The sequence below is a fragment of the Lacerta agilis genome, chromosome 2 (assembly GCF_009819535.1).
Source record: "Lacerta agilis isolate rLacAgi1 chromosome 2, rLacAgi1.pri, whole genome shotgun sequence".
NCBI classification, from domain to species: domain Eukaryota; kingdom Metazoa; phylum Chordata; class Lepidosauria; order Squamata; family Lacertidae; genus Lacerta; species Lacerta agilis.
The window spans coordinates 111,093,019-111,203,604 of NC_046313.1; the positions used below are offsets into that span (position 1 = coordinate 111,093,019).

The 110,586-nt window shown below is 46.0% G+C and overlaps 9 protein-coding genes and 1 non-coding gene across 10 annotated transcripts; 8 read left to right on the plus strand and 2 right to left on the minus strand.

Annotated features, from left to right (window-relative positions):
- Positions 1-664: 664 nt before the first annotated feature.
- LOC117042622 (zinc finger protein 197-like) lies at positions 665-42,194 on the minus strand. Its single transcript, XM_033142169.1, has 12 exons — positions 42,095-42,194; positions 41,348-41,559; positions 27,341-28,261; positions 25,115-25,214; positions 23,123-23,217; positions 21,515-21,605; positions 17,815-17,922; positions 15,349-15,993; positions 14,233-14,655; positions 7,245-7,658; positions 5,194-5,808; positions 665-2,004 (listed from the first exon to the last, which is right to left on the minus strand). The coding sequence occupies exons 3-12, from the start codon at positions 28,025-28,027 to the stop codon at positions 1,022-1,024; spliced, it is 4,161 nt and encodes a 1,386-aa protein (XP_032998060.1). The 5' UTR covers positions 28,028-28,261; positions 41,348-41,559; positions 42,095-42,194; the 3' UTR covers positions 665-1,021.
- On the minus strand, positions 26,077-26,208 carry LOC117043072. Its single transcript, XR_004426152.1, has one exon.
- A 4,826-nt stretch (positions 42,195-47,020) lies between the features above and the next one.
- Positions 47,021-47,371, plus strand: LOC117042435 (protein FAM162A-like). The gene has a single exon (XM_033141981.1). It carries the CDS (start codon positions 47,021-47,023, stop codon positions 47,369-47,371), a length of 351 nt encoding a protein of 116 aa, XP_032997872.1.
- An 8,156-nt stretch (positions 47,372-55,527) lies between these two features.
- Positions 55,528-57,277, plus strand: LOC117042708 (zinc finger protein OZF-like; the record flags this gene model as incomplete). Its single annotated transcript, XM_033142319.1, has 1 exon — positions 55,528-57,277. A coding segment is annotated over exon 1 (1,662 nt), but the record flags the coding sequence as incomplete, so codon positions are not given.
- Positions 57,278-60,506: 3,229 nt separating this feature from the next.
- Positions 60,507-64,871, plus strand: LOC117042689 (zinc finger protein 420-like). The gene is made up of 2 exons (XM_033142293.1): positions 60,507-60,522; positions 62,555-64,871. The coding sequence occupies exon 2, from the start codon at positions 62,557-62,559 to the stop codon at positions 64,387-64,389; it is 1,833 nt and encodes a 610-aa protein (XP_032998184.1). The 5' UTR covers positions 60,507-60,522; positions 62,555-62,556; the 3' UTR covers positions 64,390-64,871.
- Positions 64,872-71,537: 6,666 nt separating this feature from the next.
- LOC117042723 (zinc finger protein OZF-like) lies at positions 71,538-73,266 on the plus strand. The gene has a single exon (XM_033142345.1). It carries the CDS (start codon positions 71,603-71,605, stop codon positions 73,181-73,183), a length of 1,581 nt encoding a protein of 526 aa, XP_032998236.1. The 5' UTR covers positions 71,538-71,602; the 3' UTR covers positions 73,184-73,266.
- Positions 73,267-82,019: 8,753 nt separating this feature from the next.
- On the plus strand, positions 82,020-85,908 carry LOC117042436 (zinc finger and SCAN domain-containing protein 22-like). Its single transcript, XM_033141982.1, has 3 exons — positions 82,020-82,787; positions 83,623-83,746; positions 85,065-85,908. Exons 1-3 carry the CDS (start codon positions 82,020-82,022, stop codon positions 85,883-85,885), a joined length of 1,713 nt encoding a protein of 570 aa, XP_032997873.1. The 3' UTR covers positions 85,886-85,908.
- A 3,827-nt stretch (positions 85,909-89,735) lies between these two features.
- LOC117042437 (zinc finger protein 202-like) lies at positions 89,736-93,848 on the plus strand. Its single transcript, XM_033141983.1, has 4 exons — positions 89,736-89,897; positions 90,994-91,896; positions 93,338-93,467; positions 93,748-93,848. The coding sequence occupies exons 2-4, from the start codon at positions 91,171-91,173 to the stop codon at positions 93,846-93,848; spliced, it is 957 nt and encodes a 318-aa protein (XP_032997874.1). The 5' UTR covers positions 89,736-89,897; positions 90,994-91,170.
- Positions 93,849-94,710: 862 nt separating this feature from the next.
- LOC117042797 (gastrula zinc finger protein XlCGF49.1-like) lies at positions 94,711-95,681 on the plus strand. Its single transcript, XM_033142449.1, has one exon. The coding sequence runs from the start codon at positions 94,928-94,930 to the stop codon at positions 95,663-95,665; it is 738 nt and encodes a 245-aa protein (XP_032998340.1). The 5' UTR covers positions 94,711-94,927; the 3' UTR covers positions 95,666-95,681.
- Positions 95,682-99,311: 3,630 nt separating this feature from the next.
- LOC117042707 (zinc finger protein 397-like) lies at positions 99,312-105,907 on the plus strand. Its single transcript, XM_033142318.1, has 4 exons — positions 99,312-99,406; positions 101,556-102,448; positions 103,489-103,621; positions 104,526-105,907. The coding sequence occupies exons 2-4, from the start codon at positions 101,741-101,743 to the stop codon at positions 105,350-105,352; spliced, it is 1,668 nt and encodes a 555-aa protein (XP_032998209.1). The 5' UTR covers positions 99,312-99,406; positions 101,556-101,740; the 3' UTR covers positions 105,353-105,907.
- The last annotated feature ends 4,679 nt before the right edge of the window (positions 105,908-110,586 follow it).

A 110,586-nucleotide genomic window follows, 5' to 3' on the forward strand; every position in this document is an offset into this window, starting at 1 on the left:
TCCTGCATCCTCTCTCTCTCTATCCCCGCACTCAGCTGGAGAATGCGCTCCTCCCCTCCTGCCGATCAGCTGTGAGGCGCAGAACAGGCAATTCACCCATTGTCGCCTCAGCGGCCCCTTCTCCCACGTGTCTGATTGCTTTCTCCTTGCTTTTACCGAAGGCATAAAGCAGCCTTTTAAAACCCCTGCTGCAGTGAGGGCTTTTTCCTTCTCGCTGTTTGCGAGCTGCTAAAAGTTACAGTAACATTTTGTGGGTAAAGGACGGGCAGTTTACTGTATCACACCCCGCTTTCCTGCTGGCTCAATTGCTCCTTAGTTGCTACCATTTACAGCACCAAGTCAGCAATCTTCCTTGTTTTCTATCTCTTCGCATTTTCTGCCTTCATTTTCGTCTTGCGAAGCATGGCCATAGAAATTTTTTGTCTTGCAAGTCACCTAAACAATCGTAAAACCCTTTCGTCTAGCGAGTTTTTCATTGCACGAGGCAATGCGAGGTACCACTGTACAATGTAAACCATGCAGAGTTGCACCCTAAGTACACATTTACCAATGTAGACCAGTTCCCAGCGGAACTTGCTTCCGAGTTAAGCCTTCTTTTTTTAAAAAAAACAGTATTTTTTATTAAGAAAATTCAAATCAGTACAATTTGTCGATTTTACAACCAATTATATTCCACCCCACCCCCCAGTTAAGCCTCCTTAGGAGAGGATAGTTCACAAGTGGGGGACCTGTGGCCCTCAAGGTGTCACTGAACTCCATTTATCATCAGTCCATGCAGCTGACATGGTCAATGGCAAGGGGTTTGGGAAGTCCCTCAACATCTGGAAGGCCACTGCCCCAAACTTACTGCAACAGTCAGTGGGACAACTCGGGGCAAGTCTATATAACTGTCTGAACTGGGCTGGAGATGGGTCCTAAGTCTTTCCTTCGCAGCTGTGCCGCTATTTCCCATCTCCTCTCCTCAGCTAACAATTCAGCATCACCCTTGATAACCAATCCTGCCCTATGAGGCCCTGCCAGCTCATTCATCAAAGCGCTTGCTGCACTCAAAGTAGTGAGTCTTCTCGTGGGCTTCCAAGGAATCCTTCCGAATGAAACCCTGCCCACACTGGGAGCAGAGGTATGGTCTTGCCTCCGTGTGTGTGGCCCGGTGGCAGAGCAGCGTGGCCCTCAACATGAAGCGCTCCCCACACTCCTCGCACTCATGGAGCCCCTCCCCTGTGTTGGTACTCTGTTGGTCAGCTAAGGAGGGCTCACCCTCGGAGAATTTCTCGCTTGCAGAACTTTCGGGAGGCAGTGGCTTCTCACTTGAAGAACTTTCGGGAGACAGTGGCTTCTCACTTGCAGAACTTTCAGGAGGCAGTGGCTTCTCACTTGCAGAACTTTCGGGAGACAGTGGCTTCTCGCTTGCAGAACTTTCAGGAGGCAGTGGATTATCGCTTGCAGAACTTTCGGGAGGAAGTAGCTTCTCACTTGCAGAACTTTCGGGAGACAGTGGATTATCGCTTGCAGAACTTTCGGGAGGCAGTGGCTTCTCACTTGCAGAACTTTCAGGAGGCAGTGGCTTCTCGCCTTCAGAACTTTCGGGAGGCTGTGGCTTCTCTTCCACTGGGGCAGTCTGGCTGGTGTCCGGCTCCGACGGGCAGGGATTTGTCTCCCCGCCTTTGGAATATGCAAACCTTTCCAGCCTCGCTCGGACTTTTGCTTTAATCTCTGCTAGCTCAAGTTCTGCAGCCTCAGCCTCAGCATCCTTGGCTGATTCACTCTTTGCATCCTCGGTGGAGGCACCCTCAGCGGAATCACCCTCGGCAATGGAAGCACCCTCGGCGGAGGCACCCTCAGCAGTGGAAGCACCCTCGGCGGAGGCAACAGGCCCTTCTGCTTGTTCTCCCCTTTCCTGTCTGCAAAGGCCCCATCGTCCCCGGAGCTCAGCCAGCTTGGCATTGTCCATGTGGCTCAGTACTGGCACTTTCAGAGGTTTCAGTTCCACAGTCATCATGTTGCCTGCAGAGACAAGAGGGAGAAACAATCCAGGCATGAGACCAGCCCATTTCAAGGGAAGAAGGGTGGTGGTGGTGGTGGTGGAGGAGCAAAGAGCTCTCCCAGGCATCAATGCTTGTCAAAGAAGCCCTGCTGCACTGAGTTTCAGCAAATGGGGACATGAGGAAGAGCATGGCCTTGTTGACATTGGTCCCTTCATCCTTTCAATATAAGAATTAGAGACCCCAGGTGTATATTTTCATTATTTTAATAATGTTTCAATGCTTCAGTTTAATTGCATTTAACCTTTTAGAGTGTATTAGGCTTGATTTTCGTGTGTTTTGCATTTGTGGATCTTTCCCTCCTACACTGCATTCCATCTCTTCTTATCTATTTTATTTTATTTTATTTATTGAATTTTATGCCACCCTATACCCAGAGGTCTTGTGTTCAAAGAACAAAATCAAAAAATATAAAACCACAAAATATATATTTAAAATAAAAACAACCCCCTGCCCCAACCTGAAAATGGTACAAACAGCAGGATGTTTTAGCACCAGAACGTAAATCAACTATCCTTGAAGCAATCTGAGACCGAGGAAGAGGATTTTATGATGCTCTTCCCTCACTGTAGGTTGCCAGAGTAACGTTGGACATTTGAGACCTAAAATGGTCAAATGGTCTGGGCATATCAGGGCTACTCCAAGGCAATTGCAGGGGTGAAGATATCAGTATGGAGCCATGAGTGTTATCACAGCCTTTGCTATGAGCAAATGTAAAAGGTGGGATAACAATGGCGTGCGGACGGAAGAAAGGAGGGCTTAATTTGGGCAATGGACCTAGGCATAAATACTCCATTATTAGCATGGGAAAAATTATGGAATAAGGATTGGAGATTCATGACTTGCGACTCGATAAAGGAAAATTTTCTCAAGATGTTTTTATAGGTGGTATATAACACCTACCAAAATATCCAAAATGTATAAAACAGAATCTAAAATGTGCTGGAGGTGTAATCAATCAGAGTGGACACTACTTCATATGTGGTGGACCTGTAATAAAATTAAGAGCTTCTGGGACATGGTATATGAGAAGTTGAAAAAAAGTATTTAAACAAACTTTTGTAAAAAAAAAAGAAGCAGCAGCATTTCTATTGGGCATAGTAGATTCAGACATCGCAAATGAAAATAAGGTAATGTTCCTTTATGCAACATCCGCAGCAAGAATACTAATTGCAAAAAAACCTGGGAAAGTGAAACAGTACCAACAAAAAAGAGTGACAAGAAAGATTATTTGATTACCCTGAGTTGGCAAAAATGATGGATGCAATTAGGGGACAGTCTAAACAAAAATCTGAAAAAGGGTGGGGAAAGTACAGAGATGATTTTAAAAAAAACAGTGCCCTCAAATTAAAATCTGAACTTGTTTCAAATAATTTTTGCAAAATAAAATACAGTCATACCTCTTGTTGAATTTGCTTCACATTGCAGCTTTTCGGGTTGTGAACGCGGCAAACCTGGAAGTGTATACTTTCGGGTTTCGCCGCGTGCACATGCGCAGAAGCATTCTGCGTGTTTTGCAGAAGCGCTCTATCGCGCTTGCGCAGAAGTGCCGCTCTAGTTGCGGACTTTTCGGGGTGCGAACGGCACCCAGGAACGGATCATGTCCGCAGCTAGAGGTACCACTGTACCGTTTACAAATGCAACATATGGAGAAGGGTAGAAAAGACGAAATGAGGAAGAAACAGTTTATCAAGTTTAAGATCAGACCTGCGTTGAGGAGGAAGTCTATTAGAATAGAATAAGAACTAAAGATTGGATAACATAAGCCTGTGTGCAGAAACTTGCGGATTTTTTAATGGATATACCTTTATCATTTATTTTGTGTTATCTTTTGTAGCTTGTTTTCTAAGTGTCGTGTTTGTGCTGTAATAGTAAGTTAATAAAAAGCATTTACCAAAGGGGGGGGGGTAATTCAATGTAGCACTGAGGCAGTTGTGAGTGGAAACATTATTGGACAGATGGAACCATTTGCCCTCTCCCCCCCGGTATGGTGTCGTTGAATTTACCACTGAGCCAATCTGGGGGGTGAAGGGGAAAAGCCCTGTTGCGCTAGCAGGAATGCTTTTTGCGATCTTGAACTTAGCAGGGCACATTACTTGAATCCCATTACAATGGTACCTTGGTTCTCAAATGGCTTGGCTCCCGAACGCCACAAACCCGGAATTAAGTGTTCCTGTTTGCAATGGTTTTTTTTTCGGAAGCTGAACATCCAACACGGCTTCTACTTGACTGCAGGAAGCTCCTGCAGTCAATCCGAAGCCACATCTTGGTTTTCGAATGGTTTCAGGAGTTGAATGGACTCCTGGAACGGATTCATTCTTCAGGATGTTTTTATAGACGTTACCATATTTGCAAACACTAACATGCCACACAGCAACACTGGTTCTCTGGGCAGCTTGCAACAGAACTATTGACAAAGGGACTACTCGTACGCTGGTCCTCCTTAGAAAAGCATCATTTTACAATTCCCGTCAAATTTCCATTTTACTATGAAACAACATTGGTACCCATATGTGGCAGAACCTGCACATTTGGTTATATCTTCAGGGATAGCAGAGATCATGCAAAGAGAACCAGAACATTAATTCTAAGCTGAGGTTTGTTGAATTTTGTCAGGCTACCATTAACCAAACTGTAGTCACATGAATTGCGCATTTTACACAATGTTAGTCCTACTCAAAGAAGACCCATTGAAGTCAACAGACATTAATATGTTTGGGGTCTGTTAATTTTAATCAGTCTAATGTGAGCAAACTTAGTTGGTTATAACCCTAAAGAGTAAAAATGGTATGGTTGGGCATGGGAACAGATTTTATGGGATTCCTTTTTCTTTGGGTACTTTCTTCTGTTAAGCCCACTAAAACAGTGTTTTTCAACCTTTTTTGGGCAAAGGCACACTTGTTTCATGAAAAAATTCACGAGGCACACCACCATTAGAAAATGTTAAAAAAATTAACTCTGTGCCTATATTGACTATATATAAAGTAATTTTCCCACGGCACACCAGGCAACATCTCGCGGCACACTAGTGTGCCACGGAACAGTGGTTGAAAAACACTGCACTAAAACATGAACAGAGATAATTAATAGTTTGTATTTTTTAAATTAATTTTTAAAAAACCCTTCCTGATTCAAATCATACGGCGCTCACCTTTAGCAATTTGCTGGTGTGCAGAGAGTTTTTTGGCATTGGAGATCTCTCTCTCGTGGATCTTCTTGTGCCGGGAAAGATTCGATTTATAACTGAAGTTTTCCCCGCACTTGTCACAGGGAAAAGGTCCCTCACCCGCGTGGCTTTTCATATGGATAAGATGGGTTGACAATTTGTAGGTTTCGTGCCCACATTTGGGGCACGTGTGCTTCTTCTCCTTTTGAAGGCTCCGTGCTCTGTTGCCGGGCTTCTTCCTGCAGCCAGAATGACCGTCAGGCTGGTGGACTGTTTTGTAGTGTTTGCTGCAGGCAGAGGGCTCAGAGAAAGCTCTCCAGCATTCGGGGCACTTGTAGGGCTTCTCGCCTCCGTGGCTTTTCTGGTGTCTCAGCAGGTCGGAGAGATAGTATGATCTGTGCTCACATTCAGGACACTGGTATTTCTTATCCATCCGTGCATACCTGCTCCTCTTGGCAGCCCTGGCTTCTCGGCAGCGAGACGATTCTTGCTGACCTTGAGCCAGAGAACCGCCACCCGAAGGTTTTCTGGGGAGTTCCTGCACTTTCACTACTTTTTTCGGAGCTTTCTTCGCCAGGATGTTAATTAACTCCTCCTCATCTGTGAGGATACAGAGATAATTGAGATATAGGGCTGTTGCCCCAAAGGAGAGGCTATATAACCCCTGACCCCCTTATTTTGAAAGCCAAGAGCTAGAAACATGCTTTAAAATAAAAAAAGCTACACTCTCCATGGTTTTTTATGATGGAAAAGCAAAGTAACTGGAGCATCTTTTGGTGAACAGCTGCTTTTGTTTTCTACCTGCTCTTGCCTCGCACTTCTGTAGGCAGGCGAACCTCTGGGGTGAGGCATGAAAACAAACCAGGATTGAGTGCAACATAAAACCACTGTCAGTGTAAACAGAGTTTAGAACTCCAGTTTAAAAAACATGGTTTCAAACTCTGGTTGGCTGAACAGCCGATGGGCCTTCCGATATTGTTTTTGGTGCACCTGCCGCAACCGGAAGCCACGCCTTGGTTTCTGAACATTTCAGAAGTTGAACAGACTTCCGGAACGCATTCTGTTCAAAAACCAAGGTACGACTGTTATGCGTCCTTCTCTCCCTGCCCCATGGAAGTAAACTAGAGCGCTTAATCCCACTTAGGTGTTGGAGTGTACGCAGACACCAATCAAAAGTTTTCAACATAATAGTACTTTTGATGGCACCTAAAATATGAATCCGTTTTTTAAAATTCACTTGTAAAGAAGGGTGTAAAGCAGTGTTTCCCAAAGTGGGCAATACCATACCCTGGGGGGCTCTGGAATCATCCAGGATGGGGGGGAGGGAGTAGGCTTGGGTACAATTGGAGCTGCTGAATAAAAACAAGGTGGCAGTGGAAACATAAAGAAGGCCCAGGAAGTGGAGCGGATTGGACTGAGCTGACAGGCTTCACTCCAGTCTACCCCATGGGTTTTTTAAATTACAGGGCCTAGTCCACCTCCTTGCCCAGTTTTGAAAAAAACTGTTCATACCCATTTCATCTGTTGTGTAATGACACTTACTGATGTAACGGGGTGTGTGTGCCTATTATCATTATCCTGAAAAGGGAGTGGTAGGCCAAATAAGTTTGGGAACCTCTGGTGTACAGGAAAGTGCTCAAGTACATGATCCTGATGCAGGTCTCACCCCTACAAGGGAGGTCATCAATATTCCCATGTTGCTGATGGGAAGCAGAGAAAGGACAAGGACACACACACAGTATCTTGCCTAAAAGGGCTGCTTAACAAGTTCATGGCAGAGGCAAGATCAGCACTTAGCAAACCAGTAAGAGGCCAAGAAATGAGCTTACTTAGTTAGAATAGGAAAGTAATCTGCTCCTTTGGGTAGGGGCTTGTTCTCTTATTTATCTGATTTGGTTTATTTCATAAATTTATACACAGCTCAGCTGTCGAAAAAGAAAGAAGTATAACCTCAAAGCTGTATTCACAGCAAATGTTAGGAAAAAAATCTGCACAATCCTCTAATATCTAATGACTCACCATAGAGGAGTACTCACCACTAAGCGTTACGTCACATTCCGCCACATGAACCTGGGGAACCAAAGGGGTACTGGAAACAGAGGTGCCAGGAAGAGGCTTCTTTATTGAGCAGGAAAGACATTCCAAGTGTTTCTTAAGGCTCTTTTGCCATGCAAAGGTTTTTCCACACCGAGGGCACATGTAGGGCTTTTCTCCAGTATGTTTCCTCATATGGCAAACAAGGTCTGTTAAACTCCTTGCCTTGTATCCACATTGTGAGCAAGTGTGTTGCTTTTTCTGACACTTAACTGAACTTGCCATGGCAGCTAACCTGGACAAACTACTCTCTCCTGGGTGTTCACTCAAAGCAGGTTCGTGAATCAATGGAAGACCTGGGGATATCTCAAACTCTTCTTCCTCCGTTTTGATTGTGGGCAGAGAGTCCTCAACACCTGCAGGGAAGGAAAATAAATACATGCATCATTTTGCGACACAGTAATTCAGTTTTACTAGCAAACTGGAGGCTAAACTAACCCCTTTCCAGCCCCGGGAGGAGCTCAGGGAGCATTTGTGCAACACACCTACACACTGCAACCAACATTGTGACAGTTTGGAAAGCTCTGCTTTAAATGAGGTGTTTTCCACATAGCAATTTCTTTTCTCCAAAGTGATCTTCTGTGTGATCAGAAGAAACAGCTTCTCCAGCAAGATTTCTCTATTTATTTACAAACTACAATGTGTTTCCTGCCCTCCCTCAACCCTGCCTGCAAGAGAAGCATCTATTTAAATGTGTGAATGAGCATCTTTGCAGTTCATTTAGCACTTCAAAAGGCTACCTGGCAGCAGGCAGAAAGGGAATGCCCTCAGCTCTCCTGCACAACCAGAGATCAAGGTCACACGGCTTCTGGTTCCAGTGCCTTAATGGAGACAGCTCCCACGACAGCGGGAGATTGTCGACAAAGGAAAAACCAAGGATGATTGAGGGTGATTGTCCTTGCAAGTTCCCCTCAGGGACGGGGGGGGGGACCTTCACTCTCAGGTATCTCGGTATCTGGCTCTTGCTTCCACATGGAATGAGAGAGGCAGAGACACTGAGTGCAAAAGCACTTTGTTTGCTGATAACCCTCCTATACTGTCATTAAAAAGCAAAGGTTCTCCTGTTAATCAGAGTTTAATTGGGACTAATGTACAGGCGTGTGCTGGAAATGGTGAGATAATAAACTGCATAATGGAAGCAACTGCAAGGTTACTAAGGTTTGAACTTGAAAGAAGACTTTATTGGGTATAAAAAATGGTGTGGGGGAGGGGAGCCTTCGGCTTCTTGATATTCTCTAGAAAGATACAGCAATTTTTAATGAGCAAGTGAAGAATGAACTAGATTGCAGAGGTGCAGATACGGAATACAATATAAAATAGAACTGTGTGAACAAAAAAGGGGGGAGGGGAATGCTAATTATCACAGTGGAGTATGGAACCGAGAAGCCTTCTGTGGCGTTTGCCCTCTAATGCTGGTGGTGTCATACTGGGGATAGTGTGAAAGGGTTAATAGACTGTCCAATGAAAACCCAGGGGCGGAGTCAACAGTATTTTAAGACTGAAGCACAGGAATTTGACAGTTCAGTCAGGGAGTTCAATTGGTTTGGTTGGGATCTTGTGGGTGGAAGGTAAAGGGAAGGTATAGGAACAAGAGTGAGATATTGACAGGAAATATTCTGAGAACATATGTGAAACGATGTATTCGAAACCATAAGCTTGTTACTGTATGAGAATAAACTTGACCTTTTTGTTCAATTTTAAAAACCTGAGACTCAGTGATTACCAGGGAGGACCTGGTCAGTGGCAGCGGTACAGTGGTGGCACAGGGGTCAATCGTCCGTAAAACGACCGGGGACCCTGGGTGATTGCCACAAAACTGGCGGCAGCGGTGGGATAGATAAATACGCCGTGTGGGGAAATCAATACATCTGTGAGGGGAAGGGTAAATCTGGGATTGATTGCCTTAGCTCGAGTGTGACGACACTGGTTTAGTGTAATAAACCTAAGGTGCGCTGCGAGACCAAAGTAATAAAAAGAGAAAGAGAACTCAAAAACTGTTCTGGCAGACGGTTTGAGGCTTGTGGTTGGAGGAAGTAAGCTTGAAGGGTTTGTGCAAAAACCCAGAGCAGATCTTCGGGGCCAGAGTCTAGAGAGAAGCCTAGCCTGAGGGAACAGTAGTGAGAGGAAATTTCTCTTATTTACTTTAATTAGCTGTCAATTCTCATTCACACATAATGCCACCCAAAAAGACAAGAAATCCTGTGAGGGAACCAACTTATGAAAGCTCTGAAGGAGAGAATGGGAATCCTCAAAGGGAAGAACAGAGTTTAGAAGAAATTTATAATAATTCACCTGAGGTAGAGGAACCAAACCTCTCTGTAGAATTTGAAAAGAATTAAAGCTGAGGCAGAAATGGAAAGAATTAAAGCTGAAGCAGAAATGGAAACATATTAAAGCTGTGCAAGAAAGTGAAAGGGAAAGCGAATGGGAAAAAATTAGAGCCGAACTTCAAATAGAAAAAGACAGAATGCAATTTCAGTTAGAGATGTGGAAACTGGAATTAGCAGCTATGGAAAACCAAAATAATAACAATAGTACCAATGACCAGACTCAAGTTAAAGTGGATTAAGGCGTTTCGCTGGGTTTAAGGAAAAGGATAGCCCAGAAGCTTTTATAACATCATTTGAAAGAGCTTGTCAGGATTTTCAAATGAAGAATGAAGACAAGATGATGATATTGAGGGATAGAATAAGTGGTGCATTAGCTGAGATATATGCCCAAATGCCGGAGGAACAATCCAAAACCTCGACACGTTTAAGCAGTTAATATATACCCAGTTTGGGATTACCTCAGAACAGCCAAGAAAAATGTTTAGGAGTGTGACAAAAGCGAGGGAGGAAATGTTTGCTCAACTTGGAGCCAGAATTTCAAATTACATCACAAAATGGCTAGAGCAGGAGGGAGCAGATTCAGTTCCAAAGATCAGGGAGGTGATTGCTCTGGAACAATTCTAGGAGACTATCCATGGCCAATTAAAATATCTTATAAAAGAAAGACACCCCAAAACTATTGTAGAGACAGCAACATTAGCTGACCAAATTAATGAAATTAGGGACCATGGGTTTGACGGACCAAGATTTGGCAGGAAAGTGTGGCAGAACCCCAGCAATAAATTTCAACATGCAAAGGGAAACCCTTCTTCAGTAACGGGACAAGGGAAACATGGCATTGTCAAAGGCCCAACTGACAAAACCCAAACAAACACCGGTCTCACTGAGGAAAAGGGGCGTAAAACTAATTATACTGGGCCTAGAGAGATTAAGTGTTGGACATACGGTAAATCGGACCACAGAAGTTTTAACTGTAGGAATGGAAAAGTCTGTCAGTGCTAGTCCACAGAAACATGCATATTGTATCCACACAGTAGAGCAGAGGCTAATCAGGCTGCCATGGAAACCGAAGCCCAAGATAGGCCAGAGCCTGCTGAGGTAGCTGAAGCTAGAGTGCTACATTGTTATGTTATTAAGCAGGATAATTTCCTTTTATAAAACTCTGGAGAACACATCTGGATTGAGGGAAAGAAATATCTCGGGTTAAAAGACACGGGTTCACAAGTTACCATTGTCCACCCACCCAGAGATAATCTGTCCCACAACAATAAACCCAGGTAGAGTAAGAAAATTAAAAGGAATTTCAAAACAGCCAGACATTACAGGTGGCGGAGGTTGACATTAAGTTCCAGGATTGGTCTGGAAAGTGGCAGGTAGCCATTTTTAAAGAGATTCCCACCACAGTGCTTATCGGCTAGGATCTCCTAGAGCATATACAGAGTGCTTTTGTAGTTACTCGCTCCAAGGGGGGGGGTCAACAGTCACCTGATACTGAGGGAAATGTTACAGTTGCAAATGGAGGCAGGGCTAGGGAACCACAAGTGGAAAGTATGAGTGAGGAGGGAACTGAAGCCCTTCTGGTTCCTTTTACAAATACCCCAAAACCTAGTTTCGCCCAGGAGCAGAAGAATGATATCGAATTAAATAATTGTTTTGAGGTGGCCGATTCTGCTGTTCCTTTAACCCCTGAATGTCCTGAAAGATTTTGTATAAACAATGGACTGTTATATAGGGAAGTCCTTGCCACACCCTATAGAGGAGGGGAAGAAGTCAGAAAGCAGTTAGTAATCCCACATACTTATATGGAAAAGTTACAGGTAGGTAGCCGTGTTGGTCTGCCATAGTCAAAACAAAATAAAAAATAAAAAAATCCTTCCAGTAACACCTTAGAGACCAACTAAATTTGTTCTTGGTATGAGCTTTCGTGTGCATGCACACTTCTTCAGATTGGGAGATCTTGCACCAAGCTCATAACAGCCTATTTGAAGCACACATGGGGATTACGTGTACCAAGCGACAGGTTGCACAAAACCTTTATTGGCCAGGCATGGGGAAACTCTATTGTCAAGCCTGTGACATTTGCCAGAGAAGGGGCATGACAAGACAAAGGCCAAGCTGTGTCCTTTGCCTATAAATTCCACACCATTCCAAAGATTAGGACTTGACTTAATAGGACCATTGCCTAGAGCCACTAGACCAGGGAACAAGTATATCCTCACAATTTTAGATTACGCAACCAGATATCCTGAAGCCATCCCATTGCGAAATATAGAAACGGAGACCATGGTGAATGCATTAATTATATGAGTTGGCTAGGGTTTGCCAGTGAGTTGGTCACTGATTTAGGCACATCGTTTACATCCCGGCTCATGAAAAGGTTGTGGGAAGCGTGTGGCATCACACACATAACTTCAACACCATACCATCCAGAAACAAACGGTTTGGTTGAGAAGTTTACTGGGACTTTGATCTGCATGATCAAAGCCTATATAGCAGAAAACCCCAATGACTGGGACTACAAGTTACAACCTCTTTTATATACATACTGTGCCATACCTCAAGAGAGAACAGGGTTCAGTCCTTTCAAATTATTATTAGGCCGGAAAGTAAAAGGACCGATAGATCTGCTCTGTATGAATTGCAAGGATCACCAAGGTGGTGATCCGGATTCAGCGATAGAATACCTATACAACCTGCAAAATATGTTGCGAAGGTGCTCAGAAATAGCAGGGTGAAATTTAAGTCGCCCAGACAAAGCAAAAAACCTGGTACAACAAAAAGACCAGGGAAAGAACTTTTGAAGCCAAAAATGAAGTATTACTATTAAGAACAAAAGGAAACAAAATGCAATTAGCTTGGGAGGGACCGTACAAAATCGTGTCCAAATTTAATGACATACCATAGTTTTCGGTCCATAAGGCGCCTGGACAACAAGACGCACTTGTTTTTTAAAGGGGAAAAACCAGGAAAAAATATTTTCCTGGTCTTCCTCCTCTAAAAAACAGGGAGGGGGGCGCTGGAGGGGAAGCCCCTTCTCCCTTCACAGCGGCTCATCCCCACTTCCTTAAAGGGACATGTCCCTTTAAAGCAACAGGGGATAAGCCTGCTTTTGGCATCGGGGCGCAGGGTGGTGAAGAAATCCTCTACCAACCTCCCTGCCGCCCACCGATCCCAAAAGCAGGCATCGCAGCTGCCTCCCCCACCTCCCGCCGAATGTTTGCTCGCTCGCTCGCCTGCTCGGTGCAGGCGGCAGGAGGTTCCGGCTGGGCCCAGCCAGGCCCAATTCCTGCCTCGGCTTCTCCCTGACTGTGGCCCCCGCTCCCCACACCTGGCTTCCTCCCGCCGCCGCCGCTCACTCACAATTCTCAATCTCGCCGCCCTTCTTGGCTGCCGCCGCTCACTCACCGCTCTCAATGTCACTCGGTGCAGGCGGCAGGAGGCTCCGGCTGGGCCCAGCCAGGCCCAATCCCCCCCTGCTGCTGCCGGCAACAAGCCCCGACTTTTTTTGCCCATAGGAACGCATTAAATTTCAATGCATTCCTATGGGAAACCGTGCTTCGCAAGACGAAATTTCCGCAAAACGAAAGGACTTGCGGAACGAATTAATTTCGTCTTGCAAGGTACCACTGTACAGGCATCTCCCAATTTACAGATTTCCCGACCAGATACAGACCACAGTGGAACCTTGGTTTTCGAACAGCTTAGTTGTTGAGCAAATTGGCTCCTGAACACCGAAAACCCAGAAGTGTTCAGGTTTTCGCCATTTTTTGGAAACCAAATGTCCGACATGGCTTCTGCTTGACTGCAGCCAATCAGAATCCTCGCCTTGGTCTTTGAACGTTTTGAGAACTGAACAGACTTCAAGAACAGATTAAGTTCGAGAGCCAAGGTACCACTGTATATGGGACCTCTCCCCACACAATGGATATTTTGCCCGCAGGTGTACAAAAACAGAAAGTGCACATGCAATGATGCTTCCAAGAAGGCTTGCAGTTTACCTAAACACATTCCACTTATCTAGTCACATATCATAAACACAGGATTTAAACCAGGAAAAGGCACCAAAAGAGCACAAAAAGAGAACGCTGGAGAGTGGGGGGGGGGGAACAAGCTTGCACAGCTGTTCTGAGTGTCTTGCCACCCCCATTCACACACCCTCCTTGACTTTCTTCTTCCTGGCCAGCAGAGCCTGTCGCTTTGGGGGGTGATTCATGCCTCGGCTCGCCCCTTCCTCGCCTGCACATGCCAACCTTGTTCCTTAGGCAGGGTCTGAGTCCCTCCGCCCTCCCTCATCGCCCCACAAATAGGCAAAGGTGGTGGGGGAGAGACTAGATAAAAAGAAAACTGTCTCCAGAAACATCTGAGACTAACATCTGAGGGAGAGCATCGAAAAGCCCCACAGCAGCATAGCTACCCACCCAGCCATGAACCCCGAAGCTCAACTTGCCAATCACTGGAGGCAGGAGGGATCAACAGCGCCCTCCCTACTTTATGCAATTTCATGTACATGTGTGGAGCCAGGGGACGTAACAGCTGCGCAAGTGGGGGGGGTGCCTGTATTTTGCAAATTATTGGGGATCAACCAAATTATTATGCTCACCTTCGTATGACATCTGACTCTCTTCGAGAAAGGTACCCGGAGCAAGGCTGTTTTGCTGGCATGTATTTCTGCTGCAGTGTTTATTGAGGTGTGACGATGACTTGAAGCATTTCCCACATCTGTTGCATTTATAGGGCATCTCCTCCGTGTGGACTCTCCTGTGTTGAATGATGCCTGCTAAGCTTTCAGAGACAAACCCACATTCAGGGCAGGTGTGCTTCCTCCCATTGCAGAGTTTAGCAAACTTGGTCAGCACCACCTTCACCGTTTTTGTCCCATAGCGAGAAAGAGGCTCTCCTTCGGGTTTGCTCAAGAGCAGCTTTGAAGGGGAGCTACCGCCATAGGTCTCGGCGCTTGTCGAAGCAGTAGGCAGGGGCTGCAGCAGCAGAGGAGCGTTTTCAGCCATGCTTGGCCCAGGGGCGACTGCAAAAAGAGAGGGGACCTCTTACCCCTGGAGGATGTGAACGGAGGTGGCGGCGACAGGACACAAATGTTATCACAACATGGAAGACTGAATAACCACAGGGAGCACAGCATACACAAGGCCAAATGATGAACTACACTAGAAAGTCGGCCCTGCTAGTAGCCCAACTTTCTGTATCACGAGGTGAGAAGCTTAGGCCCTCACAGCTGTTTCAAATGCCCTTTTGCAAGCAATCAGCTTGTGTCTCTGGAAAGTGCAATCTGCTCCCACCCTGGGGATCTGCTGGGCAAGGAGGAAGAGAGAGAAAAAAGGGTGGCAGAAAAAGAATGCCGGCGCGCTCCGTCTGACAAGCTTCCTTCAGAGTTACTTCAGCCCGTTACAAAGCTTCCCCTCTTTTGCTGTAGAATAGAGCTTTCCAAACTTTTCATGTTGGTGACATAGTTTTTAGCATGCACAGTAATTTAGTTTTACTAGCAAACTAGAGGTTCAACGAACCCCCTTCGAGCCCTGGGAGGAGTGCAGGGAGCATTCACCTGACATTCACTAACCAACAAACTAATGTCACAACACAGTTTGGAAAGCTCTGCTATAGAGCAATGAAAATGCAGAGGAAAAGCAGCCGCAGAATACTTACAGGATTAAGCAACATCAAAACAGGAACAGGGAGCCTCAGATTGAAATAACAGACCTACCTCTGGGCGTCTTGTGATAAGCTGAAACATTTGTTTGCTGCAAGTGTAACATCTCCTGGTGAAGAGCAAGATGTGACTTATACCGGAAGGTTTTGTCACATTCTGGACACTTGAAAGGCCTCTCCTCTAGGTGGGCTATCATATGCTCAAAGAGACTCTCTGGTGTAGCTTCGCTCAGTCCACATGTGGGGCATGTATGCTCTTTACCCATCGGGGCACTTGAGGTCATTGCCCCATAACTTTGGCTGCTGCTGGCATCACCTTGGGATATGTGGACTTGCTGGTGAGCCTCCAGAGATGATTTCTCTTTGTAGGTCATCCCACACTCTAGGCACTTGTAGGCCCCTTTCGTCAAGTGGGTTTTTATGTGTCTAACCATTTCTGAAAGGTAATAGGCCATGTACCCACACTCAGGACAAGTGTGCTTTTTCTCCTTGGGGTAATATCTGCCTTTCCTCCTCACACATTTCCTCTTCCGTTTACGTTTTCCCGTCTGCTCATCTTGTTTCTCCTCAGGACTTGGGTCAGAAACCTCGGTATTCGAATCATCCTCGGGAGCTCCATCTGGTAAGCCCTCAAAGCTGAATTCCGTCTCCAAATCATCATCAGAATTCTCCATTTTGATCTCGTTTCGAAGTCCATTGCCTGGACAGAAGATGAGAAAATATAGTCATACCTTGGTTGTCAAACGCCTTGGTACTTGTACGTTTTGGCTCCCGAACAATCAAAACCTGAAAGTGAGTGTTCTGGTTTTCGAATGCTTTTTTTTGGGGGGGGGGAATCTGAACATCCAATGCGGCTTCTGCAATTGTTTCCAACATGCCTCCGCAATTGGAAGCCGCGCCTTGGTTTCCAAACATTTCGAAAGTTGAACATTCTGTTCGAAAACCAAGACATGACTATACAAAGGATCGCCTTCTGGTATGAGACAGCGTAGGAGTTCAGTTCGGTTTGAACAAGAAATTGAATTAGATCTGGGAAGTAACCTAATTTGATGGCCCCAGGCAAGCTGATACTCCATCAGCCTCATGGCACCCAGAGTATCTGATAAAACCAAACCAAATGGGTGGAGTATAAATAGTAAAATTGTTATCGTTATCCTTATTATAATTATGATTATTACCCCAATCTGTACAACTGGAAGAATGGGGGCCTCCTTCAAACATACTTTAACCAGGGAACGTTATGAATGAATGTGATATAAATGAAGCTTTTTTTATTTGTTTATAAAAGTACTTATACATTCACCCTCTCACAAAATATCAGGGTAGTGTGCTATGGTTTTACTTTTAAACAGAATAAAGCAGCATAAAGCAATTGATAAAATGACTGGCTACTCAAGAACATTTTAACCAACTGAGCAAGCCTGTTGGCATAAAAGTCCTCAAGACTTCAAGGTCAGCAACTGCAGTGGATTCAAAGTGAGCCAAATCTAAGATATAATTAGATCTGGTTCTAATTTCCTGCAATTCAGTTGACTATCAATGAGGCAGCAAACTAGGTAGCAGAGTTCTTCAAACAATACAAAAAATAGTGTATATTAACAGTTGTTTTCAGTGCCTCACCTCCCCCACCAACCTTAAAATAATTAAAAGAGGAATCTATGTCCTCAGGTTACGTCTGAATCTAGGGCTTGCTGATCAGAAGGTCAACAGGGTGAGCTCCCATTGCTTGGTCCTTGCTCCTGCCAACCTAGCAGTTCGAAAGCACATCAAAGTGCAAGTAGATAAATAGGTACTGCTCCGGTGGAAAGGTAAACGGTGTTTCCGCGCGCTGCTCTGGTTCGCCAGAAGCAGCTTAGTCATGCTGGCCACGTGACCCAGAAGCTGTATGCTAGCTCCCTCGGCCAATAAAGCGAGATGAGTGCCATAACCCCAGAGTCATCCGCAACTGGACCTAATGGTCAGGGGTCAATTTACCTTTACCTTTTACCTGCCGGTTATTTGAATCTGCACCCTCCAAATATTTCAGCTATTTTTAGCTATTGGGGAAAAATTTCAGATGTATACAACATGAAGATTAACATGTAAATTAACACCCCTTCCCCCTGAACAGTCAAATAAGCTTGCTAAATCAGATGTGCGTTGGTTTAGTGGAGTGGGAAATTTTCCAACTGAAAGTTTCCCCCCCAAATTCCCACAACACTGGTACATCCAACAGGGTAATGTCTACTCAGACACATGTTGACCTTCCAGAATCTAGGGAGGTGTTCCTAGCCTACCGCCCTATAGCCTTTTAGCATAGGCATTAGGAACATGCAGTCTTGCAAGTACTGTTTGATTCACCCTCTGAGCTGATGCATGGGGGAGGGTTAAATCCTGCTGCCTTGGTTGCTTTGCTGGGAACAGACAAGCACAGTTAAGGCAGAACTGAATGATTCCTCAGGAAGTGGGAAACCTATCATGGCCCATTAGCCCTGTTGCACTGACTTATCTTCACTTCCCATTCTATGGTTCTCTCACTTACCTAAGAGCCTGCCCAGTATAGTCTCTCCACAGTCCATTTGCTGGGGGAAAATGGAATTCTGATGTTGAGGTAGAGGGTTCATCTCAGGTGTGGGAAACAGAAGCCCCTCTTGGATAAGGGGAGAGAACACGTAAAGAAAATAAGCATATGGAATCAGTAGCACTTGGGCTTTTCCAGCTCATCTGCATGGCATTCACTGACTTCTGGTTTCAGAACTTGAGAATTCAAGAGACGGATAACAAGACCACGCCCAAACTGAACCTCTGGGTTTTTCTGTGACACTGGAGATGAGCTTGTGGTTTACTCAACTTAAGAGATAAAAGGTACTTTGTGCATTGTCCTGATCCACGAGCTCAAAAGGAGGGCCTGTGGAAGTGGTTTGATGCACGTTTGATACCAAAGGATGTCAAAAACGCCAGTGTGATCAGTTCTCAGGCTTTATTAGAAGAAAATGTAGGGTTTCCAACCACACCCATGATTCATGGCGCTAGCTCTCCTCTGGGGCAGAGGGGAGGTTCAAGCAGGGGAAAGCCAGGACTTACGAGGTAAAATTCCTGGCAATACTCCTCCCTCAGGGGGTTCTGGGGAGTTCACTGCATCCCGCTGTGCTGCTTAATGCCCATGTCTGCCAAACTGAAAGGCAGAGCAGGCGCGACCTGGGAGTTTGTGTCTCCACCGTGGACGAGCCTCCATCAGCAACATGCTTTGTGCAAGGTTCGTCAAGAATTTGGAATATTGGCATTAATTATGGGGTGCTCCTGAAACAGCATATGATAACGGGCTGTAACTAATCAGCTGCCGAAAGGACTGGATTTGAGCCAAGAAGGTATTTGAATGATTGAATGATTTTTAACAAGTGTGAAAAACCCTACAGCAGCTGGAAAGTAAGGGAGGGGGAGACAAGCCAATGACTCTCCTGCAAAATGAAAGAACCGTGTGCTGGCATTATGTTATCTGATATCAAGGGAGAGAGGAGAGTCAATTATTTATGCTCTGCAAAGGGTTTTTACAATGTTTTTTTTTTACACCTCCCCTCTCGAACAAACGGACTACCGTATTTTTCACTCCATAAGACGCACCTAGTTTTTAGAGGAAAGCCCTGGGTTTTTTGAGGATCAGCTGAAAGTGGTGCAGCTTTTTTTTTTTTTTTTTTTGCAAAGAGGAAAAGCCCCGTTTTTATGGGGTTCAACTCAGTTCTGCAGCTTCTAGTCCTACAGCCATTTCTACAGTTTCCAGACAGATAATCTAATCAGCCAGTCACATGTCGCTGGGGAAACAAACAGCCTCCCTCTGCATTCAACAATGGAGGCCTGGGCAAGGGGGCGGGGCTGGAAAGGGAGCCTTATCTCTCTCCCTATCACTGGCTGAACAGCTGTTCAGCAGCTTCCTTTCAACACCCCCTTCTCTTCTTTGTAAAAAAAGAGCACCATTTGCTTTTGGCCCCTAGGCAATGTGGCTCCAGGGATCATGCATTCGCTCCATAAGACGCACAGACATTTCCTCTTACTTTTTAGGAGGAAAAAAGTGCATCTTATGGAGCAAAAAACACGGTATATATTTGTGAACTGCACCAGGAGTGGAGAAGAGAGCAATTTGCCGGGATCAAGGCCAGCAGGATATATAAGATATTGTATAACATTTAATAATTTGGATCAATTTGTTAAAATTTGGAAACTTAATAAAAATTAAATTTAAAAAAATACTCAAACCTTGGTTGCCGAACCTTGGAAATTGTGCATTTTGACTCCCAAATGATTGTAAACCAGAAGTGAGTGTTCTGGTTTTCAAACGATTTTCGGAAGCAGCGTTTTGCTTTTCAAACATTTTGTAAGTTGAATGGACATTCGGAACAGATTCCGTTCAACTTCCAAGGTACAACTATACTGCGGATGGTCCTGGGCAGTGTTAGAAACAAGGATAGAAAAGCTATTCGCCACATGGCTGCTGGAACTTGGGTTACGGGTACAAAAACAGAAAATCTATTTGCCATATTGTTTTTTCCACAGGTGATTCATGCTGTGGTAGGGTAAGTGGCACTTCCCCCGACCCGCAGCAATCAAACTCAGAGCCAGTCCAGGGACTCGCACTGCATCTTTTTGTTGCTGCGCTGCTGCATGAATTGGTTGGCTCGCACAGCACCAAAAGAGGTGTTCATTTGGTGCAGCGCTGCCCCGTAGACCAGCTGACCATTGTGGCATCGCAGCCGAGCCAGCCGGAGATGTTAGTTGCCAATCTGGCAACCAGATAGCTTCACTTCCTCGCAAAAAGCTGGTTGCCTTTTGCAAAACATGCCTGGCACCTAATTTCAAATGGTGGTTCTTATGTTCCTTTTCTGGCTGCACCTCTACCTGTGCCTATATGTTTCTATACCTCAAGTGGACTTTGGGCTTGACTCGTTGTCAGTTCCCACTGGGGTCAGTGAAAATTTGTACTTCATTTCGCAGCAAACATTGACTTTTACAATTGCTGGCTCTGCATGTAGATGTCAGTACACGGACATGGAGGTGTTCCAGTATTCCATTTGTTGAATTTTTTTATTGTGTTGTGCAAGAGTATTTAAATGCCAAGTTACGTAGACATGTCATGGCGTATGCTTGCTTTTCTTGTGTAGATCACAAGCCTGTAAAGGCAGCAAGGCTCTGCATGCTGTACGGTAAGTCTATACTTTCTTCTAATAAAGCAGTATAATTGACCACTCTGCCACTTTCATCTCTTTGGGGTGGGGTGGGGTGCAAATTTCAGTCCTGAGGATAGAGCCCTAGTTAATTAATGAAGGCCTGAAGCCCCATGAATAGGGCCTCAACCCTTAACCAGAGCCTTAACCCACTCTGCAGACCACCCCCCACCCCCAAAGAGTAGAAGAGCAGGGGTCCTCAAACTACAGTGGCGGCAGTAGCACTCGCCAAGCAGAGAAAGGTTAATCACCACCGCTCTCTCCGCAGCGCTGCTGCTGAGGTTGCTGTTCTAATTGCTGCCGTCGTGTGCAGATACAGAGCAGGAACCTTGAACGTGGCGGTGCTGAGGCCTCCAAAGCCCAAAAATGTCTGCCTGAGGTGAGGCCTCGCAAGTTCCATCGAGACGGGGTGAGCAAGAAATGCAGGTCAGCAGGAGGGCACGGGAGGGAGAAGGAAAGGGAGGACACGGGCTGCAGGCGATGGAAGAGGGGAGGAGGAAAGAAGGAAGAAAAGGAAGGACGGGCTGAGGGAGAGGAGAGAACACGGCATTCTCGCCCCTCTGCTCCGTCTTGCTACGCTGCTGCTGCTCTCCTGACTGCCACCGCATCTGCCTTAGAAGGAGAAGAGCCACTTGGACCCAGGCAGCAGGGCCGGGAACCAGGTAAAGGCAGACAGGTGTCACGGAGAGAGGGAGGGAGAAGCAGGCAGGGGTGGGGACCGAGGGGAAGAGAAACTGGCGGCCGCTCCCTCCCCGCTTGGAGAAGTGGGGACACATATGGGTGTCTCTGCCCGGGGGCAAGCCTGGGCAGTATCGAGCCTGGTGCTGAGAGGCTCCAGCGCCCTTTTTTGGAGGCAGCCGGGGCCACAGGATGGATGGGCAGGAAACCCCCCTCTTGGAGTGGGGGCAGGGCTGGTCCTCTCACTCTTCTGCACACGACGGGGGGTTGTTCCCCCAACAGTGTCTAAGGGACAGTGAACCGGCCCCCTGTTTAAAAAGTTTGAGGACCCCTGGAGTAGAGGCTCACCAGAAATACTGGCATTACTTCCGTTCTCCTGCATTGCTGCTAAGTGCAGAGGATTCTGGTGGGGTAGCACATTCTTCACATCCTCAGGCTCCTGAAACAGGAAAGCAAACTTTGCTCAGATCTCCCGCAGGCCTCAGACTAGGTCTCAAGAAGTACATATTCATTAGTTGGCGATGGGCCATCAGTTGCACACAAAACACTAAAGCACTGAAAGCATTAAAAAAATTCTCTTCCAAACTCCTGCAATACAGTGGTACCTCGACTTACGAAATTAATCCGTTCCGAAGGCGCGCTCATAAGTCGAAATCTTCGTTAAGTCGAAGGCGCCATCTCGGAACGGGAAAAAAATTCAGAAGTAAAAAAAAAGCATTCAAATTTCCGTAAGTTGAGGTATTGTGCCGCCGCTTTCCCTTCGCAAGTCGAAAATTTCGGAAGCGGCAGCCATTTTTTCGCTTCCGGAGGTCACTCGTAAGTAGAAAAATACGGAAGTCGAGTCACTCGTAAGTCGAGGTACCACTATACTTAATGAACAAGACAGCTGCAGTGCTAGAAAATGTAGTTTCCTTTTCCACTAGTTCTACAAAGTAATTTTGTTTTAAAATGCCTGAGAAAATAAAAGAGTTTGGATTGGATATCCCACTTTATCACTACCCAAAGGAGTCTCAAAGCAGCTAACATTCTCCTTTCCCTTCCTCCCCCACAACAAACTCTCTGTAAGGTGAGTGGGGCTGAGAGACTCCAAAGAAGCGTGACTAGCCCAAGGTCACCCAGCAGTTGCATGTGGAGGAGCGGGGACGCGAACCCGGTTCACCAGATTACGAGACTATCACTCTTAACCACTATACCACACTGGCTCTGCCTCTAGCCAATGAAACCTGTGGTTTTCTTGGAGGGGGGTAGGTTCAGGAATTTAACTGTTCCTAATGCTGCTCCCGCGTCCAGCAATCAACAGCAGCATTAGGCAGCCCTGCTCCTGGCTTCACAAGGCATGGGTGGGGTGGCTTGCACTTGTGGAGCCAAGTTGAGGTTGCCCAGTGCTGCTGCACATCACCCAGCCCAACCCATCACCACTGCACTCACCTGATCTAGGATTTCTAGATTGCAGGCTCTTCCGTGCAAAATGGGAGCCTTAGCAATTGTAAGCTGGCAGCGGAAACAAACTAGGACTGTTTCAGGAAAATGCATGTAGTGAAAAGGAAGACTGCTAGGCCCTGGTGGGCTGCCCGCTTGCGATTGGCTGAGCGGATAGCCAGCCAATCAGGATTAAATAATAATACAGTCATACCTTGGAAGCCGAACACCTTGGCTCCCAAACAAATCTGCTCCCGAATGATCAAAACTCGGGAGTGTTCCGTTTTTTGAATGATTTTCAGAAGCCAAATGTCCGGCACGGCTTCCAATTGGCTGCAGGAAGCTGTGCTTTGGTTTTTGAACGGTTCCAGGAGTCGAACGGACTCCCAGAATACATTCTGTTTGAGAATCAAGGTATGACTGTAATAAAATGGATTTTTTTGAGGGGGCAGGGCGGAAGGTTCCAGAACTCTGCTCCTGAGAGTTCCTGACAAGAGAAAAGGCCCTGAATGAAACCATTATCAAACTTTCACATACCTCAGCTGGCCCAACACCAGTCATTCCCTGTCCTTCGGGAGTTAATACAGGAGGTACTGACATAGCAGAGTTCCTCATGGATGCCATTTCATTGGCTGCAAAACACAGGAGCAGGGGAAGACGTAAAAAACAAAGAAGCATTAAGAACAGGCCGGCTGAATCAAACCTAAGGCGCATCTGGAACAGTCTCCTGTCTCTCACAGTGGCCAACCTGATGCCTCAATGGGAATGACCCAAACAAGCCCACTCCCACAGGACGTGAGTGCAGCACTTCTGAATCCCAGCAACTAACTGGTATAATAATGGGAAGAAGAACAATGGTTTTCCCAAATTCAAAACAAAATCGAAAATTCTTTCTAGTAGCACCTTAGAGACCAACTGAGTTTGTTCCTGGTATGAGCTTTCGTGTGCATGCACACTTCTTCAGATACCTGGTTGGTTTTCCCAGTATTCTCATTGCCCTCAACCATTTCACAATAAAAACAATGCATTAATATTGTTAGATCAACTCATATTTTCTTCCTGCCATCTGGGTAGTGTGGACAAATTTCTATACAAATCTCATCCTATTCTAAAGCATTTGATGAACTTGGCCTTCAGGTGGAATGGCTTCCTCTATCCCTTCATTCACCTGTCTTTTTCAGGTGTGGTGCCCCTCACACAAAGAGGGGAAAACAGGGACGAGACCTTTTGGCCACCTCCCCCTCTGTCATGTCCCTGTGGTCCCTCCTCCACACACTGGGTGCTGGACATCTGCAGTGGGGAGCCTGTGGGGTGAAGGTTTCCGCCTGCAGATGTTCAGCCTGCAACATGTGGAAGAAGGTGAGAAATAGGCAATGAAAATGTTACTTGAGTGCAGAGGTGTAGGAAGCCGCTCGGGCACCCGGAGCGGCAAACATGACGTGTCCGACGGGGCGTCGCTGCGCATGCGTGCTACGTAGCGGGTTGACAGCGGCGGTGCTCTGGCGCCCTACGGATGGTGCTTGGATCCTCTGCTCGCGACTGCAGCCGCGAATGGAGGATCCTCTACATGTGGCTGTAGCCGCGAGCAGAGGGTCCCGGCACTGTCCATACGGCGCTGGAGTGCCACCGCTGGCAAACCTCATGCCTTGTCATCCCCGGAGATGTGGCACAGGGAGCGCACTGCCCCTACCGCTCCCCCGTTCCTACGCCCCTGCTTGAGTGGTGCAGCCCACAGGGTTGTGTTCTTTTAAGAGAAGGTTAAGGGGTGAATCATAGAATCATAGAATTGGAAGGGACCCTGAGGATCATCTAGTCCAACCCCCTGCAATGCAGGAATATGCAGCTGTCCCATTTGGGGACCGAACCTGCAACCTTGGCATTATCGGCATATGATAGCCATGTTCAAATATATAAAAGGATGTCATATAGAGGAGGGAGAAAGGTTGTTTTCTGCTGCTCCAGAGAAGCGGACACGGGGCAATGGATTCAAACTGCAAGAAAGAAGATTCCACCTAAACATTAGGAAGAACTTCCTGACAGTAAGAGCTGTTCGACAGTGGAATTTGCTGCCAAGGAGTGTGGTGGAGTCTCCTTCTTTGGAGGTCTTTAAGCGGAGGCTTGACAGCCATCTGTCAGGAATGCTTTGATGGTGTTTCCTGCCTGGCAGGGGGTTGGACTGGATGGCCCTTGTGGCCTCTTCCAACTCTATGATTCTATTATTCTTTTCTATTATCATTTCTCAGCAATATTTTTTCGTTTTCATTGCAAGTACAATTTTACAGCCATAACATACAACCCCCCCCCACACCCAGTGGAGAAAGGCAACAGGAAAGCACAATAAAATATAACAGTTCCTACTGCTGCAAGTGTGGAAAGATGAGTATTAAAATAAATAAATCCAAAGCACAATCCAGTTGCTATAGTTTCAAGGATTGCTATTTCTTCCATACTGAAACATATTGGAGTGGATTATTTAGAACATTCTATAGCGTACCGCCAGAAAAGGAAGAGCACCTCCTAATTCCTTACCCATTGCAGACATGACATTCGGGCTGACCCCCGTGAAGAGCTGTCTTTGAGCGGCATCTGACAGAGGCACCTCTGCCTCCAGGGAGCTTGTGCCTGGCACCTGATCAAAGCAACAAAGATACATCATTGGAAGGCTACGGATAAACGGCACCACTGTGGTGCCCCCTCGCTTCCTTTTCTTTCCAGTCAAAACTGAAACGTTTTCATTTATGTGGCTGCCTTGTCTACTCCAAAGCAGGCACAAAGGGCCTGAGCCCGATTCGCTCATCCTCACAAGTAGACGTACTGAACTCAACGTGGAAGGTGACTACTGCAGTCAGTGGGTCTACTTCAAGTATGACTTGAGTCTGGATTCAACCTGAAGTCAATTAAGCTGGACTGTACCTTTTAAATTGGCAAATTATTAACCAGTGCACCAAAAACTATTAAACACCTGAATTTAATTAGTGGGGCTGTTTTACCACCACCACCACCAGGCTATTTCGGCTTACTGTTATTACTGCAAAAAGGAATGAACAGGAAATATGAAACACAGTCTTGATTCTTTCCAAAAGAACGGCAGCTTTTGTTTACTAAAAATTGAATACAAGTCAAGTCTGGGGCATCACCGGTGCACAGATGTCAGGATATACTTAGGAAATTAATGAGAGAAGTTATTGGTTTTTTAATGGTGATCTTTTGTTTGTAAACAGCTTTGAGGCTATCCTTTTTCTTTCTTTAAAACTAAGCAGCGTATAAATTTCATGAACTAAATAATAAATAAATAAGAACAGGTTCTCTCTCCTGCAAGGGAGAAAAGGGAGCATGCCCCCACAAGAGGATCCTCACCATCATCAAGTTCCTGTCAGTATCAATATTACAATGCAGCACTGTATCCCACTATGCCCAATTATCCAGGGAGCACCTTCTTAAGCTTTTCAGCTGCCACCCCCCTCCACCTCCATTATTATTTTTAATTTGGACATTGTTGGCCAACAGCAGTAAGATCTGGATAAGTCTCATAGGCAAGACCTTGTTCTTCTGCCGCTTAATTTAGGAGGATAGTATCAGTAGAGCCAACTGACTTCACTGGTTCTACTTTCTTAGTCCTCCAGACAAATGTTACCACAGGGATGGCGAAACCTGTGAGGGTCTCCAAATGTTGCTGGACTACAAACTCCCATCATCCCCAGCCCATTACCATGCTGGCTGATGGGAGCTGGAGTCCAACATCTGGTGAGTTACTGGCTCTCCATTAGGGCTGAGCAATAGGTGGATTTCAACACTGTGATATATCAGCAGCTCCTGCTTGAGGGAGCTAGAGCGGTACAGGGGCTTGAAAAACTATGGGGCAGGTAGCTGATCAAGCCCTGGGGGGGGGCCTTCTGTTCTGCTGAGGTGCGGGCTGCTGCGCATGTGCCCCTCAGCAGAGCAGTTTAAAGCTGCCCCATGCCTTTGGCTCACATGAGCCGGAGGCAGGGGGCTTGCTCGGCTGTGAAGCAGGCTTCCTTAAACCGCCTGTCTCTCAGCTGATCAAGGCCATTTTGAGGTGGCAATACATTGATTCCCTGGCCGTCACCAGCACAGCACAGCCTAGGGTGAGGTGCGCTGTGCTGGTGACGACTGAGGAGTCGCAATGTATTGCCAGCTCAAAAAGTCTGAAACGAGTATCACAGTCTGAACATCATGGGAACCTGCGGCCCTCCAGATGCTACACTCCTATCACCACTGGCTATCGACCATATTGGCTACTGCCCCCCCCTCAAAAAAAGACAGTGCTATCTACTTCCTACTGCCGTGTAAGGTGGGAGCAAGGAGAGGAAAGAGAGGCAAGCCAAAGACCAGTGATCTGGAGGAAGCCATTTTCCTCCAAGTTGCTTAATACAAGACAAATCAAAATCAAACCAAAGATCCTTTATGCAAGCTCTGATTACAGGCTTAAAAATTTGTCTGAAACATATGTTAAGTACTGGAGCACCAAGCCTGCTTCAGCTGGCCTGTCTCCTCACTCCCACACAACCATCTACCAGAAACAGCCATACTAGAAGGCTTCTGAAGACTTGGTAGGTGGTATTTGCTTATTTTATTACGTGATGTTGCCTGTTAGTCACCTTGAAAAAATCTGTAAATTGACAGGCAGGGGGTTAACAAGTGGTCAATGTGTAGTATAGCCTAGCACAGGCCATTTTCTTCTGGATACTCCCCACCCACTAGGCACTCAAGGAGTATTCAATACTCATCTCTCACCTGCCTGACCCATGACCTGGCAGAGCGGCGCCCCATCAGGAAATCCTCTGCCAGTGCCACCATCTCAACACAGTCTTCCGGCCCACACTCCTTCACCCAGCTCTGGACTTCAGGTGGCAACATGGCCAGGAGCTGCTCCTGGATTATCATCTCCAGGATCTGGTCCTTTGTGTACTTGTCCGGCTTCAACCATTGGCGACAGAGTTCTTTCAGCTGGCTGTAAATTCTTCGCGGCCCTTCCAGCTCCTGGTAGCGGCACTGTCGGAAGTGCTGGCGCTTAGACTCCCTGCGGATGGCGTCTGCTCGAAGGAGAGCGATCTTCACCTTCAGGAAGTCAGTCCTGTCCCTGGGATCCAGCTGGCAAAAGAAATGCTCCACGCCGCCTCGCAGCGCCGGCAGGAGGCGGCCCACCCACTCTTCTCGCGGCCACCGGCAGGCTTCGGCAACTTGCTCAAAGGCGGAGAGGAATGTCCTGGCGTCGTCCCATGGCACCTGCTCCGTAGGCAATGAATTTGCCCTTCCTGCATTAGGTGGCTGCAGTGCATTCAGGAATTCTTGCCACTGAGTTTCCTGTTGCTGGGGTAGCCCAGTTTCAGGCAGCTGAGAAACAGGCCTTGGGGGCCCTTTAAAGTACATAACCTGTACAATTTGGGGGACTTTACCCGAGCTGTCCAAAGCTTTCTCCATATCTGCTCTTTGCTTTTAGGAAATCCAAATCTCACAGCTATGTGCCTGCTGATATTGTCCAGGCCTTGGGTTGCTTGCCCCACCTGGCAAGTGATATACAAAGGTTGGTCCTGCCAATATTTCAATAGCAACTTCCAGGGTACTCAACAATTGGCCTGTTCTTCAAAACCATCATCCAAAGAGGAGGCCAGAGGGCATGGCGGAGAGTTTCTGGAAGATAAGTGGAATTCCTCCCTGCGTTAAAGAAAAAGGCATTTTAATTTTTATTATTTATTTCAGAAGCATGTATTATGGTGTTCACTGGATGTTGTTGAAGTACATCTCCCTGCTAAGGAACATGAATAAAGGATTAATTCTCCCCAAGTTGGCAGAAATAGTTTCCCCCTCCCATAGTACAGCTGCAGGCATCTGGTTGTTTTATGTAGATGACATTGTGTTTTTATACACAAGCCAATCAGAATGCTGAATCTGAGAAAAGTAAACAAAAGATGAAAACAATGAAAGCAATGAAAGCTTTTGTCTGAATCAAAAAGGCAAGATCCAATGTTAGAAGCCTGTTACCTGGCTGACGGAGATGAGCGCTTTGCTTTCCCCTAATTTGGATTACAAAAGAAGGATTCTGTAAGTACTGAGAACTATTGATTTGCAAATTCTATTGAAATTCGGCTTACAGTGAGAGATCAAAAGAGGAAGTCCGTCTCTCTCTCTGACAGCAGCAAGTTTAAAGTAACACCTAAAAACTGTAGCTGTGAAAGATCTGTCTATTTTAAGTGGAGAGCTGATTTTGTATACCTTAGAAAACCCTGTTTGGGGGGTAGACTGAGAGTTCGATTTATTTCTTCTTGTGGATTACAAAACTAAAAGGAAAGATACTGTTAACCCCCTGGCCAAGGAGTCTGGGTCAGGCGGGGAATGGCGGCTTTGGACTAGATTGCGCAGTTGGAAAATTACTGAGACCTCACCACTTCCTGCTTACTCAAATCCCACTGTGTCCTTGAAGCTTAAAGAATGCTAGACTCAACACTGACACCTTTTCAGCAAAGGCTATTGTTAGAATGCCAATTGCTTCAGCAGAGTTATAGACAAGTTTACCCAGATTGGAACTACTTTAGCGAACTGTTTCTCAAACCCACTCGATGGAAAGGATGGAAATTTTCTGAAGAGGAGGATACACAAGTTGGAAAACAAGAAAAGCTCCCTTGGCGTGAGAGGCGGGGAGCCCATAGTCTGGACAGTACAGTAAACCCTTGGGGCTAAGGAGTCTGGGTCAGGCGGGGAATGGCGGCTTAGGACTTGATTGCGCAGTTGGAAAATTACTGAGAGCTCACCACTTCCTGCTTATTCAAATCCCACGGTGTCCTCGAAGCTTAAAGAATAATTGACTCAACACTGACACCATTTCAGTGAAGGCTATTGTTGGAATTACAATTACTTCAGCAAAGAATTTTTGATAAGTTTACCCAGATTGGAACTACTTTAGAGAACTGTTTCTTAGATCCACTCGATGGAAAGGATGCAGTTCCAGAGAAATTTTCTGAAGAGGAGGTTACACAAGTTGGAAAACAAGAAAGGCTCCCTTGGCGTGAGAGGCGGGGAGCCCACAGTCCGGACAGTACAATGATCCCTTGGAGTGTGAGTCCAAGGGCTCGAGAACAACAACCATGGAAAATGCAATATGTAGCTGAGAGTGGAAAAGAGATACCTTTTGACGATGTCAGAGCAACTACTTATCAAGAAGAAAGCAACAGTCTGGAGGAGATGAAGCTACAACGAAGAACACCAAGATTAAAGTGGAATATGAAGGAAATAACAGAAGAAGAAGCTGGAAAGGGTGAATTTTGGGGGGAGGACTTGTGGGGGATGGGAAAGGTAATGGGAAGGGTGGTGATGGACAGGAGGGGGGTGGGGTAAAGGAGGAATATTTAAAGGGGATATTATAAAGGTTGACCACGGAACTCTGAAACCAGAGAGAAAATGGTTTATGGGACTGGAAGAAACATTTAGGTAATTGATAAATTGTGATTTTTAAAAAAATATTTGAAATTCGAATCAGAAGAAATACAGGCTACAGTATAACAAAGTTTAGTTAAAAGAGGACAAAAGAGGTTGAGATGTGGAATTTGATGTTTTGTTTGATAAGAATAAGATTGACTTGGTGGTTTTTAATGATAAGAATAAGATTTTGATAAGAATAAGATTTAAGATATGTTGATGATAATTGTAAGATTAAGATTAGGTGTTAGAAAGTAGATTTATAATGTTACAAAGTTACTAAAGAAGATTAGAAATGAACGCAGAAGAGAGGATGCGAGGAAGTCCCAAATTTATGATTATAAGGAGGATAAGGATGGATAAATAAGTGTTTTGTTGGTGTGTATCTTGTTTTGTAGTTTTTGTATTGTTTGTATGTGTATTTTGTGTATGTTTTTTATTAAAATACAATAAATTCTTATTTAAAAAATAAATAAAAGCCTGTTACCTGACAGAGGCATCCAAATGCAAAATGCTATAGAAGTGTACAATTAGGCATGCATTAGCTTTGCAGAGATGCAGAAATGCACAAAGAGAACAAAACATATTGACATTAAGTTTAAACGTGTATGGTATGATTCAGCAAGGCAAAATTGAACTGGTGTACTGTGCTACTTAAGAAATGTTTGCTGACATATGGACAAAACTGCAAACAACAGAACTTTGTACAAAGCTTTCACAGAAATTTGGGCTTTGCTGGAGTAAGGTTAAATTTAACATACAATGGTACTTAACAAGCTTATAGATTGCATCTTATCTTATATATGCAGGTATGGATGACTTCCTGTAATGTGTATGGAGGTGATAATCAGTAAATAGTTTTAAACCTTGTCTATGGCGGAGAAGTTTTATTGCCTTTTAAACAGGCACAGAACAATTCATCATACCAGGAAAAAGATTCCCTTGCACAATTCCTCTTTGTTTGGCTCTTGGCTTTCCCTGGCAATTGTAGGAAGACAAGAGCAGCCATTTTGTCTTCTCTTTTTCTCTGGTTCTGCTCTGATGCTTTTTGCACATTTCTTTTTCGTCCAGTGACTGAAACCTTCACACCTGCTGAATGTCTGCACCCTCAGCGGCTTTGAAAGCAGATTCAATAATTCACTTTATTTATCTAAAACACATTTATAAGCCACTTAGTTTTTTTTTTTATTAAAAAGAATCCTAAAACCCATGTACAAAAAAACCAGAATCATAAAAACAGCATTCTAGAAACAAATAAACACACACACACAGTATGAAGAGAGAAATACAGTAATATCTTACATGTCAGGGAAATCCTGAGCAAAAAGATATGTCTTTGCAAGTAAAGTGGACCCTCAGGTTACGTTACCTTCGTGTAACGTAATCCTTGGCTTGCGAACACGGCAAACCCAGAAGTGTATACTTCCGGGTTTCGCCGCGCGGGCGTGCACAGAAGGGCACCTCCGGTTACAAAGTTTTCGGGATGCGGCCAGGCCTCCAGAACGGATCCCGTTCGTAACCGGAGGTACCACTGTAATCTGAAGCAACTGATAGTTGCTGTTTCAAATACAGCAGGGGTAAGGGCAATCAACATTGCCAGGGAAATGGCAAAGAAATGGGTCACTCATTAAAAAAAAAACAGCCTCAGTGCTGTGAGATGGGAAGAATCTGAGGGAGGCTTGTTTTGCCACTGCAGGGACTCCATGTTTGTTGATGTATTGCTTCGGAGTTTAGCCAGTTCTTCAAAAATATTCCACCCCAGCCACAAGGTTTCCTTCTTCACTAACAACGAAGGTTGCCATCCTCCCCCCACCAAACCGTTACAACTTTTGTAGCAGACCTCCACTAATTTACCTCCATCCTATTAAAAGCTTTACCCAAAACACTATTCCCGTTGGGCCAGCTGTTGTTAATAGCCAAGAACGACCATGGAGAACCAGAGCTGAGGAAAGCAAGTCAGGGAAACAGGCCCCAATGTCACCATTTCCATTTTGAGATGAAAGTTATTACAACTTCAAGATCTCCAACTATTTATTTCCAACCCTGTTAGCCTGAAAAGGTTTGAAATCCAAATGCTCTTAAGTAACAAATTTTAACTGACATGTGAACACAACAGGAAACATTTGGAAATCTGTTAATTCTACATTTCCCTGTCAGTTATCAGCACAAAAACAAACTTGGAAATAGTCCTAGTTCCTTTCTTAAAAACAAGCCCACAACCCCCCTTTTAATTAAAAATAATAATAATGAAGTGATGTTTGTGAATTCTGTGAGGTAAATCTATTTCACAGTCCAAGTCTGGGAAAGGGAGGCCTGTTCTGTGGAACAGGATTCCTGTCAAGATCAGACATGCACTCACTATCTGTACTTCCAGATAAAAATCTGTCAGGGAAATCCGAAGTGTTTCCTCATGGAACACATCCCTCTTGCTTTAAGTTTACTAAATGTTTAGAGCATGAGTGGGCATAAAAGGCAGGAAAGTAAAGAAAAAAGAAAAAATGTAATGGGGGGGGGAATGTAGTGGGATTAAAAATAAAAAGTAATCAGATGGGATTAAAAAAAGTAATCAGATGAATCATTCCCAACAATGTAACTGCAGGCTTCTTGTGACTGTCTTATCAGTATTGCCGTGCAGAACTGGCATGTAGATAAATAAGAAGCTCAAGCTACAGCATTCAGTATGGGATAGAAGAGAGTTTGGAGTAGTGCGGAAGACTGAAGACTTTGAAAAAAATTGCAGGAAAGCAGCTTTGAAAGCAACTAATCTCAGGAATCTGTCATGGCAAGGACTTTGAAGCAAGGAACCAGCTCTGAGCTCAGAGAGAGAATATGACTTGTAACATCTATAAATAGTGTGCGTTGATCTTGGCTTAATAAAAACAACTCTGCTAAACAGCTGTTTCCTGTGGAGAGTTTAACCACTGAGCTTGTGGCACACACACCCAACATATTGGAGTAGCTGAGCATGAAAAGGAGCTAATTTCCCAATGAGTGAGGAAATCACCACTGCAAAGTCAAATGAACCAGTTTCTGTGGTAACGTCACAGAACTCAAGCTACATCTGTGTGATTAATGTGTGTCGGTTGTGCTTTTGGAGTCTTGGAATTAGAGCAATGGGGAAACTCTATGTAGCCGTGTCTGAACTAGACTGAAAGCTGGAACTTATTCTTTTTACATTGCACAACTTTGTCCAGAGTTGTTTGCTATATCTGTTACTTCATCAGCTGTAAAAGCATATGGACCTTTACTGATCCTGCTTTCTGTGTGGTAGTTTTTTGTTGCATGCAAGAACAAGATCCACACTACTGTGTGCGCTCTCTTTCACTCTGTGTGTGTGTGTGTGTGTGTGTGTAATACCAGGTTCCCAACAGGTTATGGGCCCAGAGGTTAGTTGTTGTAGGTCAAAACAGAATTCAAAAACTGAGTTATTTACAAGGATCTCTATAATTAAGAATGAGAATATCTACAGAGTAAGCAAGGAAATTTCAAATCTTCACTGATGCTGACTGGGGTTCATGTTGGAAACAGCGTTCAAAATTAGCTGGGTGGCAGTCACGTTTTGTGACAAATAACTGGCCTTTTGCAAGGCAGTGATATCCAGGCGTCCTTGTTTGGCACCTAACCTCTCCACCTGGCTGGCGTGGCTGCAAGGCCAAACAAGTCAGTTGGTCTGCAGGGCACCAAAAGATATGCCTCTTTTGGTGTTGCACAAGCCAGATAATACCCCACAGCCAATCACTCCCACTCCCACAGGATTTCAATGGCTCTGTGGCCACCTGGGTCCAGTTTTGTTGGGGCCGAGGCAGCGATTTTTCAGCCATAGCAGCAGGGCTGCTCCTGGCAGGGGGGGGGGGTAGCAGCAATGGGATGCTGGCAGCTGTCTCACTCGCTGGATCATCACCTTGTCGTGGTAAGTGGGCTTGCAGGTTCCTAGTCTGCCTCCCTTTTCCGCTGACTCGATTACTGCGCCCAGTGGAGTCACCACCTAGCGGTCGTAAAAGACAATTGAACTTTGGAACATGGAACATAGGAATTTGGTTGGATAACACAGATAATGAGCAGCCCGAATGCAGAACTGTCATCATTGCAAGAGAGCTGCAACGCTGTAACATCAATATTACAGCACTTCAAGAAACTCACAAGAAGGAAGGAAGAAAAAGGAGGCTGAAGGAAGAAAAAGGAGGCTACACATTCTTCTGGAAAGGTCTACCTGAACAAAAACATTGAATACATGGAGTAGACTTTCATCTTCTAGGGGGAGAGTGGACATGATTTTAACTGCTCAACTGCTTCAAGAAAAATGCACAGCAAAACCAACCCCTGTATATGGTGTTTATTAACCTGACTAAGGCCTTCAACACTGTAAATCGTAATGCCCTGTGGACTATCCTTCTGAAAACTGGCTGCCCAGATAAATTTGTGAATCAAAAAACAGAGCAACACGAGACCAAACAATGTAATATGAATTCTAAAGGGCTTTAGTGATGTCAATGATCAATATAAGCTTATTCTACTGCTTAAGCAGCTTCCACACTTTGGCGACAACCGGAAGTGGAGAAGGGGGTTGTGGATGCTACAGTTCGGCACAGCCTTCAGTTGCTCAGTGCCGGTCACGGCAGTGAAATCCGGCAGTGGAGAAAGGGGTCATGGATGCTGCAGCCACAGCAGCAGCAGAGGGACCTGGCGGCGGGGAGCGGCAGTGACATCCCTTTCCTGCTTGGCATGGCCTTCCCTCACTCAGCAGCAGCCGCGGCAAAAAATCAGGAAACAGAAGGGGGCCGCGATGAGTGCAGGAAAGGCCTGCCAAGCTGCTGCTCCCTGGCACTGGGTCCCTCTGCCGCAACGTGGCTGCAGTATCCACGACCCCCTTCTCCATTTCTAGGTGTCGCCAGTGGCCAGCACTGAGCGAGGGAAGGCCGTGCCACTGCAGCAACCACCCCCTCCTCTGGTACTGGGTGTCGCTAAGAGGCTCAGCCCCAGAAGTGAATGCCTCCCCCCCATTTGAACTCGTCCTTCACACACCCCGCACACTCAGCCCTCCAATGGCAATGGGGAAACCACTCCCCATTGATTCTTCCACATCAATGTTGTTGGACTGGTCATGTTGCGTGGATACCTTATTATAGTCTTCCAAAACTACTCTATTCCCAACTTAAAAATGGAAAGCGAAATGCTGATGGCAACAAATCTTTAAAAATGTAGTACAGTGGTACCTCGAGTTGCGGACACGATCTGTTCCGGGGTGCCGTTCGCACCCCGAAAAGTCCACATCCCGAGTAGCGATATCGCGCATGTGTGAAAGTGCAATATTGTGTTTCTGCGCATGCGCAAACTGTGCAGAATGTTTCTGCACATGCAGCAAAACCCAGGAGTAAAACACTTCCGGGTTTGCCGTATTCGCAACCCGCAAAAATGCAACCCACAGCGGACGTAACAAGAGGTATGGCTGTATAAAGACCAACAACTTGGAAACACTGGCCTGCGAGCGCGTCAATTGTAGAACAGCCTTTAGCAAAGGTGTCAGTTACTTGAATTCAGTGTGAAAGGGAGAAACATGGTAAGACAACGGCACACTTAGCAAACCCTCACCATGACCAACTCCCGCCCGGAAACCTATGTCCCCATTGTAGAAGGATATGTGAATCCAGAACTGGCCTCCATAGTCACTTACGGACCGTGTTCACGGAAGACAATCTTACTCGGCTATGAGTGATCACCAAAGAAGAAGCTGATAGCTGCACCTAAAGGCACAACTAGGGGCACAAAGGTGTCCACCCCTGCACTGCTGGGGATGCTGCCAAGGAGCTGCCACTCAGAGCCCCACCAGCGCTGCAAATGCAGAGCAGCTCATTCTGTTGCTCCAATTTCTTAAGCAGCTCTTGTAGCTTCCGCACTTCGGTGTTGGTGGCGCTGCAGCTCCAAACAACACAGTTACCCTTGGATCTACAGCACTGACGCCAAAGTGCGCAAGCTGCTTAAGCAGTAGAATAAGCATAAATCACCTGATGGGTGAGGTAATCACTGGTGCTAGGTCAAACGAGCCAGTTGCGGTGGTAACGGCACAGAGCTCAAGCTATATCTGTGTGATTAATGTTGTCAGTTCTGGAATCTTAGAGTTAGGGCAATAGGGAACCTCTAATAAATAATACCTTTATTGTCAATGTACAGCCTGTGTACAATGAAATTAAACAAGCCCTTCCCCACTCACTCAAACACTCAATCTCATTGCACTCTGCGTGCTTATCACACAACACACCACCTCGCAAGTCGGTTGTGCTATGTTATTTTCCGTTCAACAGCCTAACAGCCCATGGATAGAAGCTACCGTATTTTTCGGTCCATAAGGCGCTCCGGACCACAAGACACACCTGTTTTTTAAAGGGGAAAAACCAGGAAAAAATATTTTCCTGGTTTTCCTCCTCTAAAAGGCAGGGAGGGGCCGCTGGAGGGGGAGCACCGTCTCCATTCACAGCGGCTCATCCCTGCTTGCTTTAAAGGGACATGGGGACGAGGGGACAACGCTCCATTTCTCCCCTCGTCCCCATGTCCCTTTAAAGCAAGCGGGGATGAGCCTGCTTTTGGCATCGGCGTGCGGGGCACAGAGTGGTGGTGAAAGCAGCAGCATCCCCGCTGTTTTCTCCACCACCCTGTGCCTGGCACTGATCCCAAAAGCCTGCTTTTGGGGTCGGCGGGCAGCGCGTGGGGTGGTGGAGGAAATCCTCCACCAACCTCCCTGCCGCCCACCGATCCCAAAAGCAGGCATCGCAGCTGCCTCCCCCCACCTCCAGCTGAACACGGCGGGGGATGGGGGGAGGCAGCGGGAAGCGAAGGGGATGTTGCTGAATCATGCCAGCAGCCTTCCCGCTGCCTCCCACGCCCTGCTGTGTTCGGCGGGAAGAGGCAGCAGAGATGTTGCTGGATCGTGCTGGCAGCTCCATGAACGGAGCTGCTGGCATGATCCAGCAACATCCCCTTATGGAGCGAAGGCTTTGCTCCCGCAGCCTCCCCCCACCTCCCGCCTTCCTTTTTAGGAGGGAAAAAGTGCGTCTTATGGAGCGTAAAATACGGTATTTTTTTAGCCTGTTGGTACTGTTGATTATACTTCTATATGTCCTGCCCAAGGCTAGAAGATTAAAGAGGTGATGGCCGGGGTGCGAGTCATCCCTGATTCCTATGTACAGTCATACCTTGGGTTACGGCCACTTCAGGTTGCGTGTTTTCGGGTTGTGCACCGCACCGAACCCGGAAGTACTGGAATGAGTTACTTCCGGGTTTCGGTGCTCGCGCATGAGCAAAAACACCAAATCGCAACCCGCGCGTGCGCGTTGCGGGTTACGGATGCTGCAGGTTGCAAACTCGCCTCCCACACGAATCGCGTTCGCAACCTGAGTGTCCACTGTACGGGGTTGCAGCACTCATCTTGCTTTCAGGTCAAGGGAGCCGACATTGATTCGTGGACAGATTTCCGGGTCATGTGGCTAAGATTTCCGGGTCATGACTAAACCGCTTCTGGTGCAACAGAACATCGTGATGGAAGCCAGAGCACATGGAAACTGTTGTTGTTTTTTTAAAAAAACCTTTTAACTTTTTTACACATGCACACATACACTGCCCCCCTTTCCCCCCATATATCTATCTATACATCTGTAGGGAAGTTTTTAATGTGTGATCTTTTATCATTTTTTAATTATTATTAATATTCTGCTGGGAGCCGCCCAGAGTGGCTGGGGAAATCCAGCCAGATGGGCGGGGTATAAATTGTTGTTGTTGTTTTCTGAGTGTGTAATTTGTTCCCACCACCCTCTCTGGTCCCACCCTGTCTGTGTCATGTATGATTACCTGTTGATTCCTTTATGTGTTGTGTTTGTCAGTCGGTCTGTTTGTGTGCATGTTCCTCGCTTGCCTACCATCCTTGATGTAGCTACCGCGGCCCAGGAGAAGTCCACAAACCAACCAGTCTACTGGGAAAAACCACCCAAGAGAAGAGCGAGCAGCGTATAGACACACAAAGACTACAGTGGACCCTCGGGTAACGTTACCTTCGGGTAACGTAAACTTTGGGTTGCGAATGCGGCAAAGAAGGAGTGTATTTGCCACTCGCACAAAACAGGCACCTCGGTTATGGAATTTTTGGGATACAGCCAGGACTCCGGAACAGATTCTGTTCGTAACTGGAGGTACCACTGTACACAAAACCAACACCAGTAATCAAGATGTCTAGGGATCACAGCCCAGACATGACAATGATAGTTGCCTGACCCCAATGCTCTGAGAAAGCCAATACATCAAGGAGACCCTTCCCAGAGCCCAAAGAGGACATCCTCTTCAGGCTCTGGGACGGTCTCACACGAGGAAGATTCCCCTTCCATCCGATGAGCCAATACAGGCAACTCCCCATTTTAGGCAATTTTGTGGATGTGGAAGTGGGGGTGGAACATAACCCCCACATAAACGGGGAGTTGCCAGTATTCATTAAGTCTAGAGCCTGAACATCCCTGTTATAGCTGAGTGATTTGAACCCCAAACTTGAAACAAGTACAGTACCTGAGGAATGAAGATCAGTTACAAATACCGGCCAGGAAATGCTTACTCTATAAAGCCAAACAGCTTTTCAAGATATTTATGAATCTTCCAGATCCCAAAATCTTTGATCTGCCATCCGTGAAACAAAAGCCAAGATTGTGCCAAACACTGAAAAAACAAAATACTAACTTAAACCTGATTTGTAAGAGGATAGGAAAACCAATTAAACTCCAGTGTTCTCTGGCTATTAATCAGCCTGGCGTACAGCTGAATACTTGAGATAAAAGGGATTTACAAAAGTCCACAAAAGGCAGCAATGCTTCTCCCCACCTAGTTTGCTTTTCCTTAATCAGTTATCTCCAGTATTCCTTGCCAAGAGCCCAAAGGCAGGAGATAACCAGAAAACAACTTGCTTTGAGTCAGCCAGTCACAAAATGGCTGCTCGCTAAGTCAGTTGCAAAATGGCCGCTGACTAATCCAGGCACAATTACTTTCTGAAGCCTCATGAGCCTCTAGCTATCTGCATACAGAACTCAACAAGCCTTCATCGAAGTTACCAAATCCTCAGGGGTTTGAACTGCAAGCTACAAATGTTTTAAAATAAACATATTGAGTAAATTTAAAACTGAAAATAAATGCTCCAGTGAAACAACAGGAGAGGAACAAAAAGATTATATAGAGTTTGATGGGGATTGAATTTGGGAGTTTCTACTTGCAAAAGTGTCTGCTCTGCCACTGAATTGCCTTAGATTTAGAAAAACCTTCAATTTTGCAGGCAGTTCAATGCTAACCACATTGTTTAAACAACTACCAATTAATTCAAAAAGACTAAACTTGCCCTTTATTGCACAAGCTTAGCTATATTCCCTAAAAAACAAAATGCACACAGGCCCAGACAGGGGTATAGCATGGGAGGGGGAGGGCTGCGCAGCCCTGGGCACATTTTTTAGAGGTGGCAAATCCAGGCACGCACCCCAGGCTCCCTGATTGGGCCTGGCTCCGGCGCACAACTCGCACCCAGCCCCGGTCCTGGGTCAGATCTGACCCGAGAGGCGGAAAGGGGCGTTGCAGTAGTGCTTCCACCCCTATCCACAGCTGGGCAGTGCCATGCAAATATGCTGCGGAAGCAGCATTCTCACACCCGGCCGTGCTGGACACTGCAGGCTCCTTCTGCACCCCTGGGGAGAGGGTATCCGGTGTGCCAGGCCCAGACAATCTGAAAGACCGTATTCTCCCTTATAAACTTGTGGAAACTCGGGATGCCCTTCTCTCAGTTCCAACACCCTTACTTACAGACAGGGACAGCCAGATCCATTTTGCCACTTGTGGTGAACCGGGAATTGCCATCTCCTTCGCTTGCCCCACCGCTGCACCCCAGCTCTCACTGAACATGGCAGGAACCAGAGCACACATCTGTGTCGCTGCTCAGCTTCTCCGGTGGGGGGGGGGGAGAGAGCAACACTGCGCACTGGAACACCTCCCTCTCGGCAGCACATGCGCTGCCTGGGGTGGGCACTTCACCTCGTCTCATGGACAGGTGAGCTCTGCTTAACGACACACTTCATGGGGACACAGGGGTGAGTCTTCTTGGTGGATCCTTTCAGACTTTGGAGTGCCCTTCTTCGAGAAGCTAGACTGGCTCCCTCCTTTTTGTCCTTTTGCCCGCAGGCGAGGACTGTTTTATTCCAACAAGCTGTTGGGAACGAACTGTTTTTTAAAGGAAAGGGCTTTTAATAGTGCTGTGCTGTTTTTACTACAGTCATACCTCAGGTTGCAAACACTGCGAGTTATGTTTTTTCGGGTTGTGCTCACACCAAACCTGGAAGTACCGGAATGGGTTACTTCCGGGTTTCCGGCACTCGCGCATGCGCAGGACAACCAGATCACGCTTCATGCATAACAACCAAATTGTGATCCCCGCGTGCGCAGAAGCGGCACTGCGGGTTGCCAACGTGCCTCCCACACGGATCATGTTCGCAACCCAAGCGTCCACTGTATTTTAACTAGATTCCTTTTTAATACTCGATTCCGTAAGAGAAGACTTAAACCAAATTAAAATGGCACTGATAAAAGAAAAAAAACTAAAAACTCGTAAAAGATCATGATTTAGTAACTTTTTACCTATGATCTTTTACGAGTTTTTAGCTTTTTTCTTTTATCTGTGCAAGTACAGTCTCACCTCGAGTTATGATAGCTTCAGGTTGCGTTCCGCACGGGTTACGAACGCACCAAACCCGGAAATTACAGAACGGGCTACTTCCGGGTTCGGGGGTTCACGCATGCGATGCTCAAAATGACATCATGCGCATGCGGAGAAGGACCAAATCGCATCGCGCACATGCACAGGCGCGGCACTTCAGGTTGCGCTCTCTTTAGGTTGTGAACGGGGCTCCGGAACGGATCCCGTTCACAACCAGAGGTACCACTGTATTGTATACCAGTGATCTTTTACAATTTTTTAGCTTTCTGTATTTTATCTGTGCCGTTTTAATTTGTGTTACGTCTCAAATCCCAGTTGGGGGTAAAAGTGGGATATAAATAAATAGAGTGGTGCCCCGCTAGACGAAAATAATTCGTTCTACGAGTGTCTTCGTAAAGCAAATTTTTCGTCTAGCGAAGCGGCAATGCAGCGCTGAGGTTTTCCGTGGCACTGATCCGGCCTTTGGCCAGTAAACCTTGCTGGCCCCTGGGTTAGAGCATGGTGTTGATGATGCCAAGGTTTCAGGATTGATCCCTCACTTAACTGTGTTTAATATGATGATCATTTCTAATATAAGTTGCAATAATAATAATAATGTTTATTACCTGCCCTTCGCCAGATAGTCCCAGGGTGGCTTTCAGCAGATATAAATTACAGCATTTCGAAGGTTCTAGCAAATTAGGGCAGCCTTCGCACGGCAGTGTCACGTGGGTGGCAGTTTCCTTCCTTCAAAAAAAAAATCGGCAACCCGCGAGCGCCATTTTATGTGCTCCCAAAGTTCCTGGGAACGTTTTCTACTCCTTTAGCGTAGCTGTTTCTGAAATGGAAATCGCGAGAAACAAAATTAGTATGGCAAGTGAACCGCCTTTCCTTCCGCAAAGGAAAGTCCTCTGGGGTTTTTCCGCAAAAGAAAAAACCAAAGCAAAATGAAATCCTATTTTTACCCGCCCTTCCCGGCTCCTCGCGCCTTCTCCGAGAGAAGAACACAAAGAAACAAGGGGACCGATTCAGCCACGTAAAAAGAAAAAAGGCTTGTCGTTTTCGGCGGCAGAGATCCGAGCGACTTCAAATCGTTTTCGCGTTAAAATCGATGGGATGCAAAAGCCCGTCTGCCCCAACCTCCCTCCTTGCATCTCAAAACTACTGGAGATCTTGCATTTTTGCGGGAGGGGTAGCGCCCTGTTAAATCTATTTTTTTTAAAGGATTTTTTTTAAAAAACAAAGTCTGCGCAAAATAAAGAGGGGCAAATGCTCCATGAAACCAGGCTGAAGCCGCTCGACTCTTGCATTGTTAAGTCTCCCCGTCCGCTGCCCCGCAGTCCGCCTTAAAAAAAGACCCCCAAAATGCTTACTTGGTCGCCTCCGGAGGAGATTCCCAGGCTGGCAATTTCACCGGCTTTCTAGCCCAACAGCATCCTGCAAACTCGCGCCTCCAAGGAGAGGGAAAAAAACCCGACTTTCCTTCTAGCTAGGAGGGGGGGAAAAGACCCTCCCATCTTGCATCTCGAAATACATATATGTAAATGACTTGGTGACGTTCCCAGGCACGCCGGTCTTGCTTCGCCCGGAGCATGCTGGGAATTGTAGTACCCGCCCAGCGCCAACTACGGAACAGCGAGGGGGCCAAATTTCCGGAGCCCCAGAAGGAGAAGATGACAGAATCATAGAATTGGAGAGCTGAAAGGGACCGCGATCTAGTGACACCTGCTGAACAGGTACAGAAATCGAAACCATGTGGAAACCATGCTCTTTTAAGATTTTGTTGTTGTTGTTGTTGTTCAGTCGTTCAGTCGTGTCCGACTCTTCGTGACCCCATGGACCAGAGCACGCCAGGCACGCCTATCCTGCACTGCCTCTCGCAGTTTAAACAAAATAGAAAATTCTTTTCAGTAGCACCTAGAGACCAACTGTGTTTGTTCTTCGTATGAGCTTTCTTATCTTTCTTATCTGAAGAAGTGTGCATGCACACGAAAGCTCATACCAAGAACAAACACAGTTGGTTTCTAGGTGCTACTGAAAAGAATTTTCTATTTGAATAGAATAGAAAAATAGAAAATTTTCTATTTTCTACTGAAAAGAATTTTCTATTTTGTTTCGACTATGGCAGACCAACACGGCTACCCACCTGTATCTCGCAGTTTAAGATTTTAGTTATGATCAAGTACACATAAGATCTCACGGGGTGTTGGGTGTTGTTATTTTTTTTTTTAAAAAAAAAACCCAATAAAAAAGCATGCGACAAATATGAATTAATTAAGCCATATTCCAAATTAATTTCAAAGCAGAACACAAGTGCTGCCAGGATGATAGAAAGCCATTGGTGGAAGTAACTGTTTGGGGTGATGGTTCATATTGGGCTAGGGTGGACTGACTCGGCAATAAACTGAAACCCACCCGCCCACCTACCGCAATATCCCAAACACACACTTTTAGGCTGGGGAAACTCTTGATAGAAAATGATGAGAAGTGTTATAAACTTGGGAGTATGGTGGTAATATCGGGAGCTCCACAGAAAAGATAGGAATGTTACAAAAGAAGGCAAGGTTTTTGCACTGTTGGTAAGATTTCCTCTCTTCCCACTTTTTGGTGGTGGTGGTCTTCTTCTTATAGAATTCCCTCTGAGCTCAGGTGGACTTGGACAGGGATGACATTTCAGCATCTATTCAAATATATTAATTATCCAGTGCCTTTGCTGGTGTTGCTGGAAGTTCCAGTTACAGGTAGGTAGCCGTATTGGTCTGCCATAGTCAAAACAAAATATAAAAATAAAAATCCTTCCAGTATTACCTTAGAGACCAACTGAGTTTGTTCTTGGTATGAGCTTTCGTGTCTGAAGAAGTGTGCATGCACACGAAAGCTCATACCAAGAACAAACTTAGTTGGTCTCTAAGGTGCTACTTGCTGGAAGTTTTTATGATCCGAACTCTGGGTTATTATCTGCATCTTTTCATTTTTATTGGTGATTTTTAACATTAATGTTACATTGTTAAAGTGCTTCTTCACCACAGTGCATTGGGGGATGGCCCCCAACGTGAACAGCTTTAAAAGAGGATTAGACAAATTCACTGAGGTAAAAGGCTATCAATGGCTACCAGCCATGGTGGCTATGGTCTGCCTCTGCTGTTGGAGGCAGTGATGCTTCTGAATAACAGCTGCTGGAAACAGCAAGAAGGGAGAGGTCTCTTCAGAGGATCTGTGATTGTAAGCCCTTGAGGATTTTATAACATAGTAAAAGTGATTGATTTACATATGCATTGCTTCCCATAAAATCTAACAGTAACGTTACGAGTTTTTTAGGGGTGGGCTGAATGCCTGAGCCCCCTTTTAATTCCTGGATCCACCATGGATTCAATTCCTGGAATAGCCAGGCTAGCTTCCTGGTAAGGGGTTGCTGTTGTTCAGTCGTTCAGTCGTGTCCGACTCTTCGTGACCCCATGGACCAGAGCACGCCAGGCACCCCTATCCTCCACTGCCTCCCGCAATTTGGCCAAACTCATGCCAGTCGCTTCGAGAACACTGTCCAACCATCTCATCCTCTGTCGCCCCCTTCTCCTTGTGCCCTCAATCATTCCCAGCATCAGGGTCTTTTCCAGGGAGTGTTCTCTTCTCATGAGGTGGCCAAAATATTGGAGCCTCAGCTTCAGAATCAGTCCTTCCAGTGAGCACTCAGGGCTGATTTCCTTCAGAATGGATAGGTTTGATCTTCTTGCAGTCCATGGGACTTGATAAGGTAATGGCCCTCTAAATATGGGCCTTTAAGGTAACAAAGGAAATGGCTCTGTGCTAGATTGCAAATGGGTGGGGCCTGCTCCCTTACCTGGTTGATGGTGCAAAAGACAAAAGCCAGAGCTTTTTGTCATGCTTTTGAACTGCTAGGTCGGCAGGAACTGGGACCGAACAATGGGTGCTCACCCTGTCGCAGGGATTTGAACCATCGACCTTCTGATCGGCAAGCCCTAGGCTCTGTGGTTTAGACAACAGCGTCACCTGCATCCCTATGTGGTTTATAATATATAACAAATTCAATTAAAACACACACACACACACACACACACACACATACTCCTTTTCCTTTCACACAGTGTTTGAGCCTTAGTGCAACATACTATTCAGTAACTGGATGTTGGTTACCTCTGGGCCTGGCCTGCAAAAAATTTGCCTTATGCTTTGCCCCGGCTGTCCTCAAGTAGAGATGGAAAGGCCTGGGAAGAAACCGGAGAAATTGGGGGGGGGGACAGGTCCATTCCCCCCCCCCGTTTTCCCCTAAAGCCATTTTTTAGAAGTCCATGAGAAAAATGACGTAAGAGGAAGAGCCAGAAGAAATGGAAAACGATAGCAGTAGATCAGAAAGTGAGATAGAATAAACTGCATGTATATGTTGTGTCTTCTGGTTTGGTTTGGTTTGGTTTGGTTTTTTTTAAAACACTACTCAAAGGGTAGACGTTCTATGGAGCTTAAATATTGAGGTGGACCTTAACTTTATTTGCTGTTGGTGCTAAGGGGCAAATCTGATTATTTTTTATGTTGATGGTTTCTTGCTTTTTTTTTTGCTTTTGAGGGAAAGGGGGTGGTTACCTGTTTTATTGCAAGCATAATACTTTTATCTACACTGTGTTTCACGCAGGTTTTTCAACGGGGGGGACGACGTTTTTTCCTCATGGCTTCAAAATTTCCAGAAATTTTACATCTCTACACCCGACAATTCTCTAACAATCAACATTTTATTTCTTCCTCAAGCAGGAAAATTTACTGCAAGAAATCAGGGAAACTGGTCAGAGGTTGAAGTTTGATCTTTGCTTTACCCAGATTATACTGTATAGCAATACAGGTCAGACATGCGAGGAACTCAGTGGTATGATCCAACTGTTACCGAAACTGCAAAAGATAGGTGTTTTCACACCTGAGAAGGGACATGGGAAGGGGTTAATTTCCTTCATGGGCATAAATCACTCTGTGGATAAGAATCAGAGGTGCAAGAACAGCCAAGTCAGTTGCTATGGTAACAATCCAGTGCCTTGGCTGTATAAAGGGATTAATGTATGTCAGCTCAGTAGTGTCTGCTGTTACGTCTTGAATTGCTGAACATAAGAGCAACGGATATACTTTGTACTGGTATGTGCCACTGCATATTTGTATCTGCAGAACCCTATGAATTTATTTTTATGTCCAGAACTGTTTTGCTGATCTTTATCTTCTGCAGCAGTGGCGCCGTGGGTTAAAACACAGACCCTAGGGCTTGCTGATCAGAAGGTCGGCGGTTCAAATCCCCACGATGGGGTGAGCTCCTGTTGCTCGGTCCCTGCTCCTGCCAACCTAGCAGTTCAAAAGCATGAAGTGCAAGTAGATAAATAGGTACCGCTCTGGTGGAAGGTAAACGGCGTTTCTGTGTGCTGCTCTGGTTCGCCAGAAGCGGCTTAGTCATGCTGGCCACATGACCCGGAAGCTGTACGCTGGCTCCCTCGGCCAGGAAAGCGAGATGTGCGCCGCAACCCCAGAGTCATCCGCGACTGGACCTAACGGTCAAGGGTCCCTTTACCTTTACCTATCTTCTGCAGCAGTAAACCATCAGAATGTTTTTCAGCTTCTGTGTGGCAACTGGTACCGTAAGCAACTTTCACTGCATGGGTATCTTGTTAGAGATTTCAGAGTTGCCTACGTGCAGAAATGCAGCTGTCTTATCTCCAAGCAATTAAGCAATTAGCTAGTTGGCAGAAAGCCCAGATCTGCTCTCTCTCAGACCCTTAGCAACAGCCTGTGATTGGTCAGTGGAGTTCCTAAAGACTCAGCTCTGTGTGAGAGCTGTGTGGTTAGTGTGTGGTGCAGGTGTTGATGTGGAAAGTGGTCAGTGCAGAGAGAGAGACAGAGAGAGGAAAAGATTTTATGTTTTGTTTCTTTTATTTTGTAAAGTCTGTAAATAGTAACTTATGGATACTAGTTGCTTCAATCAATAAATACTGTATATAGTTATCCAGTGAGTTGCTGAGTTCCTGCGTTGAGCTGTCTAGTCAATTTCACAACAGCCAGAAGCTTCCAGAAAAGTCTGCGTCTAACTCTGCAGTGTCCAGGAATACGTTATACTCCTGACACTAAATCTTAAGATATCTCACCTGAGACTCCTAACAAGCTAGCTAGCTTCAAAAATAAACAACCTGAGGCGAGCGACGTCCATAACTCCTCCTGCTGCTCCTTTCTGAGGCATAGTTGTTAGGATTTTGGACAAACGTATTCCTTCTGCTCTGTGTGCAAGTGGAGGACCATGTCGGTTCGTGAACAGGAGGATGTGCAGCAAAACCCAAGCAGAGAACTTGCAGAAGCCAAAACCCCAGGCTTCAGCCTCTTTCAAAGTTACAGGACACAAGCCCACTGACTGGGACAACAAGTTGTTGCTATGGACGGGCCGTTTCAAGAAAGCAGAAGATATACCAGAAACAGTGTCATTTGAGATTGTTGATGCAGCAAGGAATAAGATGCATGTGAGGATCAGCTACGTAATGATTGCCTTGACAATCATGGGCTGCATAATGATGGTCATTCTGGGCGCGAGGCACGAATCCCTGACGAGCCAGAACCTGGAGAAAAAAGCTCGCTGGAGAGAGGAGGCTGCTCAGAGTGTCTATGCCAAACCATAGTCAAGTGGAAGGACAATACTTCAGAAGGCACGAGATGTATTGTTATACCTTTTAATTATAGAGGAGGAGGAGGGGCTTGAGGAAATGCATATTCATTAGTGAAGGGGTGTTTTCGAGCTTCCAGAAAATAAAATTATTTTGTTTTTTTGTTGTTGTTTTTTATTAAAAATTTATAAGATTTTCCAATTAAGGAACAAATCATTACATGGTTAAACTTTTCATAATCGTGGAGAAATTGAGCACTCCTTCTGCCAGCAGCCACTACTTCTCGCTGAAGAGGTAGTGGTAATCCACAATACCCAGCCTTCAACCCCACTAGCTCCATCAGCCTTTATGAGGGCTTACAGGAGAGTAGGGGAGGCTCTAGGGGTATCCGCAGGATCCATGCCTCCAGAACGCCCTTCAGGGGGTCGCAGCGCAGTTGCAACTCCCCCTCCCCCGACTGTGCAGCTCGGCGCCCAACCGGAAGTCCTAAATAAAATTATTTTGTGGTAATCCTAAAAAAAAAAAAAAAAACCGACTCAAATCTCAAAAGGCGAAAAGGTTTCTGTCAACAATCTAGGCACAGCCTGGGATTTATAACCCAATGCTGGAGAGAAGTTGGGAAGAGAGACTCCTCCTCTCCAGTAGCAGAGTATACTGTATCACAATGGCAATTTCTCCCAAGCACATTAAAACTCAGTTTGTTTTACAGTTACTGTAAAGGTTTTTTCCTCATGGCTTCAAAAATTCCAGTAAAGGTTTATAAACTTGTGCATGATGTGAAGAAAGTAGATGGAGAGAAATTCTTCTCCCTTTTTTGTGATACTAGGGTGTGTTTTTCATTCGCCACTGAAATGAAAGTGCAGCAACTTTCCCTCATGTAACCCTTGCTACTCTTTCCCCACTTTCCTGATCCCCTTTCTTCTCTTCTGTCCTATATTCTCAATGTTTAGCTTGTAAGCTCCTCGGGGCACAAATCTTTCCTCCTCCCCCCTGCCCTGCCCCTGACACATTTGCATATACACTGCTTACATTGCTCTGTAAAGTGCTTTGCATAGAAGGGGCACGGCTCAGTGGCAGAGCATCTCTTTTGCACACACAAGGTCCCAGGTTCAGTCCCTGTGTCAGAAGTGAGCCAGCAGTAAATCACACTGTGCAAGTTGGAGTTAACTCTTTATTAGCAAAAACACGATCTGCACAGGAGTGTCAGGCCCAATGGGCAGATTAACTTATCTCTGGTTGGTCTAGCCTCCATGAATGGCCTCGGTCCCCTATACCTGAAGGAGCGTCTCCACCCCCATTGTTCAGCCTGGACACTGAGATCCAGCGCCGAGGGCCTTCTGGCGGTTCCCTCATTGCGACAGGTGAGGTTACAGGGAACCAGACAGAGGGCCTTTTCGGTAGTGGCGCCCACCCTGTGGAACACGCTTCCATCAGATGTCAAAGAAATAAGCAGCTATCCTATTTTTAAGAGACATCTGAAGGCAGCCCTGTTTAGGGATGTTTTTAATATCTAACGCTGTATTGTTTTAACATTCGTTTGGGAGCCACCCAGAGTGGCTGGGGAAGCCCAGCCAGATGGGCGGGGTACAAATTAATAATAATAATAATAATAATAATAATAATAATAATAATAATAATTGTTATTATTGTTATTATTATGAAGTACTTGCTGAGACTGAAGGTCCCCACCTATCCACAGCTGCTGTCAGGAGGCTGTCAGCGGCTCCTGGCTGGTTGCCCAAGAAAGTATAAAGACAAGGGAAAGTTTCTTAATGTCCTTTTTTATTTCAATTCTTACAGAGAGAGGCTATAGAACCCAGCCTCTGATAATGGCATTGTCCCGAGTGAATTTGCCCCCCCTCCCGTCTCTCCCATGTTCTTATTTGTCATTCTCATTGTCTCCTCTGCGGGTGCCAGTAAGTGCCCTCTGTCTTTGAGCTCTTTGCTCTCCTACTTTTAAGGCTTGCCTGGTTCTGGGAGATGGATGGCCTGGAATGCTTTCTAATGACAACATTTCAGCTGGGTGTTGTTCCAGCTACCCCATGATTTCTCTGCTTTTCCCCTCATCTGCCTCTGAGCTGCTACCTCCCTAAAACCCCTGTTGTAAATCTATACTGTCTTCCTCTTCCTCCTCCCTGAAAGGGTCAGGATGGGGATGCGGTCTCCACCATTCCTCCACTGCCCAGTCCCTGACAGCTGCCTAAGTTCCCTCCTCTCCAGGGTTTTTATCCAAGCGATTGGAGACTGAGTCTGCACGTTACCAACCTTTTCATGCCTCTTCTGGTTCTGGGAGAGGGGGGTCGGGGGCAGGAGAGGTAGTCACAGCAGGAGGGTGAGGCATCCCCGACTCTTCCCCAGCCTGACTCATCTCTGCATCTTGGTCTCCCTCCTCTTGCTTCAGCTTCTGCCTCTGATTCTGGACTTCTCTCTGCCACAAACTCCCCCAGCTCACGAAGCCCTGTTACCCCTTTGGCTCCCAACACCATCCCAGTCTTCTCTCTCTGACCACTCATTGTTATCCCATCAACACTCCCTCGGAGCTTTCTTTCCTTGGGGGGTCCCCAGCTGGTTCCTTCCACCATTCCTCTGCATCCAACCGGTCCATGACACCCTGGCATCTCTAGGTAGGGCTGGGAATACCCCCTGCCTGACAATACTGAGCTAAATGGATGCCTAGTCTGACTCAGTATAAGGCAGCTTCCTTTTTTCCATTGGTAGTGATATATGAATTATAATAAATTCATGTGAATATTTAATGTTTCATGAGTTCTTTTGATTCTTTGCTGCAACGTCTGCCTTATTGCTGCCATGGTATTATCCCTATTTCATCAGCAGTGCCATAACTATGCAGATTTGAGGATGGAGCCTTGCTGCAGAAACTTAGTGTGTTCCAGCCCTGAAACAATGAACAGGTTAAATGTTTTAGCCCACCCCCAACTGCTGTTTGCTCTCATCCTAAATGCAGCTGCTCTCTGCATGTGATGGCCTGGGAGTCAGACTCTGATGCTGAACCTGAGGGATCCCAGCCTGCACAGGATTCCCCGCCTCCAGAACCAGCTGAGCCGGGGCCAGGGCTTGAGCCTGAAGGATCCCCACCTGTGCTGGTTCCCCAGGTGCAGGCATCAGCAGAGTCTGCTCTGGCTCCTGATGGGAGGGAGGATCCATTGCCTGCAGGTGCTCCACTCCCAGCCTCTTCAGAGGAAGCTGAGGCATCCCCTGGGTCCAGTAACCCACCAGCCTCTCCTGAGCTACAGAGGCTCAGGGCAGAGAGGCGAAGGGAGTTAAGTGTCTGCAGGAGGAGTGCTCGCCTCCAGGCCCGGAGAAGAGGTGAGTCTCCGGAGGATCGGGACCGCCCTAAGCATAGGGCCAGATAAAAGCCAGCCAGACCCAGCCCAAGTTGCGTGAGCAACTTAGTTGCAAGCGTGTGCTCAACCTGCAACCTTGTGCCTGAACCTGCCTTGGACCTTGACCTGCTCCCCGCCGGACTGACCTCCTTTGGACCCCTAGACCCAGGACTGGACTTGGACCTCGCTTCATGGACAAACCCTTGGGGCCAGCACACTGCACCTCCCACAGGATGCAAAGGATGTTAAATTGTTTGGTCAAAATGGCCCAGTCAGTTTTACAAACAGTCAAATTTCCCCAAATGCTCCATTCAATTTCAGAAAGCACATAAATGTTTGTCCAACTGCAGCTAGTAGCTGTAGCACAAGAGTGAGGTCAGAGCAGGTTACAGGTAGGTAGCCGTGTTGGTCTGCTGTAGTCGAAACAAAATAAAAAATAATTTAAAAAAATTCTTCCAGTAGCACATTAGAGACCAATTAAGTTTGTTCTTGGTATGAGCTTTCATGTGCATGCACACTTCTTCAGATACAATGGTACCTCAGGTTACAGACGCTTCAGGTTACAGACTCTGCTAACCCAGAAATAACACTTCAGGTTAAGAACTTTGCTTCAGGATAAGAACAGAAATCATGCTCTGGCGGCGCAGCGGCAGCGGGAGGTCCCATTAGCTAAAGTGGTGCTTCAGGTTAAGAACAGTTTCAAGTTAAGAATGGACCTCCAGAACGAATTAAGTTCTTAACCCAAGGTACCACTGTACAGAGCAGGAAATGTGACTCTATGAACCATAGACTACAGTGTAGCATACAGTAAACCCTGCTTAGATTAATGCCTAATGAAGCCCACCAGATCTTCCAAATACTAACACAATAAGAAGTTGATTGTATGCTCATATATTCACATGGACACATGGAGTCCCTTGCTGACTGCAACATCCAAGGGCAAGCATGTGAATGAGACATTGCAAATCAAATATTAAGTATTCTACCAGTGTATAGATTCTCCCTGCATTGAGCAACACCCTTCTCCCTTTGCATCAGCTGATAAGAGGGGAAAGCCATCCTGCGTAGTACTGGGTTTCTGCTTTGCACAACACTTCAAAGGCTCCACCAGCTGGTCCTCAGGTGCTTTGGGAGCTGCACCAGACAGGTTTGGGTCAAGCCCCACCCTTACCTGTATGACATCAGTTGTAGGGTAGGTGGACAGTGGCTTGCCCCAGACAGCCTCATAGGTCCTTCCAATATTGACCAACAACTAGCTGCAAGAAGATAACAAATTAGAGGTTTGAAATAACAACCCATTGCTTCAAAAATGGTTTTGCGGGGCTAATTCTGGAGGTTTCAGTAATTGCTGTCCTATCATTTTAGTAATTCCTGCAAAGACCAGAGTCCAAAACTGGGACACTTTTCCACAATCCATCACAGAAATTGGAATGAACCTGATTCCTTACATCTCCAACATAGTCTCAAATATCTTCATTTGAAACAGTCTTATAGGGGGTCATATAATATTTATGCTATTTTTAATGCTTGTTCCCTCATAGTAGATGATATTGATTTAAATTGGAACTTTAACCATGTAGAATTCAAGCAATTTTTCTTCAATCAAAATATTCCGATCCGACTTCCACATTCGTTTCAGGCCCTCTGCAGAACTCATGTCAACACTAAGAAGTAAAATATAAATACAAGACACCGAGCCCCGCTACTTGCCCTCAGAGATATGAAACAACAGCTCAAGTGGTGTGAGATCTTGCAGGGCTTGCTGCTTAATCCTGTCTAATAAAGAAACCTGCCTGATACCAACTCAACCAGGTTATGTCTCAGTCCTGTAGTCCTTTTCAAATGTGTTGGTAACGGTTGAGAGTCTGGATAAAAATCCTTTGAATGAAAGAAACCACCCAGCCTTCGGTCTTCACAATTGTGAGGGCACCTCAGTAGTGATTTGTTTATTATTAAAAATATTTATAGCTCATCCTTTGTGTGAACTGATTCCAGGGTGAAGGGGCACACCATAAACACAGAAAAAGGTAGAATGGACACTACGGCTAGTTGTATTTAGAAATACATTTTATTTATTTATTTATTTATTTATTTATTTATTTAATATAAGCTGCAATTCTCTTAATTGCTAATAATAAAAATACAGCACTTACTAAGAAACGCAGCTTGAAACAAACAAGTCTTTATTGTCCACCTGGCTTGTAAATAAACAGGGAATGGTGGGAAATCTGAAGGAGGCTTTTCTTCTAGTTCTGCTGGGAAGAGGGGTGGTTTTCGTTTTGTTTTTTAAAGGCTGGCCACCTGCCATGGATGCTTTAGTTGAGACTCCTGCATTGCAGGGGGTTGGACTAGATGACCCTCGGGGGTCCCTCCCGACTCTACAATTCCATGAATAATGCACGCATCTGTGACCCAGCTTAGAAGCCATACAAAAAAATAAATGGCAGCTACAGTCACAGAATAAGAAACAGACGAGCAAACGAGAAACCCCAGCATTAAAATTCAGCTCAGCTCAGGCAGCCAAAGAGCCGTACGCACAACTGAACTGAACCCGCCTCCTATGAGTTAAATCGACCGAGCGGCGGTTCCTAGAGCGGCCTGGTCTCTTTCCCCTCCTCCTCCTCCTCCTCCTCCTCTGCTGTTTAAAGGGGAAGCTCCTTTTGTCTGCGCTCGTCCCTTTCCAACCCCGTGGCTGCGGGAGAGGTAAGTCGGAGGAGCCCAAAGGTGCCTGCGGATCTCCCATAGCAGAGCAGCGTCCCCTTTATGTACACGGCTGGATAATGCCGCTTGCACACGCGACTGGGCACGTGTGCAGGGGTTGGGGGGTGTCAGGCAGAGCAAGCCCCTGCGCATTTTACCGAAGAGTAATCCCACTTAAACCCAGCGGGCTTAATTTCAAAGCACGTTTGCCTGTGGTTTTCGGTGGGGGGGGGGACAATCCCCTGTGCATTTTACTGAGAAGTAAGCCCACTTACTTTACTGAGAAGCCCTAGGGTTAGGGTTAGGGTTCACTTAATTAAGTAGTGTGCATTTCCATGTGAAGGTGTATAAGCTTGCAGTCTCGCGTATTTATCCAGGATCAATCCCACAACTCGGTGGGGGCTTGACTTCCAAGTAAACACAGGTAGAACCATAGAATTTGTAGAGTTGGAAGGGACCCTTGAGGATCATCTAGTCCAGCCCCCTGCAATGCAGGAATATGCAGCTGCCCCTTGTGGGGATCGAGCCTGCAACCTCGGTGTCATCAGCCCCACGCTGTAACCAACTGAGCTCTCTAGTGAATGAGATCAGTACAGTTTATTGGCACCCTTTATTACAATCAGGGTGGCCAAATGCTAAGGAGAACAGGGTTCTGGCATCTTTAATGGTTGTACAGAAGAAGGAATTTCAGCAGGTGAAGTGTCGGGCTTTTTTGGGGGGGGGGTGCGGTGGGGTAGGAAGTCAGAGAAAGGAGGCTCCCCCGTTGAACAATTGTGGGTTTGAACTATTTAAAGTATTTTTTTTTTTTTTTTTGCACAGCATTGAAAAACAGCATCAAAACATCGTAATCCAGAATATTTATACATGGGTGATAGGTAACGTTAGTTAGAGTTGAAAACAGTTGATTTATTTAGGGCATTGATTTTAATGGCTTGAAATTATATGTCTCTGATAATGAAGAGGATTAAATATGAAGAGTTTCTCTTCCCAGCATGTTTTGACATAAGCCTGGCTGTGACTGCATTATGTACAGACTAACTTGGGAGTATGTGCCACAATCCTATGCATGTCTCTTCAGATGTGAATCCCATTGAAGAAGAGGAGATTAGAGAGAGCTAAATAAGTGATTTTTAAAGATTTTTTTTATTTCACACACAAACCAGACTAATGTGCAGTAATCTCCCCATATTTGGCAGTTTTTAAAACTTGGACCTTATAAAATCCAGCTTCAGAGCTTCCATAGCTAGCTCCCTTGGTATAGCTGAGAGAGAAGAGCAAAATTAGGAGTCTAATTACTAACCTTATAATCAGGATTGTGCATCATAGTAACCAATGAGCTATAATGATAGGATTTCCTTTTTTAAAAAATTATGATTGTGAATCTTGGGCTTACTTTATATTTTTTGTACAATATACTATACTATACTATACTATACTATACTATACTATACTATACTATACTATACTATACTATACTATACTATTATTGGTTGCTTTGGTGAGGAGTGAAATGAGAGAGTGGCTTTGGTGAGGATGGTTGGTGGAAAAGTTAAGTGAGCAGGGGACAGAGTCTCATATTTGATTCATTACATGCTTTATTTTGTAGCTCAGTTAACATTATCATCAAGTCATCATATTTCAGGCATGATTCACACTGTCTTCTCTCTTCCTTCCATCAGATAATGGAGATGTGAAGAATAATCTCAAGGTAGAAATGTCTGAACAACAGAAACAGATTGAGATATTGGTGAAACCACTGGATGAGAACATTTCTCAGTGCCATGCTAAAGCAGAAGCCGCTGAACAGCAACATGGATTGTTGAGACAACATGGGAAGCCCTTGGGGTTGGGAGTGGATGAGTCCACCCTGGGTGAGGAAAGCTTCAAGGACCAAAGCGAAATCTCGGCCCAGGGAAAGATGGAAAAAGACAAGGGACTAGTAATTTTAGAAGAAGAGAAGAATGCAAACCTCGTTACTTGTGGGAGGAACCTTACGGCAGTGAAATTGTATGGATGCTCAGACGGTGGAAACTCCTCTTGTATGACCTCTGAAAATCAATGGGGTCATACTGCAAGAGAGGATATATACACATCATTGGACTTTGGAGACTCCTTTGGTATGGATGCTGTCTTTATCAAGCACACAGGAGACAAAACGTTTCAATGCTCGGACTGTGGGAAGAGCTGTGAAACAAAAAGCCAGTTGCTTGCACATATGAAGATGCACACAGGGGGAAACCCACTTAGATGCACCATCTGTGCAAAGAGCTTCTCTCAGAACGGAGACCTCTCTATTAATGAGAGAATCCACACAGAAGACAAAAGGTTTGTGTGCTCAGGATGCAGTAAATCCTGCCCCAACAACACTGAACGTGGATGTCCCCAACCCCAGATAGAGGAGGAACCATATAAATGTTTAGACTGTGGGAGATCCTTCACTTTGAACTCTGACTTTCGTAAGCATCACAGAACCCACACGGGAGGGAAACCACATAAATGCCCAGACTGTGGCAAGACTTTTGATAAGAAATTTAAGCTAGTGACGCATGTGAGAATCCATACTGGGGAGAAACCTTTTAAGTGTTTGGACTGTGGGAAAAGCTTTGCTCAGAAGGGAAACCTTGTGGTTCATGAGAGGAGCCATACTGGGGAGAAACCATACAAGTGCTTGGATTGCGAGAAGTCCTTCAGTGTGAATGCAGACCTTATTAGACATCACAGAATACACACAGGGGAAAAGCCATTCAAATGCCCAGAGTGTGGGAAATTCTTCAGGACACACTCTGAAATGTTCAGACATCAGAGAACTCACCCAGGAAACAAACCATACGACTGCTGGGACTGTGGCAAAACCTTCAGTCAGGAAGCCCACCTCGTGGCACACCTGAGAATCCACACTGGGGAGAAGCCCTACAAATGCCCAGACTGTCGGCAAAGCTTTGCCCAGAAAGGGAACCTTATTCTTCATCAGAAGACCCACATGGAAGAGAAGCCGTATAAATGCTTGGACTGTGGGAAATCCTTCCGTGCAAAATCTAAGCTCATAGAGCATCAGAGGCTTCACACCGGGGAGATGCCCTATGATTGCTCAGACTGTGGCAAAAGCTTCAGCCGGAAAGGGAGCCTCCTTGCCCACATGCACTTCCATTCCGGGAAGAAGCCGTATGAATGCTCCATTTGTGGGAAATCCTTCATTATGAACTCCGATCTCCTTAGACATCAGAGAACTCACACCGGAGAGAAACCGTACAAGTGCTCAGATTGCGATAAAAGCTTTAGTCGGAAAGACGGCCTGCTCAAACACCTGGTAATCCATTCTGGGACAGAACTGCACATTCAGGAAAAGCCATACGAATGCTTGCACTGCGGCAGGAGTTACAATTACAAACAGAACCTCATTGTGCATAGGAGAACTCACACTGGAGAAAAGAGATTTAAATGCACAGACTGCGGTAAAACCTTCAACACAAACTCTGAACTTACCAAACATCGGAGAATGCACACGGGGGAGAAGCCGTACAAGTGCTCCGATTGCGGGAAAAGCTTTGCCCAGAGGGGAGGCCTGGTTGCCCACAAGAGGACCCACACGGGAGAGAAGCCGTACAAATGCACCATTTGTGGGAAATGTTTTAGTCTGAGCTCTTGCCTGATTAGACACCAGCAAATCCACACGGGGGAGAAACCCTATCAGTGCCCAGACTGCGGACAGTGCTTTACTCACAAAAGGAACCTTGTCAAACACGCTGGAAGCCACCAAGAAGAAAAACCATATAACAGCTCAGACTGTGGGAAAAGTTTTGGGATAAGTTATCACCTCATTCAGCACCAGCAAATCCACTCAGGGGAGAAACCATATACAGTGGTACCTCGGGTTAAGAACTTAATTCGTTCTGGAGGTCCGTTCTTAACCTGAAACTGTTCTTAACCTGAGGTACCACTTTAGCTAATGGGACCTCCCGCTGCTGCCGCACGATTTCTGTTCTCATCCTGAAGCAAAGTTCTTAACCCGAGGTCCTATTTCTGGGTTAGCAGAGTCTGTAACCTGAAGCGTCTGTAACCTTGAAGCGTCTGTAACTTGAGGTACCACTGTAAATGCTTGGAATGTGGGCAGAGTTTCACTCACAAGAGAAACCTTATGGTGCATGTGAGAAGCCACACATCAGAGAAGCTCCACAAATGCCCAGACTGTGAGAAAAGTGTCCCTCACAAAAATAATCTTGTCGAGCTTATGGAAATGCGTGCAGGGGAGAAACCGCAGGAATGCCCAGAATGTGGGGAAAGATTCACTTATCTTCTTGTTCTTATTAAGCACAGAAGAATCCACACAGAGAGAGCCTTGGAGGAATCTTCCTATTAGGAGAAGATACTTCATTGAAATGTGCATGAACTTTTACTGCACATTAGAGAAATTATACTGTAGAAGATGCTTAGATGCAAGAAGTCTGTTAGGAAGTGTGAAATCGGAACCCAGTGAGGGTGGTGAATGTCCTGCATGAGTGTCTGGAGGAGGATGGAGGAGGGATGGTGGTTGATGGGTTGAGGTTGAATCCCACCAAGATAGACGTACTGTTTCTGGGGCCTGGGAGCAGGCGGATGTGACAAACTCCCTTGTCCTGAATGGGGTAACTGTGCCCCTAAAGGACCAGGTGTGCAGCCTAGGGGGGTCATTTGGTCTCACAACTGCCCATGGAAGCACAGGTTAATTCTGTGTCCAGGGCAGCTGTCTACCAGCTCCATCTGGTACCCTGGCTGAGACACTACCTGCCCGCCAACTGTCTTGCCAAAGTGGTATGTGCTTTGATTATCTTCCGCTTGGACTACTGCAATGTGCTGTACGTGGGGCTACCTTTGAAGGTGACTCAGAAACTACAAGTAATCCAGAATGCGGCAGCTAGACTGGTGACTGGGAGCAGCCACTGGGACCATATAACACTGGTTCTAAAGGATCTACGTGGGCTCCCAGTATGTTTTCGAGCACAATTTAAAGTGTTGGTGTTTACCTTTAAAGTCCTAAGCAGCTTCTGCCCTGTATACCTGAAGGAACATTACACCCCCATCATCCAGCCTGGAAACTGAGGTTCAGCATGGAGGGTCTTCTGGTGGTTCCCTCTCTGTGAGAAGTAAAGTTACAGGGAACCAGGCAAAGGGCCTTTTTTGTAGTGATTGTGGAACACCCTCCCATCAGATGTCAATGAAATACACAGCTATATGACATTCAGAAGCCACCTGAAGGCAGCCTTATATTGTATAGGGATGCCTTTACTGTTTGATATTTTACTGTGTTTGTATATTCTGTTGGAAACTGCCCAGAGTGGATGGGGCAGCCCAGTCAGATGGGCGATGTACAAATAATAAAATTATTATTATTATTATTAGTGCTCCATGTACACAGGCGTATAAACATGTGTATGCATATAGTTCCTTGGTTAATGATAAAATCAAGTAATATAATTTGCACCCCACCTTTGAGTCCTAATGGAGTTCTGCTGGTGGTTTATATGGTGCAGGGATTGGAAACCTATAGCCCTCCAGATATGGTTGGCCTCCAACTCCCATCTCCCTCATCCATTAGCCAGAGATGATGGGAACTGTAGATGTCTATCAATATCTGGTGGGTTCCTGATAAAGCAAATAATATACACATTGAAACTGCTGTGCTAGGCATGTCTACTGAGAAGTGAGCCCCTGCTGAGCACAATGGGGCTTACTCTCAGGGAAGTGGGTAGAGTATTGCAGCCAAACAGTATTAATTAAAACCCTTTAATCGTGGTTTTTTTTATATAAAAGCTTTATGGCTTATGTAGAACACATTTCTGTAATAATGTGCCAGATGTTATCTTATATTGTCATCCCTCGTCTTGAAATGTTTTAACAGTGGGGGCAGGGCTGGTTCCATCAAAAATTGACGGAGTGGGGAAGGTTTGGGGGAACTCTGACTCGCCACCTGTCTACGAAAAGGGCTTGGCCTCCATCACTGCCTCCTATGGCAGTGAGTTCCATAGTTTAACTATGCGCTTTATGAAGAAGTGTTTCCCTTTGTCTGTCTGGAATCTCCTTCCCTTCTGCTTTATTGGATGCCCCCAGTTTTCAGTGTTATGAGGGAGAAAAAAATTATCCCTAGCCAAATTTCTCCACACCGTGCCTTTTTTCTAAACAAAGAAGCAGAAATAGTTGTACTTTTTGCTTTGGCCTCTTGGCCCTTTTGATTGTCGTTTTCTAAACCTCTTCCACCTCTGCTATAGCCTTTTTTCAGTGAGGCAACCAGAACTGTACGCAGTACTCCAAATGCAGTCACACCATAGATTTGTATGACTGCGTTGTGATGCTAGCAGTTTTATTTTCAAAATCTTTCCTAATGATCCCTAACATGGAAATCAGCCATACACTGGGTTCACATTTTCATTGAGCTATCCTAATTTCCATTTCATCTTCATTTGTCTTGAGTCACCTTCTCTGGAATGCCTCCTGTGCATACTCCTGCCTTTTGGGATTGGGGTGAAGAAGAAGACTATGATGCGGAATAATTTTAGCAGTTGCCATTTGTCGTACATAGTTCTTTATTTGTATGCCACCTTTCTTGCAACATCAACAAAATGCTCAATTTTTCGCTCGATAGCTTGCAACCTCAGGGAAAAAAATAACGCAATTCACTCTCATAGTCACAAAAACGTAACAAAATTTAAGAAGCCGTAAGTAATAAACGAAAATGTATCAATAAATGTACAGTAAAACGAATCCTTGTGTAATTCCAAATTAGGTATAACAATAAAAACACAAAGCAATAAAAATAACAAGCACAGCAAAAATCAGTCCTCTCCTAAATTAAATCTTGACCGCCAACAAAAAATACTAAACCAAATTCCACTGTGATAGCTCAGTGAGAGGTATAGGGGTCTCTCAGCACCCTTAACAAAAACTTGGATTGTTTGGGGCAAGTCATGACTGATTAAAAGTGGAATAATGCTGCTTGTATAGTGCAGATGGGGGCCTTTGAGACCCTGAAAAGGGTTAAAGTGACAGAGGCTTGTTCCTAGAGAGGCTTTGGAATGCGGGATGGGAAAAGAGCCTCTTCCTGGGCCCGCCTCCTTGGTCCAGGTAAATTTTGAACAGCTGCAGGAGAAGGTGAGTTGCACAGCAGGAGTCTATTTAGGGAAAGCAGAGCAAGAGGGGAAAGGAAGGGAAGGGGGAAGGGTGCCCAGAGGGGACAAACTTAGAAAGGGAGTGAAGGTGGGTGATTTGGAACAGGCGCTTGCAGTGGGTTTTCCTGTTTCCTATTCTTCTGCATTTCAAGTCCTGCCGAGTGAGTACATTACATTTACTTCGGTGCCCAGGCAGTTTGAAAATAAAATAAAATAAAATAAATCCAGGGTCTTGATATCCATTGTTTGAAAGTCCAGGAGTAGATGCTGCTGAACTCAATGGGGCTTCCTTTTGCGTGGACAGGTATAGGACTGCCCTGTTTCGTTTTGTTGTTGTTGTTGTTGTTGTTGTTGTTGTTGTTGTGACTGCCCTGTTTCGTTTTGTTGTTGTTGTTGTGACTGCCCTGTTTCGTTTTGTTGTTGTTGTTGTTGTTGTGACTGCCCTGTTTCGTTTTTGTTGTTACTGTTGTTTTTAATAATAAATAATATAAATTTTTATTATTTGTACCCCGTCCATCTGGCTGGATTTCCCCAGCAGCCACTCTGGGCGGCTTACAACAAAAATAAAATACATTAAAATATCACACATTAAAAGCTTCCCTAAACAGGGTTGTTGCTGCTGTTGTTGTTGCTGCTGCTGCTGCTGTTTTTGCAATATATTAAAAATTTCAAACAGTTTCACAGTAATCTTGATATCAATAATTACATTGTTTCATAAATTGACTTCCCACCCCCACCTCCACAGTGTTTTTACTCAAACCTTTTCACAGCATTATATCTTTATTACAAAACACACACACACACACACACACACATAATCTTTCAAATAGATATAGAAATAGCTCTGCAAACACGTCCCAACTAGCCACAGTAGGAAGCAGCTTGCCTCTGAACACCACTTGTTGGGAATTGCATCTGGTGATCACTGTGAGAGCAGGATGCTAGACTAGATGGATCACTTGACTTTAAAAATAAATAAGTCCCTAACTGGCATAATAAAATAACATGAAAAAATAAAACAGCTTCATGAGAACAGCAAATCAACATTACTGAAAGAGGAATTCAGAAATGGTAGGGACTGATCTTATGGGTCAAGGAAAGTCTAGGCAAAAAGCTACGTATTTGCAAGATTACACCTGAATAGAGATAATGAAGTCATATATAAATTGTCTCAATAAACGAAGTGGCAGAAGTTGCTAATGGTTGTTGTTGTTGCTGCTGCTGCTGCTGTTGTTATCCCATCTGGCTTGGTTTCCCCAGCCACTCTGGGTGGCTTCCAGCAAAATATAAAAAATAATAAAATGTCAGAATTATGCTTCATGTGTGGTGGGGGAAGGGTCTTCCACAGTGCAGGGGCAAAGTCAGAAAATGTGCGTTTTTTGCTCACTGCCGTGTGATACTCTGTAGGGTGCAGTGTCATGTATAAAATTTTCTTCAGATTGTTGATGTGTTATTACAGGGTCTCTTCTGGGGTAGGCATTCTTTCAGGTAACCCGGCCTCCAAATTATTCAGGGCTTTTATGTGTGTGTCACAAAAGACCTTGAATGTGGCCTGGTAGCTGATGGACAGCCACTGCAGCTCTCTTAGTGTGGATATAATATGTATAATAATACTTAATAGTATTGTGAACCTTCATGACAGTGGTGTTTTATCCCTGAAAGCTGGTATAAAAAGTACTTAAAAACAAATAAATAATAAATACCGGTACCACTCAGCAATAGTCCCTTCAGAGTAGCTTGACTGTCTCACCTTGCCTCAGGCTTCATGGCCGCTAGGCCAAGGCTGTGTACACATCATTTAAAGCACAGCCTCCTCCACCCCAAAGAATCCCAGGAACAAGGCTGCTAGGAATTGTAGCTCTGTGAGAGGCAAACTGCAATTCCCAGGATTTTTTGGAGAGGAATATGTGCTTTAAATGTATGGTGCGTATTTAGTCTCTGTCTCTCTTTGGCAATTGTTTCAGGACCTCTGGATGTAGGGTGTCGACTCACAGTTGAATCTCTCTTTCCTTCAGATATGGAGTCTATGAATGAGGAAGCTAACAAGAACTCAGAGCTGAAGAGCTCTGAGCTGAGGGAGCCACTCCAGGCAGCAGTGCAGACAGCCAAAGAGCAAGATACCCAGTGCGTAGTGAAGGTGGAAGCTGTTTTAAGACAACGGGTGGGAAATCCAGGCGGGATATTAAATAGCATTAGATGTTCAGAAAGCAGCAAAGACCTGGATGAAATCTCAGCCGAGGAGGCAAAAGGGAAGGATGAGGGACAAGTAACCGCAACAGAATGTGAGAACAGCTCCTACATTGCAGAAGAGAGGCCGTATAAGTGCTCAGACTGTGGGAAAACCTTCTGTAGGAACGCTAACCTTATTAGACATTATAGAACCCACACAGGGGAGAAACCCTATGAATGCACCGTATGTGGGAAAAGCTTCTCTCAGAAAGGAAATCTTGCTATGCATGAGAGAATCCATGCAGAAGAGAAGCCGTACAAGTGTTTGCATTGTGGGAAATCCTTCTGTAAGAACGCCGACCTCCTTCGACACCAGCGCAATCATACAGGGGAGAAACCATATCAGTGCTCCATGTGCGGGAGAAGCTTCAGCATGAATTCTGACTTTATTATACATTTCAGAACCCACACAGGAGAGAAGCAACATGAATGCTCAGAATGCGGCAAAAGCTTCAATAAGAAATGTAACCTGGTTGCACACGCCAGGACCCATACCGGGGAGAAACCGTACAAATGCTCAGAGTGCGAGAAATCTTTCACTACAAACTCGGAAGTCTTTAAACATTACAGAACCCACTCGGAAAACAAACCTTACGACTGCAGGAACTGTGGCAAGAGGTTCAGGCAGGAATCGCATTTAGCCGCACATAGGAGAATCCACACTGGGGATAAGCCATACGAATGCTCAGACTGCGGGCAGAAATTTACTCGGAAAGGAAACCTCGCTCTTCACGAGAGAATCCACACAGAAGAGAAACCATATAAATGCTTGGAATGTGGCAAATCGTTCCAAGCAAACTACAAACTTACTGCACATCAGAGACTCCATGCAGGAGAGGCTCCATACGAATGTCCGGACTGCGGCAAAAGCTTCATCCAAAAAGGGAGACTCACAGCACACCTACAGTTCCACTCAGAGAAGAAACCATATGAATGTTTGGATTGTGGGAAATCTTTTGTTATGAACTCCGATCTCCTTAGACATCAGAGAACCCACACGGGCGAGAAACCATATGAATGCACAGACTGTAAGAAAAGCTTTAGCCGGAAAGATGGCCTTCTCAAACATATAATCATCCATTCAGGGGAGCAATTGCAGACGTATGAGAAACCCTATGGATGCTTGCACTGTGGCAGAAGCTACAATTACAAGCAAAATCTCATTATCCATATGAGAAACCACAGCGGAGAAAAGCCCTATCGGTGTTCAGACTGCGATAAGGCCTTTAATACAAACTCCGAGCTTACTAAACATCGGAGAATGCACACAGGAGAGAAACCGTACAAGTGCTCCGAGTGCGGGAAAAGCTTCAGCCAGAAAGGAGACCTTATTGTCCATGTGAGGATCCACACAGGGGAGAAACCATATAAATGTACCGATTGTGGCAAATGTTTTAGCCTTAGTTACCTTGTGATCCGCCACCAGCAAATGCACACAGGGGAGAAACCGTTTCTGTGTTCTGAATGCGGGAAAAGTTTTGGCATACGCTCAAAACTTATTCGGCACCAGTTGACTCACACAGGAGAAAAACCATACAAGTGCCTGGACTGCAGTCAGTGTTTCACTCGTAAAACGAACCTTTTCAAACATATGGCAGCCCATTCAGTGAAGAAACCATAGAAATCCCCTGGAGCAGGTGTTGGGTTGGTCCATGACTGCTATAGTTGTATTCCTCACAAGTGAATGCACACAGAGCAAAGCAATTCATATTAATTTTCCTAATGGGAAAAAGTTTCAATCTCTCATCAGCCTCAAAGTAGCTTATATGGCACAGTTAATTTTCTAAGAGCAATATGATCCTTCAGGAAGCACTTAATAAGCAAGGGTCAATTAAGGAATTGTGGGCTCCAAAGGGAGGTAATTGAAATACAACTCTTACATCAGAATGTAAGAAAAGGTTAATTGGTAAAATAAGAATATGAGTAGAGGCTGCTGGATCAGGCCCATATAGTCTAGCATCCTGTTCTTACAATGGCCAACTAGATGCCCATGGGAAGGCTGCAAAACAAGACCTGAGCAGGAGAACACAGTGCCCTGCTGCCACCACTTCCAGCAACTGCTGTCAAGAAGCATTTACTGTCTCCAACTGTGGAGGCAGAGCATAGTCATAATAAAATACAGCCGTACCTTGGGAGTCAAACGGAATCCGTTCCAAAAATCTGTTCGACTTCCAAAACGTTTGGAAACCAAAGTGTGGCTTCTGATTGGCTGCAGGAACTTCAAATACAAATACAGCCAAATACAAGAAAGAAGATTCCACCTAAACATTAGGAAGAACTTCCTGACAGTGAGACCTGTCCGACAGTGGAATTTGCTGCCAAGGAGTGTGGTGGAGTCTCCTTCTTTGGAGGTCTTTAAGCGGAGGCTTGACAGCCATCTGTCAGGAATGCTTTGATGGTGTTTCCTGCTTGGCAGGGGGTTGGACTGGATGGCCCTTGTGGTCTCTTCCAACTCTATGATTCTATGATTCTATTCTATGATTCAATTGAAAGCCCCATTGGATGTTTGGGTTCCAAAGAATGTTCGCAAACCAGAACACTCACTTCCGGGTTTGTGGCATTTGGGAGCCAAAACGTCCGGGTACCAAGGCGTTTGGGATCCAAGGTATGACTGTATGTTCTATAACAGTGTTTTTCAACCTTTTTTGGGCAAAGGCACACTTGTTTCATGAAAAAAACCACGAGGCACACCACCATTAGAAAATGTTAAAAAAATTAACTCTGTGCCTATATTGACTATATATAAAGTAATTCTCTTGAATTTTTCAATTTTTCCCACGGCACACCAGGCAACATCTCGCGGCACACTAGTGTGCCGCGGAACAGTGCTTGAAAAACACTGTTCTATAATGAAGAAATTTTAGATCTTAAAACTGAAATATATGTGTGAAAATGAATGAGAGTTATTTAGCAGGAACTAGGTTTGGAAGGCTAGAAATGGATCTGGGCTAGGAGACCACCACAAATTACATCTGTAGATTGGAAGGAATATACATATATAGCAATATGCAATATCAACAGTATCTGATTCTTTATTGACTTTCTGATACACACACATACTGCCCGGGATATATGTTGAAGATATGGTGGTTAACATGAAGGTTGTTTACGTAAATATTGGAGTTAATTGCTTTACTGTCCAAAATGTTATATTAGAATGACCGGGTATTTATTACCAGATGATCCAAAAATAATATTATTGAGCTATTTACAAGGATTAGTATTGGAGATGGATCTGGTTCTGGTTTCGTATTTGCTGAAAGCAGCAAAAAGAATTATTGCTAAAGCGTGGAACACAAAATTGGCACCATTGATTCTGACTGGCCTGGAAAGTTATTGAATATAGTAATACTATTATTACCGGTCATTTGTTACTTGCTCTTCACCAGCAGGACCAAGGGTAGGTTACAACAATTTAAAATTCTGAGAAACAGTCAAAACGGATTGCAATCACAGGAGTAGGGAAAAACGCATTTTGAGTGTCCAAGGCCGGGGTAAAGAGATGGTAATTAAATACATGAACAAACAAACATAAAGAAAAAGGGCTCCTCCCAGAAAGAAGAGGGAAAGGGCAAGGAGCAAAAGGAAGTGCAAAACCAGCTGAAGGGAAGTTAGGGCTGGTCCTCATCCTAACCAGGGCTGGATTAACCATTGAGCAAAATAAGGCCGTGCTTAGGGCATCAAGGTTAGGGAGCCATTACAGAAATTTTCCATTGCTGGATTTATCATGGGTCATACGGTGCAGCTGAACCAGGTTCCACAAAGAAGGCTCTCGCAACAAATGGGAAAAAATGCATTATATATATATATATATATATATATATATATATATATATATATATACACACACACACACACACACACACACACACACACACACACACAATAATAAAAAATAAATATAAAGTGGAAGTATGCAAAAATAAACATTTTCCATCTTACTCTAGGCTTTGTTTCATTTCGGAATTTTTTTATTTTTTTAAACAGTTGTTTATTGTTTATATTTTGAATTGTGTATCTATGGGGGCACCAGAATCTTTTCAGTGCTTAGGTGCTCTAAAGGTCTTAATCCGGATCTTACCCTAAGTTTTTGTACAATATTCCCACTTTTCACTTTCTAATAACTTCCTGCACTCTTCCGGATATGTCAGATGAACATAATTATCTAGCACAGATTTTGAGGAAACACCAGGCACCCCCTTCTTAAGAACCAACTGCTGGGCATACAGTGGGGAGGAGCCATTATGCCCCCCCCCCTCTGCCCTTGTGGACCTAAGAATGTAAGACCAGCCCTTCTAGATCAGACGAAAAGCTCATCTAGTCCAGCATCCTGTTCTCATGGTGGCCAACAATATGACGGGGGGGGGGGGGGGAACCAGCAAGCAGGACCTGCCTGAGCACAAGGGCCTTCTCTCCTGCAGTTTCTAGCCAGTGTGGTGTAGTGGTTAAGAGTGGTAGACTCGTAATCTGGGGAACCAGGTTCGCGTCTCCTCTCCTCCACATGCAGCTGCTGGATGACCTTGGGCTAGTCACACTTCTCTGAAGTCTCTCAGCCCCACTCACCTCACAAAGTGTTTGTTATGGGGGAGGAAGGGAAAGGAGATTGTTAGCCGCTTTGAGACTCCTTCGGGTAGTGAAAAGCGGGATATCAAATCCAAACTCCTCCTCCTCCTCCTCCTCCTCCTCCTCCTCCTCCTCCTTCTCTTTCTTCTTGTATTCAGAAGCATTAGTGCCTCTGACAGTTGAATGCAGAGGACATTGTAGAGGAGTCTGGCTGGCTGTGGTGAGAAGCAGGATGCAGGATTCGAGAGGTTTTGGGTTGGACCCAGCAGCGCTCTGAACTCGTATCCTCCCCCCCGCCAGAATTCTTGCCTGTGTTTTTGGGGACTGCTGTGCCATCTCACTTTCTTTTGTCCTTTATTTATATGTATCTGATAAATATGGTTCTTTATCTCCTGCCTTCCAAGACAGCTCAATGAAAATATAATAATAATAATAATAATAATAATAATAATAATAATAATAATAATAGTAGTAGTAATAATAATAGGCTTAAATAATTTCAAAAGTTGAAAACCTGTGGAGGCAAAACATCTAAAAACAGGAAAAATGATTCATAATAGCCTTGGAGAAAAAGGAAGAATCTCCCATAATGTTTTTTAAAATCGGGAAAGTTGAGAGTTTCACATGAATGAGGCCACCACTGAGACTCCTTTCTGAAATCCCAGAGAGCTGCTGCCAGTCAGTGAGGCCAATACTGAGCTGAATAGTCTTGACTCAGAATAAGGCAGCTTCTTATGCTCAAATGCCACATATCTCTTATTATTCTGATATTTTATCAAATTCATTAAGTATGAACTTCAAAGAATTGTTATGAAAAAAATCATAAAATGTTTGAATTTGCAGCTTTAAATTATGACCGTGCTAAAGTGGCGACATATTGAAGTGTGTTTATGATGCTGATCCACTTAATTTTTTTTTTTAAGTAAAGTCATTTCATAATGTTTTGCAACATTGGCAGACCTGGTCAATTCAGGATTGTCTCCCCTCAGCCCCACCCCCAGAGACTATGTAATACTGGAACCCTTGGAGATACGTATTCAAAACCCCACTACACCATGAAGCTCAGTGGGTGACCTTGGTCCAGATGCAGAGTCTCAGCCTGGCCTACCTCACAGGGTTGTTGAGTGGATAAAGTTGGGGGAGAGCATGAACCATTTATGCCACCTCAGGCTTGTTGTAGGAAGGGTCTGTTGTCTGTCTATCTATCATCTATCTGTTCTGTAAGCCACGCTGAGACCTCCAGGTGTAGCATGGTATATAAATTCAATAAATAATAATATCTATCTATCTATCTATCTATCTATCTATCTAACAAACAAATGCAGTGAATTTTAATTAGGTGTCTTAGGTCCACAAAAGGTTTTTTTTTTTTTTAAAAAAAAAAACCTAGAATTTCACCTTTTGCTTGTGATGCAAGAGTTTAGGGCATTTTTGGCTGCAGAGTTGTATACACAGGCGGGAAACTGCTCATGCAGCCCAGAGGGTCATAGAATCATAATTTTAAATTTGGAAGGGACCCCAAAGGTCATCTGGTCCAAACCCCTGCAGTGCAGGAATCTCAACTAAAGCAAAACAAAACCAGCACTTCTGAATTTTGCTTGGGTTTTTTTTTTTTTTTTTTGGACAAGCTATAGACAAACTAGCACAGGGCACAGAGTGACAGCACCAGCAGCGGTGAGCTTTTCGCCATGCAGACTTCCAGAAGGCGTTAAAGTGAGAGAGAGGCTTTTTCCTAGAGGGGCCCAGGAATGATAGGAAAGGCAGATGGGGAAAGGGCCTCTTCCTGGCCCGCCTCCTTGGTCCAGGGGAGGGCAACTTTTGAATGGCTGCAGGAGGAAGAGGAGGAGGAGGAGGTGAGTTGCCTCGCAGGAACCTGTTTAGGCAATGCAGAGCAATAGGGGAAGGGTGCCTGGAGGGGACAAATTTAGGAGGAGAAAGAGCTGCATTCTGGTTTCATATGGATAGGGAATAGGCGCCTCTCTCCCTTTCTTTCTTTTGTAAGCCTGCCATCGTTCGGTGGCAGAGCCTCTGGTTTGCATGCAAAATGGTCCTGGTTCAAGCCCCAGTGGCACATCCTGGTAGGGTTGGGGCCTGAAACCCTGGAGACACCCTGCCAGTCATTGTCCTGAGCTATGTGAACCGGTGGTCTGACTTGGTGTAAGGCAACGTCCTGTGCTCCTTATCAGGGTTAGAAACTCAGATATACTGTATAAGCTAGGTGCCAGCCAAATGGCTCCTTAAACCAAGGTTGCAGTTGCCAAAATGGAAAGTTTAGTTGCCCTTTTGGGGGCAAGAAGCCTCTGAAGTTTTATTTTTCAACTGAAGTTTTATTTTTCAACTGAAGTTTTATTTTTCAACTGACTGTGACTGATTCTCAGATAAACATCTGGCTAGTTCAGATGACAGGCTAGGTTGAGAGCTTTGAGAACTTAAAGAAGAAAAGCCATTTGATCCGGGGACAGTCCAAAGGGATATTGGCCTATTCCGACCTCTTTTTCTTAAGGGTGACTGCTCCTGCTCTGGCTGCACAGAAAAAAGCAACTGGATTCGAGAAAGTCATTCCGGTGGTGCAGGTTAAATATAACTGATAGAATTTCACAGGGTTGGATGAAAACAGTCCCTGTCCAATGATCCCCAGGTGGTGGAGGTGTCAGGCACCATCCTGGTGCCCATATGTTGTTTGTTTGTTTGTTTGCTTGCTTGTTTCATTTCTATACTGCTTTATATTTTTAAGAAAAATCTCAAAGCGGTTTACAGCATATTAAAACATCAGTAAAACAACCCAGAATTAAACATTTCTGAAGAAAGTCAAATATAAAGTATACAAAGCAACATAATTAACAGAACTAAAATATTTCAAAATAAAACATTACAAAGGTCAACTACAGAATACATTTAACAGAAAGAAAGTTAACAAAAATCTTATTTTTTTTAAAACCAATGCTAAGTGAAGTCAAATATAAAATGCACATTTAAAACAGCATAACTAACAAGAGAATAAAATATTATCATAAGCATGACACGGCTGTTTGGCAGGCACAAGAAGATGGGGCAAAAGAATCCAATAGGGGTTTGTTGTCAGGCATAGCGGTCTTACCAGGTGCCTCTTTAGTAGAGCTGGTGAGTCTGGGCCCTGCCCCCTAGGCCAGGTGGAAAGGGCCTTTCAGCTAGTGGCCTTCAAGACTCACCACCAGGCGATGTTGTGACTACAACTCCCATCATGCCTGATCACTGGTCATGCTGACTGGGGATGATAGGAATTGCATTCCAAAGCATCTGGAGGGGAAGGGTGCTAGCTCAGAAAACAGAGAAAGAACATCTCCTTTCCATTCAGAAGGCACCAGGATCAGTCCCAGGTGGGGCTGGGAACGTCCCCTGCCTGAAGCTCTGGAGACCAACTGCCACTCACACAACAGCACTTGTGAAGCAATTGGCATTCTGTCTTTGGCTAGAGGCAAAGCATAGCCATCAGGGTGAGTAGCTACTGATAGCTTTAACCTCCCTGAATTTACCTAACCCTCTTTTAAAGCCATCCAAATTAATCCTACGCATATTAACTTGAAAATACCTCCCAGAGAAATTTCCCAAGTTCTCTGGGAAGGAGGATGGATTGTTTTAACTGCTTGGGAAATTGTAGTTTTTTTTGGGGGGGGGGGAATAGAGGGTCTCCTCTAACATCTCGCCCCACCATGGGCAGAGGACAGTTCCCATGATTCTTTGAGAGAGGCCACAGCTGTCAGGAGTGGTATGTATGGTGTGGATGTGGCCTCCAACTCCCATCATAGCATCATAGAATTGTAGAGTTGGAAGGGACCACAAAGGTCCAACCCCCTGCAATGCAGGAATCATTTGCCCAACGTGGGTCTTGAACCCATGACCCTGAGGTTAAGAGTCTCATGCTTTACCAACAGAGCTTATCAGCATTGCCAGTGATTAGGGGTGACAGGAGCTGTAGTCAACAACATCTGGAGGACCTTCGGTTTATCAACCTTCAGATTTAGGACTCACTCAGGAATTTTTCTTTCTTCTATAAGGAAACTCTGAGAAGAGAAGATGGCCAGGATCATGTGCACAAAAGCCCTTGGCTAAGGAAACAAACTAGGACATCTACCAAAGAGAGGGTACCTCAGCATGGAGTGAAGACAGAAATCAAAAGCATCCAGAAACGGACATGGACAAGCCCATTCTGTGTGCAAAAAAATTTAGATGCCATCACAGCCAAGGAGGAGATCGAGAAAAATGACAAGCAAGTGGCATTGACTGAATGTGAGATGGACTCTCCAAGGTCTACATGCACCCACATGGAAGGGAAACAACATAAGTGTCTAGACTGCGGAAAGTCTTTCAGCATGATTTCTCACCTTATTAGTCATCAGAGAACCCACACAGGGGAGAAACCGTACGGATGCTCAGCGTGTGGTAAGAGCTTCTCTCAGAAAGGGCATCTTGCGGTCCATGAGAGGATCCACATGGAAGAGAAACCGTACAAATGCTCAGAATGTGGGAAGTCTTTCTGTAAGAACGCTGACCTCACCAGGCACCACCGAAACCACACCGGGGAGAAGCCGTACAAATGCGCCGATTGCGGAAAGTCGTTTAGCATGAACTCCGACTTCGTTAGGCATTACAGAACCCACACGGGAGACAAAATGTACGAATGCTCGGACTGTGGGAAGAGCTGTGGAACGAAGAGCCACCTGGTCGCTCACCTGAGAATGCACACTGGAGAGAAACCGTTCGCCTGTGCGGTCTGCGGGAAAAGCTTTTCTCAGAAAGGGAACCTTGTCATTCATCAGAGACTCCACACTGAGGACAAGCCCTATAAGTGTTTGGACTGCGGGAAGTCCTTCTGTAAAAACGCCGATCTTGTCAGACATCGCCGAAACCATACAGGGGAGAAACCGTACACGTGCCTGGAGTGCGGGCGAACCTTTAGCATGAATGCTGACTTTATCAGGCATTACAGAACCCACACGGGGGAGACACAGCACAAATGCTCCGAGTGCGGCAAAAGCTTTAGCAAGAAGTGCAACCTGGTCACACACATGAGAAGCCACACGGGCGAGAAGCCCTACAAATGCTCAGCGTGCGGGAAAAAGTTCTCCCTCAAAGGGAATCTCGTAGCCCACGAGAAAACCCACACGAAAGAGAAGCCGTGCAAATGCTTGGACTGTGGGAGGTGCTTCAGCGTGAACTCTAAACTCGTTGAGCACCAGCGACTTCACACACGAGAAAAACCGTACGAATGCTCAGACTGTGGCAAAAGATTTCGCTGGATCGGAAACTTTATGTCGCACATACAGTTCCACTCGGGGGAGAAACCCTACGAGTGTTCGCTGTGCGGGAAATCCTTCATTATACAGCACGACCTTGTTCGGCACCAGAGGACCCACACAGGAGAGAAGCCCTACAGATGCGCGGAGTGCGGGAAAACGTTCAGTCAAAAGGGGAGCCTTGTTGTACACGAGAGAATCCACACGGGAGAGAAGCCGTACAAGTGCGTGGATTGTGGGAAATGTTTCAACCTCAGCTCTTGCCTCATCCGACATCAGCTAACCCACACAAGTGAGAAACCCTATAAATGTGCAGATTGTGGGAAAAGTTTTGGCGTCAGCTCTCGCCTCCTCCAACACCAGCAGATCCACACAGGGGAGGTGCTTCATAAGTGCTCGGAATGCAGGAAGAGCTTCGCTCACAGAAAAACTCTTGTCAAGCACATGCAAACGCACACACAGGAGGAGAAGCCACAGACTTGCTTGGTGTGTGGGGAAAGTTTCATGGACCCTCCTGCTTTTAGCCAGCATAAGAGAGTCCACACTGAGGAGAACTCCTATGAAATCGCCCTGTTGTGATAAACATTTGCATATCAGCCTTTATAGAGGAAATAACCCAGAGGAAGATTGAGGATGTCACATCAGATGATATCCATCTGAAGGATGGATATTTTAAATGCTCTTGATTGTGGGAAAAGATCATGAGGGATTTATTATTATTATTATTATTATTATTATTATTATTATTATTATTATTTTACTTATTAGGGAACAAGTAACTTTTTCTGTGGTAGATCAGATCATAATTCTTTCAATCTGCTCCTTCACCTGAATGCCACCACAAGGGCTAATGGAGAATCACTTTGCCCTGAGGGGAGAAGGGAGAAAACAGCCTGAGGACTGCTGTCACTCAGGTCAGGACAGGTTATGGTTTGAAGCTGTTGCGTCACCAGTGATTTCATTTGGACTTAATTTAGTTATTTTGCTAAACATTTCAAGTACTGTCTGCCTTGATAGAAATGACAAACTGGTGTGTTTTTTTAGATGACTCCTAAGGTATTCCTGATATTACTGTGGCATAGGAGCCAATTACTAGGGGCCAAGGGGCCTTCGCCCCCCCACTCCATAAAACATTTCAGGGGGCTGGATCCCCCCAAAGTTGATGGGCATTGCCATTCAAATGGTGTGTGCATCATGTGATCAATTATGTGGGGCAGGACGTACCTGCCTCCCTCATGTTTTATTCAAATTGGAACCCCTGTGCTATGGCGAGGAAGCCCTGAGGCTACATATTTGAAAAAATTATGCTTTTTAATATTACAAGACTGCCTTCTGAAATAGCTTTGCTTTTCACTCAGTTTTGTATGTTACCAAACAGGTACTTGTTGTGTTAGTTCAATTTTATGTAATGTCCAAAAGCTTAACTGTTTTAATTCATCATTTGTGTGGATCGTGTGTGTGTTGACACAATTTAGTTCAGTTTAGAGAAAGAGAAACTGGACGGCACCTCATTGCATAGCTGGCACAGGAAATATGTTACATTAAATAATTGGGTGTAATATGTCCTGTAACACCATTAAAAGGTTACTTCCTTTTTTATGAATATCAAGGGTCGTTCTAGATATCAGGCTGCAATCCTTTACACCAGAGCTTTCCAAACGGTGTGTTGCAACATGTTGGTGTGTTGGCTGCAGTGTGTAGGTGTGTTGCATGAACGCTCTCCCGGGGCTGGAAAAGGGTTAGTTTAACCTCTGCTAGTAAAACTGAATTACTGTATCACAAAATGATGCATGTCTAAAAAGTGTGTCACCAACATGAAAAGTTTGGAAAGCTCTACTCTACACACAACATCAGGGTCTTTTCTAGGGAGTCTTCTCTTCTCATGAGGTGGCCAGGCTCCAGTACTTTGGCCACCTCATGAGAAGAGAAGACTCCCTAGAAAAGACCCTGATGTTGGGAAAGATGGAAGGCACAAGGAGAAGGGGACGACAGAGGATGAGATGGTTGGACAGTGTTCTCGAAGCTACTAACATGAGTTTGGCCAAACTGCGGGAGGCAGTGGAGGATAGGGGTGCCTGGCGTGCTCTGGTCCATGGGGTCAAGAAGAGTCGGACATAACCGAATGACTGAACAACAACTCTACACACGTATCTGGAAAAACATTCCGTTTCGCTCAGTGGTCTTTACCTCAGAGTAGACATGAAAGAAACTTGAAAGAACAAACAACCCTCCAGCCACTTTGAAGAACCGAAGGAAGAACAGGAGAATGACAGTTTCACTGACTAAGGAGAATGTAGCTTACATTTCTGGCATGCGCTGGGGGACCTGTGGCCCTCCAGTTGTTGGACTACAATTCCCATCATCCCTGACCATTGGTCATGCTGGCTGGGGCTGATGGGAGCTTTTGTCCATCCACTGTAGTTTGTTCAGGGTGCTGAGAGCTGGTAGGAGGCCCCTCATATAGCCGCAGTCTCCAGCACTCTTAAAACTACAATTCCCAGGATTCCAAAAGGGAAGCAATGACTGTTGAAAGTGGTATAAGAGGGCTTTAAATCATGGTTGTGGATGTGACCATTGACATATTAGCAGTGGATCACTCCATAGTGTAAGTTGTTCTGGGATTCTTCCCCAGTGTTGCTGCATTAATGCTGTCTGGAGGGGCACTCTTACAAAAAGAAAAAAATGCGGTCCGAAAATAAATCAGAACATATTGCAATATTTTTTTAAAATTACAGGATTTCAGCAGGAATCTGCACCTACAGTATTTACCCGAATGTAATGTGCACCTTTTTTTGGCCAAATTAATGTAGGAACGTTTATATATAATATAGCAGGGTTAAATGTTTCCTTATTTAAATTTACACAGCAACAAGCAGATTGCTGACTCGTTTTGAGTCCTTTTTAATAATTATGTCTTCTGCCTTCCTGCCTTCTTGGTTAATCCCTTTTGTCCCTCTTACAAGAAAAATACACATTAATCTGAATGATAACAAAATAAACTAGTTTACTGTCAGATTCATTGAGTACATACTTAGGTTACAAAAGATATACCCGGTAAACTATATATTAGATATCAGGTAAAGGTAAAGGGACCCCTGACCATTATGTCCAGTCATGTCCGACTCTGGGGATGCGGCGCTCATCTTGCGTTACTGGCTGAGGGAGCCGGCATACAGCTTCCGGGTCATGTGGCCAGCATGACTAAGCCACTTCTGGCGAACCAGAGCAGCGCACAGAAACGCCGTTTACCTTCCCTCCAGAGCTGTACCTATTTATCTACTTGCACTTTTTTTGACGTGCTTTTGAACCGCTAGGTGGGCAGGAGCTGGGACCGAGCAACGGGACCTCACCCCGTGGCAGGGACCTAAAAAGAAACCACCAGAGCATTTACTACTTAACACTTCTATCAGCAGCAGCCTAACCGACCAACGGACCAAACTCACATAGAGGCAGTTAGTCCTCTCTTAGAATGTTGGATTTGACTGAAATATCCCACAATTACGTCACGAAAATTAGGGTGTACACTAGATTTGATGGAGCATTTACATTTGCCAGCAAATACTTTTTTGGATTTCAAGGTTTTGAAAACTGAGGTGCGCATTAGATTCAATATCGCATTAGATTCGTGTAAATATGGTATTCCATATGCAGCAGGATGTCTACACCTAAACCTTTGCATGTGTAAGCTTAAGTGAAGGTGTGATCGTGTTTAACCGCCCAATACCACCATGAGCAGAAATAATCAAGAATGCACAATAACAATGCCCTTGTTCTTGGCTTACCACTCATGGCTTGCTTGAGGGAAACAAACAGCGAGCCAGAACCATGGTTTGTTTCCCTGGCAGCAGCTGGAATGGGGGAGGAGCAAAGCTCCTGTTGTTTAAACCATAGTTTAGTTTAATTGTGGTTTAAAGTAATGTGTGAACCAGGCTGCCAGCAATCCCTGGCAGACAGCTGATAGTTGGCAGAACCATTGTCTTCCATTGGCCCTCCAGATGCTGTTGAACAACAAGGATGGATCTGAGGCCTGTTGGAGTCTCGAGTCTCACACTGCGCTTAAAGCTCCTGAATGGTCAGGTGCCCAGAGGGTAATATTAAGTCTTTGTATAAATGCATGAAATGTTTCTTGCTCAAGCTAAAGACCAGGCAAATGCCTACAGGAACAAACACAAAACATATTATTTACCCCCGTCCTTTCTTCTAAGAAGCTCACAACAACTCTGTAAGGTAGGTCAGGCTAGGAGAGAGACAATGATGGATTCGGTGAGCTTTCCCCAGGTCCTACGCTCCACCTATACTATACATTTAAAGCACTATCATGCCACTTTAAACGATCGTGGCTTCCTCTAAGGAATCCTGGGAATTGTAGTTTGTTGAGGGTGCTGAGAGTTGTCAAGAGATACCCTGCTCCCCTCACAGAGCTACAATTCCCAATGTGGCTTAACAGTCCTCTTCCCAGGGAATTCTAGGAATTGTAGATGTAAGAAGTGAGCCAGGGTCTCCTAACTCAGCACCCTTAACAAACTACATTTCCCAGGATTCTTTGGGGGGAAGCCATGCCTGTTTAAAGTGGTATAATACTGCTTTAAATTTACAATGCAGATGGAGGCCTTATTAGTGCAGCCCTGTAACCCTGACTTTTTAAATACAGTAGTACCTCAGTTTATGAACTTAATCCGTTCCAGAAGTCCATTCTTAAACTGAAACCATTCTTAAACCGAGGCACGCTTTTCCTAATGAGGCCTCCCGCCACCGGTGCCCTTCCACCTTTCGGATTCCGTTCTTAGACCGAGGTCACTACTTCTGGTTTTGCGGAGTTCGTAAACCGAATCGTTCCAAACAGTACTGTTCTTAAACTGAGGTACCACTGTACAAAGTTTGCAACCTAAATGCTGCATCATGATGTGCACAGATCACAGAGGTGCAGAGAAGCAGACTTTAATACAAATTAAAATACAAATTATTCTGCCTTGGTCAAAAGGCCTGGAATTTTAAGAAGGTTGTTGACAAGCTGGAATGTGGGCAGAAGAGGGCAACCAAGAGGATCAAGGGTCTGGAAACAGCTTTATGAGGAACGGTTGAAGGATCCAAGTATGTTTAGCCTGGAAAAGAGGAGACTGAGAGGAGATATGAGAGCCATCTTCAAATATCCCAAGGGCTATCACATGGAAGAGGGAACAGGCTTGTTTTTCTCCTGCTCTGGAGGGTAGGACCAATGACTTCAAGTTATAAAAAAAGGAGATTCCAACTAAACATCAAGAAGAACTTTCTGACAGTAAGAGCTGTTAGACAGTGGAACTGTCCCCTCGAAGGTGGTGGACTCTCCTTCCTTGGAAATTTTTTAAACAGAGGTTGGATGGCCATCTGTCATGGATGCTTTAGCCGAGATTCCTGCAGTGCAAGGGGTTGGACTGGATGACCCTTGGGGGTCCCTTCCAACTGCACGATTCTGTGATTCACTGCAGCAATTGGCAGCGATCTCTCTCTCTCTCTCTCTCTCTCTCTCTCTCTCTCGACTTAAACCGCTTTTGGAGGAAGCATCATAACAAGCAGTATAGATGCTCTGTTGTGAAACGAAAACAAACCCATGCTCCAAAACGCATCCGTGAAACAGGCTGGAAAAGAACCACCTGGTATCTGACCCACACAGAAAAGGCGCTTCTTGTGGTCATGTAATGGTTAAATCCTGCAGTCGAGATCGGGTTCCTAGAGAGGAAGGGGAGGGGGGAAATTTGGGGAGGGGGGAGTAGGTGGGATGTCGCTACTACCATAGAGAGGTCGGGGGTGGGGGGTGGGGAGCTCGTGCCTTTTCCGTCCCCTCCATCCGGACAGAGAAATGGCTTTCTGGATGCAGGCAGGAGTTGGAGGCTGGTGAAATCAAAGCAGCGGTGAGCCGAAGGTGCAAAAAAGAGAAATTATGTCGGATCTATCTATCTATCTATCTATCTATCTATCTATCTATCTATCTATCTATCTATCTATCTATCTATCTATATCTCCAGCTTTTATATTGGGGGCGGGGGGAAGCGTGAGGATGCAAAGAGGTTGGAGGATGGAAGAACCCTCCGCCTAAGGGATAGGAAACTGGGGAGACTGGCTCTGGTTCTAACCTGCCGTATGCATATTCTTGCATTGCAGGGGGTTGGACTAGATCAGGGATGGCCAATTCCTAAGAGACTGTGATCTACTTACAGAGTTAAAAACTGGCAGTGATCTACCCCTTTTAGGGAGGGGGGGTTCAGGTCAAAGTTGTTGAGCTTTTTGGGGAGGAGGAAAGCCCCGTTTTTTAAGCATTCAGGTCAAAGTTGTTGTTGAGCTTTTTTTAGGGAGAAGGAAATCCCTGTTTTTGGGTGGTGCAGGGCAAAAAAATTGAGCTTTTCTTAGGGGAGTCAAAGTTGTTGAGCTTCTTTGGGGGAACCAGTGATCTACCACAGACATCCAGTGATCTACCGGTAGATCACGATCTACCTGTTGGACGTGCCAGGACTAGATGATCCTCAGGGTCCCTTCCAACTCTGTGATTCTGTGTAGAAGTCAAATTACTGTACTTGTCCATCCAGCCCCTGCCTTCGCCAACCTGTTGTCTTCAGCTCCAGGCGTTTTGGGCTACAACTTCCATCAGTCCAAAATCCCTTGACAGAGGAACGGTCTCCCTTGGGAGGTTGTTTGTGTTCACATCTGTTTTGTTTTTTTTAAAACCCCATTGGAAAGTAGGATCTCGATGCTTAATTGCTACTTTAACGTTGCAAACTGTCCTGTCAGCTGAAGCATTTACCATCCAGCTCAGTATTGTAATGGACTCCCTTCAGAAGGTGGTGGACTCTCCTTTCTTGGAGGTTTCAAAGCAGAGGTTGGGTGGCCATCTGTCATGGATGCTTTAGCTGAGTTTATTCCTGCATTGCAGAGGGTTGGACTAGATGACCCCTGGTGTCCCTTCCAACTCTACTGTTCCGTGATTCCATGATATGGAGGGCACCAGGTTGGTGATTATGGCCTCAGCTATACAGCCACAAAGAAAACATTTAAAGTGTGTTTTAAGTGCAATATACAATGTGACACTAGATGGCGATGCTGAGCCTTATGGAAAATTCAATGTATTTCTTTTTAAATGCTTTTTTCTTTAAAAGCTTTTTCAGAATGGTTTTTTTACTGTGTGTAGATTCTACCCTAGTCTGCTCTAACTGCCAGCATCTCTCATAGCTTCAGGCAGAGAGAATTCCCCCTCCCCCACAAAAAGGCAATTGTTTTTGGTCTCTTGCAACAACCCCCCACCCACAAATATGGATGGGTGATAACTCAGTGGGTAGAGCATCTGCTCTGCATGCAGGAGGTCCCAGATTCAATTCCCAGTGTCTCCTGTTTGGGCTGGGAGAGGTGTCTTGTCTGAAGGAGGCATGACAGAGGTGTGTAAAAATTAGGCATTTTGCAGAAAAATTGGAGCCAGGAGCAGTTCTTCTCACTCGTAACGCTAGAAGTCAGGGGCATCTAATGAAGCGGAATGTTGGAGGTTTCGGAACGGGCAAAAGGAAGGACTTGTTTACACAGCTCATCGTGAAACTGTGGAACTCCCTCCCACAAGCTGTAATGATAACCACCAACTTGGATGGCTTTTTATAGAATCATAGAATCATAGAGTTGGAAGAGACCACAAGGGCCATCCAGTCCAACCCCCTGCCAAGCAGGAAACACCATCAAAGCATTCCTGACAGATGGCTGTCAAGCCTCCGCTTAAAGACCTCCAAAGAAGGAGACTCCACCACACTCCTTGGTAGCAAATTCCACTGCCGAACAGCTCTCACTGTCAGGAAGTTCTTCCTAATGTTTAGGTGGAATCTTCTTTCTTGTAGTTTGAATCCATTGCCCCTTGTCCGCTTCTCTGGAGCAGCAGAAAACAACCTTTCACCCTCCTCTATATGACATCCTTTTATATATTTGAACATGGCTATCATATCACCCCTTAACCTTCTCTTCTCCAGGCTAAACATACCCAGCTCCCTAAGCCGTTCCTCATAAGGCATCGTTTCTAGGCCTTTGACCATTTTGGTTGCCCTCTTCTGGACACGTTCCAGCTTGTCAGTATCCTTCTTGAACTGTGGTGCCCAGAACTGGACACAGTATTCCAGGTGAGGTCTGACCAGAGCAGAATATAGTGGTACTATTACCTCCCTTGATCTAGACGCTAACTAACCCTTTTAAAAAGGGTTAGATAAATTCGTGGACAATAAGGCTATCTATTGTTACTAGCCATGGCGGCAATTTCCTACCTCCACAGTCAGAGGCGGGATGACTGAAGATCAGCTGCTGAGAATCGCAAGTGAGGAGAATTGTGCTCCGGTGCACCAGTCCTGCTTTCAGGCTTTGCATAGACATCTGGTTGGCTGCTGTAAGAACAGGATGTAAGATTGTCTTCCATGAACACAGTCTTAACAGTGAGTCCGTAAGTGACTGTGGAGGCCAATTCTGGATCCACATGTCTATCCACAGTGGGGACCTAGGTTTCCGGGCGGGAGTTGATCATGGTGAGGGTTTGCCAAGCGTGCCTTCCTCTTAGCACATTTCTGCCTTTTGTCCTGAGTTCGAGTTAACTTCATGACACCTTTGGTAAAGGTTCTTCTCCAATTGGAGCGCTCACAGGCCATTGTTTCCCCCAGTTGTCAGTGTTTAAACCTCTTTTGTTGGCCACCAGCATTACGTTTTCCATTTTTAAGTTCCCTTCCAACTCTACAGTTTTATAACTAGATGGATCTTTGGCCTGATCCAGCAGCTTCTTCTTATGTTCATTATTGTATATATGATGATGATGATGATTAGCATTACCAGTTCTGGTGTTGTGTTGGGCTAAGCACTGGACTCAAAACTGGCATCCAGTTCCCCCTTCACCTCCGAAGCTCACCAGCCTACCTGGGGTAAGTCACCATCTCTCAGCTTATCCTACTTCCTCAGGTTGCTGTTAAGATAAGGCGGTTTTTAAAAAGCTGGATTCCAAAGAGTTTTCACCATAAATGTGTTTTCCAGAGCTCCTGTTACTTTGCAGGGAAACATTCTGCATTATTATTATTATTATTATTATTATTATTATTATTATTATTATTATTATTCCTTCATGCTAAGCTCCAGGGTGGGTTACAGCAACAATATTAAAAACAGTTTGAAACAACAGATTGCTCTTCTTTTCTTCTGACAGGAGGAAGAAGCTCTTGGATATCCCATCCGCTGCCAAGGGTAACTCCCAAGCGCTGTTGTGGAGATAGCGCTGGCCTATATCCCTCTGAACTCACCCTTTCATACCGCAGTAGCTTGGTGCACTAATCCAGTTGGCTGGATTCCTCTCCTGCCTTAGCTGTCAGGGGCAGAAGCCCTGCTCTGAGTTCGAATTCCATCTACCCTTCCCAACTGCAAGAGCCCCGATTCCCAAATGGCGGAAGGGAGGGAGGGGGAGTCACCGGCCCCGGATCTCCGCTTCCAGGCGGCGCTGGAGCAGGAATTGAAGCTGGGAGTGAAAACGGAGAGGAAGGACCCGGCGGGTCCCAAGTCTGAGATGGGATCCAAGGGACCGAGGAAAAAAACCCACACTGCTACTCAGGCGGGACCTGCAGGGTGCGAGGGCCTGCAGCAGGTCTGGGAGGCCCAGTGGCAGGCCTTCCTCAAGGCGATGGAGTCACCCCACTCTGAGGCGGGGAGCTCACAGCTGGCGGAAATGGCTCCCTGGGGCGATCTGAAGACTTCCCTAGCCCCTTTTGAGGCCATCACTGCAGCCAGCCAGCCAGCAAAAGAAGGGTACCTCCTTCCTATCCTCAACGGGGCGAGCCACCAGGTCCACGTCAAGCTCGATCTGAGAGCAAAGGGCCCCTACACCAAAGTGAAGCAGGAGGAGGAGGTGAAGGAGGCCCTCAGCACAGAGGGACACCGGCAACGCTTCAGGGAGTCTCGCTGCCGCCAGGCTGAGAGCCCCCGCCAGGCCTGCAGCCGGCTCTGGGAGCTTTGCCGCCAGTGGTTGAAACCGGAGAGACGTACCAAAGAGGAAATCCTGGACTTGCTGGTCTTGGAGCAGTTCCTGGATGTCCTGCCTCAAGGGATCCAGAGTCGGGTGAAGGATCAGGCTCCTGAAACCTGTGCCCAGGCGGTGGCCCTGGTGGAGAATTTCTTGCCAGCTCAGGGAGAGGCAGGGAGTTGGGAAGAGCAGGTGAGGCTGTTTCCTTTCTTTCTTAATAATGATAACAATAATTTATACTTCAAAATATGCGCAAATTGAAGTCAACAAAGTTTCTAGTCTAACATTTCCAAAATTTGTGTTGCAGTGATTCACAAAAAAACGCCCGTCTCTCAACAAATGTTGTGTTGTAAAATATACCGCTCCTCTTATGAATCAAATCAATTGATTTGTGCATTTTTGCAAATTTAAAACATTTCCATAGGCGTTCCCATATAACTGGAACCTGATAATCTTTACACTTTCGAACCCAGACTGCTCTGGCTGCCATCACAAGGGTTGCTTTTGTTGGTTTGTTTTTTAAAGGCTGTTGTTTTGCAGATATTTCTCCCTCAATCAAATAAAAAAATAATCAACTGGGGGAGAGATTTCTCCTGTCATTGAATTTATATGATGCAGGATTTGTCCCCAAAGGCATGCTGACACTCCTGCAGCACATACGTTATGTTTGCATCGTCTGTTAAAACAACTTCAGACATTTAAACCAAGTATCCTCATAGGAGCCTGTTTTCATCCTGGGATTCCTGAACTACCCATAGCTGGTAGCGAGATCAAGAACCAAAGGAAGCTACCTTATGTCGTGTCAAACCATTGATACATCTTGCCCAGTTATCGCAGCGTTCTTCAAAACTTGGATGTTTAGACTACAAATCCCATCATCCACAGCCATCTCACCCAACAACGAGGGATGATGGGATTTGTATTCCAGCAACTTCTGGGGACCTAAGCTTGAAGGACACTGGTCTACGCAAAGTGTGCCTAAATGCTGTGAATAACAAATCATACAACATGACCCCTGCTGTTTCAGGGCCCGGGTCTCTTTCAGAAGGTGATTGTGAATGTCCCAGATGAGGCAACTATATTGGGAGAGGCAGGCAGGCAGATCTGGAACGTGGTGAAACATGAGTGTGGAGGAAATGCCAGCTCCGGGGGTAAGTAATAATAATAATAATAATAATAATAATAATAATAATAATATATTAATACACAGCCCATCTGGCTGGGTTTCCCCAGTCATTCTGGGCGGCTCCCAACAGATTAAAAACAGAATAAAACATCAAACATTAAAAACTTCCCTAAACAGGGATTACTCCATGCTAAGCATTCTGTTGTTGAGGAGCTACCACAGAAAAGGCCCATTTTCTTGTTGCCACCCTCCGAACTTCTCTTGAGAGGGGGGACAAAAAGAAGGGTCTCAGCTGACAAGCACAGGGTCCGCGTTGTTTTGTATGGGAAGAGGTGGTCATGATGATGATGATGATTGCCTCTTCCCATACAAAACTTTATTTATTTATACATACATACATACATACATACATATATACATACATACATACTCCACCCATCTGGTTACCCCAGCCACTCTTGGCAGCTCCCTACAGAATATTAAAAACACGATAAAAGATCAAACATTAAAAACTTCCCTAAAACTTCTTCTAAAAGTCAGATAGTTGTTTATTTCCTTAACATCTGATGGGAGGGCATTCCACAGGGCAGCCGCCACTACCGAGAAGGCCCTTTGCCTGGTACAATGCCTGATACTTAAGGTCAAAACAAAATAAAATAAAAAATTATTTCCAGTAGCACCTTAGAGACCAACTAAGGTTGTTCTTGGTATGAGCTTTCATGTGCATGCACACTTCTTCAGATACACTGAAACGGAAGTCACCAGACCCTTAAATATAGTGAGGGAGTGGGGAGGGGTATTACTCAGAAGGGTGGTGGGAATGGGTGATCAGCTGATAGGTGTGGAAAACCTGTTGACGACTGACGACTGCACCACCCTTCTGAGTAATACCCCTCCCCACTCCCTCACTATATATAAGGGTCTGGTGACTTCTGTTTCAGTGTATCTGAAGAATCATAGAATCATAGAGTTGGAAGAGACCACCAGGGCCATCCAGTCCAACCCCCTGCCAAGCAGGAAACACCATCAAAGCATTCCTGACAGATGGCTGTCAAGCCTCTGCTTAAAGACCTCCAAAGAAGGAGACTCCACCACGCTCCTTGGTAGCAAATTCCACTGCTGGACAGCTCTCACTGTCAGGAAGTTCTTCCTAATGTTTAGGTGTAATAAAGCTAACGAAAGCTCATACCAAGAACAAACTTAGTTGGTCTCTAAGGTGCTACTGGAAGGAATTTTTTATTTTGTTTTGTTTTGACTATGGCAGACCAACACGGCTACTTACCTGTAACTGATACTTAAGGTGTTGATGTTCTTATATTTCATCTCTCTCCTTCTTCCTTCAGGTAAGCAGTATGTGATGCAGAAAGAGGATCGCGGGCGAGAAAGCTCTGAGCAAGAACCGCAGCACGGGATGCTGGAGGAGAGAGAGACAGCCAACGGGCTCAAGCACTGCAAGCAGGCGGGACCGAATGAGGGCCTGTGTGGGCCATGGAGGCAACAACAGGCAAGCTGTCCGAGGCAGAGGATGGATCAGCTCATTCCTAGCATGGGCCTTTACCAAGGACTGAGTGGACTACTTACCGGGGAGAGGCCTGTGACCCTGACCGAGTACAGATGGACTTCTAACTCCAAGGCGAGCGAGAGGACCGAGGCAGAAGAGAAACCCTTCAAATGCGTGGAGTGTGGGAAGGCCTTCCGCACAAAGGACAAGCTCATCCGACATCACAAGACCCACACAGGGGAGAAGCCGTATGGTTGCTTGGACTGCGGCAAATCCTTCAGCACTAAGTACGGGCTTTTCCGGCACTACCGGATCCACCGGGGAGAGAAGCCGTACGGGTGCTCGTACTGCGGCAAGTTCTTCCGGATGAACTACGACCTCATCCGCCACCACCGGGTCCACACGGGGGAGAAGCCCTTTGAGTGCTCGGACTGCGGGAAGTCCTTCGGCATGAACTCCGACCTCGTCAGACACCAGAGGATCCACACGGGGGAGAAGCCCTTCCAGTGCTCGGACTGCGGGAAAACCTTCAATGTCAAGGGCAGCCTGGTCGCCCACGTCCGGATCCACAAGGGCATGAAGCCGTACAGGTGCGGTGAGTGCGGGAAATGCTTCAACCAGAGTTCGAAACTGAAGGCCCACGTGAAAATCCACGCGAGGTAGAAGCATGGAACAAACGTCCCAGACTCTGGCAGCCCTGGACCTTCAGCAGTTGCTCAGGTCTCTGCACGATCATCTCCTCCTGTACGGATTTTCCTGGATGCGGATCGAGGCTTTACTCTGAGCCCCTCTAGGAAGTGAAGTGGTGCAGTGCTGGGGTTCAGACCATGACAACTGGGAAGCGCTCTGCCTCAAGAAGCCTACTGAGCCACTGTGCTTGTCTAGACGGTCCTATTTCCAAGGGTTGGTGCCAGTGGAGACTAGTCCGTCAGGGGGAATGGGGCACTGTCCCACCAACCTCAGTCTATCTTTTCTCATGAGAACATAGTGTCAGGAGCGAGCCAGCAGTAAATCACACCATGCAAGTTGCCAGTAACTCTTTAATAGCAAAAACATGATCTGCACCAACTTGGCAGAATGTCAGGCCTAATGAGCACAGCAACGCATCCCTGGTAGTTCTTGCTCCCATTAAGCAGTTGCTGAGACTGAAGGTTCCTGCCTCCCTATAGCTGCCTAAGTCCCCCCCTCTGCAGGGTTTTCCCCAAGCAATTGAAGACTGAGCCTGTGCATCACCACTCTCTCCTCCGCCCTTTTTGTGCCTCTCTTGGTTCTGGGAAACTAGGGGGAAAGGGAGAAACCCATGATTCTTCACCAGCCTGACCCATCTCTGCCTCTTGGCTTCCCTCATCCCACCCTCTTGCTTCGGCTTCTGCCCCTGATTCTGGACTGCTCTCTGCCTCTGCCAGCTCACTAAGCCTTGTTGCTTCCTCAGCTTCTGACACCTCCTCTTCCCAGTCTTCTCCCTCTGACCGCTCATTGTTGTCCCACCACCACTCCCCGGGCTCTGGGCCTTCTTCCCACTACTGGAGTATCCTGTTTCCCAAGAGGATGCCACTGGGAAGCCCATCAGCCCTATTCAAATTGTTGCTTCCCAGCAACTAGTGCCAACCAGAGGCATGTGGCCTCTGATGCTGGAGGTGGCATGCAGTTATCATGACCCCCCCCCCGGAAAATGAATTTGTGTCTATAACAACGATTACCCCTAAGTGCACCCCAAGCAGCTTACACCCTGAAATAGCATTGATTGGGGAAATCCTGTGGCAGGGGAACCATCACTTACTAAGGCCAGGAGAGTGGGGTGTGTGTGTGTGTGTGTGTGTGTGTGTGTGTGTGCTAATAGGTGGCCCTTCAGCTGCTAAGAACACAAGAAGAGTCTTCTGGATGAGGCCAGTGGCCAATCTCAGCCCAGCATCTTCTTCTTTCAGTGGCCACCCAGATGCCTGTGGGAAACCTGCAAGCAGGACCTGAGCACAAGATCCATCTGAGAGCCTTGTCAATTTGTCCGATCTTTTAACGCCATCTATTTGGTTGTCCATCACTGCCTCCTGTGGGAGCAAATGTCATAGTTCAACTATGGTGGTATTCAACTACTGAAGTTAATGGAACTAACTTAGTCATATTTGTTCATTTTAATAGGTCTGCTCTGAGGGAAAGTGAATGCCAACCGTATATTTTTAACTCCTGCTTTAAAAAATAAATACTGTATTTTTCGCTCCATAGGGCGCACCGGACCATAGGGCGCACCTTGTTTTTAGAGGAGGAAACAAGGGAAAAAATATTTTTCTGGTTTTCCTCCTCTAAAAGCCCTGTTTTTTTGAGGATCAGCTAAAAGTTTTGCAGCTTTTTTTTGCAAAGGGAAAAGCCCTGGTTTTTTTGAGGATCAGCTAAAAGTTTTGCAGCTTTTTTGCAAAGGGAAAAGCCCTGGTTTTTTTTGAGGATCAGCTAAAAGTTTTGCAGCTTTTTTTTGCAAAGGGGGAAAAGCAAAGCTCCTTTTGCAAAGGGGGAAAAGCAAAGAAGAAAAGCCCCGTTTTTATGGGGTTCAACTCACATTTCTGCAGCTTCTAAAGGGAAGGGAGCCTTTTCTACAGTTTCCAGACAGATAATCTAATCAGCCAGTCACATGTCGCTGGGGAAACAAACAACCTCCCTCTGCAGCACATTCAACAATGGAGGCCTGGGCAAGGGGGCGGGGCTAAAAGGGAGCCGGACTCTTATCTCTCTCCAGATCTCTTGCTGATCAGCTGCTGACCGGGGTCATTTCAACACCCCCTTTTCTCTTTGTAAAATAAACAGCACGATCCTCTTTTGGTCCCTGGGCAATTCGGCTCCAGGGACCACCATTCGCTCCATAAGACGCACAGATATTTCCCTTACTCTTTAGGAGGAAAAAAGTGTGTCTTATGGAGCGAAAAATACGGTAAATACTTGGGTGTGGTGGGTTGGTGTTTTTTTATGTCAACTTGTTTTTGACTTCTGACTTTGGCTGCTAATTGCATCTTACGTTCCATGTAAACCACTTAGATGTCATTTTTAATAAAGAAACAAATACACTGTTCCCGAGCTGTTTTTTAAAAATGCAATATGTTTGAATCGTGGTTTTTTTAATGGAAGTTGCCTTATGTATATGTAAGGTGATGAATAAATCCATAATAAATAATAGGTTAGTGGAAATGGATAATTCCAGCATTTTTTCTTAGGGCTTGTCAGTATAGTTTTAATTCGCAATCTTGCCACTTTTGTGGCAAGTCCCCTTTCTGAAGTTATCCTGAAGGATGAGAGATCTCTGGTCCTTTAGATGATCTCTGGCTCCACACTACACATTTAAAGCACAATGTTGCCATTTAAAGAGTAAAAAAATAAAGATACTGGGAACTGTAGTTTGCTAAAGACACTGAGAGTTTGTTAGGAGAGCCCCTATTCCCCTCACAGAGCTACAATTTCCAGAGTTCCCTGGGGAGAAAGTTTGGTTGTTAAACTGCTCTGGGAATTATAATTCTATTAGGTCTTGCCTGGAGACTCTCAGAACCCTGAAGAAAACTACAGTTCCCGGAATTCTTTGCGGGCGAAGACTTGGCTATTTAAAGTGGGGTTATCGTGCTTTAACTACATGGTTTTGAATGTGGCCCTTAAGATGTGGGAGAACAAACAGGGATAGCTCAGTCTGTAGAGCATGAGACTTTATCTCTGGGCCATGGGTTCGAGCCCCATGTTGGGTTAAAGATTCCTGCAGTGCAGAGGGTTGGACTAGATGACCCTCACAGTCCCTTCCAAATTTATGGATCTAGGAAATAAATAAATGAGAGCCAGTTTGGTGTAGTGGTTAAGAGCGGCAGACTCGTAATCTGGGGAACCGGGTTCGCGTCTCCGCTCCTCCACATGCAGCTGCTGGGTGACCTTGGGCTAGTCACACTTCTCTGAAGTCTCTCAGCCCCACTCACCTCACACAGTGTTTGTTGTGGGGGAGGAAGGGAAAGGAGAATGTGAGCCGCTTTGAGACTCCTTCGGGTAGTAAAAAGCGGGATATCAAATCCAAACTCTTCTTCTTCATCATCATGCAGTGATGAGAGGGCCTTTCCTTGAGCTGGACCAGCAGAGGAGCTGGAGGATAATTTGGTTCCTGTGTTTGAAAGCTCCTCTTTCACCCATCTCGTGTCCAGCTTCTTAGGTCAACACCCAAAGAATCATGGGAACTGTAGTTTGCTAAGGGTGCTAGAATTGTAGCATGAAGGGTTAAACTACAGTTCCCATAATTTGGGGGGTGGGTGTTAAATGTGCTTTAAATGTGTCTTAAATGCATGGTATGTATGTAGCCCTGGGCACAGCTTTTCATAGCAAAACATAATCCAGTTCTGTAGCAAATCACAGAGGGGCATTTGTTTTTTTTGTTTTTTTAAATTGAGAGATGCCCCCAAAGGGTTAAACCTATCGAGTTCTGCTCTGAGCCCTAGAAAGGAAATGGTGGGGGAGGCGAGGAAAGGAAGAAATCCTTTTTCTTTTGTTATGGAAGAAACGTGCTGGGTGACGTCATTTCCAGTGCCCTTTCTTCCCTCCTCTTCCTGGTGGGAATCTGACTTTTGAAATTTCCTCCTCCTTCCTTCTTTGTCAAAGCATTGTGGAACTGCAGCAGGTGCTGCCCAGGCAAATTGGTGGTGCACTGCTTAGCTTATAGGGAGAGGTGAGTTGTATTATTATTATTATTATTATTATTATTATTATTATTAGTTCCAGAGTGCTGCAGAGAGAAAAAGAAATTGCAAGTAAAGTAGGAGAAACACTGCTTCCAAAATAAATAAATAAAAAGGAACGTGGACGCTGAGCTGAAGGTGGGCAGAGTAAGCTAAAAGCCAGTTCGCCTTTAAAAGCTAAGGTGTTCCTCATCAGGATCTTAAAGGTAGCTTGCTTCTGGACTTGGAGGTTCTACGGAACATAAGAGTAGCCCTTCTGGATCAGGGCAATGGCCCATCTAGTCCAGCACCCTGCAGCCAACCAGTTGCCTCTTGGAAAGCCCCCATGAGCCACTATCCCTGGCATTCTTGCCTCTGGGCACGGAGAAAGAGAATGGTCATCATAGTCAAAACAAAATAAAATAAAAAATTCCTTCCAGTAGCACCTTAGAGACCAACTAAGTTTGTTCTTGGTATGAGCTTTCGTGTGCATACACACTTCATAGCTTATAGCCACCAGTAGCCTTTACCTCCATGAATTTGTCTAATCCTGGGCCACTTTCAGGTCAGTCTCGGTGCCATAGCCAGGTCCTCCTCCTCTTCAATTGATTTGAGTTGTTATAATTCTACGCCACTTTTCATTCAAATGAATCACAAAGCAGCTGACGAACAAGAGAATCACGGGGTTGGAAGGCACCACGAGGGCCATCTAGCCCGACCCCTTGCAATGCAGGAATCTTTTTGCCCAACGTGGAGCTCGAACCCACAACCCAGAGATTAAGAGTCTCATGCTGAGCTATCCCATGGATGGACAAATAACAATAAAACCACAGAAAATCACAAATACGTGCCATATAGAATGAGTAACAAATCACCAGCAAAAGAATTACAAATAATCCATAAAACAATTACAATATATAAAACGCTATTAACACCACCCCCACCCAAAGAAAACGGCACAATTGCAGCAAAAGTCTTATAGGATTCACAAAGCACCACAGCAGTCATAATCTATAAAACAATATTAACAACATTAACATTTAAGTAACAAGCAAAAAATAAAATAAGCACTGTTTCCTCACTTATTTTTTTGTTTCTTGCTGTTAGGAGGAAGAGCCTCCCTCGCTGGCTTGGCTTGAGAATTTCTGGTCGTCACTTAGAAATAAACCTCTTCTACTGATTTTGCAGACCCCCTTGAGGGTCTTGGGCAGCCTCCATTTTTGACAAGAGACGGGAGAGAAAACGAGAGGAGGAGGAGGAGGAAGGGGCAGTCCAGTTCTCAAAATGGACATGCGGAACATGACAGGCTCCAAAGCATGGGAAGAAATGGAAGGTGTAGCAAAAGCTCCACATCACAGGGGCACAGGGCAGTTCCTTATTGGGACACCTTCCCATTATATAAAACGTGAGCCGGAAGAAGGGGCGCTGGAACGCTGGGAAGCCCAGTTGCAGGAGTTTCTGAAGATGCTGCAGGCCCCCAACTCAGGTTGCAGGAACCTACAGATATCTGAGGAGCCCTCACCATGGGAGGATGCTAAGACCTTCCTGGCCTCCTTTGAGCAAGTAGCCTCAGCCTGCCGGTGGCCTCGGGACAAGTGGGTGACCCTCCTGCTGCCATCTCTCAGCGGAGAGCCTGAGCAGGCCTTCAGCGGCCTCAGTGCCCAGGACAAGGGAGACTACAGGAAGGTGAAGGCGGCCATCTTGGAAGGGGAGGCCATTGCGAGGGAGAAGCAGCGGCAGCACTTCAGGCAACTCCGCTATCGGGAGGCAGAGGGTCCGAGAGGCGTTTACGGTCGGCTCCGAGAGCTTTGTGGCCAGTGGCTGAAAATAGAGAGGCGCACGAAGGATGAGATTCTGGAGCTGCTGATCTTGGAGCAGCTCCTGAGCATCCTGCCGGGAGACATGCAGAGCTGGGTCAGGGAGCGAAAGCCAGAGACGTGCACCCAGGCGGTGGCCCTGGCGGAGGGATTCCTCTTGGGGCGGGACGAGATGGAGGATCCAGAACAGAAGGTGAGAAATTCTGAAGGTGTACCATAGCAGTGGGGAAGCTCTCTCTGGCCGGCTCATTTAGACCAGTCACCCCCAAACTCGGCCCTCCAGATGTTTGGGGACTCCAACTCCCATCATCCCTAGCTAACAGGACCAGTGGTCAGGGATGGTGGAAATTGTAGTCCCAAAACATATGAAAGGCCAACGTTGAGGAAGCCTGATTTAGACCTTCCAGGACTCTCCATTGGGCCTGTGGTCAGCTAATGGCGAGCGTTTCCAAATGACGATCACCTGGTTGAAACAAAATTAAATAAATCCTTCCAGTAGCACCTTAAGAGACCAACTAAGTTTGTTACTGGTATGAGCTTTCGTGTGCATGCACACTTCTTCAGAAATGGAAGTCCATCAACCTCACCAGGTATCTGAAGAAGTGTGCATGCACACGAAAACTCATACCAATAACAAACTTACCGGTAGTTGGTCTCTAAGGTGCTACTGGAAGGAATTTTTTTATTTTGTTTCGACTATGGCAGACCAACACGGCTACCTGCCTGTAACTAGATCACCTGGTTGTTACAGCTTGCACATGGCTGCATATGTGGGCACCTCATCATGTCACTATGATGTCAAGGGATTGACAGGTGGACAGCCCCGCCTACCTGTCAAATTTGGCCAGCAGGGTGGGAGGGGGAGATAAGTATCCAGACTGCTGGACACATCCAGTTCTTCACCTGCTGGCATATGGTATCTATGACGGGCTTCCTCAGCCTCGACCCTCCAGATGTTTTTGGCCTACAACTCCCATGATCCCTAGCTAGCAGGACCAGTGGTCAGGGATGATGGGAATGTGTAGTCTCAAAACATCTGGAGTGCCGAGGTTAAGGAAGCCTGGTCTATGATATGGTGCTGAAATGGATTTCTATCAGTTACTGCATTGGCCCGAAAATAAGCCACACTTTCCCCTCAAATTCCGATCGTGAAAAGTCAAGTGTGGCTTGTATTCACCGCCGGCAAAGCAGCGCAGTCCCCCCCCCTCCAGGAGCGCAGGATAATGGCGGCTGGCCAGCCCGCCACTCCCAAGCCTCCCCTGAGCCATCAGAATGAAGGAGGGAAGGGGTGGAGGCTGCTGGCAAAGCGGCGCGGCCCCACCCCCAAGCAGCCTGGGCACGTCCCGTCCGTGGCTCCCAAGCCTCCTCCAAGCCGCTGAATTTTAAAGGTGCGGCTTATTTGCAGGTGCAGCTCAGATTCGAGCCAATACAGTAATTTGCTACTTCAAGTGTCTGGGTGTTAAGTAACCCATATAAATTAATGTATTTGGAAGGATTGGCTCTAGCCCAGATCTTGGTGGCCAGAAAGCGTATGTCATGTCGGGTTCCTTTGGACCATTACTTGTTACCCAACTTAAGGCTGGCGGAAGCCATATGGCCTCTTCCGTTCATGATCTTCCTCACTGCTGTTTCAGGTACCTGTGCCTTTTGCGGTGATGGCTACAGATCCTTCCGAGACAGGCCAGCCTCTGCCACGGGACACCTGGGCTGGGCAGGTCTTCAGAGAAGCCGCGGATGAGCAGAGTGAAGTGACAAGATTGCCGAGTAAGAATTCAGCATGCTCAGGTTCTCCTCTCACTCTTTTTCACTTGCCTGTCATTATCATCATCATCATCATCATCATCATCATTATCCCACACTGGTCCCTACAGCCACAGCAGGCACTGCAACCTTCCGACAGTTTGACTTCACCCCTCAAGGCGAACTCCTCCATTGCCTCCCAAGACAGATGGGTGCCAACAGCCCTATCATTGCTGCTGCTGTTGCTACTTCTAGGGGCTAATACTTATGCCAAGTTCTGCTCACCCCCTACCCCCCACTTTAGCCCACTCCATGCCAAAGCCTCCCACCCCTAAGCTGCTCCTCACCAAACCTCCACAAAGGAGCCAACTCCTAGGGGATGAGATCCCTTCGGTCCCTCAATAAAATATTTGAGGGGTTCTCCCCCCCCCAAGTTGATGGGTGTTGCCATTCAAATGGAGTAAGTGCACTGCATCATGTGATCTATTATGTGGGGTGGGGGTACCTGACCCCCACCCCAATATTTTATTGAAGTTCATCTGATATTCAGAGCGGGACAATATTTGACTAGAGAGATCCAGTATAACATGACCGACCTGTTTTCCATTAATTTCTCTAATCCTTAAAAAAAAAGACTCCCATAAACTAAGCCAGCAGCCATTGCCTTGTCTAGTAGTTTTACAATTTTATTGAAACTACACAACTTCAGTGGAAGACTTTAATTCTCGTATTATGAGGGGGGAAAGAGAATATTCTCACATATTCTCACAGTACGTTTCCGAGCACAATTCAAAGTGTTGGTGTTGACCTTTAAAGCCCTAAACGGCCTTGGCCCAGTATACCTGAAGGAGCGCCTCCACGCCCATAGTCCAACCCGGACACTGAGGTCCAGTGCCAAGGGAATTCTGGTGGTTCCCTCACTGCGAGAAGCAAAGCTACAGGGAACCAGGCAGAGGGCCTTCTCGGTAGTGGCGCCCGCCCTGTGGAATGCCCTCCCATCAGATCATAGCTGTCAACTTTTCCCTTTTCTTGCGAGGAATCCTATTCGGAATAAGGGAATTTCCCTTTAGAAAAGGGAAAAGTTGACAGCTATGCATCAGATGTCAAAGAGATAAACAAGTACCTGACATTTAGAAAACATCTGAAGGCAGCCCTGTTTAGGGAAATTTTAAATGTGTGACACTTTAATGTATTTTAATCTTTGTTGGAAGCCGCCCAGAGTAGCCGGGGAAACCCAGCCGGGTGGGCAGGGTATTATATTATATTCTGCCTGCAACAGCTCTGATACTAAACTCTGTTGATTTTCTGTTTGGAATAATCACTCCAGAACAGATAAGATTCTCTGGGATTTTTTTATTCCTACAGGTAATGAGCGGGTATTGGAGAATGAGACAGATACCCTCCACCAGGAAGGTACAGTGCAAGGAGAAGCAAGCAATGCCTGTTTGGGAAGAGATGAGGATTTCCATGACCATCAAAAGCGAATGATGTTTGAGAATCAGCCAGGGCTGTTGAATGATCAAGAGAGAAGCTATGAGAGTGGTCTGGTGGAAAAATCCACTTTCTATGCAGAAGTTAGCAGAGAGGAGAGAGAATCGGCTGAATCACAAAGAATAGAGTGTAGTGAGATACAAAAAGCATCTTCTGACTGTCGGAGAAACTTTGAACGGAGCTCCGACCTTATGGTACAGCAAAGCATTCACATCAGAGAGAAGCCATACCTGTCATTCTATTGTGGAAACAGTTTCTTTCAGGCGCAGGGCCTTCTTGCACATGAGAGAACCCACACAGGATTGTGGAACACGTATAATTACTCTAACAGTGGGAAAAACTTCAGTTGCAATTCAGGCTCTGTGCAGCACATGAGAATCCACACAGGAGAGTCTTTGTACACGTGCTCTCACTGTGACAAAAACTTTGACGATTCTTCAGTCTTACAGGAACACGTCAGGCTGCACACACTGGAGACACCGTACAAGTGCTCAGATTGCGGGAAGGGCTTCGACAAAAAGCGTTACCTGAACAACCACGTGAGGAAGCACAGAGGGGAGAAGCCGTATGAGTGCCTGCAGTGTGGGAAAAGCTTCCCTATAAAGTCCAAACTTGTAAAACACGAGATAATACACATGAGGGAGAAGCCATACAAGTGCGCCCTCTGTGAGAAAACATTCATTCAGAAGTCAGACCTTTGTGCACACGAGAAAATCCACACAGTACAGTAGATATTTCAAATTTATCTGGCAGGGGAAGAAACCAAGAATAATAATTTATCTGGCAGGGGAAGAAGCCAAGCCAATAATAAAATTATTAATAGAGTCTAAGGATAGAGGTAGCTTTCCCCTGTCAGATTTAAGGTTATATTATGACGCGTCCTGCCTTTGCTGGCCCCAGGAATGGATAACATTACAAAATACAGGTATTTTAGATTTGGAGGGTCACAATAATAGATTTGATTGCATTCGTATTTATGGTATGAAAATGTCAAATTACACAGAGATTTCCTGAACCACTTAGTAAGAAAGTCACTATTTATCGTATGGGAGAAATACAAAAATCTCTTTGAACAGAAGTGGATCTCTCCACTAGTAGCGATTTATGTGAAAAAATTGAAGATGAGAAAGGGAATTATTAGTAGAAGAAGAGCACCAGTTGAAATTGAAAAAAAATTGAGGATATAAGAGATCTTTTAACAGATTGGTTACAGTATCACCAGTTAAAGATGTTTTTAAAACAGATAAAGGCATTTTCTAATGAAATATCAAGGTTTGGGAGAGAATTGTTGTAGAATAATGTGAAATTACTATCTAAAATGTATAAATTGTTATTGGAATGGTTTACTGAAGATGAAGAAGTTAAACTGGCTATGATACAATGAGTAAGGGATTTTTGATATAACATACAGCTTTCAGCATGGGAAAAACTATGTAGAGAGGATTTGACATTGACAGCATGTTATGAAAATGATGTACTGCTGGTATTTAACTCCAAGTAAATTAGCAAAAATGTATAGGACCAGCTCAAATATTTGCTAGAAATGTAAAGGAAAGGAAAGCACCTTTTACCATATGTGGTGGAATTGTAAAGTAATAAAGGAATTCTGGGAAATGATATACAACAAACTGAAAAAAAAGTTTAAAATAATGTTTGTTAAAAAAAAACCCAGAAGCCTTTTCGTTAGGAATTGTAGGTGCGGCGATACCAAAAACACTGTTTATGTATGGTACAACAGCTGCAAGAATGCTGCTCGCCCAAGGTTGGAAAGGAAGGTCCCTACCAGAGTGGACTGGCAGAGCAAACTATTGGCTTATGCAGAGATGGCAAAAATGACAGGGGAAATCAGAAACCAGGAGGATCGAAACTTCAACAAAGAATGGGAGAAAACTACAGTATTCTTGACAGACCACTGTAAACACTTGAACACTTTGGCATGTCTTAAATAACTATTGTAATGTTACATAAGACTATGGATACAATGGAGGGCTGAAAATTAGGAGGACTTTATAGTATGCAGGTGAAAAAGTTAACTAAAGAACCCACAGAGGGGAGGGGTTCTTGAGATTCGGAAGAATCTTGTGAATTTTTTTTTATTATCTGTGATTTTGAATGTGAATGAATTTGTAAAATCAAATAAAAATTATTTCCAAAAAATGAAAAATTAAAATCCACACAGGACTGAAAAAAGGTTAAAACACTGGTTGCACAGCTTGTGCCTTGAAAGCGTCAGTAAATTTTATTTTATATATTTAGGATATATAAAACATGCCTTTCCTTGGGGGGGGGGGTGGAAATCAAGGCAACTATAAGAAGTAATGTGACTGGCATGAGTTTGGCCAAACTGCGGGAGGCAGTGGAGTATAGGGGTGCCTGGCATGCTCTGGTCCATGGGGTCACAAAGAGTCGGCCATGACTGAACAACAACAAAAAAGAAGTAATTTTCAACAATTAAAGCTTTTAAAATAAAACTAGTCTTACAGAAATAACTATGCAGCAGTCAACCCCTCCACATCGGTGAGTCAAAGCAATGAATGCTATCGCCCATCCCCAAAATGTTCTGAAAAAGCCTGTGTGATGGACAGTGAGCAGTGGCATAGCTGCATCTGTTTCTCTTGGGAGGGCATCCCAAAGCGAATGGTGCCACGCTCAAAAAGACCCTGTCTTTCCCAACCGCCCACCCAAACTCAGGCAGCATGGGGGGATAGGAAGAAGGGAATGGATTCAGCAAAGCCAGAGCCTGACCCCTCAAGAATGATCCCATGCAGAAGGAAATGTGGTGTGTAGGTGCTCTCATTATGGGAAGGGAAAGTAGATGACTTAAGTCATGGTTTAAGATGCTGGGTAGCAGAGAGAAGATACAGGCTGTTGTAACGTGGGGATAATGATTTCAGCTCTCTGACATAGCAGGCAGGAGACAGATTCTTCACGTAACACTCTTTATTCAGGCAAACAAGACTGGGGAACTGAGGAGAGGGAAGCTACATTTATAGGGACAGAAGACTGGCTAGAAAGGATACATTTTGGAGGGAACAATCTCAAGCAATCACAAAGCTGCCTTTTGGTGGGAACCAATAAGACTGAGGATCCAAATGCAGCAACTTGAATGAACCAATAGTAGCTGTTCCTTCTGGAACAGGAAGGCAGTTACTTTCCCCAATGTGAATACAGACAATAGTAATACAGATATTATAATCCTTGAATCAATACACAACACAGGCCACATTCACACCATACGTTTAAAGCACTGTGATATCACTTGGAACAGCCATGCCTTCCCCCAAATAATCCTGGGAGCTGTAGTTGTTAAGGGTGCTGGGAATTGTCAGGAGGTGTCCTAGTCCCATCACAGAGCTACAACTCTCAGAGTAGTATAACAGTCAATATCTCTTCACAGGAGAATTGTAGCTCTGTCAGAATAATATTCTCAGGAGTTTGGACACACTCCTTTTGGACATACTCCTTTTGCAAGGTGGCAGCAGGTTTAAATTCATCCAAATAAAATTGGGAAATCTAAATAATAATTATTATTATTTATACCCTGCCCATCTGGCTGGGTTTCCCCACTCTGGACGGCTTCCAACAGAACATTAAAATGCAATAATCTATTAAACATTGAAAGCCTCCCTAAACAGGGCTGCCTTCAGATGTCTTCTAAAGGTCTGGTAGTTGTTTTTTTCTTTGACATCTGATCCATAGGGCAGGCGCCACTACCGAGAAGGCCCTCTGCCTGGTTCCCTGTAACTTGGCTTCTCGTAGTGAGGGAACCGCCAGAAGGCCCTCGGCACTGGACCTCAGTGTCCGGGCAGAATGATGGGGGTGGAGACACTCCTTCAGGTATACTGGACCGAAGCCATTTATAATAACAATAATAAGCATCAGCAATAAAAACAACGGCACAATTTTATATTCAAATCATTACAATGATTAAATATATATATGTAAAACCCGGTTTCATCTGACCAAAAACAATTTCGAATCCAATACAGATGCAGGGAGGGATAGATTTCCAGTGGCCCTCCAGGTGTTAATGAACTCCAACTCCCATCAGCCCCCAGCAGACATGGTCCAATGGCCAGGAATTCTGGGAGCTGTAGTCCAAGCAACATCTGACGACCCGCAGGATCCCCCAGCCCTGTTCTGTCCTTTGCACGAGAAAGCTCACAGAAAACCAGCCCATTCCTGTTTGGAAAAGGTTAAAACTACCGAGTGCAACCGCGATTCCTAGCAACGCCTGGCAATGTCAGAAGGGAAGTATCAGGAATTGTGAAGCCACTTCCTCCCAACCCCCCCCCCCCCCACTTTCTAAGAGAGCCCTGGTGGGAAACTGGCTTTTTAAAAAATTGAAATTATATATATATATAATTATATATATATATTCTCAGGCTGCTGAGAGTGAGTCTGGATTAGAAGTGCCCTTATTCCTGGGCCATGCACAGTGCAGAAAGCATTGCTAAGCCAGCCAAGGAGAGGTGAGTGCAAAAAGTGGGGGGGGGGCGGGCATTGAAAGCTGAGAAATAATTTTCGGGGGTACATAAAGGAACAGCAGCAGCTGCTGCAAAGGGAACCCTGGGCTGCAAAAGGGCGAAACCACTTTTGCAAAGCGGGGGGGGGGGGGGGGGAGAGGAGAACAGACTGCTGAGAGATGCAACAATACGGGGGGAGAAGAGGAGAGGAACACAAAACGCTGACACTTCAGTTTCGCTTGGGTCTGACCTCCATATCTGTGGCTTCTTGTTAGTAAGGGTGGAAACCTGCAAAGGCGAGATTTTGCGCCTCCCCCCCTGAAAACCAGTGGGGTAGGGAGCTGGAGTCTAGGAGGCAGTGACATTTGGATAGCTTCAGCAGAGGATTACAAATTCATGGAGGACAGGGTCTTGCTTGAAACCTGCAGGCGTTGTGAGCAGTGTTAGAAATTAGCCAGCCGCCCGGCACGGCTTGCTACTAGCGTAGGTTCAGTCATGACCATGTGGAGATCTCTGGAGATCTCCATCTGGCTCCCCCCCCCCCCAGCTTTCTTAAGCAGATGAGCTTGTTTATTGCATTTATATCCCGCCTTTATATCCCGCTCAACATCAAAAAAACTAAGATCATGGCTAACTGGTCCCATCACCTCCTGGCAAATAGAAGGGGAAGAAGAGGACGCAGAGAGATATCACTTTTTTGGGTTCCACGATCACTGCAGATGGTGACAGCAGTCACGAAATTAGAAGACGCCTGCTTCTTGGGAGAAAAGCAATGACAAACCTAGACAGCATCTTAAAAAGCAAAGACATCACCTTGCCGACAAAGGTCCGTATAGTTAAAGCTATGGTTTTCCCAGTAGTAATGTACGGAAGTGAGAGCTGGACCATAAAGAAGGCTGATCGCCGAAGAACTGATGCTTTTGAATTATGGTGCTGGAGGAGACTCTTGAGAGTCCCATGGACTGCAAGAAGTTCAAACCTATCCATTCTCAAAAAAATTGGCCCTGAGTGCTCACTAGAAGGACAGATCCTGAAGTTGAGGCTCCAGTACCTTGGCCACCTCATGAGAAGAGAAGACTCCCTAGAAAAGACCCTGATATTGGGAAAGAGGGAAGGCACAAGGAGAAGGGGACGACAGAGGATGAGATGGTTGGACAGTGTTCTCGAAGCTACTAACATGAGTTTGGCCAAACTGTGAGAGGCAGTGAAGGATAGGCGTGCCTGGCGTGCTCTGCTCCATGGGGTCACGAAGAGTCGGACACGACTGAACGACTGAACAACAACACATGGTTCACACACACACACATGATCTCCACAACGACCCTGTGAGGTAGGTAAAGAGGCTGCGACTGGCCCAAGGTCACCCAGTGAGCTTCATGACTCAGTGGGGATTCGAACGCTGATCTCCCAGGTCCTTTTCTGACATTATAACCCAGTGTCTCCCAAATGTTGTCTCCCGTTTTTGGACTACAACTCCCATCATCCCTAGCTGGCAAGACCAGGGTCAGGGATGATGGGAACTGTAGTTCAAAAGCAGCTGGAAACCTAAGTTTGCGAAACACTGCTCTAACCACAACAGCACCCTGGCTTCCTGGATAACTTCTGCTATGGGGCAGATCTATAAATTAAGTTGGTAAATAAATATGGGCAGAACAAAATATCATTTAGAGAAGGATCTGAAATACTTTCATTGAAGCTTGAATTTGTTTTACCCTGGATCAGGCATAGGCAAACTCCAGCCCTCCAGATGTTTGGGACTACAACTCCAATCATCACTAGCTAACAGGACCAGCGGTCAGGGATGATGGGAATTGTAGTCCCAAACATCTGGAGGGCTGGAGTCTGCCAATTGTTTTATTTGATGTTTTAATGTGTTGTAAACTGGAGCAAGACTCTTCTTCCTTTTTTAATTTTAATTTTATTTGATGTTTTAATGTGTTGTAAACTAGAGCAAGACTCTTCTTCCTTTTTTAATTTTTGATTTCCAGCTTTTACAAATACTTTAGCCAGAAAAACGAAGTCTTTACAAATCCACTTCTTATGTTCTTTTGCTCTGCAGCTATGACTGCCCCATGGGGCTTACTATTTACCATTCTCCCTCTCCCTCTCCCTCTCTCTCTCACACACACTTGCCTTTGTCTCTCTTCCTGTTTAGGAGAAACCTATCTTCCTACCTGAGAACCAGATGGGAGAACCTTAATTGTGACTCCAAGAGAAGCCCCTTCATTCTAGAGGGTTAAGACATTGGAGGCTGTCCCGCGTTGGAAGTGGGAGACTGGAATACCTTGAAAGAGAAGCAGGGGGACGCAGCTAGCTGCAGGCACCCCAGAGCCTCTGAAAATGGAGGAGCAGGACACGGCCGGCTCCAAATTGTGGCAGGGGATGCAGGGGGAAGGAAAGAGAGTCCCGCAAGTGGTCAATGTGGGGAGCATCGGGACCTTCATGAGCAAGGATCTCCCACCACAGATTAAGCGGGAGCCAGAGGAGAGGCTGAAGCAGCACTGGGAGACCCAGTGGCAGCAGTTCTTGCAGAGCGTGCAGGCCCCAGACTCCAGATCGCAGCCTCATCCCATCTCTGGGGAGGAGGCCAAGGAGATCCAGGCCTCCTTCCAAGGTGTCGCCAAAGCCGCGCAGTGGCCGAGGGGTGGCTGGGTAACCCAGGCTGTGCCGGGCCTCGGCGGGGAAGCCCAGAAGGTCTACCGAAGCCTGGACTCCTTCGTGAAGGTGAAGGAGGAGGCCGCGAGCGAGGGGGCCCTGCGGCCGGAGACACGGCGCCAGCGCTTCCGCCACTTCTGCTACCAGGAGGCCAAAGCCCCCCGGGATGTTTGCCAAAGGCTCCGGGAACTTTGCTGCCAGTGGCTGAAGCCAGAGAGGCACACCAAGGAGCAGATCCTGGAGCTGCTGATCCTGGAGCAGTTCCTGATTATCCTGCCCCTGGAGATGCAGAGCTGGGTACGCGAGAGTGAGCCGGAGAGCTGTGCCCAGGCGGTGGCCCTGGCAGAAGGCTTCCTGATGGGGCGGCGGGGCGGCAAGAGATGCGGGCAGCAGGTGAGAGGCCTCGATGGCAGCCAGACCCAGGAGTGTGGGTTGGGCTTGGAGGCGATCCACTTTGTGTGTTGCTTTATTTTGTTATTATTTATTAAATTTACTGGTTGCTTTTTTGCCAGATAAACTCAAAGCAGCTTACAGCATTTTAAGCAATAAAGTGAAACCTCTCCCATGCCTAAAGGCCATAGATAGTTAAAAGCCAAAGGCCTGGTGAGAGAGAAATGTTTTTGTCTGGCATCCATAGGAGCCAGCTTCTAGGGACCAATGTCCTTTCGGGGGCCCCCCCATAAAACATTTGAGGGGTCCGCCCCCCCCCAAGTTAATGGGCATTGCCATTCAAATGGGTGTGTGTGTGCCATGTCTTGTGATTGATTATGCGGAGCAGGGCTTACCTGGCAAACCCCCCCCCCACCAATATTTTTATTCAAGTTGGCACCCCTGCTGCCACCTAAAGATATGCAAGGAAGGCACCAGGCGAGCCTCCCTGGGGAGAGCATTCCACAAGCAGGGAGTCACCACAGAAAAGGCCCCATTCTGGTGTTGCCATTATGACTATTATAGTAACATTCACACATAACAGGTAAAAGGTACGTTAGCATCATCTTTTGGTTCCCCATCTCATTTATTAACAGCCTGGTGGCCACCAGGGAGTGGGGGTGGGCAGGCAGATAATGGCTGTGGTGGTGAAGGCGCCACACGTAAAATGGTTGCTTTCCCAAATGTGGCCTCCCCAAACACCCCCTTGGAGCTCTTTGAACTGGGAGCTGTCTACCAGTACAGCTGAAGGAGCTTTGGTGCAAAAACCTCTAAATATCACTTTATTATTACGGTATTCACATGTCGCCTGTTGTAAGGAGGAGAGGCAGTGGGCTCTTGTGCTCGAATCCTGCTTGCTGGTTTCTCACAGGCATCTGGTTAGCCACTGTGGGAGCAGGATGCTGGGCTTAGATGGGCCATTGGCCTGGTTTCTAGCTGCGTTCTTCTTAGGTTTTCATGCATGTTCTCAATGTGGGTCCACCCGCCTCCCCATTCTCTTTCAGCTGCCAGTGCCTTTTGCGGAGGTGGCTGTGAATTCCTCCAAAGTGGACCAGATCCTGTCCGACACTTGGAGCAAGCAGCTCTGCAGAATAGCCAAGCAGGATCAGAGCAAGGAGGAAAACCAACTCAGTAATGGTGAACACGGAGAGTCTGTTTGATCAGGGGTTGGGGACCCTTTTCCAGCCTGGGGGTCTGAACTCTCTCCTGAGCAACCTCCTGAGACACACATGCCAGGGGTGGGTGGTGTCAGCAGCAAAAGAGGTGTATTATTATTATTATTATTATTATTATTATTATTATTATTATTAGACATCCCTTCATCTGTAGATATCAGGGCGGTTCACAACATAAAATTATGATATAAAAAACACAAAATACATTATAAAATACACACTGGGAGCCAGTGTGGCGTAGTGGTTAAGAGCGGTAGACTCGTAATCTGGGGAACCGGGTTCGCGTCTCTGCTCCTCCACGTGCAGCTGCTGGGTGACCTTGGGCAAGTCACACTTCTCTGAAGTCTCTCAGCCCCACTCACCTCACAGAGTGTTTGTTGTGGGGGAGGAAGGGAAAGGAGAATGTTAGCCGCTTTGAGACTCCTTCGGGTAGTGAAAAGCGGGATATCAAATCCAAACCCTTCTTCTTCTTCTTCTTCTTCTTCTTCTTCTTCTTCTTCTTCTTCTAAAAAGAACAAAAACAAACCAATAATCCCCGCTACCACAACACATTTAAAAGAGCATTGGATGTCAATCAGCCAAAGGCCTGGCTGAAGAGGAACGTTTTTACCTGGTGCCTAAATATGCACAATGAAGGCCCCTGGTGAACCGCCGTAGGGAGAGCACACCACAAACAGGGAGCCACCACAGAAAAGGCCCCGTCTCGTGTTGCCACCCTCTGGACCTCTCGTGGAGGAGGCACATGAATAAGGGCCTCGCTGACGATCACGGGCTCCGGGACAGTTCAAATGAGGAGAGATGTTCCTTGAGGTATTGCAGCCGTGAGCATTTTGCCTCTGTATAATATGCTCTTCTTATCTCCGCAGCCGACGAGCAGGTGGGAGATAACCTTCATCACCAGGAAGGCTCTGACCAGGTGGAGCCGCACGATGCATCCATGAGAATCGGCTTGGTCTTCCAGAATTACGAGGAGGGAACGGTGTTATTGGGTCAGAAGGCGTTGGCAGGCAAGCAGGACCCCGAAAATAGAACGGGCGGAGCTGTAGCCTGTTGGGGAGGCAGCTTCCACAGGAAGGAACCCGAAGCCCAGGGTTGTGTAGAGGTAAAACCGCACAGCGACACCATCGGGAGCTTCCGGCCGAGCCAAAGCATCCTTAAGCGGGAAGCGGTCGGCGGGGACGAGAAACCGTTCAAGTCCTCGGACTGCAGGGAGGCCTTTCCTCCGAGCCCAGGCCTCCTTGTCCCGCACGAGAGGAGCCACGCGGGGGACAGGCGATATAAATGCTCCGAGTGCGGGAAGAGTTTCAGCCAGAAGCGGTACCTGGCGGGGCACCGGAGGATCCACCGAGGGGAGACCCCATACAAATGCTCAGACTGCGGGAGGAGCTTCAACCGGAAGTGGAACCTCATTGCTCACAAGAGGATCCACTCGGGGGAGAACCCGTACAAGTGCTTGGACTGTGGGAAAACATTCAGCCAGAAGGGTAACCTTATGACCCACGTGAGGATCCACACGGGGGAGAAGCCCTACAAGTGCGCCGAGTGCGGGAAGCGCTTCAGCCAGAGGGCGGGCCTCACCTCGCACAGGAAGAGCCACATAAAAATCAACAGCGTAGGGAAAGCCACCTTGGGGTATCTGATTCTCCTAAACCTCAGTGAATCTGGGCAAGAGGGGAGCCCCGTAGAAGCTTAGGAGTTGGGTGGGGAGCTCCATGCAGAGCTTGAAAACATTCTTTGTCTGGGGAAAAAGGAAAGGAAGAAGGAAACCCTTAGAATTCCCAACTGTGATAGAAACAGGCTGCGGACGTGTAGGTTTGAGAATAAGTTCTGTAAATGCTGTGACTGAATGACACTGGGACAGAACTATCACTCTCAACTCATCAAACGGCAGGTTGTGTGGCACGAGACTCTTAATCTCAAGGTCGTAGGTTTGAGTTCCATGTTGGGCAAAGGGTTCCTGTATTGCCAGGGGTTGGACTAAGATGACGCATGTGGTCCCTTTTGACTCTACAATCCTATGAAAAGTGTTCTGGGCTATATGGGAAGGGCTGCATCTCAGTGGTAGAGCACGTGGGTTCAATTTCTGACGTCTCCAATTAGCGCCAACGATGCTAAGCTCGATGGACCAGTGGTCTGACACAGAATGAGGCAGCGTCCTTTGTTTAAGCAGCTCTCATTTAGAAGGTCTGGGATCTCACTTAGTCTTTAAGAGAATAGACCAAAACTCAGAGGTAGAGCATCTGCTTTTACATGCAGGTCGTCTCAGGTTTGATCCCCGGCATCTCCAGGTAGGGCCAGGACCGGTGCTAGGGCTTGTGGCGCCCTAGGCGACACCAATCGTCTGGCGCCCCCTCGCCAAAGCCTGCTTTGGCGGGAGGTGGGGGGGTGGAGAGGCAAGCAGCCCCCCGCCAAAGCCTGCCATTAATAGAGCTGCGCGTCCGCCTCTCCCTTCGCGAGGAGGGGGTGGGGTGGGGGCTCGCTCGCTCGCAGCAACTGAGGCAGGAGCCAGAGGAGGGTCGGGAAGGCGGCTGAGCGAGCGCGAGGGGCCGGCAGCCGTAGCGCGCATTGGACGCATGCCGCGTCCGTCCGGCGCACCGAGCGCCACGCTCTCCAGCTCCCGCCGCGCCCGGTCGCTTTTCCCAGCCTGGGGCGCGCAGGAGAATTGAGGAAGTGGGCTGGGTCGCTGGGAGCGGGGGAGGGTCCTCTCCTGTTAAAGCGCGTCTGTACCCGCGCGCCGCTTTGGAAATCGGGCTTGTCCGGCCCCTCTGCCAGCACTGCGCCGCCCCCCTCCATTTTGGCGCCCTAGGCGGCCGCCTTGTCTGCCTAAATGGCAGCGCCGGCCCTGGGTAGGGCATTCTATCTGCAGAAGCAATGCTCAGTAAAGGCCAGGCGTAGTCTGGCCTCCATGTATGTGTTCTGCAAGCAAATCGGAATGAATGCTGAAGAAACAGGTTGCCTGGAGGAGCCCAGGTCTGACCAGGGTTTACGTGGGTGGAGATAGACAGATGCCCTGCAGTTAAACTCGGTGGTCCTGTGGACTTTGCTGCAGAACAGTATGTCTTAAAGGTACACCAACAGACTGCTTCAAAAGTTGACAGTCCTAGTCTATGGCCCTGAGGGTCTTGATTCAGTATCAGAAGGCTCTGGGTAGGGAATACAGCGGCAGCTTGGTTCTTGAACTTAATCCATTCCGGGAGTCAGTTCGACTACCGAAACCGTTCGAAAACCAAGGCACTGTTTCCAATTTGCTGCAGGAGCTTCCTGCACTCAAGCGGAAGCTACATCAGGTGTTCAGCTTCTGAAAAACTTTCGCAAACAGGAACACTTACTTCCAGGTTGGCAGCGTTTGGGAGCCGATTTGTTCGGGAGTGAAGCCGTTCGGGATCCAAGTTACCACTGTATCCCTCTGCAAGCCAGCTGCTATGTTTTCTGCAAGGCATTAACGTAGTCGAGGGCCATTTGTTTGTGTTGCATTCAACATGATTTTAATTTTTGTTTAAAAAAATATTAAAAGCCAGAGCACAGCTTCAAAAGGTTAGTGGGAAATTGTGTGTGTGTGTTTTTAAAGAACCACCTTCTAGAATCCAGTGTTTTCGGATTGTAGTTATATATACCAAATAGTTACAAAAACAATCTATGCAGACCATGTTACAGGTGGGTAGCCGTGTTGGTCTGCCATAGTCAAAACAAAATCGACTGAGTTTGTTCCTGGTATGAGCTTTCGTGTGCATGCAGGTATCTGAAGAAGTGTGCATGCACACGAAAGCTCATACCAGGAACAAACTCAGTTGGTCTCTAAGGTGCTACTAGAAAGAATTTTCGATTTTGTTATGCAGACCATGAGAGGTTTCCATGCGATTATTGTGCCACAAGATTCACCAGCTTCATGCTGTCCATCTCTCATCAGCCCCAGCTATAGTCCAAAACATCTCGAAGGTGCCTGGTTGGAGAAGACTGACACACTGAACAGATTAGACTGGCTTTGCCTTCTCAGCCTCCAAAACTCACTTTCCCCCCAGAGCTTCACGTCACTCCTGTTCCCTTGGCCCAGAGTTAGAATTTTCTTACAGCCCAACCAACATCCCGTTCACCATCTCAGTAGAAGTTTGATTATTGCCAACGTTCTGTAGCTGATCTACAGGTCAACGTTCTGTGACCTCACAGGGGCTCAGCCAATGGCTGCAAGTAGGGAATGGGCACCAAAAAAGCAAAATGGAACACTGTTACATGGGGATGGGAATAGTAAAATCCCAGGAAAATGCTTTAAAAATGAGCAACGTTTTACTTAATTGGGAAAGGGCACAACAAAGAAAAAAAAACCTAGGTGTTATAAAGCTTAATTCTGAAGAGTTTGCTCTCATTGCAATAAAATTTGTTTGCCTCTTTGTTTTTCTTGCGTTGGTGGATTAACATATCTGCTTCTATGGAATTGATATCTGAGCAAGCTCCACGTTGCAGTTCTCTAGTATTCCCTTTCTAAGCCCTAGAATCCAGGACCGTGTAAAGAAATGGATTGGCAGAAATGGTCCAAAGCAAACAAAAGCTTCAGAAAAGTGGAGCACCCATATTCCAAGGCAGTGTACCCCTGCTGATTGGTTGATACTGTAGCCCAAGAGGGGAGGAATTTTCTCCGGCTGAATTCCCTTCTGAGCAAATTTATCAGGAAGTCGCATGCCTGGGTGAGCGGGGCCAGAGGCAAAAGTAGGGTGGGGGGAGTAGGCTAGTTTCTACAGCTGGTTAGAGCAAGGTGCTGATAATGCCAAGGTTGCAGGTTCAATCCCCGTTGGGGACAGCTGCATATTCCTGCATCGCAGGAGGTTGGACTCTATAATCCTCAGGGTCCCTTCCAACTCTACAATTCTATGATTGTAAGACTTACACCCCACTCCAGCCTCCTTGAGTTTTGGATTTGATATCCCACTTTTCACTACCTGAAGGAATCTCAAAGCGGCTAACATTCTCCTTTCCCTTCCTCCCCAACAACAAACACTCTGTGAGGTGAGTGGGGCTGAGAGACTTCAAAGAAGTGTGACTAGCCCAAGATCACCCAGCAGCTGCATGTGGAGGAGCGGGGACGTGAACCCGGTTCCCCAGATTACAGTCTACCGCTCTTCACCACTACACCACACTGGCTCTCTGTAGCCCCTCTGGATAGCGATGAGTCAACAGTGTGATGCAGCAGCTAAAAAAGCCAATGCAATTCTGGGCTGCATCAATAGGAGTATAGCGTCTAGATCAAAGGAAGTAATAGTACCACTATATTCTGCTCTGGTGAGACCTCACCTGGAATACTGTGTCCAGTTCTGGGACACCACAGCGACATCGTCCGAGTTCAAGGACACATTCCAGTCAGGCATAAACACTCAAGGAGGGTGTGGAGCAGGGAGGGTCAGGGGTGTGTTCAGAGCGGCAGGTGGAGAGGCCTAGCAAGCCACCTTTGTCCATCCAGCTTGAGGCTGCAGCCAGACAAGGGAGAGCTTCCACCTGGAAGCCTTGATTGCGAGTTTCCAGAGTTACTTGCGTCTTTGCTCTTGGAAGAAAAACTATGGCAAGGTGTGTTCCAGAAGGGCTTTATACATTTTATCCCTCTGTGGGCACCTCACAGCCTCAAGGTTGATCTGACCAGGGCTTCATTCATGCCACAAATGGCAAAACCTCCGGCAGGGAGCTTTAAAAATGGCCATTGATTGTTTTCATAATAAAAATACAGCATTTTCTCCTCTGCTACTCTGCGTGTGGAGCATTATTTTGAATGCACCCAGCAACCAGGAGTTGGTGAACATCTGGACCTCAGGTCTAATCCAGCTGCCCAGGTTTCCTTGTTTAGCCTGCTGGGTCTTTGGAGCAAGCGACACCCAGCTGTCCTACAGCGGATGTCTACTGTGGAGCAGGTAAAAGGGTGGGTAGCTGGGAATGACCTAAAGGGGTTTTGCAAAGCCCCCGTTGCCCAGCTCCGCCCCTCTGCCCAGAACCCAACTGGATGTTGGGAAGAGCTGTGCAAAGGTCTTTTGGCAGGTGTCAATCACCTGACAACATTACGACATTGGATGGTGGAGCGTTGGGTTGTCCCTAAGAGGCAGAAGCCAGCAATGGGGAGAAAAGTCTATAGGACTGGAAGCTTAAAAGAATTGCCGAGTTAATAGTAAGGCCAGTTTAAATAAATGCTTTTATTATGCTCAATGCATGCATATAAAAATTGGAAGACAGCAAGGGCCATCTTTCAAGAGGCATTCCTGAAATGGGTGACCGCTGTCTCATATTAGCCTGGAGAAGAGAAGGTTAAGGGGTGATATGATAGCCATGTTCAAATATATTAAAGGATGTCATATAGAGGAGGGTGAAAGGTTGTTTTCTGCTGCTCCAGAGAAGCGGACACGGGGCAATGGATTCAAACTACAAGAAAGAAGATTCCACCTAAACATTAGGAAGAACTTCCTGACAGTGAGAGCTGTTCGGCAGTGGAATTTGCTGCCAAGGAGTGTGGTGGAGTCTCCTTCTTTGGAGGTCTTTAAGCAGAGGCTTGACAGCCATCTGTCAGGAATGCTTGGCAGGGGGTTGGACTGGATGGCCCTTGTGGTCTCTTCCAACTCTATGATTCTATGATATATGAATAATTTCAGAACAAAGGTTGTCTTTCCTCCCTTTAGAACATTTATTTTCCTTCTATGCACATTTATTTGATGAATGTGATTCGCTGAACAACCTTGCTTTAAACTCTTTGCTGTGCACCACCCCAGTGCCAATTTATAAGGTAACACAGCCCTTGCCAGTGGTGTGTGACCAAGTACTTTTGTTTACATGCCCTGAATGTTTCAGCGTTCAGCTTTCTTGGATCTCGTGGCTGGAGAACCAAGGCAGAATGCTAAGATGCAGAAGCTTTAATTTGACATTTCCAGAGCACAAATCACTTTAGATCAGGGTCTGCGG

Bases quoted from the DNA above. Each gene is read 5' to 3' on its own strand.
- LOC117042707 (XM_033142318.1), top strand. From the start codon at position 101,741: ATGGAGGAGCAGGACACGGCCGGCTCCAAATTGTGGCAGGGGATGCAG. The intron at 102,449-103,488 runs GTGAGAGGCCTC...ATTCTCTTTCAG, and splicing joins GCAAGAGATGCGGGCAGCAG to CTGCCAGTGCCTTTTGCGGA. The intron at 103,622-104,525 runs GTGAACACGGAG...TTATCTCCGCAG, and splicing joins GGAAAACCAACTCAGTAATG to CCGACGAGCAGGTGGGAGAT.
- LOC117042723 (XM_033142345.1), top strand. From the start codon at position 71,603: ATGGACTCTCCAAGGTCTACATGCACCCACATGGAAGGGAAACAACAT.
- LOC117042436 (XM_033141982.1), top strand. From the start codon at position 82,020: ATGGCGGAAGGGAGGGAGGGGGAGTCACCGGCCCCGGATCTCCGCTTC. The intron at 82,788-83,622 runs GTGAGGCTGTTT...CTGCTGTTTCAG, and splicing joins CAGGGAGTTGGGAAGAGCAG to GGCCCGGGTCTCTTTCAGAA. The intron at 83,747-85,064 runs GTAAGTAATAAT...TTCTTCCTTCAG, and splicing joins AGGAAATGCCAGCTCCGGGG to GTAAGCAGTATGTGATGCAG.
- LOC117042622 (XM_033142169.1), bottom strand. From the start codon at position 28,027: ATGGAGAAAGCTTTGGACAGCTCGGGTAAAGTCCCCCAAATTGTACAG. The intron at 14,656-15,348 runs GTAGGTCTGTTA...CTCTTTTTGCAG, and splicing joins TTATCACAAGACGCCCAGAG to TCGCCCCTGGGCCAAGCATG. The intron at 7,659-14,232 runs GTGAGCATAATA...CCTTCCCTGCAG, and splicing joins GAGTCAGATGTCATACGAAG to GTGTTGAGGACTCTCTGCCC.
- LOC117042797 (XM_033142449.1), top strand. From the start codon at position 94,928: ATGATGTTTGAGAATCAGCCAGGGCTGTTGAATGATCAAGAGAGAAGC.
- LOC117042435 (XM_033141981.1), top strand. From the start codon at position 47,021: ATGTGCAGCAAAACCCAAGCAGAGAACTTGCAGAAGCCAAAACCCCAG.
- LOC117042437 (XM_033141983.1), top strand. From the start codon at position 91,171: ATGGACATGCGGAACATGACAGGCTCCAAAGCATGGGAAGAAATGGAA. The intron at 91,897-93,337 runs GTGAGAAATTCT...CTGCTGTTTCAG, and splicing joins TGGAGGATCCAGAACAGAAG to GTACCTGTGCCTTTTGCGGT. The intron at 93,468-93,747 runs GTAAGAATTCAG...CCCCCACTTTAG, and splicing joins TGAAGTGACAAGATTGCCGA to CCCACTCCATGCCAAAGCCT.
- LOC117042689 (XM_033142293.1), top strand. From the start codon at position 62,557: ATGGAGTCTATGAATGAGGAAGCTAACAAGAACTCAGAGCTGAAGAGC.